Source organism: Ammospiza caudacuta, chromosome 6 (genome assembly GCF_027887145.1).
Source record: "Ammospiza caudacuta isolate bAmmCau1 chromosome 6, bAmmCau1.pri, whole genome shotgun sequence".
Lineage (NCBI taxonomy): Eukaryota > Metazoa > Chordata > Aves > Passeriformes > Passerellidae > Ammospiza > Ammospiza caudacuta.
In genome coordinates this window covers 19,563,830-19,701,567 of record NC_080598.1, presented here as the reverse complement: position 1 = coordinate 19,701,567, position 137,738 = coordinate 19,563,830, and the positions used below count along the sequence as shown (strand labels likewise).

Here is a 137,738-nt window from a genome sequence, read left to right as displayed (position 1 = left end):
GCGAGGGGCTTAGATGTGCTTAGAAGCTGTCTGGGGTCATATTCACGTCTTTGAAGGCAGAGGGGAAAGGACAAGAGAGAGGATAGAGACAAGGGAATGGAAGAGAAACCAAATGGTTTCATTTTAATGTATCCAAATCTTAAACAATAATCACTGCCCAGTGCTCTGGGACAAGGCATAGTCTTTCTTCTTTGTGAGTTGGAGACAGGAAAAACATTACCCTGGGCCAGAAGGCAGCATGGAGCTAGGCTGAGGCTAGGCTCCATGCAAGGGTCTGTCAGCTCCAGACCCTTTCTCTGTGCCTCTGTGCTAGTTTTTGTTAGGCTGCTCACCAGTTGCTAGGGTTTTTTTTTGTTTTGCTTCAATCATTTTCACTGATGAGAGCATCTGCTGCCATCTGTGCCTCCCCCTCCTCCTCCCAGCAGGGCTGTGCACCGCCGTGGTCTGCCTGCAGAGCCAGGCGCTCTTCAGTGTCCAACCTGCGCACAGATGAGGGCATGGACAGGAGGGAAGGGGCAGCTCCATCAGTGGCCAGCTCTCCCGCTGTGTTTGCAAGCCATAGCTGGGCACTCCTGCAGTGTACCCATCACAGGACACCCACAGTGCCAAGAACATGGTGGCTCTAAGCAAGGCTGCAGTTCTACCTTTGAGAAGCCATCAACCTATGGGACAGTGTTGGAGGGGGAAAAGGGGGTGAAAGGGCTTTGGTAAGGTCACCCAGGACATCAGCACATGGCTGGGAAGGGAGGTGAGGGTTGCTACTCTGCCTCCTGGCCCATGGAGCGCCTGGGAAGCAGGGCTGTGATGCTACAGCATAGTCAGCTTTGCGGGAGGATTACACACCCCAGAGCAGAATAGAGCTTGCCATTTGCATCTCTCTCTGACAGTTAATTTGGGTATCCAGGCCGATGGCTGCTCTAGGCCTGACTCACCATGCTCTGCCTGGCAGCTCATCCCAGGCAGAGGAACCGGTGGGTGTCAACACTGGGCCGGGAGGTCCTTACCTGAATGAGCTCCATCTTATGTTTATTACTAAAGGAGAAATGTGGGTCGTGTTTACCAGCCAAACCCCAACCAGTTCACCCCAGCTAGGACTCGTGCTGCTGTCTGCACACTGACTTGGTGGCCCTTGTGCCAAGCAGGGATCCCCGAGCCCGGCGTGGCAGCGGGGGCAGAGGCTCAGCCGGGCACCCAGACTCGCGTAGGCACGGCAGGGTTTGCTCCCGCCCTGCCTGGCTCCTGGCCACCCTTCCCTGCTGGCGTGGAGGGTGAGTGTGCCCCGTGCCCGTGCCTGACGCACACCTCCCGGCTGGCACGGAAGGCACATCCCTGCGGAGGGACGGGGACCCGCTCTGGCTGCTTTTAGGAGCCACCCTGAGTTCACAGCTGCTTCCTGCACAGTCTAGCGCTAGCCCGGGGCTGGGGCTGTTGGCTGGGGGGTCCCGGAGAAGCGTGGATGGACCCGTGCTCCTTGCTAGGGCACAGCTCCCGGTGATGGGCGGTGCTGCCGGCGGCGTGCTGCCGCGGTGCGAGAGAGCCCTCTGCCTGCGGGCCGCAGCCCGGCAGCCCCAGCCCGGCCCGGACACCCCGCTCCCTGCCCCGGCACCTCCTCCCGGCTGCTGGCGCTGCCCCCAGGGTCCCCCCGCAGCCATCCATCGCGGGGCTGAACGAGCCCCGGCCCCAAGCATCTCCTCTCCGGACGAGGTGACTCTCACCAGCCTCGCTGGCCTTTCCCCAGTCTCACCCCTTTGAACGCCTTTCAGCAGCAAGGGACACAAAACCAGCACAGGTGTTTTAGGCACAATTGCACGATGTCGCCTAACAGGGAACAATCGCTCCCCCCGAGCTCAGCAAAAACCAAAAAGCAATCCTCATCAAGCTGTCAGGCTCCCGAAGGAGCACAATTAAATCTTTAAATGGCAACGTGGCCGTCAGTTCTTCCCCATCTCAAAAGATGCTTCTCAAGCTGCGTTCGGCTGTTCCTCCCTTCCACCCCCTCCTCACAGTTTTCCTTCCCGCCGCGGAGCGCAACAGAGGCTGCGGCTTCGCAGCCAAAAAAAGTGCGATTTGGAGAGCGCGGAGCGGCGTTGTGAGTGGCAGAAGTGAAAAGGCAGAGAAGCAGCTCCTGAAAGCCTGCCTTCTGCCGCGGCGGGTGTCAGCCTTGGCAAAACTCGAACTTCCAGAATTTTCTTGCAAAATTAAAAAAAAAAAAAAAAAAAAAAAAAGGCAATTAGAGGACCTATCGGATTTGGCTGCTGCTTTTCTTTCCCTTGTTCCCTCAAAATCAAAAAAGTCCTTTCTTTCGCTTAACAGCATAGTTGGTGCAATCTGGGATGTACTTGCCTGACAGTATATGGGGATGTAGTTTTGCTGCCTCAATTTGGGGTTCCCTGACACTGACAAGATGAGAAATGAATGCTGAATACCTTGATGTTGCTTCATTTGGAAGACCCATGCATGAATAATTTTTTTTTCTCCCCAGAAAGATTGGAAATGTACAGGTCCCCCTTATTTGCCTCATTTTGGAGATGCTTTCCTTCTGCCGTGGGTTTGGAGGGACTCCATTAAAGGGCAGACACTAAGAGAGAGGAAGGGAGAGCAGAGGAGTTTTGCTGCCCCATGGCCCAGAACTGCAGGTGGAGCCGAGGCCAGGGCTGTGGTGGAGCTGAGCATGATGCTGAGCATCCTTCTTGCTACCCTGTTCTTGTCCATGGTGTGTCTCTGGGCTGTGCACCTCCAACCTCTGCAGCAATTTCACCTCGTACGACAAGGGTAACAAACAATAAACATGATGGCTGCTAATAGTAACCATCCCTCTCCATCCCCGATGGGTTACAGATGCAAAAAGTGCTGCTGAGTCAGTTCAATATTCCCCCTGGTTCATTAAACCAGCATCCATTTTCCTGCAGATAAGACAGTCCGTCAGGGGAAGGGATGATGATAACTCATTTGTCACACTTGTTAAATGTAGAAAAGGCTGGCTTTGGGTCACTTCCAGTTTTGTGTCAGCTCTGCCTTTATCTGAACAGCCCCATGCCTGCACGCCAAGCAGGGCGGCTCTCTCCTGTGTAGCTCAGGAGATGGGGACAGTGGCATTGTCCCTGCAAGATTTCCTACAGCTGGGGGTGGCCACTGAGTGCAAAAGCACTTGCAGTGTGGCTGATATGAGTCCCAACTCATGGGAAGGAATGCACTCATTATTGCAAGAGATGCCACTGGTCCCACAGGGATCTGAACCTGCAGCTGAACCCCTGGCGCTGCGCACAGTGTGACCCTGTCAGAGTTATCCCCCGAGCCCCCCCAGCTGCACTTGTGTTTGAGCTGCAGAGCTTGAGGTGTGATGGGGAAGGATATCAAACCAAGGCCTCAGACACAGCCAATGTGAGCTTGGTGCAGGTACAGGGGGAGGGAAAGGGGAAACAGCTTCATCTCTGTGCCTCTCCTCACCTTGGAGCATCCTGGGATGCCTGGTCTGGGCCATGCCTGAGGTAGCACTGTCCCAGTGGATTTAATGTGCCAGTTCAGGGTGGTGCAATGTGAGTTATTTTGGCTGTACCCTCTTTGGGGGCATTGCCATTGCCAGGTCACCTCCTTCCTCAGCCTGGGACGAGGACTGGCTACAGCCCATACATATGTTAGGATGGAAACGTCTACAGCCATGACCCCTCAGGTATTGCTACAGGGAAGGCAGCAAAAAGTGACCAAGAGAGGCTGGGAAGAGTACTGACCTCTGAATGAGGGATCATAGAGCTGTTCATGGCTGAGATACTTTCAGTGCATCATACACTGCACTGTCATCTGAAACTTCACTGCCAAACAGATCCCTGATTGATCTGGTGTGGAAATGCTCTCCAGTGAGTGGGAGGCAGGGAGGACTGCAGCTCTTTCTGCCCATAGCTCCCCTGATAAATGAAGCCGGGGACAGGGTGAAGGTGTGGAGACCTAGACAGGAAGAAGGTGGCATCTCATGATGCTTTCAGGGAAGCATCTTCATGATCTGTCCCCACATCTCACTATGGCACAGCCCAGAGACAGCCTGCTGATTAAACCATGCACTCAGCAGATGATGAAGCGTCCCATGACAGCCTGTCTGCATTCCCCATCTCTTGCTTCACCTCTGCTTTCAGGGTGGGCGCAAAGGTGGATCCTGATGCCTTCTCCCAGCTCCATGGCTGGTCTGCAGTGATTGCTGCCCCTTGGCATGAGGTCATCTTACAGCTGGAAAAAGATGAGGCAGCTGTGGCATATGAGATGAGATGAAGGGTCAGAGGGGCTGATAGGCTGTATTTTAGTCCTGGTCTTTTCATTAATTTATGGGTGTTTTCAAGTCAGGGTGTGCTGATTTGCAGCGTGACAGGCAGCTGCAGGCAGTATTGGGCAGGGCTCTGAGCTCCTGCCTGTTTCAGTGGCAAACACACGTTCTCTCCGAAATCTGCCTCTTCATAATGACCCTGGGAAGTGCTGCAGTAGCAGCAGGGTCAGACTGCAGTGATTTATTTCCCTCTTCAGCGTTGTTCCTAGCAGGGGAGGGGGCCCTGCCTGCTTGGCTGCCTCTGCCTGCTTGCCATAGATCTTCCAGCCAGGAGTGACCCAGGTCTCCGCTCTTCAATCTGGGGCTGCACTCTCCTTCACGGCTGCGTGTGGCCCCGACCTGCAGCAGCATCCCTCACTCACTCCTGCTTTAAATCTCTCCAGCAGCTGCTGGGGACATTAGCATTTTCTCTTGCCAGCCCACAGAGACCAGGAGACCAGCCCTGCTAAGGAAGGAATTAACCCAGCAGCATCACATATCAGAGGTATCTTTTTATTGACTGTTTACAGAAATACAGTAGCACTCCAATTAGGTGGTGTAGGCGAGTTCTCCAGAGGGTGCCTTCCTTCTCAGCACTGCTGGGAGATCCCAAGGAGAAACCTGCCCTTTAACACTTTGGGGTTTCTCTGGAGGCTTTGGGGCTCCCCAGCATAAACTTCCTAACACCTTCAGCTCTCCAGGGGTTGGGTGTTGTTTGAACCAGTGGATGAAATTCAAGAGAAAAAAAGAGGAAAAGAAACCCCCACAGGCTGGGGGTAGTGGAGCGGTCTGAACACACCTGATATGTTGTAAGCCAGCCCTGCCATGATCCCCATCCATCACTGCATGTGTCTCCAGCTCCACAGGACCCCACTGCTTCCCAGAGCTCAGCTGTCTGCCACTAAGTGTGCGTAGCTCTGGGCTTTGCACGCTCTTTTCACACAGCTTGTTGGCCATAAAACAAATATTTCTTGGTCTATTTTTCTTCCTGTACATGTGTAAGAGTGAGACCCTTTCCTTCAGCTGTTCACATACCATTTCAGGGCAAGAAAGGTATGCTCAGCTGGGCTGATAAACTAATTTAACATTTATTTATGTATTTAATTGACTTTTTTTTTTCTTTTTTTGGCAATCAAGGTGTAGTGGTTGGCTTGTTTTGTGTGTCCTTGCTACAAGAAACTGCAGACACTTCTGGCATAGAGGCATTTTGGCGGCAGCAGCTGCTGTTGGCCTCACTCAGTAGTCAGTGAGAGGGTATCGCAGGAAGATGAAGATAAGGATGATGCAGAAGGTGGCAAGGGCTGAGCTGGTGATGTTAAAAAGCCGGGCTGTCTTGGCATCTTCAACTGCTCCATTTAAGTCATTGAGGAGTTTCTTATCCCGGACCTGAGACAAAAAGATAATTAAATAAAGGAATTGCAACATGTATGAAAGGCGTGACTTGTTTCAAGCAACAGCCACAAAACCCAGTGCACCTGTACGTGGTTACCTGTACAGGTGCACTGTGAGGACTGGGCTGGGCCTCCATGTTTGAGCACTTGGGGTGCCATAAAACACCCTGAGGTCAGGTTTGCACCCCATCTCTGCTATGGGTTGAGCTTGTGAAGCCAAGCACTGTAATACTTGTGGGCTGGAGATTCTTGGAAGCAGAGAGAACCTGAAAGAGTGACCCGTTGCTGTTACCAACCAGGCAAACCAGGGCCCCACAGTCCCCGGAGCGGGGCAGTGTCATTTGGAGCCTGAAGGTGCAGAAAGGAACTGAGATGCCATTGTACCCCCCAGACACACAGGCACTAAAGCACACTTCCTTCCCACCAAGTCACAGCTCCCTGGCCCTGCAGTGCCAGGCTGGGCCCACCCAGCCCACCAGGGTGCAGGTCTGGTGTGCATCGCTGTGCCTCCATCTGCACTGAGGGGCCGAGCGGGTGAAAGCTGGCACAGCATCCTACTGCAGCTCCAGGGCTGTGCACGAGCCTCCAGCATATTAAGTAGTCCTGGGTTAATGAGTTCCCTTCCTTTTGCAGGTCTTATGCGGATTGTGTAGCATCTCTGCCACAGGCAGCTTTCCATTCTGACAGCACAGTCTGCTCCCTTCATTATCCCGCAGCTATTATGGGATTTTATGGGCTTTCCTTGGGACAGCTCTGCAGTGGGAGATGATTGTGCATGTCCATGTCACTGGCCTGTCCCCACCTCTGCCAGGCTGCCAGGCAGTGCATGGCACTGCCAGCAGCAAAGCCACTAGCGGGCATTGCCGATGCACCAGCGACAGCATTAGCAGGCAGCAGATGGCACTGCAAGGCAGCAGATGACACTGCCAGGCAGCAATGGCATTAGCAGGCAGCATGTGGCACTGCCAGGAGGCAGAAGACATAGCCAGGCAGCACATGGCACTGTAGGGAAATGATGGCATTGCACAGCAGCAGATGGCACAGCAGGCAATGATGCTATGAGCAGGCAGAGGTGGCACTACGAGGCAGGGGATGGCACAGCTAGGCAGTGATGCTATGAGCAGGCAGGGGTGGCACTACGAGGCAGCAATGGCACAGCCAGGCAGTGACGGCACAGCCAGGCAGGCAGCGATGGCACAGCCAGGCAGCTGATGGCACTGTCCACCAGCAGCAGCTCTGCAGTTGGATCCCAGCAGAGGAGGGCTCAGACTCCGCTGTTTCCTAGCTGGGATATGTCCCTGTCCCCAGGCTGCCCCTTCAGCCAGCACTCAGCACACTCTGGCAGCTGGAGCCACAAGAATGAACAAAAGGACCTGGACAAAAGGACCAGGACACTTGACCCCTCATCCATCTCCAGTATCCAAGCAGGGTGCCCAGGGTGTGGCAGGGCCTGCCCCCTGCCCTCTCTTGGGTAGGGGTTGTGGGGACTGGGGCTGTGAGCCTTGACCTGCCCTGCTGCCAGCAGTGAGAACCCCACTGGGCACTGCTAGCTGGGCACCAGATGTGGGTGGCAAGCTGCAAAAACCAGCACCAGAGTCAGACCGAGGAATATTAAAAGGCTTTTATCGATTAGGAGCTTTCCAAAAAGACACTGCAACAGATTCAGACCACATCTTACAGACTTTTCTCTCTTCCTCCTGCAGTGCTTACCTGCAGGGCTGTCCTGAAAGCCTTCTGCTAGACATGGTGAAGGGCTGCTGTACCCCTTGTTCTCACTGACATGTGCTGGTTCATGGGTCCTCCAAAACTGCATTTCAGACCCTCAAGCAACATTCCTCCTCTCCATCACACCACTGAGGACCTCTCTGCACAAGCAACCCCTGATCTTCTGAACTGTGGGTAGGGAAGCTGCTGTTTCCATGAGATCCACAGGATCTGGTGCTGGCAGGCACACAGGCAAAAAGAAGGAGCCTACTTTTCATACTTGTATTAAATCAAACGGTGCCATGTCCTCAGCCTGTGATGTGCCCTGCTCATTGGAGCCCAGAGCTGGAGCTGGGGCCATTGCCCTGCTGTGGAGTGCTCAGCTCAGAATCCTTCTGGGATTGGGAAGAGGGACAGTCACAAACTGCATGTGTCTTTGGGGCACACTTGGCTGGAGCTCTCAGCAGAGGAGATGATCTCTGGGAAAGCATCAAGCCGGCAGCCTGGGAGCCCGCATGCCTTTCTGTGTCAGCTGAATGTCCGGGATGACTCACATTTGAAATTATTCAGTAAGTTTAACATCCTCCCAAAAACCCCTGGGCTTAGCAGCAGCAGACATTTGGCACCTCCTCACGCACTGGAGAGAAGCCCCAGAGGTGCTGGATTCGGGCCAGAAATCCCACTTGCCGCTCCCAGCAGACTCTTTGAAGCTCTCACACGATTTCCTCCTCCCAGCGGTGGGGCTGCCTCAGGCAAAACTGACATGGAGCAAATGCCTTTTGCCCCTTCCTGCACTGTGTGCCGGTGCTCTGTGCCGCAGGCACGCTGGCCTTTGCTGTCAGTGCTTGCTGTCAGACGGAGCTGGCTCCAGCAGACCGGCACGGCCGGCACACCGAGCTCTGCAGCCCTCCCGCAGCCGAGCCGCTCCACCTTTGCGAGGCCGGTCCTCTTGGCCCCAGGAGCTGTCTCCTGCTCCTCACCTCCCGTTCCTCCTCTCCCTGGGGTGCCCTACAACCCTAATTTCCAGGCTCAGCCTTCTCCAGCGCTCCCAGCAGCCTCTCCCAGCAGCATCCCCACCTGGCACCGGCTCACACTCGTGACTGGTGCTTCAGCCCTTTCCCACGACACGCTTCAGCAGCAGCCCTCCTGGCCTTTCCCATGGCTCTCCCTGTGGCCCTGCTCCTGTCATGCTGCTGCTGCTGTGGCAAGGGGTGCCTGGGGCTGCCTCTCCCCAGTGACACCATTTCCCCACAGTTCCTTTCTTTTATCCCTTCTATCTCTTCCCTTTCCTGTTGTTTGAGTCCAAACGATGGCTGCCTTTGACTCCTGCCAAAGGGCACCCAGCTGCCTCCTCTCCCTGCACCTCCAGCTGGTTCCACCCACACACTCCTGCTAACCCCTGTGGCTTCAGTGGTCACCCTCATGGAAATCATCCCTGATTGCCCATAATCATTTACACTGAAATGGAGCCTCTCAGCACCAGAGAAGTGCAAGGGCCCCCATGGCATAAAAGTGCAATGAGACGGAGTTTCTCCTTGCAACACCACTCACAGCTCCAGCCTCCCACATCTCTGCAGGGCAGCCTTGCCTCCTCCTGCATGGCTTTGCACCCTCAGATGCTTCCAGATGTCCCTCTTTAATGTCCTGCTGTGGCAACTGAGTCAGGCTCTGGAGGAGCTCTCCTGGAGAGCAGATAAATGTTTCAGCTCCTTCCCTGCTTTGTCCTTAAGGAGATGCCGGTGTCTGTCTTATAGCCCAGCTTCAGCTTTTCCTATTTTCATGCTCCTGTGGCCACCATCATCATAATGTGCTGGCAGCTGGTGCACAAGCTTCTGGGAGCCCTGGAAGCCGATTCTTTCCATAGCCAGAGAGATGAAGTATAGTGAGGGACAGGTCCTCAAGGTCACAAGGCTGAACCCCCACCCAGACCAAGGTGTGGTGTTTTCTTAGCCACAGGCTCTTCCCATCATCCCTTTGACCCTTCTCTCTTGCCTAAAACTAGATGGTGACTTTTGGCCCTGCTTTGCACTGAGATGACTGGAGTGTGAGGATAATTACATCTGCTGACTGGGGTTTCCCTGGGCATCTCTAAGCACTGTGTGATGGCATCCTTGGAAATCCCCCTTGGACAAGGCAGAGCTCACCTCTGATCCAGGCAGGCAACTTACACAATTTCTTCATCCATGCCTATCCTTATGTGAAACACAGCCAGCTTTTGTGCTCTAACATGCAAACCTTTCTCCTCTCCTTTCCCACCAACAAAAGGTGGCGTGGCCTTTCCATCCATCCATCCATCCATCCATCCATCCATCCATCCATCCATCCATCCATCCATCCATCCATCCATCTCTATTTGCCTGTCACCTCCCTGCTGCTCACCTTACCTTCCAATATCTCCATCTCACTGTGTCCTCCCACACCTCCAGCATGTCAGTGCCCAAGGGTTCTTTCTCTCCTCCCTCTCCTCACCATCCTCTGCTCTTTGTTTCCTTGGGATTTTACGTTCTGCTTCTTCTCCAAGGGCTCCCCTTGGCTCCTAGCGCCCCATTCCCTCCCCCAGCAGTCACCTCCCCTCTCTCAGCCCCTCTCATTTTTGGGAGCAGCAAACTTGCTGCTCTAGTGAAAAGTGCAGCCTCAGCTTGCAGAAGGAGACAAATGGTTTATTGATAACGAGTCTAATGAGGCTGTTTTTAAGGCAGCCTGGAAGTCCACAGCTGGTTGTCAGTAAACCCATTTCTGTGCAGAGCTCCATGTCCCTGCACAGAAGGAGCTCTGGAGGCGATCCTTGGATTTATTTGCTCTGTGAATTGCTCAAGAGCTCTCCAGCCCACGTGCCTCCACCACAGCGGCACTGGCATCACGGGACTGTCACCCCTGCCTTTCACCCACGTCCATAAACCATTGCTCCTTCCACAAAGCAGGATGAGAGCCTGCCTGAGAGGCTGGGTGAGGCAGCCTCTCAGGGTTAATAAATAGCTGTGGATTTGTGCTTCCACTCGAAACAAGGAAGATCAACAAGTGGCAAGAGAGGAGGGCAAACAGTCATGCCCACAGCTGTGTGCTAAGGGCTGGGCAGAGAGTGGGCAAGAGAGCTTGGCATATTTCCATGACCTCAAGGGACAAGAAAACTCTGCAAGCAGTGCTGTGGGCTGCTGGTGAGGCTTAAAAAGCCAGCAAGGCTCCTTGGCATCTTCATCTCTATCGAGCCACAGCGAGGCATCCACACTGCAGCTCATCTCAGATCCCAGCTCCTCTGATCTACTGCCTCGTGGCACAATGGGTACAGAAGACTTGGCTCACCCCAGCAGTCTCCAGAGACAAAGCTCTGAACAACTGAAGTGAGATCTCCTGCCACCAGGCACTGATGCATCATTCATTACCACTTGGAGCTGGGAAAGGGGAAGGGAGGGAGCTGCTGAATATCAGACCACAACATTTGCTTCTGATCAAAATCAACTGAATCCAGAGCGTTGGTGTTGGAGTGATACTTTTATCTGTGCTGGGCTGGGGTTAGGGTTACTTTAGGGCTTTTCTAACTTCCTTGTTGATCTCTCCTCCCCCAGCATGCAGCACACATGATTAGATGCAAGTGCCTTGCTTGCACTCTGGGAGGCTGACCTTGAGAAGCCTGGCATGCTGGAAATGACCCCTGGAGGGATCCATGAGTGTGTGTGACCCCGCTGTAGCCCAGCAAGCTGTGTTTGCTGAGGATCTGGCCTGCTATGGGGGTAAATAAAGATGAGGCATGCTGCCACACTCCTGTTCAGAGTGCCTGGCTGTGACGCCTGCCACACACAGAATGTGGCTGGTATGTCACAGTTTCTGCCCCCACCTGAGAACATGTGTTTCTTTCTTCACAAATTCTTTGGTGCTGGAGTGGAGGTTTTTGACATTTTTAGTAAGTGGTTGTCACCATGAAATAGCATTTCCCTGCAGAAAGAGATCTAGAAGGCTGTAGCTAGCATGCAAAAGGCCAGGCAGACATGCCCGTTTTCCCAGATGTGGCTGAAACCAATAAAATAGGGCATGAGGAAGGAGACAGCTTCACAGTAATATTCAAGTGTACCAAGGATATATCTGTCTTCCAGAGTGGGCATTATGCTGCTGAAACCAGAGGAAATGCTAGGGTGTGCTAAGATATACACTGAAACATCTCATGGACTTGGGTCACAAAGGAGATACTGCTTTATAAAAAGCATGAATCTGTCAGAAGCAAGTGACCTTTATGACAGGGAATTGAAAATACTATTTCTGATAATGAAAACGATAATTCCTGAAGTTGCTAGATGTTTCGGTTATTTAAAGGAAGTGTAAAAGCTAGGTGTAACCCCAAAGTGTAACCCCAGGAACCACTTAATGGTATCAGTGCACTGATGGCTCTTGAAGAAACCTGTGTTCCACTGGCTGAGGGCTCTGTGTCAGGGGTCCCAGAAGAGGCTCAGGGAGAGGAAGGTGCAGCTTCATTCTTCTTCCTACTGCCCCTTAGTCAGTCCCTAGAAATGCCAGACTTAAGTGCCTACTGCTCAAATGCCCTTACATTTAATTGCAGAGGAACAAGATAGTTCCCTGTTTAAAGGGACATCTGGTCCCCGGGCATTTCTTGCTCCTGTTTTCTCCGAACTTCTGGGAAAAACATTATTGACAGTAAAAGAGAAGAAAAAATGTTTCTGGAGAAATAACCATAACACCCAGCCTGGCTAGGGTGCTGTGAAGATCCCTGCAGGAGCTGTGGGTAAGGAACACAGCTGCCTTTCTGAACATCCAGTCTCCCCCAGGACAGACCTGCTACTGCCCCAGCACCTGCATTGCCTCTCACCACCCACCCCAAGAGCAGCTCATGAGAGCACTCTGCATCCCTTCAGCCACTTGCTAGCTTTGTCCTCTGCCTCTGAGGGACATTTTGTTTCTATTTTCCCCCTGTCACAGAGTCACAGCCACTGGGGAGCTCCAAAACCAGAGCAGAGTTATTTCTACCCGCTCAGCGTTGCCTCTGTTTGGGTACCGCAGTTACATCCCATCAGCTACTGCCTTCTCAGCCCAAAAACCAAGGCTGGTTTTTGACAGCCATCTTCTATTCTCTTTTCTCTGATTTGGAGCAAATTTCCCCATTTGCCTTCCCTCTCCACTGCCTCTTTTTTTTCATGCTTTGTGTCTTCTAGGTCTTTGCAGACAGATGCCCACACCTGTGTCCCAGCGCAAGGCCCCAGGTTACTTCTGGGCTTTGCCCTTCCTTCCGTCCCATGTCAAGGATAGTGAAGGGTCTAGCTTCTAAAACCTCTGTGGGTGGCAGACACCACTCTACCTTGTCACCAGGGGATGGGTGAGCCCTGTTCTCAGGCTGTCCTGCCCTCACTGCTGCAGCAGCAAGGAAACACATGTACCCAGACACCCATGGTAGCCTCTTCCACGGGCAAGATGTCAATTGCTAAAGGCAAATACACACAAGGAAAGGCTTAAAAAAAACAAGGAGGAAGCCAGTGTTTTCTTCCCTTGCTGGATCAAGGTGTGGGGGGTGTTAAGGGACTTGCTCCCCCTACTCATACTAGCCTGCTGCTGGCTGGATTAGCCCTTTGCTTGTGGTGATGCTTTGCCCCAGGATGATTTAAGTTATTATGTGCCTCACCCAGGCAGCAGCAGAGCCTCCTGCAAAGCGATGGATGAGAGCTCACCTCCCATCTTGGGAATGAGAAACTGAGGCAGGCACCACCAGGCCAGTGCTCGGTGAGCCCAAGACAGGGGGCCGCAGGGAGCCTTTCTGATGGAGACCCTGACAGTGCTGGGAGCAGCCTCCTTGCAGTGCTGGGTGCTCACAGTGCAGCTCACAGGAGCTGTATGGGGTTAATTGATCTGCTTCTGTGACGAAGCCTGTCTGCACCCTGGCCTTCCTCTAAATGCTGCCTGCCAAAACAAATCAGCCAGCTCCTCTCCGGGCCACCCAGCCGCCCCGGGCTCTCTGCACATCCATTCAGTTAGTTTTGCATCTGGCAGGCAGGGAAGGGGAGGGCAGCCCAGGCCCCTCTCTCCTGGCAGCTGCCAAGGTGCTGCCTGTTTGCCAGGCACCATTCCTGCCCGGCTGCTCTCCCCTGCAGCTATCAGGAATAATAACCTGGTCCCATTCCCATCATGGGCTGTGCTCCATGCCATCGCCCTCTCCAACAACACAGCTCTCTATGCCCCCAGCCCGACATTGTGGGAAGCCCCCTGCACTCCCTTCCACCTTCTCACCATTCCCATGATGCTGGCAGGTCTCCAGGCCTTGTTTTGGGATTTACAGGGCTTGGGGTGGGGGAAGCTGACCACGAGTTCTGGTGTTTTAATTACAGAGAAGGCAAGAAAGAAACAGGCAGGATTGCTGTGCACTTTGTAAGCTTCTTACCCCCTGCAACTTGCCAGCTGACGGCTGATCCTGGCCGGCTGCTTTTACTGTTCCTGCCTGACCATCCAATGCTGCTGGGTCCTATCCTGATGATCTCTAACAGCCAGGATCCCAAATAAAGGACCTAGTGCCGGCGTGCCTGCAGGTGCAGCATGAGCCAAAGCAACCCTGTGTTGCCTGTCTGTCACCCTGCACCGCGGTACAGAGGAGCCTCTGAGGGTACTTGGAGCAAGTGAAAGCACCTCTTCCCCACCTGAAGTAACATCCCAGGCTCCTCAGCTCTTCCCATCCCCATCCCCACTGTCTGCAGCCTCTCACCGGGGTGGCAAAGTGTGGTTTCACATCAGGCACAACCCCCAAACGCTTCCCCCCTGCCCGGTCACCCCGCACCCCGAGCCCCGCGCTCGGCACTCACTTTCAATGAATAGGCCAAGGCGATGAAGCCGAGGCAGCAGAAGTTGAGGTATACAAAGTTGAAGATGGACCAGAGATAGTAGTCGTTCACCTCGGTGGTGTCGGGGTAGATTTCGATGACAGTGGTGGGGTTGGTCATCGTCTTCTTCTCCACCGAGTGCTTGCACGGGACCGCTGGCCGCAGGCTGTCCCCTTTGCAGCTCTTGCTCTCCATGAGATAAACGGCAGAAGAAGGAGACAGGACGGGCGAAGCTTGCCGGAGAGCCGGGGGCTTGGCGATGCAGGCGAAGCAGCCCTGCGGGGGGCCCTGCGGGGGTCTCGGGGTCCAGGCCACCCCCTCAAAGGGGCATGGCGGGCCCAGGGGGGGGTCCTGTGTCCTCTCCGTGGTGGCTGCCGCGGCGTCACCGCGCTCTGCCCTGGCAAAGCCAAAAACCCCCCGTCAAAAATGGGGGTGAGGGGATGGAAAGGCCGGGGGCAGGGGGAAAAGAGAAAGGGGGGAAGGAGCAGAGAAGGGGAGACGTGGGGGAAAGGCAGGAGAGACAGAGAGGGACCGGGAGAGCGAGGAGAGAGCAGGGAGAGGAGTGAGGGAGTGGGCAGAGGAGAGAGGGAGGAGAGTAGGGCAGGCAGGAGAGGGAGGAGGGAGCACCGCTACACCCGGGGACCACGACGCCGCCGCCTCGGCGCGGAGCTGCCGCCGGCCGCGGCCCCGGGCGGGGGCAGAGGCGCGGGCAGGGCGGGCAGCATCCCTCCCTCCCTCCCTCCCTCCCTCCATCCCTCCCTCCATCCCTCCCCTGTGCCACGGCTCCCCCCGCCGCTGCCCGCTGGCCTGCGTGACCCGCCTTCCAGCCACCACCGGGGAAACCATCCTTTTTTAAAAAGGAGACAAATAAAAGCAGAGAGAAACACTCGGGAGGCGCCGGGGGGCTGCGAGGGAGTTGCCAGCCGGCCGCGCTGCAGCCCCCCGCATCCCTCCCCGCCCGCCTGTCTGTCGGTCTGTCGGGGCCTTCTCCTTTCTGTCCCATGCCGGGATGGGAGCCGGTGGCTCGCAGCGGGCGGAGCGGGTCTCCCGGTGCGGCAGAGCAGCCCGCCCCTCCGCCCTGCCTCCCTCCCTCCCTCCCTCCCTCCTTAGGGGGGGTGGGCATTTTGGGGGGGGATTTTTTTTCCCTGAGTCCTAGTCTTTACGGTGATTCCATTTCCCGGTTCCTTCCACCTGCCAGCAGGTTTCCCATACCCCGCTCCCTCCACCTTTTTTTTTTTTTTTAAGGGTATCGTGGCTGAGGAGGTGGAGGAGAGGAGGAGGGGAAGAGGGGATGAAGACAGAGGATGGGGAAGGGGGATATTAGAAGAAGTTCCCCTCCACCCTAGCTTTGCAAATAGGAGAGACTAGTCCACCTCTGGCTGCCCGTCCGTCCGTCCATCGGTCTCCTCCGAAGGCATCAGGAGGAGCGAGGGATACTCACAAGGAGGGATGCGGGGAGTCGCTGCATATCCGGCTCAGCACTGCCTCCGGCTCGGCTTCCTCGGCGCTGGAGTTGAGGGAGGAGGGGAGGGCGGGGAGGGGGGCACCCATGGACCAGGGATGGGCAGGGAGGGAGTTAGGGGATGGCAAGGTCGACCTGCAGCCCCTGTCTCCCCCCGAACATGCTTCGCGCAGGAGAGCTCCTCTGTGTCTCAGCCCTTCTCCTCGTGTCCCCCCCACTGGGACGTCACCTCCTGCTTGGAGCATCCTGGTAGCGCCCCGCTGGAGAAGGGCACCTCCTGGGCCCCGGCCGAGCGGCTTCCCCGGGCAGCAGAGGGGGATGCTCGGCCCTGCTCCCCCCGGTGTCACCCACAGAGACATTTGCTGCGGGGACTCGCTGCAGCCTTGTTTGCGGGCTCACCGCTATGGACCTGGGTGAAAAACTACAATAAGTGTGGCAGGAGTGCGTGGGGACGAGCGGAATTAACAAGGGGAGGTGGTGGTGATGCAATGCCGTGGAGAAAAACGGGCTCTGGTGGTGAGGGGATGAATGGAAAGGGGATAAATCCCGTGTGTGAGGTAATAGATCCTGCTGGCATGGAGCAAATCCCAGCGCAGGCAGGGGTGGGAGCACTCCGGCAGCAGGATGCACGGCATGGGGCTGCTTTAGGGGAGGGGGTGGGGGTGTCACCAAGGCTGGCCGAGCCCGGGAGGATTTGGCTGTGCCCAGGAGCAGGGATGTGCTTGCTACTTCCCATTGCTAACACTCGGGAAGCTGCTCGGAATCCCAGCTCTAGGGTGCTGCAGTAGAGTCCCCCCAGGGACGTGGTGATGGAGAGCAGCTGGTGGCATGCAGGGACAGCTTGCAGGTCATTCAGGAGGATGCACAGGGAGGGTGAGGACACAAGGACACGCTGTGTCACCCCACAGTGACATAGCCTGGCGCAGGTGGCCCTGCTGCAGCAGGCAGTTCAGCTGTGGCGCTGGGGAAGGGGAGCAGAGAAATCAATCCTCAGAATACTGGAAATGGAGTGGGTAGAACAAAAGTTCATGTGAGCAGAAACTGCAAGGGAAGGGAAATCCTCTGGAAAAGCCTTAAGCCTACCCACAAAGTGCTGAGCTAAGAAAAAAGGATGGTAATTCACTCAGCTCGTCACAGGCAGGTTTGGCTCCAGTGTAGGGCACCCACCCTGTGTTCATCCCTGTGGGTTGGTCTGATGTGGGGCAACTTCTTGCACATCCAAAGGTCTCTGAGACTGGAGGAGGTCCAGTTTCCATGAGACCAACTTAATCCTTCTGAAGCCTGCATTGGTTAAAAAAGGACAAATTGCCCTCTGGTTCAGGATTTATCGCTGCTGGAGTGGTGGTGTGTCCTGCCAAAGTAAAGAAGGTTTTATTACTGCTACGGCTGCCTGTGATGAGATCCAGATCTCTCCCCAAGAAGCTGCAAAGAAACAGAGGCAGTGCTAGGGTGAGCGTGATGCTCCTGTGGGACTAAGAGGTTTGCAGGAGAGGCAGAGCCATGGCCAGCTGTCGTCAGCTTTTCTAGAGGGCTTGGACAAACTCAGCTGTGCAGAGCATCCTCCTCCCTGCAGGCTCAGGAGGAACAATGAAATCCCATGGATGCAGACTGGAGCTACTGATGAGCCTGCTGTTTGTTTGTCTGGGGAAAGTTCTGTGGGTAAGGCTGCTCCTCTTCTTAATGTCAGGAAGGCATGGAGGGTGAGCAGAGAAAAAGGTCAGAGAAGGTTTGGAGCAGGCAAGAGGAGGCAGCAGGGTGGTGTAGGGGGATGTGAGATCAACAAGAGACAGTCACATACCCTGGTATGAACAGGACTGAAAGGTCAGGGAGGTTGAATGGCTGCTTCTCCTCTTCTCCAGGTATCAGGTCATCCCTACAGTTTGCAGAGCACTTTTTGGTCTTTGGGTGACTGATTCATCATCTTCCTCAATGTTAAGTGTGAGTGGTGAGAGGTTTAGCACGTGGACCATAGTGGCATATATGCAGCATCACTGGTTCAACAACCATTCATGTGACCTCAAGGAACTGACATAAAAAATGGAAGGAATAAAACCCCTCAATATTCTACATTATTTTGACCCTCCTCCAATTTTCTGAGCATCTTCAAAGGTCATGCATGCATGCCCTCAACCATATGGTCTAGGACTACTTTCCTTTCAAATAAAAGGTGGGGTGAGTATGAATAATTGCCTGCATTACTGTGGCATCAAGGCTGGCTTCCCCTTGTGCTAAGCACGGGACAAACAGAACAGAAGGATGCTTGCTGCCCCAAAGCAATTCTCACATAATCACATTAGAGACATGTGGGCTGTAGCATCATCAAATGCTGTAAGACCTGTGAGAAAATCTCCTGTCTCAAATCCTACTCAAGCTCTTCAGAAGCCATTAGCAGAACCTAACCTTGCTTTTTTATTTCTGAAGGAAAAAGTCCACAGCCTCCTGAATGCTCCTTTCCTTATTACCCCTATAAAATGCTCAGTGGTTGCTAAGTTCCATAAACAGGCAGCCTGAGACTCTGAGGGGTAAATCCAATCTTCCCACTCTCCCTTGATCTGTCTCCCGTTCTCTGAGCTTTCATTCTGCACTCTGCTTCTCTTCCCTCCCAAAGAAACCTAAAAATAAACAAATCCAAGAAAGAGCGGAAAAAGGAAAAGCCATCAGCCCCCAAAACGATGTGCTTAGTCATTCATGGTGAGTAAAAATAGTTTCCCAAATGAACAAATTGCTGAGCCAACCAGATGAGCAAGTCATCTCCATAAATGAGGGGTCTCATCTTCCCTCTCCTTGGGCAGGAAAAGGAAGCCACTGGTTTAATGGGCTTTTGGTAAAGCCCAGAAATGGAGAAGGATCTGGCCCATGAAGACAGCCCTGGGGGTCAGTGCCAAGCCCCCTACTACTTAAGGGGACATGTAATGAAACATTTGATGGTTTTTTGCACCGATGGAGACATTCAATGAAGAGTGAAATACCAAATTGTCATGTGCATGGAGTTCTGCAGAGATGGTGCAGTAAACAGGGGGTCTGAAGTAAACCTGAGGATTTTCTGGGCAAGATAGTGTGGGGCTGCATTCAGGCTGCTCCTGGGGCAGGGTGTGTGCTTTGCTCCCTGCTGGAAAAGCATGGGTGGGCAATTCCAGCTCTTGGCTTCTCCCGCTCTTGGCCAAGATCAAGGCTGTGATTGCTCCCACTGGAATGTAATGTTCTGTACACAAGGCATGATTGAAGACTTAGGCAGAATCCCCCCAGCAGAAATAGGGCCCTCATATTCCTGTCAATAAATATTTGGCAGCAGGTGACTTGTTCTCCCCTTGGGCTATTGAGGAACAGTAGGCTGCATGATTTGTTTTCAGGATCCAGCCAGCCCTTTTGGGTTAAATCCATCTCTTTAACATAGGGGAACAGCTGACTGGGGAATTTAGGCATCCTGGGGGAACAGAGGCTCAGGACATGCCAGGAGGGAAATCAGCTAAGCTGTGTGCTTAGATCTGTGCTCAGAAGATGGGATGGGACTTGGCTGCATCCATCTTGCTTATGTAGATGATGCTTTTTTCAAAGTAGGGATTAGCTGTTATCTTCCACCTGGCACATGGGGCCTTCATTCCGCTTCAGTCTCCAGCTCCCATACAGCAGAGCTGGGACTAAAAATTACACAGCTAGGCAAGAGGGATGGATTTTTCCTACATTGTTGAAAAAACCCTACACCATGTTCATCACTGGGCTACAGGACTTCCCCAGACTTCACACCTTAGCTGATTTTCGGCCAAACTTAGAAATGAAGTTCTGCTTTGGCTGCTGCAGGACTACTCCAAATCCTAAACAGGAACTTATTCTAATCCTAAGCAGGAGCTTGTTCTAACGGGTCCAGATGATCAGGGGACAGCTTGATTCCCTGTAAATGGACTACCCTTGGCAATACTCAGCTGGGAAGGTGTGGCCCCAGGAGAAGGCTGTAGGCTAGCAGGGACACTGGGAATGCTCGCTGCCCCAGTGGGGCTGCGTCAGGCAGGTGGCATTGTCATGTCACCTTGCAGAGGTTATGTTTTAATCCATTGAAAATGACAAATCCAACAAGGTCCTAGCATGTTTCCTTATCAGAGAGAAGGGGAGACACCCTTCTGAAACACACAGGAGTCCACACAAGAGTGCAATCAGATGTCCAGGGACAATAGGTCAGGGAGATACAGTCTCTGCACACCCACAAAATTTGTCATCTCAAACCGCAAAAGAATGACCACTCTCAGAGTTAATGGGGAAAATACTGTATTTTCTGTTCAATTTTCTGTGAAGAGACAATTCTGACAGCAAAATAATTTTAAAAAACCAGTCACACGATTAGAGATGGGTTTAAAAATGCAAATAACATAACAGGGGGAAGAGACCTATTCAGGGAAGACTGCAGTGAACTGGTCCTCCAGCCTATCCTAGTGTGTCACTCAGAGAATCACTCTGGGCCATGCTTTCCCAGGCAGCTGCCTCCTGCCTGCTGACAGACCCGGCCCCCTGGAGTCACTGTGCTGGGACCACGCCCAGCACAGCCACGGCCCAAGGGCTCCATCTGGGGCTGTGCTGCACATCCCACTTCAATCTGATCCTGAAGATGTTCAAAAGCCACTGCCAGGTCCATGTCAAGCTTCCACCTCACATCAGGTGTGATGTGTTCACCAGGGACCCAAGAGGCCAACTCTGTCTTCCCATACTGAAGAAATCCTGGGGCTGGGAAGGGATGTAGCAGAACTTGGAGGAGCTCGGAGCACTTAACTGGTGTGAAACTGAAGATCTCTGGAGAGGTGCTGAATATTTGCTAATTTTGGAGCAGCTATGAAGATTTTTTTTTTTGGTAACATGCTACTGTTCTCTGACCAGTCTTAAACAGATGTCCTTTGGTGTCCAGATGCAGAGCTCCAGGTGAAGATTATGAGGAGGCAGAAGGAAGCTTTGGGGAGCAGCATTTGTCACATCTGGGGTTGTAGGGCACAAAGCATGTGTCCCATGTGTGCCTATGCCTGTCCCCACTGTCTATGCCAGACCCCCCAAGGAGAAGCATGGTTATAATGCCAAACTTATTCCACTGGGCAAAACTGTCTATTCACTCACTGCCCAAAGACCTTTCTCAAGAAATTTCTTGGCCCCACTGCTACTGCTGGCAGGATTATGAGTGAATTTTGGGTAGGCAGGATTTTGCCATCTGTTTAGCTTGGTTTGAGGTCATGGCCGCCACGGATCTTATCTTTCTGCCACTCCAAGCTTTGTTCCTTATCTGCTGCCACTCCCTTCAGGACCTGATCCAGCACACTGGGCAAATGAAGAGAGTCTTTTACTCCCAGCTTAGGGCCTCGGATTCTTGGCAGGCTCTCTTCTGCTTTCCAGTACTGCTTAAAACTAATTTTATCATGCTCCCAGCTCCACCAGTATCTGCCTACCAGTGCCAGCCCAGCAAGGGGCTCTGCATGCACAGACCCCAGCTCTCTGGGAGGATCTGTGTGCACAGCTAAATCAGCCAAATCCAAAGCAGGATTGTGCCTCATTCTCTCTGCAACACAGCTGGACATAACAGACCTCAACAGCATTAGTGAAGTGGAAAGCAGGTACAGAGGGTGTTAAAGGCAGTTGGATTTTGGGACAGGGCAGCAGGGAAAGCGAATGTAAGTCCAGCAGCTACCATGGCATCCTCCTGCCCAGGAGGTTTGCTGGTTCTGCCAACTGTCTCTTGAGTTTTGGGCAGTGCCAAATGCTGTGAATCATGTTTCCAAAAGCTCTTATGTGGCTGACAAACACAGATTTTACCAGAATGATTTCAGCTTGTAGATCACTTAGTTGCTTCAGGAAACATTATTCTCAACTCACTGGCTGTGGTTGAAGCTGGGAAGATCTACTGTTTGGGGAACCTGGGAGAAGGTCACTAAACTCAAGAGAACTTGTGCCACATGACTTTGCTCAGCAGAAGGCTGGACCTTCATGGCCCTGCATTCAAGTTACCTCTATTATAACCTATCTTGACCCCCTTAATATTCATACTGACTGAAAAGTCCCACTGCCTAGAGCCCCCCTACAAACCCATGTCCCATTATGTCAGGGATGTGGACACCATGCCTCCCAGCTCTCTCACTAATGCCATCACTAAACAAAACACACCACCACAGCCCTCAGGCTCTGAAACTCGCCCTCTGGGCACATTACCATGCTTCCCCATCGCTGTAGCCCAGGACATGCTCTCCTAGGACCAAACCTAGCACAAACTCCTTGAGAAATGACCTACTGGTTACTGCTTCAACCTCCAAGGAGGGGTCATAAAGACAGATTCTCCCAGGCCATCCACTCCCCCACTTCACGAGTGAAAAAGCAGTAAGAACTGATGTGCAGGACAGCCTTCCCTCGTCCCTCTCCCCCAGCACAGAAGACCAAACCCAAGAGATGTAGCACAGCCTCTCTGCACGAACAGATGTGCCAGGGGCTGGCTTCAGCCAGCTGCTCCCCTTCCCCCCAGGAAGGACCCCAGTGCTGGGAGATGTGAGAGGGCCTTGTTTAGCTCTGAGAATCATTCTCAAAAAGAACTACTTGAAGACCTAGCAGTAAAGCAAGGGACTACTCCAGCTGGAGTTGTCAGCTAGAGACCTCCCAGCACCACTTACTCAGAGTGGAAAAAGTAGCTAGCAGGGCACTAATGACTATTTTCCATATAATTTTAAATCTAGTTCTGTTTCTTTTTCCTTTTTTTTTTTTTCTTTCTCCTTTCCACTCACTGGACTTCTAATACTGGTAACCTTTCTCTACAGCTCCCATGTGTGTGTGTTTAAGTGTGTGTGTGGCAGAGGCAGTGGGGGGCAGCTGTTTAGGCACTTGTGGCAAAGCCAACACGGTTGTTGTCACGGTCAAAGGCGGAGTAGTAGGGTCCAATAAAGACATCTCCTAGGATCCAGAGTGGGCCCCCGGGGGGTGGGATGTCCAGGCCTGAAAAGCCACTCATGCAGATAGTCTCTCCTTGTGCAGTCATCTAAAAAGAAGAGTGAGAGCTTCAATTTAAGCAGGCCATTCCCTTTCTTCAACCTTGCAGGCTTGTCAAGAACACCTGCAAGGCTGCCTTCGCTCCAGCCTCTCCCAGACTGAGATCCACAGATTGCCAAAGTGACCCCAACCCACCACTTCTACAACTGCAAACCCAGCTCTCCCTCCCTTAGGCACAAAAGCATCAAGCAAAGCTGCACGTGGCCATAAACCTCCCAGCCCACACAGCTCTGAATTAGAGCCACTGGTGAAGGGCTGCACAAGATGGTCCTTGTGAGTTCATTCAGACAGCTTAAATGACAGGCTGGTGGCCTCTGCTATAATAAGACTGGCCTCATGGCACCAGAATACAGCAGAAAAGAGCTAAATGTTTGTTGGAAGTGATGCAACAGCTTGCCTCCCCTACCTTAACCACCGTGCTATTCCTCACGAGCACTATGCAGGGGGTCTTACTCCTGTGAGACTTTGATGAAGTTAGGTGGATCCATCTGCAGTACCACCACCCTGACACCCCAACCTTTCAGATTTTTTCCTGAGCACCAGCTCCAGCACTGTTCTGGCTGCTCTTGTGTTTTGTCACAGTGGAAGCAAAAGCCAGGCCTTGGGGAAGAAGCATAAGGCTGGAAAAATCTGCCTGGACGTACCTTGAGGACATACTGGTCTCCTGAGAGGTTGAAGGACTTCCCTCCTATTTTCATTGAGATGACAGGCAGCGTTGGCACTTTTTCACAGGGGACCATGTACTGAAATTGCAACAGTAAAGGTTTTAGATAGGACCTCCCACACTCTCCCAAAGTCTTCCTTGAGCAGAGTCACATCTTTGCTGTGGTTTTCCCTAAAACCAGCTCAGCTCAGAGTGCAGAAGCTTGAGCTGGGATAAGCAGGCTGCTCCCTGCCTAGGGCTCCAAGTTGAGGGGCAAGAGGGCTTTATGGATAGGCATGGAGCCAAGGGATGTTGGATTCAGCTTTTGGCTCTGCTGAGTCCTAGGATGCCACAGCTGATGTGGCATGGCTGGGGGTTTTTACCAGAGGAGAGGCAGCTGTGTCTCAGTACACAGACAAAACCAGTTTCACAGACAATGGCAAGCCTTGAGGATGATGGCAGGTCTAAGCCAACTGTTGCTGCAGCTTTGGGTCTCTGACACTAAAGAAAAGCCCCACAAATGCTCATGGCTCTGATTTGGGAGAGCTTTCAGAACAGGCAATTTTTTTCTACAGGGTCTTTATAATCCATATTCTTCCAAAATTTTAGGGAGGGAAAAGTCTTGTGAGATTAGCTTTGATGGTTGAAAACTTTCATACAAAGTATTGCCATTTGCATGAAATATTCTTTAATTAAAGTGTCTCTGGACTCATATTAATGTGAATCCTTTGTCTCAGCTGCATCTCAGATCCTTTCTCTTCCACCATCCAGAGATGGGTGGCAGAAGTGACTCAAAGATTTCCAAAGTTCATGGGACCTGGGCTTTCTACCCTGAGCATGAGTAGGGCAGTGCATGCTGCCCAGGGTGAAGAGATGAAGGGGTCTCTGCTGTGCCAGTGGCTTTTCCAGGAGCACAGCCTGGGAACTAAGACGAGAGGGAGCAGAAGACTAGGGTCCCAACAAGCATTTGGGTACAAAGTAGGGTGCAAGCATAGGTGCTGTTATGGCCATAGACACCCACATTTTCAGCCCGGCCTCACCTCTCCCTTTATGAGTGGTTTTGCACCAATGGCCTGCTGTATCTTCTTCACTTCTTTGGTGGGGCCAGTGATGAGTGAAGTTCCTGTGTCCACAATGGCCTCACAGCCCCCCTCACACACGCTTAGCCCATTGGCAACATCCACCCTGGGGAGAGATGCCCAGACATTAGACAACCCTTAAAGGCCTCCCAGAGAAGGCTGCAGGAAGCAGTATGCAGGCAAGCAAGGGAGGGCTGTAAGAGACACCCATCCAGGAAGGACAGATGTTCAGAAACACTGATGCAGCACCAACTCAATGCACAGACCCCCTGGCTCTCTGTTGTCTGCTCGTGACTGAGCAGGTGCCTTGAAGTGTAACTGCATTTCTGCAGAGAGCCTGGATGCTGCCTCGTACCCTGCCTGCTACCAGCACTCCAGAGCTAGTGTCACAGCTAATGGACATGGGAGAGAGCTAAGGACAATGAATTATGGACTTTTACAGTACTGTGCTACTGCAGGAAAAAAAGGGTTAAAGGGTGCTGTGACAGCCATGGGCAAGGGAAGGGTTCCTGTGCAGAGAAAAGGCAAGCCAGGAGCTGCCTGGCCTCCTCGCCCGCATTGCATTTCACAGCAGCGCAGAAAGACAAAGCCTGCTCGCCAAGGGTCTGCCATACTCTGCCAACGCTGCAGCTCTGGGGGAAAATGAGAACTCAAACGCCGCGCTGGGGAGGGATGCAATTCCCAGGAAAAGGACACACTCTGATCACAGGGCACTTTTAAGTTCCCATCACGTGGGAGAGCTCAGAATAGACCGTGGGGCTGGCGGCCGTCAGCTCAGCCCGCTCTCCTCCCCTGTGCCTCCAACAATGCGCGCTGATTGCTGCGCCGTGCCCTTCAGTCAAGGGCTGCCTTCCTGAGGCCTCATCCTGCTCCTCCGGAGCCGTGTGCAGGACAGCCATGCAGCTCAGGCCTTGCCGAGAGCTCAGCACAACTGGGGCTTCATCTATGGGGCTCGCCCTGCCTGCAAGGAGCACACACTGGCATTCTGCTCTGCTTTGCAGGGATGCAGCAGGCATCCTTTCAAAGGTCACGGGTCAGGGCACAAACAAGAGGAAAGGATTTTGCGGAACATCTCCTTATGGCTTCTGCCTTTTGTCTCCTTCCAGCGACAAACAATCCAGCCCTAGGGTGGGATTTAATCTGCTTTTTTTGGTGTGGATGTGTTGCAGGGATGATTCCTTTTCGAGGAGGGTCTCACTGAAGCCTCAGGCATGTGCTGTCAGCACATGTGACCCCCTGCACGCAGTCAGGTTGATGGGGAACTTACGAGTCCATGTGGATCTGCCAGTAGGCCTTGCGTGTCACATTAAACCAGCTGAACTCGCCCTTGTAGTACTTGGGGTCAGTCCCTCCCAGGACCATCTCACCGCCAGGTTCACCAGAGGGATCTCTGAAAAACAACACCCAAACCTGTGAACATCAAGGACAGGGTGAGAACAACCTGCTTCAATGCCTCCCAAAACATGTGCTGGGGTGTTTAGAGGTGAAGCACAGCATTAACAGTACTGGAGACAGATAAATTATGTCATGCTATGTTCTATCAATATAAGGACAGGTACTGTGAAACAGGCTGGGATGGGGAAATGGGAATATTTTGGCCCAGCCAAAGCATCCTGCAGCTTTTCACCTGGTACTTTCTCACAGAAACCTGAAGAAACTCATGGCAGGGAAGGGGGATGGCAAAGGGGAACCAGGCACTGACACAGGGACTTCCTGAATCAGCTTGTAAAAAGTGCCTGTGCAGGGCGGGACACAGCTGATGCAGGGTTAGGTTATCTGCACTCAACTCTGCCAACCAGCAGCCTTGAAGTGAATCCTTTCAAGGTTACCATCAGATAAGAGCTCACTGCTGAGCAGATGGGAAGAAATATTGTGATGGGGGAGGGCTGGTGCTTGAATGGCCAGCAGCAGCCCTCTCTGCCCTAGGCGTGCTACTTTTTGGGCTGAAGTAGTTCAGAGTCGCTGCCATGGTGCCAGAAAAGTGATGGGGTGTCCTGTGGGGAGCAGCAGTGGGTGGGAAGGTGCTGGCAGCTGCAGAGGAGCATCTCCCAGGGTGGTGAGAGAGCACTGGCCCCTCATTAGTGATGACTGATGGGGGGCACCTTTGCTGAGGAGGTGACATGGTGGTGACCACCTGGCTTACGGATTCTGGCAGCAGACTAGGGCTGTTCACCTCTATAAAGGGGACTGCACTAATATTAATCTCACAAACACAGCCCTGCTTATTTCTATTTCTCTTTCCTCTGGAAACATCCTCTGTCTATTCATCAGTTAAGAAATCTGGTCAGAGATCCACCCAGCTTTTTATCAGTAAAAGAACTGCATTTCTACTTCCTTCTCCTTACTTCAGAGCAGCAAACATAAGAGATTTTGGCCTGACTGCTCCTGCAAGCAGAACTTGCTGTGACTTCCTCAACTGGGAAGTGCTGTCCAGAGTGTAAAACAGCAGATGACAAGAGATGCTACTGGAAAACAGAGGAAAGCCCACTGGGCTTGCCCTTGCAACCAGGGGTGTGCCACCAAACCCAACACTACCTGTTCAGGTAGAAAGAGAACATATTTTTCTCGACCAGCTTCTGTCTCATGACGTTATCGAAGAAAGGCTCGGCGCCCTCCACAGAGATCTTTGGGAATGCCAGGCCCAGGATGCCATCAAACTTGGCAGCGATGAATGTCATGCCTGGCTGCTTTGTGGCCTCCCCAAAGGTCTGATCCAGGATGTTCAAGTCACCAAGCTGTGGGGAGATGGGGAGGGAAGGGAAAAGCAGATTGTAAAGAAAACTGACTCAGGGGACCTGGGTGGTAACAGACCCTCACTGAACACAGGCCGCAGCACATCCCTCAGTGTGCTGCCACACTCCTGCCTGCTTCCACCACTGCATTTGCAGGCAGCTGCAGAAACCACTCTTGTCAGGGGAAGAGACTGGCAACTCTGGCTCAGTGGAACCTCCCAAATCCCTGCAAAGCCCAGCATACTTTAAAGAAGAATCCCTTTAGCCTTTTGCAGTGTCCCAGCACTGGCCTTGCTGTTCTGCAGCCCCTCCTCTTTCCACAGAGGACCCATATCCATTTGTCCCTCCTCCACTTCCTCCTCTATCACATACTTCATCATTTCCTCCCAGTCTGAAAAGCTCTTGTGCTGTTCCTTTTATCTTCTTCCCCACTCTGTACATCTTCTAAGTCATCTGTGTATCCTACCTCCTTGGGTGCTCCACACATCCTCGGTTGGGAGCACAAATCCCTCCCATCTCTGCCCACAATCCCTGTGATCTCCCCTACATAAGAAACAACCCCAGGACATTGCTGAATCTCTTGGAAGAGCCACCAGCCTGCAGAGACCTCCTGTGAAAGCGGAGAAGACCCAGACAAGAAAGTGAGGTTGAGTATGAAGCACGAAAATAGCAAGCAGAGTACTGAGAATTCAAAGGTCATCTCCCTTGCCAGCCATGAGAAGGACTGGCATTCCCCACTGGAAAGCTGAAACGCCTTCCAAGGGCAGATCCCCAGAAAGAAGATGATCAGAGAAAGGAGGATAGCTCTGCTGATGGGGAGCAGGATGCATCTGCTGGCTTCTGGCTCTAGCAGTTCAGGAGGCTTGTGAGCTTCTGGCTGACCAGAGGCAATTTTAGCATCCACACTAGGACAATTTCAGCCTCTCAGCCTGCAGCTAGCAGCCCTGTAGTGAGCCAGGCTGGACTGACAAGCTGGCCTCTCCTACCTGATGGCAGATAACGATCCCTGTAAATTACTAATATGCCCCCAGGGTTAGACAACACAAGGCTGGGACAGCAGTGCTGCCTTTAATGGTATTGGAGGACTGCACTAGGAAAGGGCGATCGAGCCTTGCGAAAGCTGAAAGCCACAGGGCAGGATGTGGGGGAAGCGCGCACAGCAACGCATCCGCTCGCCAGCGCCTGCCCCACTTGTACAGCCCGGGTTCACAAAAGCCACCCCTTGGCACCACTGATCCTCAGCGGCTCGGAGAGTTCAGTGAAGCTTCTGCTTACAGTAAAATGCAATGGACTGATAACACTGAGTGTCAGGTGTGTCTGAATATTGCTCTGCTTGCACATCCCAAGGGGGAGGCAGATTTCTGCCCAGTCATGGATATTCTCAACAGACCCTGCCTGCACTTGGTTTCAGCAGGGCTGAAACCCAAGACCATCTTTAGCAGAGTGCTCCTGCCAGGTCACAGATCCTTTGTCTCTGTCTCTTGGCTGGCTATTGCCCTGAAACTGAGCAACCAAAAACCATGACCAGTGGATAGCTGCGTGGTGGCCACCCTCCAGCACTTTGCAGATGGGTGTCAGCACTCCACAGCTTGCCTGGCCTCCTTGTTGGTGGCCTCAGCCAGTAGTTAAGCACTGGATGGCAAAGGCAGACCAAGAAATAAGGGCCTCTAAGGCACAGCCTGGCACCAGGGCTTGGGATGTAGAGGCACAAGGGAGAGGCAAGGAAAGTAATCTGTGCAGTGCATCTGCACTGCAGTCATGGGAGAGACACTGTGCCCCATGGCCAGCTAAGTTTCCTCTGCTGTCCTTAAAGGACATCCCAAGGTTGGGCTGTGATAAAGAGATGAGATGTCTGAGCAGCAGAGGGCTGGCTGAACCTGCTGCTCTTTGGAGAGCAAGCAGCCCTGCAGAGTGCGGAGCTACAGGGCATTGCTCCTCCACAGAATGAGAGAGGATGTTTGACATGAGCTCATCACCCTCTCAAAAAACCATTAGGGCTGAGGGACTCTGGACTACCTGCCAACAAGCATCTTTTGGTCAGATGTCAGGGCTACCAGAGGTTGCTGTGGCTGCTTCCACCTGCCAGAATGGCTGGAGCCAGGAGGATCACCCTGAAGGTTATTTCAATGTCTTTCTTTCAAGACTATACCTGACTGGGAGCTTGCCTACAACATGCAGAGGATGCATCCATGTGTCTAAGCAGAAGGTCCCTGACCTTCAGTCACCCCTGCTCCTGCCTATTACAAGTGGGACATTGCTCAGCTCCATGGAAGAGGTTTCTCTTCTTGCAGACAGAAACCAAACGGTACAAGCTGTGCTGTCTGACAAGAGGCATCCCCACTTCCCAAACAAACTGAGGCACAAAATCCTTCCTCTCAGCTGCTGGGAAATGGAGAACTAATCAGCAAACAGGGACTAGGGTGACAATTACAAACCAAAAAAAAAAGAGAAAAAATGGCAATCTTCTTTCTGACTCATTTCAGCCCTTGCATTAAGCCCACACTTTCTAAGGACAATGAAGTTTGCTGTTTGCCTTACTGCATCCATCTCTGGATGCAGCATAGAGGCAACAGCTGATGCTTCCAGGTTAGCCTGAAATCTTCATGCTGTAAGAATTGGCTAAAGAGTGCATCCTGCAAGAGTCACACACTTTAAGCTTCTCCTGGATACATTTTGATTCTGATGAAATTGGTAAACCAATACTTTTTAGCTGAACCTAAATAGAAACCTCCAAATCCCCAGATTTATGTGCTTATTCCAAACTTTTGCTTTGTTTCCCCCCCCCTGCAAAGCAAACATATGCTCTTATCCCTGCCAGGAGAGCAAGTAATCTGAGAGCACATGCACCCCTGACGTTTGGCAGCTGGCAAACTCTCCTGAGCATCTGTACCTGAGAGGAAGTCATGAAAGGCACTTGTCCTTCACAGGACAGAAAGCTCAGGCTTTGCCTGCTGAAAAGCAAACTGTAAAGCAACCACCACACAGGTAACTCAAGCTGCACACTGACTACCCCCAGGGTGTTACCCAGCCTTTATAAGCATAAGCACCAGTTCATGACGTGAGACCAGGATGGGGCAGTAAAGAGACCTTTCCTGGTCTGTGTTTGGGCAGCTGCCCATGTGGGCATCCACTAATGTGGGGATATTGGCCAAGAACAAGCTGGGCACCACCAGCAGTCCGTGCAGTGGTGTTGGAATATGCTTGGGCTGGTAAATTTTTGGGGTCACCAGGAAAAGCTTTGGAGGGATGGCCAGAGACGATGTTTGACGGGGCACCATGTGAGCAGTCCCCACTCCAAGCCTGCTGACCTGCAGATTAATACCTTCTCCCTTCTCAGCCTGCCATGGTTATTGCTACCTTAACAGACATCATTACCATGTCATTTCAAAGGACTTGGAAACACAGCACTGAAGGATGTTTTATAAGAGCAGGACACTCAAGAAAGGAGATCCATTGAAATCGAACGGCTCCGAGCTCTCTACTGAAAGCAGTCTGGGCAGTCGTGACTCACCGTGACCACGTCTTGGCTGAGGTACCCGGAAAGGCTCCCTGTCCCATAGTGGATGGCAAACTTGGTGCCGTTCTTCACATAGGTGCTGGATTTAGAAGAGTCATACTTGTGGTGCACCACTGCAGTTGGGAAAGGGGACACACAGCATTAGTGCTCCTTTATACCTAACGTTCCCCAAAACCTAGCCCCACACCATCCAGTTTATCCAGACAAATGGACACTCAATGATGAGAAGATGGGCCTGAACCCAGGGTTTGCCAAGCCCAGATTGCTTAACAAAGCATTTCCAGTGTCTGGGGAATTAGGTGGGCAGATCCAATTCAGGCTGTTAAATCCGATTTGGCCACTGGGTATTAAAAGCCTAGAGGTTATGTGGTTGGTGTGGTGTGTTAGTCAGCAGAGCAAAATGTATCCCTCCACATGCCATGGAGAACCAGGGTGGCTTTAAATATAGTCTGCTCGGGGCAGGAACATTTTCACCTCATGGACTTACGCATTTCTTTTACTAGGAGTAGCTGGAAATTTTTCAAAAATTGTTTTTAGTACAGGAAGAACTCAAAATATCCCTTTATTTTCAGAGAAGGGCTTTTCCCTAGCCTAAGCTGCTTTTCCCGTTGGCTGGGTTGGGAGCTGTAGGATATCCCTGGTTTTATGGGTGGGCAGATTCTGCCTCCCCAGACTCCTCCCAAGTCACGAGCTGGCCAGCGCAGTCCCATGGCTGGCTGCTGAGGGTGCAGACAGCAGCTGAGGATGAACCAGCTGAACCCTGCACAAAGTGACAGAGCTACACAAGGAGTTTCCCAGCTAGGCTGTCTGGGTCCCAGTTTGAATTCCAGTCTGGCAGGAGGTTCAGCCCCCTGTATATTCATAAAATGAGCCCTTTGGTCCCAGCACCTCCCAAAGCACTGCCTTGAGAAACCATCTCCCTGCTACAAATGAGGAACCCCCTAGGCATACCAGGTCTGAACCTCACCACCCTGTCAGCGTCCTAAATCTTGTTTCACATATGCAAAGAGAAGGTGTCTGTACAAGAAGTCCAAATTTCCACTCTACTCCCAATGAGCACTGTGGAATGCCTTTCATGGTTGCAGTTGTTGACTCCACAGGTTTCTCCACTTTGCTAAAGCAGCACAACCAGCCGTTTTTGAATGGCATTTTGCCATAGCTGGGTTTTACATCTTCAGCTGTGGAAGTTTACTGCATAGGAATGCCACAGAATAAAAAAAAGCTTGCAGTCCCTAAGACATTCTCATTTCATTGTGCCTACCTGGCTCTCGTTAATTATAACTCCATAAACATGCACACACATGCTCTGTGCAGCAATAAACCAGAAACTAGGACAGTTTATATCAGATCTGGCAAGAGGCTGACTTAAAAAAGTCAGCCTTGCGCAATGGGATAACAGCAGCATTGGTCTATAATTTGGGGAGAAACATCACAGCCGATGATGCTGCTCCCCTGCTGTAGGGCTGAAGCTGTTGGAGAAAATTTGGCCCTGTACAGGGGTTACTTGGAAAAGAAAAAAACCAGGAAAGGACTAATGAAGGATGGATGCAGGAAGCTGGGATTGTATTTCCAGCTCTCACCCGAAAAAGCCCATCAGCCTCTGGCAAGTCCTTTCACACTGCTGCCTCAGTTTCTCCATTTGCAATGCAAGGCTCTGCATTTTGCAGCAAGGAGAAGCTGATTAGCAGCTTCTGGCACCCGTGACACTTACTGCAGGCGATGTCCAGTAAGGAACAGTGCACGGATGGCACCCAGAGGTTGGAGGAGCCAGTGTCAAAGATCACGGTGAAATTCTGGGGGGGTGTTCCGATACCGATCACACCGAAATACTGGGCCTGCAAAGCAGAAGGGAACCATGAGCAGAGGCAGCTGGCTGAAAGCAGGGATTAGAGATCAAAAAATCTCTTAGGGTTGCATAGAGGATCAGCTTCCTATCTAGACATTGCCCTCCTCTTGGTTTTGGCATCGATGGGTTCCCAGCCTTTTTCCTCTGGAAGGGAGGTTCCCCTTCAGCGTTCATTACAGCGGGTGTGAAAAGGATAAATTGAGGACAAGTGGGATGGGCGTGTGCGGGGGAGGACATTTGGGGCACGGAGACAGAGAAGAAGAGAAGGGGGAAGGTCTGCAGGCTAGCAGTTCACTACAAGGATGAGAAAAAATGATGGAAGGAAGCCAAGCAAAACACCTGCGTTATTGAAAAGCTGAAACTGGCTGGGAAGCTGCTTTGCTCGTGGCTTTGCAGAGAAACTGTGGGCTGCAGAAAGCAGCAGCACTGCCTACTGCAGGTGGAGGTACAGCTGCTGGGGGTTTTGGTGATGCTGGTGAGCTCTGGGAATGGGGGGGAATAAACAAATGCTCAGTCTCGACAGGTGGAAGACTGGAGGAGTGGTGGGAGCAAAGAGCATGAGCAGCACCACCAGAGATGGATTTAGGCCTCCAGCGTGAAAGACTGGGAGAAGTCCCTGTAGCACAGGTATCTGATGGATACACCTTTGCTCTAAGACTACATTTTTGCTGAGACTGGAAGAAACCTGAATGGCTGAGTTCTTGGCAAAGTATCCCTCTCTCCACAGAGGTGAGGGTGAATGGAGAATGCTAGGCAGGTGCTACATGGACTCATTTTTCCCCAGTCCTCCCAAACAAGCAGGGAACTGCATCCTGACTGGTGAGCACCTGGTTCAGGGTTCTGGAGAGAAGGCTGGAGAAGCAAGGGAAGTCAGCCAGTAGCCTTTCCAAACCCCACGTGTACTCAGTAAAGAGGGGGGGAAAGGGGGGAAGGGAAGAAAACAGGATTATCAAAGCTGTTCACCTCCTGTGCGCTCAGTTTGCAAGGCTTGCTCACTAATTAACAATCCATTGCAACATCGCAATTAGCCATAATGGGGAGGCAGCACTTGCTTCCAGTGGTTCTGTAATTATTGCTGGGGCTTGAAAATTAACCCCCGGTACAGTGGCTCTGTTTGTCACATACACAGACCCATGAAGGGTCCCAGGGCAGGAAGCACATGAGGCAGGCTAGTGGGGTTTGTCCCGAGAATTCATTTGGCAGCAAAAGTATTCTCAGCCAGGCTGGGAGGGACGCAGCAGTCCTTTATCTGCCACCACAGGTTGGATTGGTGCCTGTGTGACAAGGGAAAACAGTGCTGCCCTGAGTGGCGGTCTGAGCCGGTGGCTGCAAGAGACAGCACCGTGACACAACCGCTCGCCCTGGCTTTCAACACTGCCAACTGAAACACCGGTGGCCCTTCCCAGGACAGCACGGCGCTGGCTGGGTGACAAGCACCGCTGGGGAAGGGCAGCAGGGGAACATACGCTGAATTAATGCCTAAATACCTGGGCCCAGGTTTATTCTGCCAGCCAATGCTCATATCCTACTCTGCCCGGTAAGGAACCCTGAAATAGTAAACCCCACACGTGTCTGGCAGCAGGGCAAGGGCAAACTTCATACCCTTTATCTGGCTTCTCTTTCCGCCACCACCCAGCTCGCTTTCCTCCTTAAGTTGCTGACAAGAAAGTAGAGATAAAGGCTTTTCCCAGGGCAGTGCAAAAGACGAAGGATAGTGAGAGGAAGGGTCCTGCATCCCCAGGACCATAGTAAGCTAGCATCCTCAAGGAGTGGAGCATGATTTTTATGCCCCTGTCTTGTCAAAAATAGAGTCCAAATGGCCAGAAGATGATAGGAAGGATTGTAAGTGAGCAGGCCCCTATTTATGATTGTTAATTAGTGACAAAGGGGAAAGGAAATAGGTCACAAACTGAAAAGCTCCTGCTTGGGTGGCAGTGGGTTGTTTGTTATTGTTATAATTACTAGTATTAGTATTTTTAGTTTAGTAATAATGGGAAGCACCTTCTGGTACCCACTCACTAAGCCACAGGGATGCGTTAATCTGTCCTAGAGGATCAACATCTCTCCCTCCTTTGCCTTCCTGGCTGGTGGCAGGCCGGCATGTCTCACCCTCCCTGGGATGGGTACCCCTACAAGTGACACTGTGCTGGGGTCCGCTGCAGTGCAGGGGATGGTCTGCAGGGGGGTTGTTACTCACATCCATGTAGTTCTTCAAAATCTCCGGAGTGGGTTTACCCGCCTCGGCAAAGCCCAACTTGTACTTGATGGACTCGGTGATGGCATTCATATCTGGGATCTCACTGCCCGCCTCTTTCAGGATCCGCCGCATGGAAGGGAACTTGGTCAGGGGGATCCTGTGTGGGGACGGCAAACACACACCTGTTAAAGGGGTTGTGCAGGGCAGGGATACCTAGGGAAAGGGGGCAGCAGGGCTCCACTCAAAACAGGGGACGCGCCAGTACGAGGTGGGTGAGGTTTGGGCTCCTGCCAGCGCCTTATGCCAGATGCCCCTCGCCGCGCTGCGTCCAGTGTTTTTCCCAAAGCCAGGGGATAGCGGGAAAGGCCGGCGGGCTGCCAGAGGGTCACCAGATGTACGGGAAGCTGGGGCAAGGTCCCTCCATGCGCAAGATGGGGGGGATGTTCCGAACCTTCCCCTCCCTCCCCGATGGAGGGGGAGCCACCCGCTATGGAGGGCTGCTAGAGGATCTCGGAGGGCACCGCTGCAGCAGCACCGGGGGTGCTTCTCCCATGTCCCCCGCCAACCCGGGGGGCTCAGCAGCCCCTGAGGAACCCCCTCCGCTCACCTGATGAGGGCGGCGCAGGACCCGGCCAGGGCGAGCAGCAGGAGGAGGCCGCGGGGGCCCATGGCGGCGATGGCGCTGCTGGCGGCGGTGGTGAGGGGTCAGAGGCTGGAGGTCCCGACGCTGAAAGGCCGCGACGCCGCTCCCGCTGTCCGTCCCTGTTTTTGTAGGCAGAGCGGCCCCTCTCCGCGGATTTCTGGAGTCAGCTGACGGTCTAAAATTGCAACCAGCGGCGTCACGTGAGGGCGGGCCGGGGCGGGGAGCGGGGATCGGGCGCGGGGCCGGGGGCGCCGCCTCACGGCTCCCCCCGGGCTGACCCCCCGGCGCCTCGGGCCGTGACTCAGCCTCCGGGAAAGGGGAATAAACACCGTGAAATCAGTCACGAGATGCCTGCCCGGCCGCGCGTGCCCCGTTCTGGACTGCCTTTAGCTTCCTTCTGCTGGGCTGGTTTTTTTTTGTTCTTTCCAGGTTATCTGGCGTTTTTTCTCCCTGGGGAGTGGAGAGGGGGGACGCGGGACACGCGCACAGCCCCAGGCAGCAGACCCCCAGTTCCTCGCGGGGCTCGGCTGCTCAGGGATCTCGGCCACTCTGCCACCCGCTGTCACCGCTGTGCAGGGTTCAGGGTGTCACTGTGCACCCCTGCCCAGAGGGCCCTGGCAGCTCCCCAGCCCCATATTTCTCCCTGGCCTCAGGACACCTCCACTTTGGGACACTCATCCTTCCAATCCCTCTGAGCTGGGTGTTTCTGGAGCAGATGGGCATATCCTAGGCCACAGCTTTTTTGGGAAGCACAGTGGGGGCCCGGGAGGGGATCTCAAGCCATATCTGCCACCCCTCAAAATGCACTGTGGTGGTACTGTGCAACCTGCAGCCACTGAGAATGATGCTGGTGCAGGGCAGAGCCTGGGGGGACACCGGCCACCAGCCCTCCCTGAGGTCTGCCCCTTCCTCAAAATGCAGACTGAGCACTGGGATGGGCTCTTCACCACCACCGGAGTGTCGTAACGGGGCTCAGAGGTGCCACGCCACCAACTCAGGAGGCCACAGCTAATCTCTGCCCAGTTTGCCGCGACAGAGCTCCTACAGAGCCACGAGACCTGCTAGAAAAACAATAAAAATTAAATCGGATTTACAGACATTTTCCTTTCCAAGTCCTGGGGGCTGGAGTGACTTGTTTTCTGTTCTTGCTTGTGCCTAGTTGTGGGGATGGGAAAGCAGCAGCCTGTGGGACGAGCTGGGCACTGCTGGAGTGGGGGACCCCTAGCTTTGTGATGAGGTTCCTGTCCCTCTCCCGTCATATTCGTGTTCATGAAACTTCTGTAAAATCGCTGTGTCATGTCACTGGCACCTCACTTGCACCAACTCCTTCCCACACTCTGTCCCTAAGCCTCTTCCATCCTCCCATGGCCTCACACAGGACCCTGCTGCCCTGGGTGCATGCTACCCCCCCCCATCTGTGATCCATCCCAAACATTTTAGAGGGCATTTCTACACTGGGCTGTACCTTGTCCCACGAGCTCTCCAAATTGCCCCATCTTGGTCAAGCTGATGAGCTTCAGGAAACCTGCTGCCTGCCTGTGGGGCACAGCTGCCATTGGGATGAGGATTTCTGGAGCGATCGCTGGAGGCATTGGTTGAACCTGGTGGGTCCCGTTATTTTGGCCAGCACCTGCTTCCCTCCTGCCCCTGCGGGTGTGTGGTCAAGCTGAGTGCCACTGACCACGAGTCAGCACAAAGCACTGCCCTCCCGGCCCCGAGGCACTGCATGACTCAGCAAAATCCCGTGTGGCTCATTCGGGCAAGGGGCCAAGGCATAGCGGGTCTGCAGCACCGGCAGCCTGACCCCAGAGGCATCTCTGCTGCTGCTGCTGCTGCTGCTGCTGAGCACTCCGGCTCACGTTCTCCTCATCTCATCCCCCTGGATGCTCGTGGGCAGGAGTGGGTCAGACATAAACCAGCCCCACTGTGGCCCCATCCAAGCAAACCCACCCTCACGAAGGGCTCTAAACCCCTTTACAAATGTGCTTTGCAGACAAAAAGGACAGCCCTGACACCAGGCCCAGGCCTCCCTTATGTCCCTTATAGGTTTTCCTGGAGCCTGTGGCAGAGCAAGTGAAGTACTAGTCCTCCTCCCTTCTCTTTGAAGTGGCTGGGAAACTGTAGCTGGCCAGAAAACCTGCACCTTGGCCTCCAGGCTGGGGCACCTATGGTAGCTCCTCCTCGAGTGTTTCCAGTCTGGCCAGTCTCAGCTAGAATCCCATGGCTATGGAGTGGGCTCCAGAGTGCAGGGATGGGCCGGTGAGTACAGCATACAAGTCATGTACCATCACACAGCACAGTGCTTCAGCAAAGAACTCTGGACCCAGGCTGTGTCTGTTTCTTTGATTCCAAGAGATTAGAGGCAAGCTTTGCTGTTATGAATGAGCCTTTGCTTGAGCTTCCTGGTAGCAAGGCTTGTGTCTTCATGTGGGACTGCTCTCATACAAGTGCAAGAGGGTCACTGCTTTTTGAGCTTACATGTCCCATGTTTCCAATGGTTTACTGGGAAAAAGGGAGAATGGAGCTGTGTCAAGGAATGTTACAGTAGTGATCCTCTCCTGGATGCTTGCAGGATGGGAAGGGACTGGGGGTCTTATCCCCCGAGTTTTTAATCTGTCTCTGTCCCTTAGCCCCAGTAGTTTTGGAGCTGACACTGCAGTGCCTGCATGCTGGGAGGCCAGTGGCTCCAGCAAGGAGACAGGATTTCTGCATTCAGGCTCCCTCAGCACCTCTGTGGAATGTTTGCCCTGATGTTAAAGCCTTGAGAAGTACAGTGGGTATGTTTAACCAGGAGCTGGGAGCACGTCTGGGTGTTTATAGGCTGGGACCGTGAAAGTTGCACCATATTATCTTAAAACGATAGAGTAGCATGAGCCTGGGCTTAGGGGTTTTTACACACTTTTCCTTGTTTGTGGAGCAAACAGGGAGTGCCATTGCTGAGATATCTAGAGAACACGTGAGACAGAATGGAGGGGTCTATCCCTCCTCACTCCTATTTTTGTCACAGTGGATGAGCCCCTTTCCTTGCTGCTATGTCTCCCTAGCCCCCTGCATCCCCTGCGGCTCCAGGGGTGAACCAGCACATCTTCCCCTGCAGCCCTAGCTGTGGGTGTGGGGTGACACACCCCTGGGGCCGGGCCATGCTTTTGCAACCTCCCTGCCTGCCTGCTTGAGAGGATTCCCAAGGTGGGGTCAAATGACTCAGCTCCAATAGCTCCAGTTGGGAAGAGCACCCCAGCTCTGGGAGATTGGGGTCTCCTCTGCAAGTGACACCTGGCTGTCCCATCTGCCCTTTGCCTCACAGGCAGGGACCTCATGCAGCTTAGTTTATAAACATAGAATCCTTTAGGTTGGAAGAGATCCTTAACATCTTCAAGTTCAACCAGTAACCCAGCACTGCCAAGTCCCCCACTAAACCATGTCCCTAACTGCCACATTTGCATGGCTTTTAAATGCCTTCAGCAACGGTGGTTCCACCATTTCCCTGACCAGTCTGTTCCAATGCCTGATCATTATTTCAGGGAATAAATTTTTCCAATATCCAGTCTAAAGCGTCTCTGGCACAACTTGGGGCCATTTTCTCTCATCCTGTCATCTGTTGCCTGGGAAAACAAGCTCCCACCGCACTGCAATCTCCTTTCAAGCAGTTGTAGAGAGTGATGAGTCCTGAGGCTCCTTTTCTCCAGATTAAACACCCCCAGCTCCCTCAGCCTCTCCTCATAGGACTTCTGCTCCAGACCCTTCACCAGCTCCACTGCCCTTCTCAGGACATGCTTCAGTTCCTCAATGACTTGCTTGTGGTGAGGGGCCCAGAACTGGGCACAGGACTTGAGGTGCAGCCTCCCCAGCACCAGTACAGGGGGACAATCACTGCCCTAACCCTGCTGGCCACACTATTTTTGATACAGGCCACGATGCCACTGGTTTCCTTGGCCACTGGAGCACACTGGCTCATGTTCAGTTTCAAATGCCTTATTTTTGGGGGGCTCTATCAGGTCTCCCATTTGCAGTTTGGCAGACCTCTGCCAGGATTGCTGCAGTGGTCTCTTTGTCCTTACACATGGCTGTGTGTTTGCCTTCACCCTTTCCTCGGTGTTTTTTTCCTAAATTTATTTATTACAGCAGCACCAATGTTGTGGACTGCAATGACCTACAGGGCAAGGAAAGCTTCAGCTCAGAGATGAAGATTATTTTTTTGCTCAGCTGTGGGTGGGATTTTTAGAGGGCATTTTTAAATTCAAGAAAATGCATTTCTGATTTTGCAGCTCATTGCTAAAAGGAAAGAAAACCATTCTCCTGTCTGAGCCAAGCAGAGCCTACGGGTGCACAAGCCTGGGCAAGTCTGGTTTCAAGCAGTCTGCCTCTGCTGGTGCTGGTGCTGGTGTGAAGGTGCTGGATGCAGCTCATTAGTGGAGCCTGATTCACCATCCCTGAGATCCCAAGGGAAGCAGTAGTAACTTTTTCCCGGCACGGTGCCAGGACTTCACCCACTCCCTGCACCGTTTCCTAAACTGATGTACAATTCACAAGGTGAGGGTGCGTTTTGCAGTGGCGCTGGCACATCCCAAACTACACCCTTTTTCAGGGTAACACCCACAAAAGCAAGACTAAATGGTAGTTTAGTAGCAGCTCTGGGTGGTGGGAAACCTGGGAGCAGAGGAGGGGTTGCACTGAGCACAACAAGGTGACTCATGCAGCCCTGGCCATTGTGTCCCAGTGCTGTGGGCACTGGGGAAGATGTTCTTGGCATCATGTGTGGTGGCAATCCCCAGTCCATTCATGCTGGCTGGCTGGGGCTGGTTTGGAGGCAGGGCAGGCCAGCAGCCTGCTGAAACATGTTCTGGTTGCCATCATGGGCTGCAGTGACCTAGGGGAAATGCTAAGTGCAGTTGCAGAAGGCCAAGGCTGGTATTTTTTCCTTTGGTGTCCCTCACGCTGCAAGCCGTGATCCTGCTGGCAGGTGAGGGTGGCTCACTGGTGGCCTTGTGACACAACTGGATGTCATAACAGGCAGGAGCCCGGAGCATGGCTCCATCCTCATCAGGGCCATTTGCAGCAGCCTTCAAACGTGGAGTGTTTTCATCACATCTTGCTCTTCCATATTTTTCCTAGCTATTTAAAAACAAAACCTAGAAAGGGTTTTCATAAGTGAAATATTTTTACTGTCTTTAAGATTCTGAGCTGCTCTGGTGTCTTCACTAGAGTTTACTTACACATTACCTTGTCTCAGTGGGCTGCTGCCAAGCTTGACATCGCCTGTCCCTGTGTCCCACGCATTTCATGGCCCTGCCCAAATCCTTGCCACCCCCACACCACCTGCCCGCTCCTGACCCTGCTCGGCGTTGGATGTTCTTCGTCATCCCCTGGCCCATCCTCCCCCACGGCTAGTGACACACCTGGCACCCACCTTGGGGAGGAGGAGACCTGCCTCTCCCTGGCTGCAGGCCCTGTCTGCTCCTCAGGGCAGGGATCTCATGTTGTTTGCCTCACCTGAGTTATTTTGCAGCAGGCTGAAATTGCGAGGGATGGGCAACAACAATCCTGGCAGACCCTGGCAGCAAGGCAGCGTGACCCATGGCTGACAGGATGGGGTGATAAGTGACAATGATAGTATTGATTCATCCCCACCCACGCCAGGATGTGATGGGGGAGCACAGGGACCCAACTCACCTTGGGCAATTCTTGCTTCTGTCCCCCATGTAAGCCTGACTTGGGACGGGGGGTATTGGCATGCTGGTGGGATTTCCATCATGATGCAGAGAAGTGCCTCCAGCCACCTCCAAGCACACATTTAATTTCATTTGCTAGCACTAGATATCATTTAATTATTTCCTTTGGTTTCCAGCAGAAGCTGCCCTAAGATGACCATCATTTATACAATCATGTCTCTTCCACATAGCAAAACACTGAAGGAATTGACACTTCTGATCCTGAGAGGAGTGTGAGGTCAGAAAGATGAAGGTCAACACCCCCTTGCAACCCAAGAATCAGCTTAAAAGTTGCAGTGTGTTCTCTTGGAATGGGAGCAACCAGCTCTCACTTGTGATTTGATCAGTCTGGACCTCCTGGGGCAGTTTCTGCTGTGTCAATATTTCCACAAAGGCTCTGAATTCTAATTTATTGTCACCTTTCTGCTAAGCTCCATCTTTACTTGCCACCACAGCCACTATTTTAAGTGTGACTGCCTGGGGTTAAGATCTTGAAACCAGTTTTAAGCACGTTGGCAAACACAGTCTGTGGCTTTGCACACCCTCTCTCTGACCTTCTACATGCACAACAGCCTGTTAATAATTTTTTGCAGCGTGGGACGTGGCATCTCGGCCTCTTTGGCTGAGAACTCCTGAGTGTTTCTCAAGGTACACTGCCACCAGGGTGACTTAGGGTTAAGGTTATGGTCAAAAATCTAAAGATGCCTTGATCAGTGCTCATGATCAAAGGTGCTTGTAGGTTAGGGAGGTGTGGGAGCATCCTTGGCAGACAGTGCAGCTGCACCCAGGTCCTGCAGCCTCCAGCATCCTCTCCCTCTGCAGCCAGGAGTCAGTGAAGCTGAACAGCTCGGACACTGCCACTGCAGATCTCTATTAGCAGATAAATACCCGCCAATCTTCCCTCACTGCAGTACCACCGTTTCATAAAACCCTTTCTCTTGCTTAGCACTGAGTTGTTTTGTTTTTAGCATTGCAACCCTAAATTGACTGGTGCAGTGAGGGAGGGATTAAGGGCACGGTCCTGGGCAAAGGTCTCCCGTAACTCCTCAAGGCCACCCAGCTGCAGCCTCTGATCGCTGGGGTCACGCGCCCCACCCTGAAACAAGGGCCACTTGTTTGGCACTGCTGGCAGAACTGGGCCCCGCAGAGGAGGCAGCTGCCCTGCCTGTGGCTGAGAAGAGTAGGGGCCCACTTCCTTTTCTGGACACGAGGGTGTCTCAGAGGGGAACCCAGACACCAGGCAGCTTTGGCTGGGGTTGTGCAGGGTTGTTGGAAAGCAGTAGTCAGAATCAAGTGCAGGTCCTCAGAGCCTCCTGTGCACTTCGCTTCCCAGAGTGGAAGGGTATGAAACCCAGCAGGGTTCAAAGAGAGCCTATCTGTGGTGGTGACATGGCAGTGTGGTCTGCTCCTGCCTTGCCCTGGCCAGCAAAACCTGAGATGGGTATCAGAGGAGCATGCCATGACCAGACCCAGAAGCTAAACAAACCCTCTTCAGGTTGCAGCAGCGGCACAAGACCATGGAGCATCAGCAACCCCTTGAAGGAGGGAGCTTAAGACTCCTCAGAACGCCAAAACCTGAGGAGCATCCCAAGCATAAATGAACTTATTACAGCAGCCTCTAAGACAGAAACAGCAAGTTTGTCCTTGCAGCAGGGCATGAAGCTGCAGCAGTCCTTGACAGAGGGTGTTTTTGATGGCACATCCTTGGAGCAGGGCAATTTGGGCAGTTTTGATGCTACAAGGCTGAACTATGGCCTGAAGCAGATGTACTTGGCCCTATATGATGCAACCCCACAAGTCCCGAGTTTCCTTCCTTTTTTCCTATTTTGCGCACGTTTTGCCCTATCATCCCCCACTGTGCTGACAGTGCTGGAAGAAGGCATGTGGTGCTTTCCTGCTGCCCTAGCATCCCACACACTGCAGCGGCTCACGTGGGCCTGTCCCCACCACCCTTGACTCAGCTAATTTCCTCTCGCCCAAGGCAGTAACCAAGCTCCTGCTGGCCCCATCCAGGCATCAGCAAATGTGATGGGTCAGGGTGGTGGAAGATGCTCATGATCACCTCCAGCACTGGGTCTGTGTCCCCAGCAGCAGCTGCCATGGAAGCAGCTGGCTGTGTGTGGCAGGCAGGGCTGGAGGTGGGGGCTTGGTTCCCGGCACTGAGCCTGGTGGTATCTGACCTGCACAAAAGTGGGACAAATATCTGCACCTGCTTACTGAGCATGTTTGGAGCATCCTGTAATTAATGTTTGTTCAGCTGACGGCTGCTTAGCATTATTAGCGAATGATGAGTGGCTGATGTTGTTGATGTTGCTACCTCGAAACATCTAATTTCAGCATCTGCACTGAGCAAGAGGGCCATGGGCCAAACGGCTAGTGCCAAGACCCTGCCAGGCTTTGCTTCTTTGGAGGTGGCTTCCTATCAAATCTGTGCACATGGGGATCCCTGCCCTGCCCTAGCAGCCCCGAGTTTGGACCCAAACAGTGGCCACAAAGGCAGGGACAGGACCTCTGCCAGTGGCATGTCAGGGCCAGCAGCTGCCCTTGCTAAAGCAAGAGGTGCAGAGTCCTATGCTCAAGGAGCCTGGAGACAGATACAAGATGACATTCAGGGACCTAATCCAAAGCCCACTGAAGGTTTCTTGTGTATTTAAGCCATCTGGATGAAAATGCCAAACACCTGATAAGTAAATGAACGTATGTAAAGCAGCACTGAGTTATCCCACCCTTCCTCCCACACTGCAAGACACGGGCATGAGGAACAAGGACTCACACTGGGATGCTTGTTTATTTATTTATTGGGGGAGGGGGGGAAATAAGCTTTGGTGAGAGCAACACTTGTGAAGCCTTTAAAATAATTATTTTCTGATTACACTGAAGTTAAAAAAACTAAACCAGCATCGTCTTAATCTCCTCGTCCATAATCCCGCTGTTGCCTGAGCAGCCAGTTTGTGTTTTTTAACAAGGCGTTTCTGGACAGCTGGCAGGGATTTGAGGTGCCATGTCCCCAGGCAGCACAGTGGCCTCTCGTGGCAACTCACATCCAGCCCTGGGGAAAGAAACCTGCAGGTGAACCTCGCAGGCTCCTTGTTCCCCAGGAAAATTAGGAATTGAGTCCAAACTGCCAGAGGAGAGGCATCCCTGTTTGGGGTGTGTTGTGCTGCCAGGCAGGGAACCGAGCACACCAGGTACCCCATAAGCAAGGAGCAGTTGCTCCTGAGACTCCCACCTGGCTCTGGAGATCCATTTAAGGTTGGCCACAGTTCCCGGTCCTGCCCCAGCCCCCGCAGTGCCGGTCCGCAGCCCAGGCCCTCCATGGCTTCTCCAGTGCCCTCTCCTGGTGGGACCTTAGTGCTGGGCTGTAGCCTTGTCCCTGTCTTGCAGCTCCAGGAGCTGTGTGTCCCACAGGTCTGACTCCTAAAAGCACTCTGGGCAGTATGCGTGTCTAAGGAAAGCTGTCTTCTGCTATAATCTCTTTTATGAGGAGGAATAGCTTGGGCTTTCTTTCTTCAACCCATTCACCCATTTCTAAAAGGTCTGTAGGCCCTTTACAGTTTTGAAGTCTTTCTCCCTCTTCTAAGTTTGGCTGGAGCTGCCTGAAGCACTCACTAGCACATCAGTCTCCTCAGGAAACCAAGATGAGTGTGTCCAGTGAGGCACAGTCTTGAGAGCTCTCTTTAGGCAGATGGGAATAAATCATAGAACCATAGAATAATAGAATCGTTTGGGTTGGAAGACACCTTAAAGATCATCCTGTTTCAGCCACCCTGGTGTGAGCAGGGACACCTTTCACTAGACCAGGTTACTCAGAACTCCATCCAACCTGACTTTTGACATTCCCAAAGATGGGGCATCTACAACTTCCCTGGGCAACCTATTTCAGTGCCTCATCACCCTGACAGAAAATAATTTGTTCCTAATATCTGATCTAAACCTGCCTTTGTTCAGTTTGAAGCTATTCCCCCTTGTCCTGTCACTACATGCTTTTGTAAATAATCCCTCCCCATCTTTCCTGTACATTCCCTTCAGGTCCTGGAAGGCCGCAGTTAGGTTACCCTGAAGCCTTCTCTTTTCCAGGCTGAACAATCCCAATTCTCTCAGCCTCTCCTCACAGGAGAGGTGCTCAATCCCTTCAGTCGTCTTGGTCTGCCTCTTTGGGACTTGGCTCAACAGGCTGCTGTCCTTCCTGTGTTGCTCAATCTTGGGGACAGTCTGAGCACAGCCAAAACTAGCATTTTTTTTTTCTTGCTCCTTTCATCTTGTGTGTATGGCATTAGCTTCACTAATTTCTTTGAGAAAGTCCCCAGGTCCTACATGGCAGGTAGGTGTAGTCCTCAGTGTCACAGCAAAGGTGTCTTCCCATCTGGAGCAGTTGTGTCTTTTGGCTTTATCCTAAGACATAAAGAACCTCTTATGAGGAGCAGAAATATGCATCAAGCTTTGCATGGGAGTCCATGCTCTCGTTCCCTTTCCCTGAGATTTGCTTGCTGCATGTCAGGAGATCTTTCCTTCTCCACCAGAAGTTTTGCCTCCAACTGACCCAGTCCCCATAGTGTTGCTGGAAGGGAGGACTGCTGGCCTGCAGCCCATCAGCAGCAGGAAGGGACCCAGGCAGAGGGAACCCCCACATTCTGGGCCCCTTGGATGTTATGAAGCCCATCATCAAAGAAAATGTGAGGCTGGATCTGGGCGAGGATGGGGCCTTTGGGAGCCCCATCCATGAAGAAAGCCTCGTCGATGGGCAGTCCCCATTCCCGGAGTGTTTTGATGGCTCGGACGCCCATGTCCCGGCCGCTGCGCGCTGTCACCAGGTAGGTGCGGATGGGGGACTCTCCCTGGCCAAACTTCTTACGCAGCTTCCCGAGGTGCATGGCAAAAGCCTTCAGGGGGCCCTGGAAGGACAGCAGGACAGTTGGGAGTGTGTGGGAAATAAGGAAACACCTACTCTGCCTGTACAAGGCACTTGTTCCTCTCCCAGGCTTTCTCAGGGCTCTGCAGAGCACACAATGCCTGTGGGCTCCAGGGCTGGACAATGCTGGGACTGGGGCTGTGCACTGTGGTCCCTGGGAGGAAGGTGAGCCTTGTGGTGCTCGTCCTAATCCCAAAGTGACCAGCAAGGTATATCCCAGCAAGCAGTGCCCCTGGGTCTGAATCCTGCAGGGACTTGGACAGCAAGAGCTCACAGCCTACAAAAGGTGATGTTGGGATTAGCCACAATCCTAGATATTTAGGGCTTATTTACAGGAGATAACAGATCCATTTCCAGTGAGACTCCAGATCAGGCCCACACCAGGGACTGAATAGTGGATGCATAGGGACTCTGTAAGGATTTCTGCTTTTCTGACAGTTCATGCCAAAGCCCTAGCAGGAGAGACGGCAGAGCCTGTGGGTGCCCATGGAAGCGAGGGGGCACACTCACCTCTCCTATGGGGACAGCCTCCATGGCCCGCTCGTACTGCACTGCCCCCTCCAGGCCCTGCTCCTGGAAGATCTGGTCTGTCTCATCCGAGAAGAGCACGGCGTCCCCGTCAAACACCACGCGGAGTGGAGTGCTGGGGGCCTGCACCTCTTGCTGGAAGACGAGCGCCGCCGAGACCCCTGTGAGGCAGAGCAAGCTGGGGTCAGGAGGGACACCCCTCCCTGGGGCACCTCATGCACGGCCAGCTGCTCCCTACACATCTGCTGCAGCCCTGACCCACATCACCATGCCAGGGCCTCCAAGTCAGGGAGCTTTCTGGGGCAGTCAGCCCAGCCTTTCCATGGCTATGTTATCCCCTGAGAAAGTGCTGCTGATCAGAAACCGAGGCCTGGGCAGATACTGAAGTGTGGTAAGATATGGTGGGTGGTTGTCAAGGCATGAGCAGCCCTCCTCCTGGTGCTTGCTCACCCTGCCAAGCCTCAATCTTTAATGCCCAGATTTAGCACACTGTGGTGTGAATAATATGGGCTGGCATCTCCATTGATTGTGGTAATTGGCTTAATTACAGTCTCTTCCTACAAGCTGCTCCCTGCCCACCCTCATATGTGGACCCAGGCTCCCAGATGGGAGACACTTATCAGGGCAATGATTCTCTCAAGGAGGTTCCAGGAATGTGCTGTGTGGTGAAGGAAAGTCCAGACTGCAGATGGCTTGCTCCTGACCTTGAAGGACGGTGGCCAGCTGATGTACTCATACCCAAGTGAATTAATAAGGAGGTGATTAACCCCATTAGAGGAGATGGAGAGACTGCACTTCCTCTGATTGAGGTCAGACACATGCTTACTGAGCACACAGAAACTCTGCATGTACCAAGACAGCAGATTTCTGTGGCATCCTCACAGAGTCCTGGGAATCACTGATAAACTCTCTTTGATGAATGGAATTGCAGTTTTGGTTAGAAAGGCTTAAATGTCAGGCAGGGAATGAACAGCCCATGGCAGAGCTGTGCTCAAAATGATGCATAATGCACTCAGTGACTTGTGAGGGCATCTGAGCAAGCCTGGTGTGCTTGCAGGCTACTGGTAAGGACAGAAAAGGAGACTGAACTGTTCAGGACTGTACTGGTAATCAATGTGCCATTCACCCCTGGTCCCTGTGAGATCACAGGCTCTGGTGCTGTCTCTTGGTACTGCGCTGCTTGTAAAAAGGGTGGTGGGTTTGGGACATGGGATGGAGGGGAGAACGTACCTCTCCGGAGGGCATTGCAGACATCTGTCCTGTCAGCTGAGAGGAACAGCTTCACACCGTGGGACTTGAGGTACTGTGTGGAGTCCTCATCGCTGACAAAGCAGAACTTGGAGATCTCCAGCCCTTCAGGACAAGGGATGTGAGTGAAAACTTATAGATCAACATCCTCCTCACAGCCCCTCCCTGGTCTCCCTGGGTCTCAGTGTGCTCTTCTGCAAGAGCTCAGGGCAATGAATTTCCCAGTGATATATGGGGAACCTCCCTGTGTTCTTGCTGCATCTTCTTGACCTGTTGTTGCTCCTATAAAACTGCAGAGTGCACGTAAATATTCCCTCCATCCCCTCCTTAAATGAGCATTCCTCCTGACAGCACTCTGGGATTTAGGGTGGCTTTTTTAAACAACTTTTTTTATTTTCAGTACCTGCCTGAACATCCCCAGGCTGTGCAAAAGGCTGCAACTTCCTGGTGTGAAAGATATGGCTGAGGGGAGCTGGGCTCCAAGAGAACCCCTTCCCCTTGTATCCCCTGGCTCTCTGTTTGCCCCTGATGATCCACTGTGGTGCCTGATCTGCCCTGCAGCCTCCCAGGGGCACCAGGCACAGCCAGGATGGGTCCCCCTTACCGTAGTGCTTGGCGCTGTTGATGATGCGCACACCGCTCTCTGGGCTGTTGTTGGAGAGCACCAGGATGTCAAAGAGGTCCCTCTCTGCTGGGCTGCTCTCCAGGATCTTCTTGTTAACATACTGCACTGCCTGGGAGGAGATGGGACTCTTTTAAAGAGGCATGACTGCAGTACCTTTGCAGGGGTTCTTTTGCAGTTACGGTTAGTGGTTTGTGCTGCATCTGTCAGCTACGACAAGGCTGGCATGTTATGGAGAGCCAGACAGAGCAACCATCCTGGAAAAGCCAGGGGGAGATGGACTGGTCAGGAGAACAGGTCTCAGTGCCCTGCAATGAGGCCCAGAGATCAGCACAGGCTGATGATACGACACACCCTATGATGGGAGCTGAGACTTAAAGCTGGGAAAGCTGAGCTTTCACCCCATCCTGTAAGTGTCTGCATGTGCCCCATGCCAGGTGTGGGGCTCACCTGGATGAAGGCAAAGGCTGTGCCTGGTGGCAGGGGCTTGTCCTGGTTGGCCTGCTGGTGCCTTGTGTACTCCTCCTTGCCCTTCTCCAGGTAGAGCTTGTGCTCTTCCTCCAGGTTGAAGATGGCTCTGGTGGTCACAGCAATGACCAGTGCCGTGCTGGGGTCTTTCTGCAGGACAGGGAGGAAAGAGGAGTCAGGGGACAGCAGAGAAGGTGCTCAGGGAGGTGGGGTGTGCAGGGGGCATCAACCAGAGTGGTAGGGTTGGCTGCTGGAGGTATCACCCCTGTGTCACGGTTCCTGATGCCAGAGGTACCACACCCAGTCTTCATCTTCAGGCCGCCAAGGATGGGGCTGGCAGTTGTGAAACCCTAACCTGTCTGATAAGTGCCACATGCTCCAAGGACAGCTCACACAGAGGGGATTGCTCCATAATTTTGTTCTTTGTGGGGCCAGCACTGCCACAGTCATCTGTTTGTGCTGGGTTTCTCTGCACATACTGATGGTGCTACTCTTTGTTTGTGTCTGTTCTGGACAGCTGAATAAAGTCTCTGTGTATGTAGAGAAGCTGCTGCTTTCTTCCTGTCTGCTCCAAAATTTACGTGTGAGCAAATGTACCTGCCCAGTCCAAGCAACTGCAAATCACATGGACTTCACTGGGACCAAGAGCCCAGCAGCCCTGGGACAGCCACTTCTGCTGAAACCCAGGCATGAGCAATTCAGGCCACCACAGTTCTGGGTTGTGGTGTGTTCCCTTCTGTGGTGGCATTTCAAGACTTGGTTTGGAAATACAGGATGTGTGTTTTGTAATGGACAGCCTTTTACCTGGTTTACATTGGTGTTTATGACTGTGCTTTCCAGCTCTGCCATCTTCAACTCTCAGCCTTTAAGAGAAAATACAAAATTAAACTGGAAGATTATAATGTAGCCAATCTATAGTCATTCTTGAGAGGGGGAAGAGTGGAAAGGAGACAGGAAACATCCTACACACCAAGTACAGCAGCTCAAATGAACCTGTTTCTGCTGACAGCAGCTTTGCTCCGAGAAGAACTGTTCTAATAGTTCCAACTACATGTGATGGAAAAATGGCTTTTCAAACACAGATCACCGCTTTATTTTTACTTCTGTTTTTCTCAAAGAGTATTTTTCTCTGTGTTGAACTGCTGAAGGTTGTTGTGGAGCTCTTTTCCAAGCAAAATAAGGCTGTCTTTAAAAGCCCAAGTAGGTTTCTAGTTCACATCCTTGTCTTTTTTGCCACTTTTGCTTGAATGGTGAATTTGTATCTACAAATGAAGGAGTTCACTGCATCAGCAGCTCATTTGCAGCTGTAAAAGGTCAGAGTAAGTAGAAGTGTGTGGTGAGGGCTTGGATAAAGGCTGAGACCTCTGTGATGGGGTTCGTCTGCCCCTCCACAGCCCTGTGAGTCAGTCAGGCCCTACCTGATTGCTGTACTGGGGGGCTGGGCAAGCAAAGAGCAAAGCCAACATGCAGTGTAAAGGACAACTCAGGGTATCCACAGAGATCTGTCTTGTGCCCCAGTTTTATTTAATTCATGTTTATTGTTCAGGGACTGCAAAACTTTGCCTGGGCCAGTAAACACCACACTTGGCTGATGCCAGCCGTGAGAGCCACAGCCTTGCCATGGGGGGCTCAGATCTCGCATGTGCAATCCCCGACCGCCCGAGGAGCAGAAAGCCCTGCAGCAGGGCTACTCCCCCGGCCAGGGCTGCCTGGAAAGCCAGGAGATGCTGAGCATCCCTCTGCTTCCTCCACCCCCTGCCCCATGCTGGGAAGGGGTCTCCTCCCAGAGAGGGTGGCAAACACCAGCCCAGCGCAGGCAGGAGCTTTCCTCTGACATAATCCCAGTCAAGTATTCTCTAAAAGTCAAAACTAAATGCAAAGGGGTAACGGAGCTGAGCAGCCCTTCCTGGCGGGAGAATCCACCTCTAATTTCTGCTTCGCTCTTCCAAGCACTGCAAATCAAGCCCGGCTTCTCCTTTCCATCTCCCTGCCCCGACACCCGCAGCGCAGTTCGCACGCAGACACCCGGACTGCACAGGCACACGTCTCGCTGCCAGACCCGATTCCAGGGGGTGCTGCTGGTCCCCTCCCACGGCTGCCTAGCAGGGAGCAGGTGTTACCCCCTGCACACAGACAGGGTTCTGCCGGAGAGAAAAGCGCACACTCACTCACTCACCCCGAGCGCTGCCTCTGCTCCCGGCCAGCCCGGCCCGTCCCGCGGCAGCATCCCGGCCGTGCCTGTGCCCGCTGTTTATATTTCCCCCGGCGCGCTGCAGGAAGCGGGCAGCAGCCGGGATGGGCGCAGCTCCGCTCCCCGGCGCGCTGGGATTTGTAGGCAGCCAGCGGGTTGGCGTCCTGCCCGGGCAGACTGCATTTCCCGGCTGGCATTGCACAGGATCGCGGTCACCGGGGCCTGGCTTCGGACACGGCCGCGGTCACTCCGCGCTTTTCCTGCCTCTGTAGCCCTCTAGGCGCTTGTGCTCAGTGGCTGATCGCTGTCCGCAAGCCGTGATGTCTTATTTCTGCAGCTGGAGTGTTTATAGCGTGCCTCCAGTCCTCTCATTTCCCAGCCCCTGAATGGTTGTATTTTTGACCGAAAAAAATAGGGGTACCTGGTCCAGAGTGACTCAGGAGAGATGCAGGGACGCAGGGAGCAAAGGCAGGTGCAGAGCGTGGCTGAATGCAGCACGTTTGCCATTTTACTGTAATGGTTTTGGGTCTCTTTTCTCCTTTTTTCTGAAGGCCATGTGTCACTTGCTGTCCTGAGCAGGGTTGATTTTGGGGCTAGGATTTTACTTTTCTGGGTAGGCTGTGTAGCACCCAGCCGTGTGGGGCTGATGGTACCAGGATAGTTCAACACCTTTTTTCTGTCCAAGACTGTGACTGTCAGGGATGTGGGGGGGAGAGGGTGAGGGGAGAGGGGCTCAGGGACCCAGGACCATCCTGCAGCTTTTCCCTTGCCCCACTGCTGGAACAAGGTCCACTGCTGCAGCCTGCCCAGCCTTGGAGACCAAATGGAGACCAAACTCACATGCACTAAGGCTGAACAGTTGTCCACCTGCATGACATCAGGCTATCACCAGCATCACCAAATCTCCTCCCAAAATGTGGGAAGGCACCAGGGTGCTGTGTAGCTTGGTCTCACTGAGGTCATAGAATCATAGAATGATTTTGGTTGGAAGGGTGCTAAGGATCATCTAATTTCAACCTCTTCCACCAGGGCAGGGATGCCATGCACCAGAACAGCTTGCTCAGAGTCCCATCCAACCTGGCCTTCAACTCTTCCAGAGATGAAGCCACAACTTCTTTGGGCAACGTGTTCCAGTGCCTCATTACCCTCTGAGTAAAGAATTTCTCCCCAGGATCTGAATCTCTTCTCTTTTAGCTGTTTCTAGCAAGCCACCTGTTGAAAAGGCTACTTACATGCTCAGCTTTTAGTGTGCATATGCAGACCCCCTTTCCCTGGAAGATTTAATATTCCCTATTCCCCCATCCCCATATTGCATTTCTCTTGTGCATCCCTTGGGACTTCCAGTTTAGAGCAAAAAGTTCTCCCAGAGGTTTGCTGCAGCATCATTCCTGCAGCATCATTCCTGCAGCATCATTCCTGCATCTCCTGCTCCTGGAGGTGGTGCTTTCCTGAGCAGCATGAGTGCAAGGCCCTTGTGAGTGTGGCTATTTTTTGGGTGGCTGAAGGGCAGCCCTAGCCCCTCTCCTGTGGCTAGGCACCCACTGTGGCAATGCCTTGGTGGCCATGTGAAAATCTGGGAGGACTGGTGAGTCAGGGTGGTGGGGCAGAGCTGGGACAGGTCTGGTTTCTGGGGCATCTCCCATCACTACCTCAGCCACTAGACACTGGCAGTTTTGCAGTATGGCTCCCTGCTTCTGACACCACCCCAAATTTACGTGGTGATAAGGGCAGGTTTTGGGCAAACTTTGCTGAATTGGCAGCAAGGGAAGAAGTTTACAAGCATAAATTTAATGCAATGGAAGCCTGTGAAATTGCTCCTGGCTGTGTGCCTGGTGCTTCTGTTGGCTCTGGAGGATGAAACCACCCAAGCAGTATCCCCTTGTCCTGTCTGTCCTTCCTGCCATGTTGCAGCAGAGCATTCCTGTTCATCCACACACACGTTTTGCAGGCCCTCACACAGTGTATGCTCTGAGGGCCAAGGAGCTGGGCTTCCCAAGGGCAGAGATCACCAGGGATGGATGCAGTCATGCACCCATCCCCTTGAAAGAGTCCATTCCCTTGTGCTGTGCCTGCAGCCACACAGTCCAGCCCAGCATTGCTGCAGGGATAACTTGGAGAAGTGAATTTCCCAGTGCCTGAAGTGGAACAGCAATGCCCTCCAGCTTCTGGCAGGCAGGAGGGCAGGTTTTGCTTCCTGGTCCAGCAGGGAGTTCCCCGCTGGCTTTTCGCCTGCATGAACACTGCTTGGGTCAGCGGCGAGGTGGGGCCGGCGGAGCTGCTGGGGCCACCTGGCTGGCAAAGCAGACTTTCCTGTTTGGGCTGTGCAGTGCAGCCACCATCCCTTCTGTACCCTCAGCTGTGTGCCTGCTGGGCTCCCATCTCACCCACAGCATGCCCCTGCCACACGTGCTGGCTTGACTGGAGCCTGGGCAGCAGGGAGGGCCGGCTGACGCTGGGAAGGACACGATGGGTAAGTCTGGATTTGGGAACCCCGTCAGCTCAGGGTGGGAGCGAGAGTCAGGGTTCCCCCAGCCCCTTTTCCAGGAACATGGATGCTCGATGCTCCCAGCAGACTGCCCACTGAGACTATGCCTCCTGTGCCAGACCGCAGCAGGGCTGTCCCCATTGTTACCAAAGTGGTGGCTCAGTTCATTCTTTGGGGTTGGGATAAAAGTTTTTTTAAACCAGGGTCAGTGTTAGACTAATGTGACACAGCCTGTGGCAGGCAGAATGTACTGGCACTCCTAATTGTGTGCTGGGTGGATGCCTGCTTGCCTGTGCTGTCCTGTCCACCCCTCACTCCAAAGCTGCAGCCTGGCGCCTCTGAAATACCTGAGCGATGCTGCGGGTGTCCAATGACACAGAAGTCCCATCTGGCCCTGGACAAGTCATTTAACCTGCTCCTCGTTGTCCCAGCAATGACAGGCACAGGGGTGACAGCAATTCCCTCATCTGTCCAGCCCCATACCCACATGCAGCAAAGCACACTGCTGGAAAAAGAAAGGGTGTTTGCTGGCTTTGCAGGCTCAGCAAAGGGAACTGCAGATGTGGTTCCCTGCTCCCAGGGAAGATCCCCATGCAAGGAACACCTTGGGATGGGCAGAGCTTTGCAGGCTCAGTGAAGGGAACTGCAGATGTGGTTTCCTGCTCCCAGGGAAGATCCCCATGCAAGGAGTACCTTGGGATGGGCAGAGCGAGGTGGAGTTGGCTGCTTGAGCAGGGACCCAGGTCGGGCAGGAGGCTGGGCAGCCCCTGGCACAGAGCTGCCAGCCCGGGCACCAGGGCTGGGTGCCACCTGTGCCGTGGTGGCCGCAGACCCGCTGCTCACCGCGCAGCACCGCTCCGGGCACACCTGTCCCGCTGACGTGAAAGGAATTTGGCTATGAGGAAGTGTTCACGCTAGAATAAGAGCTCTGCCATGGGGAAAGCAATGCTGTAAAACCATCCTGCTTTAAATTTGAAGCCTTTCCTGAGGCTGTGTCAGCGTTGCCATGTGCACAGGCCGAGCTCACGGAAAGTTTCCGAGCTGGTGTGGCCCCAGCCCGGTGACATCACTGCCACCGGCTCCTGCAAGCCCAGGAGCCAACCCTACCTTAGGAAAAATAGCCAAAAAGGGGTGTTAGCTGATGATGGGGCTCTCCTGGAGCTGAGCAAACCCTTCAGCTCACTCTGCCTGGCCGGGGAGGAGCCAGCACAAAACAGCTCTTGGCTTTTGTCCCCTGCAGCCAAGTGATTCCTCTTCTCAAAACGCCCTGGAACCCCCCCCCCCCCCCCCCCAGTCTCCGTTTTCAGCAGGCAGAATTGCAAGGATATGGAGGAGAAGGCTGCATGGGAGGGGCCGGCTGGCGCAGACCCCTCCCTGCCAGCAGCTCCCTCCCGCTCCATTTCACATCTCATTGTCATGGCCAAGCTCTAATCGCTTACCCTGAGCTCTATATTTTAATTGTGTTTGTTCTCATTAGAGCCCTGGGCTACAGGCAGCACACGTGCTACCAGAGAGGAAATCCCCACCCTGCTAATTTTGCCTGTGTTCCCAGGTCACCCCAGATTAGCCATGGCAGTGGCAGCCAGGAAGGGCAGGACTACAGCCTCCCCACACACCAGCATCACCACCACAGCTTGGCCAGGCTCCCTGGACAGCTGGCTTAGCTGGATTCCATGTGAGTACAGCGTCTTTTGCCCTCCTCTCCCAGGCAGCATTACCTGCTGGGGCTACTGTACTCTGAGGCTGTGTATTCACTTCACCCTCCCTTCAAATTCCATTTTCTAGTGGCTCCATCAGGGAGGTATTACTGCAGAGTAGTACCACACTGCCTCAGGAGCAGAGGGTATCTTTGCTACCCATTTGGGGAATGGTTTTCAGTCTCAGTCTCCCTGCATGGGGCCTGTCCAGGATTCTAGGGGCAATTTTGAAAGTACAACTCCTTAATGTTGAAGGACCAGGAAGAGGTTTAAATGTACTCTGTATGTTTTGCTTGGTTTTAACTCTTCTATCCAACTCCGCTCCCTGAACATCGCACCAGTACCCAAATGGGCTCTCATCACTGTGGCTATGGCAGGGGCCATTCTCCTCCTTGTCTTCCTCATCTGCATCATCAAGTGCTGCTGTACCAAGAAGAAGCCCAAGAAGAAGGATAGAATTAGCTTGTGCACCGTCAGCAACCCCACGACGATCAACCTTGTGCGTGCTGCCTTCCCCTCAATCTCCCCTCCCTTCCCCCTGAGGGGTTTGCTGCTGCACTGCCCAGCCCCAGACATGGTGGGAGCACAGCATGGCAGGGACATGGCTGAGTGTTGCTCTCTGCCACAGGTGCAGCCTGAGATGGAGGACCTGGAGCAGGCAGTAGAGCAGAAGCGGCGAGGAAAGCTGCAGTACTCCCTGGAGTACAACTTCCGCATGCAGGAGGTGGGGATGCCCATGGCCGTGGCACAGCAGGGAAAAAGCCATGCTCTTGCATGGCAACTCTTTGCTGCCCACTGAGGTGGACATGCCCTCTCCCACCTGCCTGCAGCCCACTAGCTCTCGTGCCCGCATGGTGTCAAGGCATTCCTCACTGGTGCACTCACTTCCCACTGAGCCCCCACTGAGCTGCCTGACCCCATCCTTCTCCACCCGCTGACCTTGTCCTCACTTCTCTCCAGCTGAAGGTTGGTGTGAAGCAGGCAGTTGAGCTGAAGGCCATGGACAGCGGAGGCACATCTGACCCATATGTGATTGTCTACCTAACGTCTGATAGGAAGAAAAGATATGAGACCAAGGTTTACCGCAAAACCCTGAACCCCATCTTCAACGAGAGCTTCACTTTCCAGGTACAAACCAAAGCCAGTGATGTTTTTCTGGTCCCATCAAGAGTGTTGCATAGACACTGCTCCCTGGGCAAAAGCCTCTCAATTTTAGGAGATGCTTGCACAGTCAGGACCGGGAAATGTGAGAGAGAAATACCCTCATGGGGTGGGGTTGACACTGAGGAGTGAGTCCAGGCTTTTGGGTCCTCCCCTGCAGGTACCCCACGCTGAAGTGTCTGAATCCACACTGGTGATGCAGATCTATGACTTCAATCGCTTTTCCAAGCATGACATCATTGGTGAGGTCCGGCTGCCCCTGGCCAGTGTTGACCTGCAGCATGTCATCGAGCAGTGGAGTGACCTGGCGGTGGCCAGTAAAGTGGAGGTTGGTCCTGGTGGGTGGGAAACTGCTGGGAAGCATGTGCTGTTGCTTGGCTTGTCACCTCCCCAAGAAGCAAGCCCTTAGGGGCAAGCACGAGAGTGGGGGAGACTCAGGAAACCTGGGGCCAGCCCGGTGCTCCAGCCTCAGGTGAGCTGGCTCCTCTGCCTGGCGCTAATTACTGGCATCTCTCCATCAGGAGGAGCATCTGGGTGAGATCTGCTTCTCTCTGCGCTATGTCCCCAGCACTGGCAAGCTGACGGTGCTCATCCTGGAAGCCAGGCAGCTGAAGCGGATGGACTCCGATGGACTCTCAGGTCAGTGGGGGCTGCTTGTGCTCAGACCTTCCCACTCCTGCCCAGGCCTCAGTGGTGGCACCTAGAGCTGCAAAGCCTTGAAAACTCTTGGTGTTAAGACCTGCTTCCTGCTGCGACCACCATATTCAGCCCTTGGCTGACTCCCAGCATAGTTACTCCAGCTTTGGGCACTACTGGAGGTGTGTCCCAGGAGGAGATGTCATGGCTAGATTGTACAGCAAGCTTGGCAGGAGGAAGTGAGCTCTGAGGTGGCTGTCTCACCATGAGGAGTAACAAGCAGGATGCCATGGTCTCCTTGGGAATGGCTGAGGAAAGCTGTTTAGTGGCTGAGTTCCTCAGCCAAAAACTGCCACTTGTGCCAGGTGTGCCCTCTCTCTCTTCAGATCCTTTTGTCAAGGTGCATCTCATACTGAACAGGAAGAAATGGAAGAAAAAAAGGACAAGTGTGAAGAAAAACACCTTAAGCCCTTACTTCAATGAGGTGTTTGTTTTTGAGGTGCCTTTCAGTCAGATCCAGGTGGGTTTCCCTGAAGTGCCCAGGGCTGAGCAGGTCCCCACTGCAGCAAACCTCTTCCCACTGACCCTCTTTCTTGTGTCCCCCCCCAGAATGTGGACATGGTCATCTCCGTCTGGGATCATGACAAAGTGACCAAGAATGAGCCCATTGGCAAACTCCTCCTGGGCTGCCGAGCCACGGGCAACCAGCTGCGGCACTGGTCCGACATGCTGTCCAACCCCCGCCGGCCCCTGGCCCAGTGGCACATCCTGCAGCCCCCAGAGGTGGTGGACAAAGCCCTGGGACTGAAGTCCCACCTCAAGCTGCCCCTGCATTCCAGATAGTGGGGGTCTCCTCCTGCAGCCAGGGAACAGGATGGCGGGCTTGTGGAGGGGTGAGGGGCTTCTGCTCAGCAAGCCCTGGACATGTTGGTCCCAGCTCATTGTCAGCAAAGAGGGGACTGGGACTCCTTCTGGCCAGGAGATGATCTGGCTGCTGGTGCAGCTTGTGCTGTGTGTTACACCTGGGACAGGGCAGCTTGGCATCCCAGGGGAGGGCTGGACGTGGAGCAGAGGGTGCTAGAGGGGATGTCATGGGTGCCTGAGCCAGCTCATCCCAACTGCTCATGGGCTGGGGGGGGAAATACACAGAGCTTCAGGCTCATGCAAAACAGAGTCCATTGATATTTATAAAGCAGAGGGTTAACATGCTGGTGGCATGGGTGGGAAGTTTCTTTAGTGGTGAATAACATGGCAAGAAGTGTGTTCATGGTTCCTGTGAAGGCTTTTAAACAAGGCCAACACATTGAAGAATGTAAGAGGCTTGAGAGAAGGAATACAAGTGGATGAGGAAGCTGTTGGAGATATTGGACTAGCTCTTTAGTGCCTCTGCAGTGTGTGCTCTGTGTCCTGGCTAGAGGCTCAATGAGAAGCAGTGTGGCTCCACACTTAGCCCATTCTCAGCCCATGATGGTTTGTGCACACTAAGATGTGACTTGGGCTCTGGCACTCATCAGTGGCCAGCCCTGTGCACCACATGGATGAAGGTGCACAGTGTCAGCTCCTTTCACCTCACACGGTCTTACAGGAGTGGCACAGCAAGGTTTGCACCTCTGGCACCTGGAGGCCCTGCCAGGGTGGAGGGGCTGAGGCTCTTGCTTTCACACTGTGATCACACCACCCTGGGAAAGGCTGGCTTGCAGCCTCACGTCACTTCTGGGCAGGTTTCATGTTTAATCTGGGAGTTTTTTTGTGGCCACATGTCCTGCCCCACCCTGCTTTGTGGGGCCTTGGTGTTGGGGCTATGTAAGCAAAGATCTCTCCTAGAAGGATGAGGGCATTGGAGTGGTGCTGCTACATGCCCTTGAGCATGCTGCACTTTGGGGTGACTCCAGAGCAGCTTCTCTGAGCCATCTGCAGGAGGAAGCTCCCTGCACTGGGAATGCTCCTGTTCTAAAATCCTTCTGCTGCAAAGCAGCCGCAGAACACAAGATCTGGGCTCATGCTGTGGAATTTTGGCCCCAAAGAAAAAAGTCCTTTTCACGACAGGGAGCTGCAGGCTCAGTGCTAATAGTTATTGCCTGGACTCTGGAGGGGAGAGAGCCTGGAACATTAATGAAAAGCGATTAATATTAAAAAGCACTTAATCTGTGATTACCCAGAGCTCCACAGAGCAACTATCCAACAGTTAAACAAACATGAAGCTGAGGAAGATTATGAAAAGTCTCGATAGAGATTAATGACCTGAGCTTAACCATAAAAAGCTGCTGCTGTGTCTGCCTCCTGATGAATATTCTCCAGGCTTCGCTGTGGCCATGAGGAGGGGAGAAATGACAGGGTGGTTTGGAGATGACTGTAACAAGTGAAGTGTGGCTTCTGCTGGGGAAACAGCATCTGCTGGCAGCCGCTAATGAGATGGAGGAGGAAATCAGTCACCTGAGAAAGACTTGTAAAGGGATGTTTTAAAGCCTCAGCCTTCAGTCTCAACATTAGAATCAGCCTAGAACAGGCTGTGCAGAAGGGAACATCTCTGAATTGGGTTTGAGGTTCCAAATCTATTGCCAGGTTGGTTTTTGGTGATGCTGTTGTGGTGATTTAGGGCCATGCAGCATCCAGAAATGGCTTTTGGAACAGGCAGTTCTTATTTTTGTGTGTGTGTGTATGTGTGCTTTTTCCAGTCCCCCTATTTTGAAGTCATAGCCTTGAGGTTCACTGCATAATTTACAGAGCTGGGCATAAAAGTATGTGCATATTAGTCCCAAAACAGATGCAGTTGAAGGAGGTGCAGAGACAGCCCCTCCTTGAGAACCATTACTTACTCCCCACACCAGTGCCTGCCCCTTGTCTCTCCAGCTCTGGCCTTGCTCAGTGCCCGGATCGGCAGCGCAGTGCTGGGTGAGCAGAGCTGGAGAGGGGAGCCCATGGTGCTTTTAGGGGAAAGGCCAGGGAATGTGGGAGTGAGCACCCAGCTGGGCTGGCTCTGGGCAACCTGGAGAGAGCCTTTGTGCAGTAAATCGCAGCAAACCGAGTTGTTTGTTCAGGAGGGAGAGGCGAGAAGGTGGGGATGTTCTCCACCCAGCTCCATTTTTTAATGCACCGCCAAGGCTGCTTTTCCCCTCTTGTCATTTCTCCTTCTCAGTAAGCCTTGAGTGCTTACAGCACGGCTTTGAGCACTCTCCTCCTCTGGCAGGATCCTCTTAGTATCTGCTGGCAGCTGTTTGAAGCAGGACTGGTGGATCTGGGCTTCATTTCATGCCTTATTTCACCCCAAATGAACACAGCCTGCTCGGGAGCCTGTTTGCAGGAAGGCAGACAGCTCTGTCTCGTGTGCAAGCCATCTCCTTTTCACCTCCCTGTGGCCTTGGCAGAGGTGGTTGTCCCTCATCGATCAAAGCCAGATGTCTGAGCATCTTCTGCCTCACCAGTGCTCCTCCTGCACTCGGAGGGTGGAAGATGAGGCAAGAAGAGAAGTTAAGGAGGGGGGAAACCAGCTCCTCCTCAGCTTTCCGTCTGTGCTGCATTCCCGTGTCTGCATCTAGAGGGCAGGGCAGGACGTGCTCTGAGCTGGGTATCTGTGTCATCGGCTCCGTGGCCCCATTAGAGCCTCACCAGCCACGATTTCTTCTTCTGGGGATGGAGCCCGTGTTCAAGAGGGAGAGAAAGCAGCGATGCTGTGCGAGCCCCTTCCCATGGCTGCACAGCCCCTTGGTAGCCATGTGGCAATGCTGGAGGTGTCTGAGTGGCTTTTGCCAGGAGGCAGGAGCCAGCCCTTGCCTGATTTTGCACCACAGGGGCAAAGAGGGTTTTGCTGGTGGTTAACGGGGGCAAAAGCAGGTATCCAGTCTATCCAAGGTGCCCAGGTGGTGGCTGAGGAGTTTGTCTCTCTGCATTTAATTAGCAGCATGGCAGGGCAAAAATCAGGGCTTGGGCCAAGCAGAGGTCTTAAAAGACACAAGAAGCACTGAAAATTGAGGTGTTTGTTATTAAGATTTATAATCTCAATTATTTACATCCAGATCCAAGACTTTTGACCTCCAGAAGCCCCTCCCAAAGTTAATTATTCCCTCATTCAGTGATTTTTTTATTTGTCCCTGCACTCAAGGAAATCAAATGGGAGGGCTGCACAAGGAGAAGGCTGAGCCTCATATGTGCTTGTCACCAGTCGTCTGCAGTGAGACAAAAATGATTACGGGCTGTCATCGTTCGGCCTGCGTATGGGCTGGCTGTCCTCCAGCCACAGATTTTTGGCTAGTCTGAGAGTTTTTGAGAGCTGGAGAGCATCTAAGCTCTTCTCACTAGGAGCAAGCATGCCTGCTTTATAAATATTCCTTAGCTAGCATCTTTATGCCTTGCAATTTTATGGGCAAAATGTCATGCATGGCCTTATTTTTTAAAAGCCCCAGCTCCTTATCCCTAGTTTCATTTCTCTATCCTCTTTCTCCTGCCTTTTTATCCCCCTTTTTTCTCCTCCCTTTTCCTAGCCCCTTTCCCCTGCTCTGACTGCTGCTGGGGCTCTTGTATCTGGGACTGTTCCTGCCCCAGGTTGGGCTTGTTTTGCTTCTGGATACAGAAATATTGTTTGGACCACTTTACATCTCAATGCACCTTGCCCTGCATGGGCAGGAAGGGAGGGGTAGAAGCCCCAGACAGTCCAGTCTGAGAAGCAAGAACAATAATGGGTGCACAGAGGTGCTTCCCAAAGTTCCAATTTGAACTTTGTGGGCAGACCAGGAAAAAACAGACTTCTCGTTTCTCCAGATTTCAGGTCTAGGCCGGATAGAACCAAAGGAGAAGCAGCATGAAGATTTCATAGCTGTCATGCTGCTGGGCAAAAAGTATTCCCTGAAGAAGTTTGGTGTTCCAAATGGGTGAATGGGTACCCATCAGTGATGGCTTGTTGCATGTCAACAAGATGGGAATTTCTCAACCAGCTTTGCTGACTTCACAGAGAGGTGATGAAACCCCTCCAGGCATGCACTTATTGCCAGTCAGTTCAGAAACAAAGAGTCAGTGAGGAAGAGAAGTTTAACTTCAGCTGAAAAGAGGCCTTGACCTGCAAACAACCCAACCCATGTCGTATTTTACGTTCTGTGAGCAGCATCTGGGAAGATGGTGGGTTTGCAAACAAGTGTTTCATCACCCTGCCCGTGAACACGGACATTCCAGATGTCCTTGTCTGGCCTGAAAAGCTCTCTGTGGGAAACAGGCACTCTGAGGTGTGAATCAGTCATTGCTGATTTAGTGAAAGAAACACTGGCCCCTTGGAAGAGCCAGTGAAGAGCCCAGTGCCCATGAAAGAGATGCCTGTCTCATGTGGAAACCAGCCCAGCTGGCATCTGCTTTTGCCCTGGATAGAGAGCATTTTCCTCTTAACTTTTACATACATGTCAGAGCAGTTTAGACATGGAAGCCTGAATCATGGTTTTCACTGAAGACAGTCCAGTTAAAACACTTGGCTTTGGTGTTCACTCTGGATGTGACAAAGGATGTGTTCATACCTGCAAAGGTCTCTGCTGAAGGTTTCTCTGCCTTGGATGCACTCATCCCACATCACCCCCACCTTTTGCACATGTGCTAAACTCAGGTCTGCCTTCGTAAAAGAACATTCATGTCCCAGATACTCTGTGAATTAATTGGCTTTGGGAATGTTCTTGAGAGATGCTCAGTGGGGTTGAGTGTTCAGTTTTCCTGGTGCAGCCCTCTCCTACTCTGAGCTCATCCCCTCCATTGCCAAACCTGAATGAGAAGCACCTCCAAAAGAGCTTCCAGAGACCCATCTCCTTGCAGCTGTGTTCTCCAAGGCTTTCTCAATGTGTGCAGGTAGGTGAGGCTGCCAAGGGTCTTTGCAGCTGGCAGCTGTTATTTTTGTAAAATGAGGTGTCTGGGGTCACACAGCATTTACAAAAAGCCAGTGTGCTTGGAATGGATAAATTCTGGGGAATCATTCCTTCCATGGCTACTGGTTTGTAGATCTTGTAGACCTTGGGGAGAGAAGAGCTTTGTGATTGAACAGTTTTTCTTGAGCTCTGTGCCCTTTTTGTTTTTAACTATCTCCATGTTCTTGCTGCTGCTTTGTCTTGGCACAGAGAGCCTGGAAGACCTTTGAGAGCAAAGACATGTTTCATAATTCGAGCACACAGAGGTCTCAGCTTGTTCTCCAGACACGTTCTGGGTCATACCCTGGTCTTAACCAGGCTTTGAGGATGTGCATACATTTGAAGGATTGTGATCAGGTGTTGGGTCACTTGGGTAACACTATCCAGGGGCAAGCTGGTTGGAAATTCCAGAGGGATCACCTCCTGTACACATTAAATGCTGAAGGCCTGGGCACGGACCAGTGCTTGTTCAAGAGGTGTTCACTTTCCAGGGGGCTGCCAACTCAGCCTGGGGTCATGGAGGAAGGGCCACACTGTGGAAGAGTCCAAGGCAGAAGTGAGAAAAGCTCCTCAGAGGAGTGAGGTTTGTGCCCAGGGCTATGCTGGGAACTGTGTGATCTTAACCCTGGCTATGAACACAGACTCTCCCTCACTAGAGACTGAAGTCCCTGTGTGCTGCCATGGCCAGAAGGGATTTCATCCAGAGGAGTTTTCTGGGTTTTGCCCTCTCCCTCAAGCCTCTCTTCACCCTTTTGTGTTTGATTGAAATGCCACCCTTCCTCCAGGCTCCAGCTTGCAGTGAGCTGCAAACTCTTCTGGAAGCCCACACCAAAGAGCATCCCTTTGGAGTGGAAGGGATCATTAAAATGCCTTGTTTCTCTTCAAGGCCAGTGTTTATATTGAAAGCAGCCATGTGTGAGTACTTATGTGTGTCCATGAGGAGCTGTTATGTTCCTACAGGCACTTGTCCAAAGTTGGTGAGTATAAAAGTGAAGTGAATGAAGAGAAGGGTGGGGATGTGGTGTTCATAGTCCTGCAATGTGGCAAGATACTCTGGTCACTCTTCTTAGCACCCTCAGCAGGAGGCAATGGCTGCTTCAGCAAGATTGGTCTGCATGTCTCCTCACTCATGCAGCTGCAGAGATTCTTTGTGGTCTCACCAGTCCTTTTTTTAATACTGTTTGGCAGATGGAAGAGGCTGAGAGCAGAGGGGCAGTCCACAGGATGGGGTCCCTGATGCAGGCCCACAGATCAGTCCCACCCCTGCTCCTCCCCTGCCTTCTCCAGCAGACTTCCCTTCAAGACCAAACTCTCCTTTTACTTGTCCCTCTTTTTGCTGCTGTTGTGAGCCCCCTGCACCACATGCCAGCTCCAAGAAATCCCTCAGGAGGAACAAGAAAAAGCCGCATCCCAAGGAACTCACTGGTCAGAAACCTGTGTGTTGCCCCTTCACAGGACCCGTCATCACTCAGGTAACTGCCTGTATCCACCTGGGGAACATCAACAGTGGGCAGGGCTGTGCCTGAACAGCAGTGACAGCTTCAGCAGTGACAGCTTCCCTGACATGAGCTGCTTGCCTGCCCAGCGATGGCAGCCCGAGTGTCATCCCCTGCCTCTGCCACAGAGAGGGTTCTGCTCACACCTCAGGGCTGGCATCTGGGCTCTGCTCCAGGGACACTGTCATGGAATGGGGCAGCCCTGGTTGTGGGACATCAAAGTCTCACTAGAAAAAGGGAATTGTGTCCTCATCCACTGCTGGGATGGCTTCTCCCAGGGTCCTGTGTGCATCATTGTGTAGCTGATGGTCAAACACAGCATGAAGCAGCTGTCAGCTTATGAGTTTGTGGTGTATCTGCTGAACATGAGGAGTGTCATCAGGACCTGCAGGTGGGTTTGGAGCCTAAGGGCATCAACATCATGTGCCTGAAGCACTCCCTGTCAAGGAAGACAGCAGGGAGCCAAACAGACAGGGTGGCTGTGTTGGTTGGCAGCTGCCCTGTACAGGAACAGCCAAAAACCTTAATCCCATTGCATGGGCAGATGAGGTGACTGCAGCTGTGGGATGCAGGACAGCACTGGCACAAAGATGTGAAAGTGATGATAGAGTTCCTGGGGGTTTGTGTCAGCAGAAGCAGAGAAATGGGGAGCTCTTTTAGGGACACAGTGCAGGGGAGTGGGTATGTCCTGGGCAGGATGGGAGCTGTGTGCTTTGCTTTGGTGCAATGGGATTTTGGGAAAGCAAAGGGTAGCCAAATACAGGTTTCCCCAGTGATCTTGCCTGAACTTTTACTGTGATCACCACTGGTGCTGAGTAGCATGCTTGTGTTTTGCTAACAGTGTCATCCTTGGAAATAAGGCATAGCATCACCGGGTGTCATAGTGCCTTTCCACTTGATCCTTGTGGGATGCTGAAGAGGAGGCAAGGTGTAAAGTGTAGGAGAATGTCATGAGGAGCAGCTTGCATGGATTCACCTGCCTCATCCTTACAACTCGTGGTGATTCTGTGGAGGAGCCTGGCCCAAAAGAGCTGCACCTGAGTCTCTAAAACATTGTGCAGAATCTCCTGTGTGTGACAGGTGTTCCCTCTGTCTGAACTTGAAGGATGGTGGAAGTACCCTGGGAATGGTGGCCCACACCCATGGTGCATTCCTCTAGCTCAGGTGGGGGAAATGAGCGACAGGAGCAATGTCAGATGCTCCATAGGAAAGTACCCAAGTATGAACAGTGCATCCGTTCCTGGCCCCTGCCTAATTACCTCACTAATACATAATATTCAGAGCCAAACACCTCTTTGAAGATGTGCCTGAAGCTTTCTTATGCCTTCATTGAGCTTTTCTGCAAGAAACTTGTTCTTTCATCACTCAAACACTTAAATAATTCCTTTGGAAACTTCTGTCTTTCCTAATGTTAACCATGGCTTCTAACTTTGTTTTTCTGTTCTTCCTTCTCCTCACTGGGTTTCTTCCTCATGCCATTTAAGTCTGCTGCTTCTTTCTTTTTCTGGGAGAGCTGCCTTCCAGCTTAATCCCTGTGCAAGGCAGCTCCATGGAAAGCCTTCTGCAGACTTGGAGACTCGACCTTCTGCTCATGCTATTACCACACCTCACCATCCATTCCTTCTGTATCCTACAAACACTCCTGTTGGCCTGTTTGGTCATGGGATTCTTTCTTTGAATTTAATTCTTCCACTATATCAGGCCAACACTTTCCTGTCACAAGGTGATAACCACACCCTTGAAATTCTGAGCAGATTTCTTTTGCTGTGCTGCATGCCTGGACTCCAGGAGGTCCAGGACGCCTTCCTCTCACAGAGCTGAAGAAACTCCCTGCCTGTGGGGAATTTTTAGTGGAGAACTCCCCCAGTTTTGATTCCTCCACCAAGAGCTGAGTTGCTCTCTGGAGGACTGATGGGCCAGCAGAGGCCAGAATGTGTAGCTGCAGCATTTTCAAGGGACATACCCCAAGTGGGATATGTGGTTCCAAGCAGGCCCAGCCTTGCCCATGATAGGGGCTTTTCCAGGCAAATCCCTGAGAGACATCAGGTCCATACCAAGGACTTGCTCATCCTCCAATAGCACCTGCAGCACCCCTTGTGTGGTGCTGAGCATGGTGAAACAGGAAGCCTCAGCAAGGGATTTGCCACTATCTCTATAATGTCTGGGAGGCGCCTGCAAAATATTGTCAGGGCCATGTCTGAATCAGCCTAAAAAGCCCGGCTGGAAGAGGAGGGAGCGCCTGGCCTGGGGGAGGAGAGCAGGAGCTGTTTGGGTCCCTGTCTCCATGGGATCCCCTACACACACGCTCTACATATGCTGTGACAAGGGCTGAGGAATATTTCCAGCCATGTTTCCACCTGCTTCTCCTTCAGATCCACGGAGATATGGGTCTGGGTCGTCCCACAGAGGGGATTACCCTTCTTGCTGTCAGCATGGGGCTGCTCCCCCATGCATTGCTGCCTCTGCCCAGCCCCCAGCTGGATTTGAGGCTTGAAGCTGCCTGCAGCAGATCCACAGCTTGTTTTTTTAAAAAAAACCTGAATTGTGTTGAAATATTTCACACAGGGAAGAGCTACAGGTATTTACTGTGTGAGGGAAATAATTGAGGTTTAAAAAGCGTGCTAGTGCTGGATGGCTTATTAAAGGATTGCTCTTGCCTATGCTGTCGGCAGTGGATATTTGGGGTGCAAGCTCTTTCCTGTCTTCCTTCCTGAAGGGCAGAGTTGCTCCCAAGCCCTTGAAGGCAAATTGAGCCATGCCCTTGTCCATGGATAAGCCACTGTGTATCCAAGGGGAAATTTTAATTAGAGGCCTTGCAGATGGATGGCTGTGTGCAGGGAGCCTGGGCATCCCACAGAGTTGAAGCCATATCTATTTTGACTGGTTGGTGGCAGGAGAAGGGAGAGGAAGGCTCCCTACTTGGCACTTCTGAGCAAAAACACTTCCCCAGCTCCTCCAGATCCCATGGGTAGAAGACGTTCTCCTCCTCCTCCTCCCCACCCCTCCTTCCCTGGAGGCTGCCCTCTCCTGTTCTCCCGCCGGCCTGGCCTGCCCCAGCCAAGGGAGGTGCACGGCGGACTCTTGCACATCATTGGTCTGAGAAGGTCTCCATGCCCTTAAAGAGAAGGTGGATTTTCTGCTGAGCCACCCGAGAAGCCCTTTTATACCTCCTTACTCAGGCAGCTGCCTGCGGCTCGTCTGTCCATCCCGTCCAGCCTGCACGACACTGATTTCCTTCAGACTTGGGTGAGCCTTTTTGTGTATCTCCTAACGCCCCAGCTTGCTCTTAGGGAGTGATGGGGGAGCAGATTTACTTACCCGAGTATTAAGGAGATAAATACCAGGTGGAGGTGGCCTGCTGGGAGAAACGGGTGCGAATAACAATTCCTCCATCCTTTGCTTATTGGAGAGGGTCTGTGCATTGGAAAGGTTTGCTCTGTCTCTTCCAGTGAGCTTTTCTCTTTCTGATTTCATGCTTTCCCCTATCTTGGCTGGCTCTGCTCTCAGTTTGATTGGCGAGGGCACATGGAGCCTAGCGCTGACCTCCGCGGGGCCATAGGATTCAGGATCCTTGCCTGCTGTGACTCGGCTGTGCTCGCTACTCACACCCCTTCCTCCAGCTCCCTACCCGGCCCTTGCAGTGCCTTCCTGCCCGAAAACACCCTCGGACAAGCACCCACGTCCAAATTTATGATGTCCCCCCTGCAGAGCAGGTGATTCTAAGCCCACATCGTGGGCAGCGAGCTGCAGCCTGGCGCTGTCCCCTGGGCTCCCTGGTGTCGCTGTGGCCGGAGCGGGAGCGTGTGCGGGGCAGGCAGGGATGGGTGTCAGCAAGCACAGCCCGCGTTCCTGTGTGTGCGGGGCAGGCAGGGATGGGTGTCAGCAAGCACAGCCCGCGTTCCTGTGTGTGCGGGGCAGGCAGGGATGGGTGTCAGCAAGCACAGCCCGCGTTCCTGTGTGTGCGGGGCAGGCAGGGATGGGTGTCAGCAAGCACAGCCCGCGTTCCTGTGTGTGCGGGCAGGCAGGGATGGGTGTCAGCAAGCACAGCCCCCGTTCCTGTGTGTGCGGGGCAGGCAGGGATGGATGCCAGCTAACACAGCCCCCGTTCCTGTGTGTGCGGGGCAGGCAGGGATGGATGCCAGCTAACACAGCCCCCGTTCCTGTGTGTGCGGGGCAGGCAGGGATGGATGCCAGCTAACACAGCCCCCGTTCCTGTGTGTGCGGGGCAGGCAGGGATGGATGCCAGCTAACACAGCCCCCGTTCCTGTGTGTGCGGGGCAGGCAGGGATGGATGCCAGCTAACACAGCCCCGCTCCCGGGCCGCCCCAGCTGCAGCCCCGCCACCTGCGGCTCCCGCTCCGCGCCGCCGCCGCCTCCCGAGTCACGGGGCTGGCACCGCGGCACGGCGGCCGTCCCAGGAGACAGCTGCAGCTCCTTCTGCGGCTCCCTGGCCATTTTTAGAAGCACTTTCCCCCCCCCCCCCCTCTCTGAAGTAATGTGATGGGCCCGCACATTTTCCAGGATAAAGTTTCCTTGGCCCTGCAAGCTGTGCCTCCTGCCTCGGGCATGAGCCCCCATTAACACTTCTCCTCCTGACTGAGCCGCCCAGGCTGCGTTTGGGGGCCTTGTCTGCTCTGCAAAGGACAGGCTTAGGAGATGCACGTAGATATTGCTCTGATAGAAAAGTAATATTCTATTTATGTCAACATCATTTATAGTAAACCAAAGGAGCTCTTCCATCTTTTCCCTAATACACTGTGTTGTATGTGTAAAACTTCCACTTAAAGCAAATGCAAGGGATTGCCTGGGGAAGTTTTTTGTGCTTGTATCAACTGAACCACAACTTCCGGCTGTGCTGAGGTTGCTGCAACAGGCTCTCCTGTCCCAGAGGATGAGTGCACACACTGGCAGCAGCATCCCTTGTCACCTGGGGTCATTTTCAACCCTTTGCAGGCTTTGGAACCCTTCTTGTTTATGAAGTGAAAGTAAGGTTGAATGGCAAAGTAAAGCAGCAAACTGAAAATACTCTTTCCCTTTTCTTCCCTCATTGAATAAAATGGTTTCGTGGGGGTTAGATAAGAACCATACCTGCAAGAATCACTGTCACCAATCACTCTTTTTCTGGCTTGACCCCATTTGGTCTTTTCCAGAAGTCCCTTGATGCTGTGGTTTGTGTTGCTATGAGGCGATGTTTGCCTCTCGTCTACAAACTGCAGCCTAGTTCCCTATATGATGAAAAATTTGTGAAGTTGGGAAATAAGAACGGACCTGTTCCTCTTTTTATTTTCTAGAGGAGTCTTGCTTTGTTTTTAAACCCACAAAAAAAAAAAAAAAAAAGTGGGTTTAAAACTCACAAAAAAGTGACCGCAAGCATGAATAATTGTAAACTTTTTCTCTTGGTTTTCATTTCAGGCTCACAACCACCTAAACCAAGATGTCTGAGTAAGTTCCCATTTTTCTGTCTCTAATACACTGTTGGCATTTAAAAAACTTTTGTTCAATCACCAACTTTTATGCTTGTTAAGATTCTTCTGCTTGTTTCCAATTAGGATGCTAACTAACTGTCTTTTTTTCCTCTTTCCCCTTTCTCTTCCTTCCTTTCCTTGTCCATCTGCTTTTTCTGAACAGTGAAGAGGTGAGTGTATTTTGTTGGGGTTTTCCTTTAGCAATGCTTATGGCAGCAGTCCTGGCTTCACCATTCCTCCCCAGGAAAATCAGCTGCAGAGTGTGTGTGTGGGAAGAAAGGCTCATGGTTATTTTCTTGCTGACTCCTCCTGGTAAACACCTGAAGGAGAAGAAAAATCCCTTTTGAAAGACTTTTTTTTGTCCCCTGGCTTGGAGTTGGGTGCTTTTTTCCCTCCATTCCTGCTTCCCCAGCCGGCCACGAGATGGTGCTGGGAAGGCAGTGGTCCAGAGCCGCCTCTCCTCCATCATCCCTCCACCATCCCGCCCTTTGCCTGGCATCCTCTCCTCTTTCCCCACATCCAGCCCTTCCTTTTCTACCCACTGAGCACTGACAAATCCCTTCCCAAAGGCAGTTCAAGGAGACCTGGATCCTGGGGAGTTTGAGCAGGGTGGAAGTTTCATTTTTAGCAAATTTTCCCTGGTTTCTGGCAAAGCCAGGTGGGGCTGGGGGTGTCTGGAGAAATGCAGGGGAAGGTGTGGGAGGATTGTTTGTGGCTTTGTCACTCCACATTTCCTCCTAGCAAATTGCTCCATCCTTCATTTCTGCTTGGCATCTCCCCATATGTCTGCAACACCACACTGCAAGCTCCAGCTTGTTCTCACTGAGAGAAAAGAGGATGTCAGGGACACACAGAAATGCCACAAAATGGTGCTGATATCCAACATGTTCTTTTGCTCCCCATCAAACTCAGACTTCCCAGAAGAGGCTGGGAGGGCAATCTTTGCTAAGGTACCAGTTTTCAGATGGAGAATAAGCCCTGGACTAACAGTCCTCAAGGGATCTGATTATCTGATGGTTAATAGTGTGCTGCATCTCTGAGCTGGGTGCCTTTTATCTGCAGAGCCCTCCAGCCCTGTCAGGAGGGCCTTGACACCATTTACATATGTGAGACATGTCAGGTTTTGTTACATTTCACTCTGCACATCCTCATCCACATCCTCCTCTAAGCAGCACAGACCCACACCCAAGGGCTGCTTTCTCCTCCCCGCCCCTCAGCATGTCAGATGTGTTTCCCCTGGGCCAGCCCAACTCAGCCATGCCTATCTTCTGGGTGAAATTCTCAGGAAACAGCTGAAATGCAGAAGCTGTGGGGTTTTTAGTAAATTGGAGTCCTGTGGCTGCTGGTCCAGCATGGCAAGGACAGAAGGGCAGTCTGTGGTTGGGTCTGTCCTCCATCTGTGATGAACCTCTGCTTCAGCATCTCTTGGTCTTTCCAGCTCCAGGAAATTACACAGCCTTCATGTTTTCACCTGCCTGGCTGTCCTTGTCACCAGAGGGTTAGAAGGACATGTGCCCTGGAGTGCTCAGAAAGACATCCCACAGCTCCTGAGTGCATGGGATCATTAGCTTGAGCACAAAGTAAAACACATCTGAGTGAAGAGGAAATTAGAGAAAAGACTAAAAGTCCCAAGAAGCCAAGTTGGAAGCCATATTTTATACATATATTTCCAAGTTCATCACCCTTGTTATGTCTTTCTCTGGGACTTTGTGGGTTTTAGCTACCTGAGGTTGGCAAAGCTGGGTTCAGCAGGGAGCCTCTTCCCGGAGTGCTGCTGGTTTGGGGACAAACTGTGTCAAGATGGATCCATCTCCCTGGCAGGGCTGCAGGTCCCTGGTGGAGTGTGGCATTGCATGGGGAAGTGTGGCATTGCATGGGGAAGGGCAGTGGAAAGGGGAATGGGCGCCTGATAACCTTCTTTTCTCTGTCTTTTCTTCCACTTGCAGAAAAAGAGGAGGGCAGCCACTGCCCGTCGGCAGCACCTGAAGGTACGTGGGTGGCACTGCTGTGGCTGTGGGATGTGTGTCCCAACCTTCCACCTCCCATCCCAAGCCAGCAGCTCTCAGCACTGGCATTCCTAGAAGAGGCCATGATGTACAGCATAGAGGCCTCCCATTCCTCACTGGGCCTCTACCTTATCCCTTGCTTGGAAATGGTGGTATTTATGGGAACTCCCCTCTCCATCAGGACTCCCACTCCCCTGATGACCCCCTACCCTCCTTCCTTGCTTCCACCCTGCCCTGACGCTTCTCTGCTGCCTTCCAGAGTGCTATGCTCCAGCTTGCTGTCACTGAAATAGAAAAGGAAGCAGCTGCTAAAGAAGTGGAGAAGCAAAACTACCTGGCAGAACATTGCCCTCCTCTGTCACTCCCAGGATCCATGCAGGAACTGCAGGTACAGGCTTCTTTAACCCTTTCAGCGCTGGAGCAGAAAATATTTGACTCCATCAGTCAGCCTGATGGATCTAGACTGGCCTTCCCATCTTGATCCTCTCCTCACCCCCTGTTACCCTGGAGCCAGACGAACATGCAGCTGGCTTGAGAGGCACGTGGTGTGTCTCTGCAAACAAAAGGGGTCTGGCTGGCAGGAAAGATGTGTTTTAAATGATTTGTTGAGACAGCATTGGTGTGCAGCCAGTAGCATGGAGATTAGGAGCTGGCTGACAAGCCCCTCTTCACCTCTATCCCCTCTAGCCTTCTGGACTGAGGGCTTTCAGAGCCAGAGTGGTCAGGAGACAGGAATCATGTGTGGGTCCTAGCAGTCAACATCCCTCTTTGCTTTCCTCCCAGGAGCTGTGCAAAAAGCTTCATGCCAAGATAGAGTCAGTGGATGAGGAGAGGTATGACACAGAGGTGAAGCTACAGAAGACTACAAAGGAGGTGAGTTTCCTCTGGAGCCATCCTTCTGGGGAGTCTGTAACCCATTTGTCATGCCTCCCTGCAGTGCTTGGGTCCATCTCATTAAACCCATACCCCTCTCTCTCTACCCCGCCTCATTTCATCCCCCCCAGCTGGAAGACCTGAGCCAGAAGCTCTTTGACCTGCGTGGCAAGTTCAAGCGGCCGCCGCTGCGCAGGGTGCGCATGTCGGCTGACGCCATGCTGCGCGCCCTGCTGGGCTCCAAGCACAAGGTCTGCATGGACCTCCGGGCCAACCTGAAGCAAGTGAAGAAGGAGGACACTGAGAAGGTAGCCTTCCCTCTCCCTTTCTTCCCCTAACAGGAGTTGCCCCCACCCTTCATGGCTCACACCTCCCTGTAAGACAGACAGGGTTGAGAATGACTCTTTCTCCATAATGCTCTTCTTCCTGCTCAGTGTTTCCTTCTCTGGCACCCATGATGTTGAAACAGGAGGGTGCAGTTTAAAAAGATGTGTAGCATGGGTGGAACTGGGCTCCTCTAGCTGACATGGGGGTTTCCATGGGTGGACTGGTGTGGGGCTGGGGCTGGGTGGGTTTTTACCATGGCACCTTTCACATCTATGCAACCATCCCACCCCCAGGAGAAGGATCTGCGTGATGTTGGTGACTGGAGGAAGAACATTGAGGAGAAGTCTGGCATGGAGGGCAGAAAGAAGATGTTTGAGGCTGGCGAGTCTTAAGCACCTGTGTCTCCACAGCTGTCCTCCTTTCCCTGCTGTCCCCACTGCCCTGCTGGGCTCAGGGGCACTGACTGGGTGCCCATTTCTCTCTAGTTTTGCAAAGAGCTGCATCATAGCAGCAGTGATGTAAATAAAGCTTTGGTGGGAGACGTGGGTGTTGCCTGCCTGGGTGGCCAGACCCTGATTCATGCCATGGTACCAGCAGGGACTGCTTCAGTGTGGCAGTCCTGGTGGAATGGGGAGGCTTTGGCAGGGGCTGTGCTGAGGATGTGGGGGACCTCTCTGCTGTTGGTCCCTGTCCAAAGCTGCAGGTGCTCATGCCCTTCCCCAGTGGCGAAGAGACAAAGAAACACCCCAGGAGGTGTTGCAGAACTTCAGCCCATGATGGCATCAGCAGGAAGCTGTGGGGAAGAGATGAGAAGGGGGGAGAGGGATGGCATCTGCTGGGCAGAAGCAGACCCTTTGGCTCTGGTGGGATTTGAGAGATGCAAAGTCAGGAGAACCTTGGCAGCACCTGCAGCAGCACCCTGGGGCTGGTACAGGGTAGGGTGCTGTGGTTTAGAGATGGTGGCTGTCACCAGAGTGGCATGGGGAGCTGGGGGGGACAGTGGGTCACTCCTTTCCCTGCCATGATGGGGATGTCCATGCTGCCCACTTTTCTTTTGGGTTAGCCCAGGACTTCCAAATTTTTAGCTGCCGACAAGTAAAATCTTAAATCAGTCTCAGTGGTTTTTGAAAGAGAACAGAACAAAGCCCCAAAATCACCTTCCTTCTGCCCTCTCCCATCCCCCCAAAGCCTCAGCCCATGAAGTTTCCGGCACAGCTCACTTCTGCTGAGCACAGGAAAGCGAAACAGTGGCAGCACCCTGGTGCTGGAGCTGTCTGTGGGGTGCTGTGCCAACCAGGGGAGAAGATGTCAGACTCGGAGGGGTGCCAGGAGGGTGCACAAGGAGTGAGCCAAGTGGGAGATGAATCCCCTGAGGAGAACGCGAGGTGAGGCTTGGGGACACCACGGCTGCCTTCCAGTCCCAGGATGCTGGGAAGCTGGGGGGGCATGGAGGGAAAGGAGGATGTGCAGCCAGGACAATGATGATCCATGAGGCTGGAATAGGTCAGATGTTCCATCAGGCTTTTGACAAGCTTCTCCAGCTAGGATGAGACTTAGACTTCCTAAAGGGTCTCATCCCCTTTGAACTTCAAAGCCCTTGGGAAGGGTTTGATGGAGTGGGAACCCCAGCTCCAGAAGCAGGAAAGCTCAAGAGAGAGGTCTGATGACCTGGAGCTGCTCTGCAGCTGAAATCAGCCCCATCTCTAAGACCTCTCTAATGTGGAGATCAGCTGCCTTCTCTCCTTGCTGGGCACATCTGATTTCTTGCTGCATCCCCCACGTCACCAGCCGAATTAACCTGGCAATGTTTCAGGCTGGCTGCTGTAAAATTGTATATCTCCTGTGCCTCTGCTCTGCTTTATTGCTTTATCAGCAGAGACTGTAAAATTTGGGGTCTCTTCACTTGAATACAGAGAGCTTTCCATGAGGGCTAAAAGAAGACCACATCTGCAGATAGATAAGCTTGGCCAAAGTGCATCACCCAGAAGTGCTCAGATTTGGACTGGATTCAGGCTGAGCATCCAGGGAGCTTAGGAGGTTGCCTGATTTTTCACCTCCAGCTTCAAAGCTCTCATTAGCATTTCTCCCCAAGGCTTCTGAGAGCTGGCACAGCTAATGTTGATGGGAAAAAATCCCCTTGAGTGACAATGAGAGGAGAAAGGTGTGTCATCTGCTGTCATCAGTGGCTGCAGTAAGTGCTTCGGCTGACACCTGACAGCAATTAGCCTGGGCTGAAGATTTGACTGGAAGCTTCAAAAGGTGCTGGAAGGCTCTGTACATGAGTGGCTGCTGAAACAAAGGGGAAGCCTTGGCTGCTGGGGGGGCACTGGGGTTTCCTCAGCACCGGGATGGATGTGATTCCCAGCCCTGTTCCTGCCTGGCTGTTCCTGTGCTGCGGGCTCAGCTCACCTTGCAGCAGCAAGGAGCAGGTGCTGTGCATGGCCCAAGGCAAGCAAACCTTCCTGCTCCCCTCCTGCTGCAGTGAGTGCAGCTACTCTGGTGTGTGCAGGGCCACCACTGGGGTCTGCTGGTGGGGCTGGGCCAGCTTGTTCCCTTTTCTGTTTCCTGCTGGAGCTTCAGCTAAATGAAAGGCTGTTTGGGGGAGTCTGTTCTGTGGCACGCAGACCCTCACAGCCTTGTTTAAAAAGAGTGTGAACGCTGACAGCAGGGTGGCACATCCTGTCCTCTCTAGCTGTGTTTTAGAATCTTAATGAAATATGAAAATTGATGGCAAAAATAGTGAGCAGAAATGAGTTCATCTTTGTTTCAAAAAAGTGAAGAATTACTTTCCCTTGCAATTTGTATTATAGTTTCATGTGCACCTCTAAACTTCTCCTGCTTTTCCTTGTACTCTTTAAACACTTGCTAGACTCTGGTTATTTCTACTCCCAAAATGGAGGAAGGAAGTGTTTATTTGCTGTTTGGGTCTACCTTTTCTCACCCTGTGGCTAGCTTATCTCCCTGATCTCCTCTCCTTGATGAAAAAGCTCTTTTCAAGCTGACCCATGGATGGATGGAGGCAGGACAAAGCTCTAAGGACAGCCTAAATCATGATGGATGTCAGGGCAACCAATCTTGTGATGGAGCTGCCAGGAAAGCAAATCCCAAGGCTCCTGGGTGTAATGCACAGTGGGAGATGTCAGGAGAAAAATATTGGTGCTGTGTTTCTGTAGACAATGTTCATTGTCTATTTAACTGTGCCCAGTGTATATAGGAGCATGCATTAGAAAATGTCCCAGAAATATTAATTTGAACACAGCCTACTCTGTTTCCTCATACAAACTGGGACATACTGGCAAAGTCCTGCTGATGCTGGTGTAGCTCTGCTTAAACCAGACTGGTGTTATGCTCTCTTCCATGAACTGGAATTGCTATATGGGAAACTGCTATGGTGTGAGCCTTCCTAAACAAGTGAGAAGCTGGGGGGAGCTCTGGAGAGATGGCTGCTTGGGTTGTCCTGCCTTGATGGGGAGGGCTTGGGAGCCCAGTATGCACTGTTACTCAGAGCTCTCTACAGAGGCTTCAGGTTACTCCTGCCCTAGGTTCCTACACCCATGGCTGGGCATGTCCCCTGGGCTGTGCTCTGCAGGATATCTGCACCTGGGAGGCAGATTGGATTTGGCTTTTCCCAAATTCCCCCGTCTCTGCTCTCCTGGGGCTTCCCTCCCTGTGAGCTGCAGGGCAGGCAGCCCATGTATGGTCACTGCCTGGGGAGAGGCTCTGCTGTGCCAGCAAGCCCCAGGCTTTTCCTTGCCACCACCATCCCCAGCTGTCTTGAATTCTCCAGATCCTTGGAGGAGTCTCAAGGGTCTCTGCTGAAATGACTGCTGTTGCTAAGTATACCCACGGTTGGAAGGAGGTTGTTTGGGAAAACTGATACTTGGAGAGTTTTTGGGACCCCTCAGTGCACCAGATTCCTTGGGGGTGGAATGGAGGGATGGCTGATCCCCGCTCAGGAGTAACTGCTCACAGTTTGACCCAGCTGGGCTCATTAAAGTGGAAAAATAGTAGGGAAATTAACAGGGGAGGACCAGATGGATTATTTAATGAAGCTGGGTTATACTTCTGGTTTCCAAATTGGATATAGGTGGTCTGGCAGTGGCATTAGGGATAAAGAACTGTCTCTAATTATAGGAGGTATCAGGTGCCTTCACTGTCCTTTTCTCCTTGAGGAAAAAAAATAAATTAAGCCTGGCTTGCCTCGCCTTGCCTCCAGGGTTATTTTGCTATGTAAAGCTATGGGTTTGGAGGAGTGTGTGTTAAAGCAGGGGATTGCCCAGCAGCCTTCATTTGAATTGCACTTTTCTTTTTAAACCACAGAACACTCTCTGCTGGCTGAAAGGCTGGCTTTTAAAAAACTCTTGGTGTGAAGTCTGGCTCTGAATCTGGTGGGAATCCCTTGCCCCTGGATTTTGTAAGGTGAATTTACTTCAGAGGGTTTAGGGCTTTCCCCCAAATCTGAAAGCCCTGTGATAACTGGAGGGGCTGGCTGTGCAGCAGGGAAGTGCTTAACCTTGGTATGCCCGGGGGATCCTGGGCCCCTCTGCTCTGACCTTCACTGACCTTGCTAATCCAGCCCTGACTGATGCTCTGCCTGCATCCCCCTTTGCATCTGTCACCCTGTGACCCACATGCCCAACTGGGGGGTCTGCCTGGGGCCTGAGCTGACTCCCTGCTGCCCTGGTGCTCTCTTCAGAGCTGGGCTTGCTCCCAGCTAGCCACTCACCCAGCCTGGCTGGTGCCTCTGTCAGGACACTGACTCACATCTGGACACACCACCTGGCCAGGAGGTGCTCCAAACCTCCTCAGTGTCATGTTTTTGTTGGGAACAGCTTTTCCTCTGAGGGGGGTGGGAATCCTGACCCAAACAAAGCTGTTGCTCAGGCTCCAGGAGGCATTGGTATGACCACCAGGCTCCTGAGAGTGAAATCTGGCTGTGAGTGACTGCAAACCTGCAGTGGTGCTCAGGGGCTCAGAGGGAACACCGCAAGGATTTGGGGCTCTCACTGCATCCTCCCCCTGCTGCCCTCCTGGCACAGTCCATCTTGGCACACCTGCCTTGGGGGAATGGAGCCTGCTCACCTGGAACAGCTGAAAGCGGGCTCTGCTCCCCCAGCCTGCACAGCAGCCTGACCTCCTGTAGCTGCACTTCCTCTTCTCTTTATGAGTCCAATAAACTCCTGATCAGGCTGTCTTGGGATTACTGAGGGGTGCTTTGGCATCCTTGGAAGCCAAATGCGCAGGGAATGGATCTTAATGGTGTGGTTCTGTTCCAAAGCCTTTCGTGGGGAGAGGCCTTGGGGATGCACATCAATGAAAGGAAGACACAGGGGTGTGTGGTAGGGGCTCAGGCCTCTTTACCCAGGTTGTGTTCTGGATCATGGCCACCTGGTATGGGTCAAAAAACATGTTCTAGGAGGTGCTGCACACTCTGGGAAAGCAGCTGGCCGGCAGACATGGATTTGGCATGATCAGTGCTGGCGGAGCACCCACAGTGCCCAGCCAAGGTCAGGGTTTCACCATGGTGGGTGTGCTGTGGCTACTGCCTCAGGGATAGAGGACAGGTTATCTCTGCTGCAAGGCCACATAGCTGAGGTTGAGATACTCAGGAAGGGGAAGGGATGGCCTGATGTAGAACTTGCCCACTGTGGGTTTGGTACCCAGAGGAGGTGGTTTCCTACCGGACCTGTGTGCCATCTGCCAGGCCTTGGCAGCTGTCTTAGGTAACCCAAGGCACCCCACACTTGAGAGCTGTGTTCAAGCCCCTGAATCACTCCCTGATTTCCCAGAACCAGCCAGGAAGCACAGGCCACTAGTGAGAATGGAGCCCAGCTCTGCTGAGGCTGGCCCAGGTGTCTCGCAGCCTGTCCCCATGTTCCACAGAGGCTCAGTCACGAGTGGGTTAAACAGCCCCACTTGGAGCCCGTGGATGTTTTCCTTGCCAGTGCATCCATCCTAACACACACCAGATGTGTGAGGCAGCCTTTGAAGTGTCTTAATCCCAGGTTTTGGCACTCAGAGTTGTCTTTCTCATGGGCAGGTCTCCAGTGCCTTTCTGGGGGCTCCACTCCTGCAGCCCCCATCCCCTGCAGGATCACTGGCAGCAAGGCAGGACAAAACATCTTCTGTTATTTGCTACTTTAAGTGAGTCCCTCCTGGGATGGGCTGCTGGGGCTGGCAGCAGAGCTCCACATTCAGTCACACATGGGAGTGTCAAACCCAGGAGCTACTCGGGTTCAGCCTGTCTCACATGGGCAGTGGTGGTGCCCAGCAGCCTGGTGCCTCTGGTAACTGTCCAAGAAATACCTGGATAAAGAGGAAGATGCATGAGCAAACCCAGCTGGGTTTATTAATGAATGGGAATGGCAGTCAGTGTGCTTCTGTTGGCTTAATTGGTGACTTCCATCCAGTGGTCTGAAAACTTGGGGCAATCTGCGAGCAATTGATCTGAGAAGTGCAAGACTGAGATTAGCTGGAGCTCAGTTCATTGGGATTTCTCCTGCTATTGCAGTGACATGTAGGCCCAAATGCTTTTGCCAGTGTATGTCAGCCCATCCCTGTGCCTGCCATGGAGAAAGCTCTGCCAGTTTGCATCAGCTGGAGCTCTTTGGTTCTTTTGCTTACATGCTTATTTTGAAACCAGAATTTTTTTTTGCTAGGGATTCATTCTGCATTACCAAGGAAGCCTCTCTCCCAGCCCTAGGTATCTGTTGCTTGCTGCAGCTGACTAGAGAGTTTGTGCAGTGCCTTTTATCTAGTCCTTGCCAGATAGCTTGGAAAATATGATCTCTTCTCCTGTGCTTGTGCATGCTTGTGCTTTTCTGCTGCAGAAGCAGTTTCCTTTCCAGTGCAAGCTTGCTTTGGAGCCATTAGCATTGACAAACTCAGAATTATTGACAGACCCCAAACAATCATGGCTGCCAGCTATTTAGGAGGGGCAGAGTTCTCTCCCAATAAAATTGATGACAATAATAATTTCCTTTTGAAATAAGTGCCTCCTTGCAATTGCCACATAGCTTCCCATACCAGGAGCTGGCAGCATTGTGCCCAAGCTGAGCTGTCTTGAAGGGCAGACTACTGTGATACTCAGGCTGTGCACCCCTGCTCTGGTGGCACCTCTTCCTGGGGGTGGCATTTGTCTCCTCTGCTGCTTCTGCACTCCAGCTGCCACCTTCCTGCATACAGCATTAGCTGCCCTTTGTGCAGGAAGGCTCCTCTCAGCCTTTTTTTGGGTCTCACTTTGGAGCATTAATGACTATTCCCCCTTGATGGAGCCACGTGTCCTCAAGCTCTCTGAATACATGATGATGCATTTGGGAGCCCTTTCCAAACAGCTCCTGTCTTTTGCCCAGCTTAGAAAGGGAAGCATGGATGGATATGGGCAAGCTGATCTTAGATGCCTCTCCCTGGGACAAAGAGCAACTTGAAGTTAGTGGTGAAGTCTGATGGTGCTTGGGAGTTCCTTCTTATCTATTTAGTGTCCCCTGACCTCAGCTGGAGTAACAACCCAGCAGCGTAAAGCGGAGATTAATGTTTGCTAAAACTGCTTGTGTTGCACAACACGGTGCTGCATCAGAGCCTGGAGCCAGCTGCAGATGAGCTAATAAGTTTATATTGGGCAGAAGCTGTATTTTACTCCTTGAAAGCTGTGTGGTCAGCTGAGCAGCAGGGCTGGACACAGGACTGCAGTGGTGCAGGGGAACTCACCTACAAGCCCATCCACAACCCGTGCTGCACGGCTTTGGGCACTGCTCAAATGTGTCACACAGGTGCCACCTGGTGAAGGAAGGTGGTGCCTCTGTTACTGGCAGTGCATTCTCATACCCAGCCTGGCAGGTGTCTGAAGGTGTCTTCAGATGCCCAGTGCCATCTAATCCACGTAATGAAAGCAAAGACCACTCCATTTGTTTTAAATAGACATTCAAAATTCAAATTCATTCAGCAGCTTTCCAAACCTTGGTGAGCAGAGACTCGTGACAAAGCAATGTGATGCTATAAAAAGGCCTTTTGAAGATTTTTCCTACAGTGTCTGCTGGGGGAAGACAACCTCTTGGCAGCAGCTGCCTGTAGCTTATCCATCCTGGCTGGAGTCCTTTGTCCTGCTTCTTGGCCTTGCGGTAGACAAGCATCCCTAAGAGATGGAGCCTGCCTCCTCGGGGCCAGCAGTTCTCCTCCTGTCCTGTAATGACCCTCCTGTGTGGGATGGGAGTGTCTTATCTGCAGCCATTGTTTTGTCTTCCTGTCTCTTTCCCAATGGCTTTGTTGATTTAACACATTATATAGATAGCAGTGCACAGTACCATTAATGGCGCTGGCTCGACATGCTGGACCAGCTGCACTCCTCCAGGGCTTGGCTCAGCCTCTTGGCCTTGGTCCTGCTCTGGGAAACCTGGATGGTGGCTCACTGCAGTGGCTCAGGTGGTCTCTTGCTGTTTGCCCAGCCCTTGGTGCAACAGGAGCCCAGATCTCCTTTAACTGGGCTGGGCTGCCCTGGTAATGCTTCTCTCCTTCCCCTGCTTTAAAAATCCATCCTTTGTCCTTGTGTGTCACCCCTGGGGCAAAAGCATCTTCTCTTACAAGGCTTGTGAACTTGCATCTTCCCCTCTCACTGATAAATGAAGCAAACTCCATGATGGAACCTAGTGATTTTAGGTTTATGGATGCACCCCTTAGGTTCCCCACGGAGTGCCCATTTTCCATTCTGTGTGAGGGTCAGAGGTGGCAGTGGGGTAGAGGAAGAAGAATGCTCCTTCTAGATCCAGCTTCTGATTCCCTCTCATTTCTGCCTCTTTGGATATCAGAGGAAGAAAGTCATCACTGATCCCATGCCAAATATTTCACTTAGTATGACACAGTGTTTGTTGGCTGTTTAGACCCACAGTTGTACATGTTTCTCATGGTGCTCCTCTGAGCACATCGGCCTGGCAACAACTCTGAGCCAAAAGAGCTGGCTCCTGCCTACAGCACCTCCTCCCTGAACCCATGGGGTCGTGCATTGCCTTGGGGATACCCTCCCCTGACTCATGCCAGGACAGAGGAAGGTTTGCAGGGGAGCACCCTGGCACTGGACTCCTTGCCCTGCGCCCTGAGCTGATTGCAAAGGTGGGGCGCCCTGCCCTGCTGGCAGCACACTGTGGTGCTTGCAAAGAGCTGCTCTGGGGGGAAGGAGACAATGTGCTGCTTTTGGCTGCTGGGCCTGCTGTCTCCTCAGCATTATCTCTTGTTTGCCTCTCTTGGTCTCTGTATTTGGCTGCCTGAAAGTGAGTGCTGGCAGAGTTAGGTGGACTGGGTTAAGTGGGAGTTCAGGGTGAAGGAGAGGTGGGCAAACCCTACCCTACAGGCCAACATGTAAACCACACCATCTGTGCAGCTGAGGTACCAGTGGGGCGCCCTTTCCCCTCAACTGGGGCTCCTGGGGGGCAGCTGGGCAAATGCTGATGCCTGCCAGGCTGGTTTCCAAGTGGTGGAGGCATGTGCCTGGTGAGGAGAGGCTGCTGGGATGTCAGGACAGGGGGAAAGGTGTGGGATAGTGGCAGAGGGAAAGATGCATCATTTAAAAGGAAAACCAGAGACCATCCCCCATCTATTTCATTGCCTGGGGGCTGCTGGTGGAGGCACAGGGTCTGAGATAGGGCTCTTAGTCCTTGCTGGAGATGTGAGGCTGTCCCTGCGAGAACATCTTCTGGGGTGGGATCCCACCACTGCCATGCAGGCATGGGCCTCTGGGAACCATGCTGGCAGATGGTGGCACTTGTAAAGGACTGGCCCTTGCAGCGACTGTGCTTTGGTGCTGACAGTGGCTGACATCCCAGCAGTATTGGAGAGAAATGCTTGAGCTGTATTTAGCAGGACTAGAGTATTTTTGTTTCTTTTTTTCCTTTCCCTTGACCATGTGTGAGCCTTCAAGTGATTTTGCAACTAGTGCTACATAGCAGAAGGATTGTGTAATTAACGGGAACTGGTGCAGCCCTATCTCTCTGGGACTCCAGCCCTCCTTCCCACAGGGATGGAGACAGACCCACTCTCTCTCACAGCATTTCACCTTCTCTGCCTTCCCTGCTGCTGGGAAGAGCTTTGGGGAACTCCAGTGCCACACAACGTGCTCCTGGCTGCTCCAGTTTCTCTGCTGGGCTGGTGTTTTGCTGCAGAGATTTATGGTGGTTCTCCCAGCTTAAACTGTGCCAAAAAATAACAGATGAATTAATTTTTTTTTTCTTCCTGTGTCCACTGTACTCCTACCCATTTCCTGGTGGGAGCAGGGGCTTTGTTTCTGTGAAAGGATCCAAGCAGCTGTGGGACTGATGCTGACCTTGCTGCTGCTGGACACATGGTGTGACTCACAGTGATGCACGTGGCAGTGAGGGGCAGGAGAGGAGAGGGGGCCCAAGGTGCCTCTGCACTCCAAGGCAGTGTTATGGGACCTCTCCTGCACTGCTCTTCCTCTGTGGGCATGTCCTTTGTGCTTTTGAGTTCAAATGCTCCCTGCCCCACAGAGATGGGGATAGTGACTCTGTCCATTCCCCTTCTTGCAAGCTGTGGGTCCTGCCCTGCTCTTCCCGTGGTCCTGCAGGGCCCCGCTGATGCTGGAGGAAGGATGAAAGTTTTCTTGTCATATTTAATATCTTTCTCAAAGATGAAAGCCAGGAGAAGGGCAGGAAGCCTTCTCCAGAGGTCGAGTGGCCCAGCCACCATGAAATATTTTTCCAGGCAGAGTTCAGTACCAGGAATTTCTCTCCCTGGTAGCAACACAGAGCTCAGCCTGCTGCCTGTTGCAGTTAAGGACCCTCCTTCCTGCCTCACGTCTGGTGTTTCCAAATTATCTTAGCACCTTAGCCCAGTAAGAGCTAATGTCGTGACCTCTCCCCAGTCCTGCATTTCATCATCCAAGCATGGTTCTGTCAGCCCTGTTCACTGAAAGCCCCATCTCTGAGAGGCAGCCAGTCCTGGAACTGGGGTGGAAGTCTGCCAAGTGCTTTCAAGACAAGGAGCTCATGCTGGCATCCTCTGGGAGTCAAACCCAGTGTGGAGCCAAGGCTCTCTTGCTGGGGGAATTAACAGCTTTTCCTCTGCCCATTTCCACAGAGACCTTCACCTTCCATAGGTAGCAGTGTGCTGGTACCTCCAGGAGGCTCCTGCCTTGTCTGGGTGACCGTGGCTGCATCCCTCCTTGCCTCTCCTCGGCTCCCTGAGGATCGCCTGGCATCTCTGCCTGAATGAGGAAAGCTTGCAGTGATTTCATTCAAGACCCAGTTGCTGCTGAGCTACATCTCTGCCTGCCAGGGCTCCTTCAAGCTCCTCCTTGCCTGGCTCGGACCATGGGAGTCACTGGCAGGTTTGGGCTGATTCTCTCCAAAATGAAAACCCTGTAGGTGCACACTTCATTTCAACTCTGGCCAATTGTGGTGAAGTCAATAGGAATGCTCACATGCTTAAATCTAATTACTCCTGCAAGCACTTGCAGGGCTGGGACAAGTTTTTTTTTAGCAAGAAAACTTTTGTGGTGGATCTCTTGCATCTTCTCACTGAATTTAGAAAGAAAAATATGCAGTGTGATATCATCTGAGCAGCCCACAGAGTGAGGACAGCATCAATGTCTGCGCTTTGTGGATTTTGTTGTTCATAATCACTTAGGTGATGCTTACTAAATACCTGCAGGGGAAAAAAAAACCAAGCTGTTTTGAAATGAAGAGACAGTGGAAGGGAGGGCAGGTACTTCCTTTTTTATTGAGATTTCTTGGTATTTTTCATGGGCAATTTCCCCATTTCAGTTTACCAGGAGTCAAGAAACATTTCTGCAGGAGAGATCGAAAGGAAAGGTGTAAATGACATGAGAGGGACTGAAAGCAGAAGGCAGGTGAGGGTCTCAGCAGAGTGGTTCCATCATAACTGCTCCCATTTTGCAGACAGCCAGAGGAATATTCCCACTTTCCTTGGGGAACATGGGCAGGCCATGCCATGAGCACCATAACGTGCAAGTATAAGGCAGGGCTGGAACTTGCTAGGTGCAAGTCCAGGCACCTGTTGGTTTGGCACAGTAGAAGTTCTCTTTTCACCCAAAAAGCACACATGGACCAGGAGATGCAGTTTAGGCAGAAAGATGTTCTGTTCTTTCCTCCCATGAGGAGGCAGCATGAAGAACAACCATCTGAATATGTGGCAGATGGGCATTTTGTTTTAGCAGGTGACAATCTTAGTCCTTCATCAAACACTCTTGCACGTCTTTTATCTCCTGAAATATCAGTATTTCATGGAGGCAAGCCAGATTTAGCCAATTTTTTTTGCCTCTTTCCCAATTTGATGGCTGGGAAAACTGAGGCACGGGTGACTTGGTGACTTGGCGAGGGGCAATGTTTGAGAGCAGAAGCAGGGTGCAGGCTGCTTGCCTGCTTGAGGCTGCAGCTCTGTGGCTTCCCCCAAATTCTTGCTGCTATCTCCATCCCAGGAGAACATTTTCCTCTGGTGTGGCATTTCCCAGTGCTAAGCCCCTTTCGTGTTAATGTGACTCTTGGCTCACCTTCGGACGTGCAGGGACTGTGTGGAGGCGAGACCTTCACGCAAGACTTCTGCTGTGAATGGAGCAGGAGTGATTTACAGCCCGTCGAGAGCAAGTTGCCAACCTGGATGTCTGCTCTCTAGGTGCTTTGTGTAATCAGAAAAACAGTGGTAAAGGTGCGAAAAAACAGAAGGGAAAAAAAAGAAAAAGAAGAAAGGGCGGGGGAGAGGAGGGGGCTGGAGAAGATGAAGGAGGGAGAGCAGAGTTAAAGGCAGGAGAGAATCCCCTGGCAGGGGAGCGGGGAGCGCCGGGCTTTGTGCTGCGCCCCCAGAGATTCTCCCGTGGCGCTTCCACGAGGCGGAGGGGGAGGAGGAGGTAGAGAGGTGGAGGAGGCAAGCCGGGGGTGTGGAGCAGGGGGGGCGAGCAGAAACAAAAGGAAACCAGCTGCAGAACTTCCTGGAGGCGGCGAGGGGCCGCGGAGCGCGCAGTGCCGGCTCCTGCTGCGCGGGGCGGGGAGGGGAGGGGGCGGCAGCGGGACCCTGCCCGCCGTGCCCGCCGCCACCATGACCAGCGCGATCCTCCGGCGCAACTCCAGCAAGCAGGGCCTGCAGAACCTCATCAGGTGAGCGCACACCTGCCCGGGCACCCGCTCCGGCCCCGGCTCCCGCGGGATGTGCCCAGGGGCGCGGTGGGGAAAGGGAGCGTCCTCCACACCGACCATCCTCGGGTCCCTTTAGATCGGCGGGATTTCCTCCTTACCCTGGTTTTACAGCAGACCCCATGCATTGGAAGGAAAGATAATAGATAACCCTCCCTCTCCTCCCCTAAAGCTGTATGAGAAAAGCAGATTTGAACTTACTGATGGCTTTTCCAGGAGCTCGCGACTGAAATAACTGAGCACAACTGCACTGTGACACTCACCTGAGCCGCCGCTTCCCCTCTCCCTGCGAGGCATGTCTCAGTACGTGGCTTTTTGTGTCTCCCGAGTGCCGAACGCTTCTGCCTAGAAAAAGGGTTTTCCTTTTTTCCCCGCAGGAACTGTACGCTGTGCACGCTGTGATGCTCGTTTTTAATTCAGAGATCAGTACAGGGCTGGATCCTCCCAGGGCTGCGAGCTGACACCGCTCTTTTTTCGATTTAATTGATCACAATAGTGCTTTGAACCTTTCTCTCGGAGTATAATTGCCAGGGCAGGGAGGTGGATGGCTCACTTGGGCTTTTCCCGTTTGTCAGCGGCGCTGAGCCCGGCAGGACGGCTACATTGTCTGCTGGCTTTGAGATTCCCTGCCATGCGGTCGCTCTGCTCTTCCCCGGGGGCTGGAATCGCTGCTTCCCTCCGTGGGTCTCTGGGATCCACCTCTGGATGATGGTGGTGTGCCACAGTGATGGCCCTGACTGGGCTGAAGAGAGGCACTTCCCACCTTTTCATGTTTAGCTGGGCAGATGGATGGGTGAGAGGTGGGATCAGGCAGTGCTGGACTCACGTTCTGCATCTCGGGTGCCTCTTGGCTCCCTTGTGCTCACTGTGAGCGCTGGTCTCCAGCTGGGAGGTGGAGGATGTCACGGTGGGTGTATTTCACCTGGCATGTTCCAGTCAGTTTGGGATCTCCTCGACTGGCAATGCAGCCTCTGAACCTCATCTCTCAATAAGTTTCTTGCCTTGGAAGGTAAATGGGCACCTATGGCCCATCCAGTCCTGGCCACTCCTGCCCTTCTGGACCCAGGGAAGTTGGCAGGGAAGCTCCCACTGGTTGCACAGGCCCCTGGGGTGGAAAATGGGCAGGAGAAGCTGACTCCTCTCGGTTCATCCTTTGTTTGGCCTGTTGGACCCATTCCCTGGTCTCAGCCCAGGGGGATGGGATCTGAGTTACACATCCCTGTTCCAGAGCAGGGCTTTGTCAGCAGCTTGCGAGGGATAGGGAAACCTCTGGGGTGTGCAAAGGCAGGGATGAGCTCAGATTTGGGGCCAGCTGGTACTGAGGAGGGCTGGGGAAATGAACTGGGGTGGGGATTGCCTGCTTACAGCTGGGTAGCAATTTATTTTGCAGGGTGACAGATGGGGGGGAGCAAGGGGAAGTACATGTGTTTCATTCAGAGAAAAGGGGTGTCCAGAGGACTGTTCACAGCACAGCCTAAACCAGGGGTGTTTTCCATCCTGAGTGACATTTCCAAGTTCCTCCTGCTTTGGATAAGGGACTTTTGGTGTCCCAGAGACTCACAGGGACTTTTTTACAAGGTGACGTGTTTCCTGAGTAGGGTTATTACACTTAATTGATTGAGGTTTAGCTCTGTGGCTGTGTTTCCCAGTCCTGCTTACAGATGAGGCGTGGAGTGGGTTGTGAGGGATTTCCATGGTTTGCACACAAAAAGCCTCACTTATGCTCACAGGATTCAGCAGTGGAGCAGGCAGGGTCTGCTCCATACACACCATAGCCCATTTTGCAGCTGTATTTTTCTCCTGGAGTTCCAGAGATCAGCTGTGGGGCTGGCTCTGCAAGTCCTGCCCGCTTGGATGCAGGAAGGAAGGAGCTCCTTTAGTGAATGGCTGGAGGCTCCTGCCTTGAAGATATGTTGCTGTCAAGATTGCTGTGCTCTGCTTTTTTCTGTCCCAAGGTGACTGCAGCAGAGTGGTTACACTGTGTAGTGCTGGGCTCCTCTGGGCTGTCTGAGTGCTTTGGAGAGCTGGAGCACACGGTGAGAACAGCAACTCAGAGCCATAGCCACGAGCCCTGGGGAGATCACTGTGGTGTCAGGATTTACCTGGCTGCTCCTGCTGCAGGGCAACAGCAGGGATAACCAGGGAATTACCTTCTCTGAGCATTGCTCAGCTACAGGAGCTGCTGGCCAGCTGCCCAACAGCTGGGTTAAGGGTTCCTGAGCTGAAACCAGTGTAAGTCTTGTGGATTTGGAGTTGAAGTGCTGAGTCCCAATGCTTTAAGCATCCTTCCTTGTGCTTGATACAAAACCCCAGCATTTCAGACAAAGGGGCCCATGGGTGAAGCATCACCTGCATATCAGTCCCAGGAGTCAGATTTGCAATAAATGGCTTTTCCACTGACTGCTGAAAGGCTTAATGCACGTGGTGCTCTGGCGTGGTTTGGTGTGCTTGGGATCCCTAGGCACGTTGAAGACACCTGGAGGCTGAAGCACTGAGCCAGGGCTCAAGGAAACATCTTTCAGATTCCAGCCAGGAGGTGGGCTGGAAAAATGAGCCCTCCTTCTTCCTCAGTGGCTTTGCAGAAGGTGCAGGCAGGGACGTTCCATTGACATCTGAAAAGCTGGAGGCTGAAAAAGGCCCAGGGTGAGGCCTTGCAACTGCAGAGCACGAGTGGCTCAGTAATTGCCTGGGAAACGTATGAAAAGAATGGGCAATTGCAGGGCTATCTACCTTCCCTGCTTTGGCCCTTGTGCCCAGGCACTCCCCTTGTCCAGCATAGTTTCTCTATCAGGACATCACTGGGGAAATATTTCTCCCTTTGTAGCACGCTTACAGCAATGATCCCTCACACGCCCACAAGGCTTTGTGTTTTTTTAAAGTCCTCTCCAAACATGAGCCACTTTATCTTGTTATCACGATCTCTTTCTCCTTATCCTTTTAATGAATTCCTATAAATAAGATAGGGATCCAGCACCTGTCATGTCGATTCATTCAGTTCATTATCTGCTCCTGCTGGAATTTTACTCTCCCTCTATTTATCGAGCCTGAAGTGTTTCACAAAAGAATATGGCTGTTTAATTAACCTACAAATCATTCTCTCTGTGAAGCAGCTGTGCTGCTCCTTGGAACTGGATTATTGGGCCTTGTGGTTGACACTGCTCCCATGGGTGCTGTGGTGGCTTGCTCCAGTGGTGTCCTCATCTCTGGGCTCTGGGTGCCTGGCTGGGATGTGCTGCCCTGGGATGCAGTGTGTGGGCACATGGATGTGAGCTGGGAGCACTGATGCTCTTGTCTCTTTAATCTTTGAACCTTTCTCTCAGAGTATAATTGCCAGGGCAGGGAGGTGGCAGCTTGTGGCTGAATCTGGGGTGCCATTAGGAAGCGAGCTGTGATTTGTTCTTGGGGAAAAGGGATAGTGTTCTTACATGCTACAACCCCCCTTTGCTTCCCAGCACAACCTGGCCAGCACAGGGGCTCCAGAGCATGGCTGCTCCAGAGCAACAAATAAACCAGTGTCTCTAATTGTATGTCTTTGCAATGCCATGGAGCTTGAAGTACAAATAATTCTGTGGGAAAAGGGAGGCGAATCTTGAGGATGAAAAAGCTCAGGGGAAGAAAACAAGTCAGAAAATTTGATCGTGGGATAGAGCTAATTATTTACTCTGTAGGATGGGATTTTTGCTTTGTTATCTTCTATGGAGTCATTAACATGGGGAGCCAGAATGTGAGATCTGAAATGAATCTTGCACAGTGCTGTGTTTTGGCCTGCTGTATGTGATGAGTGCCTCCTCCAGCACTCATGTCCTGACACCCATGAGCTGCTGCAGGGCCCCTTCTTTCTCCCTACAACACATTACTGCATTTCCAAGCAATGCTCTTGGTGATGCATAGAGTTCCTCAGCACTATGGTAGCTTTAAAATTCCCTGAACTTGGATTTTGGTGCGTGTCATGAGTGTGATATTTAGTTTGATCAGGATATGGGGGCTCTGCCCAGCTCTGCAGGATGCTTTCCTCTCTGCCTGCATTCGACGTTTCCCAAAGCTTGCCAGGATGTGTCTCAGCAGGGAAGATGCTACTCCAGTATTTTTGTCTTGACCTCCTGAGTGCTGAGCTGGGAACAAGGAGCTGGAAGCACTTGGGAGGGCTGGATGGCTCTTTGAAGGGGAAGAACATTTTTTGAAGGGTGGGGGAGTGTGTGGTCGATGCCAGGACATGGTCTGGGCACAGTTTGTTGCCTGGGAGATAGCTCCTGCCTCCAGGGGCTACTGCAGCACCACTTTGCTTTGGCTCCCTGGCTCCCCGAGAGGTGTAGGGAACAAGGAATTCTTGCTGTGGAGAAGTGGGGCAGCTCTTTAGGGGAAGATGAGGAAACTGAAACATGTAGGAACGAGCCATTAGAGAAATTGTGTGGGAAGAGGAGGGAGGGATACCTGCATGGGGACACCAGGGGACACAGGGCCTTCATCAGTGTGATTTAAGCTTTGCCATGCTGCCTCAGTGTGTCATGAGGAACCTGTGGTGCTTCCCTTCTTGAGTATTCCCTATTTTGGTGTTTTTATTAGTGGCATTCATTTTTTTATCCCTCTGTGCCACATTGGCATGGCCAGGGCAGAACAGATGGGCACCTTGGTGGACCCCACAAATGGAGGGCAGATGGAAAGGGAGACATGAGCAGAGGCTGCTGGCAGGGAGGAGCATCCCAGGAGAGCCCTTTGGGCCGGACTGATGGCATGCCTGGGGGATTTCCACATCCCAGGGTGCCTTCTGTGGTGCCAACTGCTTCCAGGGTGATGCCACCATATTCTGCATCCAGGAGGAGCGTGGGGGTTTGCAGTCCAGCTGAGCTGTGGGGCAGGGTAAGGGCTAAGCCAGTGTGTGGTGGGTTGGTTCCTCCCTGGGTGCATTGTGGAGTGCCCACCCTCAGCTTTCACCCCAAGGATAACAGCTCATCCTTTCTCTCTGGTTGAAGCAGCTCATCTGTCCCCTCTGAGCACTCTGTGGATCCATTCCCAGATTTTTTCCTGCCCTGGGGTTTGTTTTGTCAGAACTCCGTCTACCATTGACCTTTCCCAGAAACCAGTGCATGGGTTTTGTTTGCTTTAGCGTGGCCTGACCCAGATTTTTACCTGCTCTCAAGTAATTGGATGTTCAGGGCCTGAACTTTGAGCCCATGGAAATTTTGGGAAGCTGTAGTGAGCCTTTGAGCCCATCAGGGCTGCAACCACAGGTCATTGGCATCCTCTGATGGTGTGGAGAAGGACCACCATGTGTATCTGAGCATGGCTCAGCTAGAAGGGGCACTGGTTGGAGAAGCTGAGGCCTGAGACACCAGCTGGGATGGTATCTAGAAACTAATTTTCAGCTTCCAGATTTTTTTTATTTCTCCTTCTCCCTCCATTTCTAACTCTTCCGATGGAGCATCAAATAGCATCAGCACCATCCCTCAGCTCTGTGGTGGGCAAAGGGCAACTGGGGCTGCCAAGTGCCTCAGCAAGAAGCTGGGGTGCCATGCCCTCAAACACAGGATTTTGGGATCAGTATTTTGGGGCAAAGACTCTTTTCCTCATGAAGATGCTGCCCTAGCACAGCAGGGAGCGAGGGCTTGCTGCTGCTCTGGTTCCTGCTGCAGCACAGCTCTCAGTGATGGCCATAGAGGAGGAGATCTCAGCTGTCCCAGGGATGGAGCAGCAGCGTTCTCACGGCCTCCTGTCCCTGCCCAGACAGCAAACTGCCTCCTGCTGCTGGGGACAGTGGGGACGGACAGGCACCCCGGGGCTGCCAAGGGAGGGCTCAGCCAGCTGTGCTGTAAAACACCACGCTGAATCAAATCCTGCTCTTAATCCCAGCTCAAAGCAGCAAGGATAAGGCAATTGCTCACCTTTCTAGGCTCAGACTTGTTCTCCAGCAGGAGTGTGTCAAGAAAGATGCTGGCTGACTGTGGCCGAGGCAGGGAGGCTGTGGAGTCTTGCTTCCCTCTTAAGGAGGAGAAAGATAAAATACAAAAGCTGGGTAAGGCAGTCTGCATCTCTTTGGCAAGTCTATTTTCTCCTCTGACATGCTTCTCCCTTGCAAAAACAGAGGCCAGACTTCCTGCCCTGTAGAAAAAACCCTCAAATTCCTTGAACCTTCGGGCTGAGATGGAGAGACCGTGAGAAAGGGCCGTGGTTCGAGGTCGTACCCAGCACTGATTTCTCACACCTACTGAATGCAGTGGAGGGCTGGGAGGGCTCAGGCTCCAGCCCTTTCCTCCCCCTGCCAAATTCCTGGCCGGTGATGCTGATACCCGACTGCACCAGCCTATCTGTGTGCTAAGGACCCGCGGTCCTGAGGGTGCAGTTCATCACCTTGGAGCTGATTCGTTTGGGTTCTGTCTGCCGTGATTAAAATCAATAATAATAAAAAGAAACAGTTGTTCCCCCTGGTTGCCTGGTGCCTCTGTGAGGGGTTGTGCATCACCTATGGTGTCTGGGAGCATGGAGCATTCCATGCACCCTGTTGGAGCCACAGTCCTGGGAGCGGCAGGAGGGGACAGAGGACACTCATGATGAAGGACCAGCCCTGCTTTCATCCCTCCTCCAGGGTCTGCTCCTGCCATTTGCCACCAGCTTTCTCAAGTGTGTCTTGTTTTGCTGGTGGAAGCAGTAAATTACCATCCTGGGGCTTTCCCTGCCTGTCATGCCACAGTGACACGTCAATCTTTGCAGGGGATTTAATGAAGGCTAAACTAGGCAGAGTTTTATATGTGGCACATGTATGTGTGGCTGTCCATCTGCACATCCTTCTCAGGGCAAAAAAGGGATGTGCTTGGGCAGAGGAAATCCAAGATCTGTTTGAAAAAAGAAGAGTTGCTTTTATTTTTAAGAGGGAGATAGGACTCTGTGATGCTAAATGTGGTTTTCCGATGCTAAATGTGGTTTTCCTTCTATTTCTGCTTGATGAAAGTTTGGGATGTATCATGTTCTGTTCAGATGCCTTGGTGTGTCCTTATCACCCCATACGTGCTGCCTCTCCACAGCCCCAGAGTTCTAGCAGGAGGTGGAGATGGGCTCTGTGGCCACTCCTGGGTGTGAAGCAGCTCCATCCTGCTGTTCAGATCCTGGAGGTGACCTGTGATTTATAGGAGAAATGGGGAGACGTGGCCAAGACTGCACAGCTACGTGTGGGGTGGGGAAGCTTGGTATGAGAACAAGACTGAGGGTGAAGCACATGGATGCATTTTTTCCTCTCCCCCTGCCCCCCTTCTTGTTCAAACTCTGTAGCCTGGGCTCTGAACGGAGCAATGCAGCTGAGGAATTACATGAATGTATGGGAGGGAGAGGCTTGTGGAGTATCTGGCTGCCTTTGACTGACACGCTGCTGTTTCAGAGCTAGAATAACTCTCCCGAGGCGAGGCTGAAATAAATTTCAGGATGTGACATAATAATCCTTGATTTTATTTCTTTTCTCAGTCTCCCTGTATTGTACTGCTATCTTCACGCTGTTCCTTATTCAGAGGGACGATGACCCAGCTGTAATCTTTGCTGTCCAGCCACGTTACTCCTAAGGCATGGAAACCCATGACTTCTGTGGTGGCCTGACACCAGTGGTCCTGAGTGACATGAGTGGAGGCTTTATCTGTATTTCAGCATACTTGACTCAGTCACACAGAGCCATTATATGCCACTAATAAGTGATTAATTTGTTGGCAGAAGGTCAAGTGGGTGAGAGAGTTGTAGCCTTCAGAGGGTGTCCTCTTCCCTTTTGCGTGACAGGGTGAGCTGCACGTCTCCTGCCAGCAGTCAGGGCCCTTTCTAAATGTGTGATAAATGCAATATGAAATAAAGCCTGGCAGCTCTGCCCAGCAGCAGATGAACTTGCTGATGCTCCTAGGCCATGTTCTGCAATGATGTGTTATCTGGCACTGTGACAGGGCAGTGCAGGCTGCATGGAAGGGGAAGGTCCCTTGCATTGGTTCTGGCATGTCCCTTTCCCGAAGCTCAGCAGAGAGGAGATGGGATGGCCGCCCTTCCCAGTTCTCCTCTAATTCATGCAGCTCCCAGGGGATATTTCCAGCTGTGCTGGACACTGGGTTTTTCACAGGGGATGGGGTAATGTATCTTCTGGGGTTGTACCTGGCTTCTCCTACATCCTGTTCCCCAAACCTCTTTCCTCTTGTGCCCTGGCTTTGTGGGGGAACCTACCCAACAGAGGTGGCAACCAAAGCTAACACACTCCTGGCCTGGTACCCTGGTGAGCTCAGGAGACAGGAATGTCCAGTGGGTTGGTAGAGGGTTCCTGATTTTTCTGGCGCAGCTCTGCAAAGCCCAAAGCCTCTGGGAGGCATTTGATTTTCCTTTCTGGAATTAGCTTTAGTGCTGAAGGTTGGGTTTGGGCCAGCAAAGCTTCCTTTGAGCCGTCAACCATGCAAAAGACTCCTCGAGTCTGCAGAGTTTCCCTTAAACACAGCTCATCTGCTGCCAGAAATTTCCCTTGCCTGAATATTAAAATCTCCTCAAGTGCTGGTGAGGAATTGCCCAAAGGAAACGTGACCTTCCCAGCCATGCTGGCTTGTCTGGAGCGGGCGTTTGTGGCCCTGTGGAGCAGGGCAGCCACAGTGTGGGTGCCTGTGCTGCAGGAAGGGGTGTTCTGTGGTGCAAACAGAAATAAAGCCCCTCCCGTGGCTGGGGGTCCGGAGGGAGGTGAGGTCAGGAGCTGGATGTGAAACAGGCAGCAGGGTCAGAGCAGAAATCTGAGCATCCCAAATGCTTGGAGGGCAGTGTCTCTGTGGGCACAGCTGAACCAAGGTGCTTTCAGCTCATCCTCACACCTGCAGGATGTCCTCAGGAAGAGAGGAGCCCATTGCACAAAGCGTGTTTGGCTCAACCAAGATGTCCAAAAGCTGTTGGCAGAGATGTAGGGATTGTGTAAGAGAAATGACCCAGCCCTGTGATGAGCTCTTGCTGGAGCAAATCTTGCCACAGCTCTGGGCTGCTGGGGCCACTGAGGTCTCTCTGCCTTTTCTCCTCCCTTCTCCAGTCACACTGAAGTCTGTTTAAGGGGATGAATTTCCTTCACATTGCATGAAAATCCCTCTATGGAGGGATTTTATAAAGGCAGATGTCTGGATTCAGGACTGTAGCATGCTGTAGCTCATCTTGCAGCTCCTCAAGCTTCAAGTCTTGCTTTCCATTTCCCCATCCTGTGATGGGTGAAATGAAATTGAGAACTCTTGGTCCCACTGGCAGCTATGAGTCTGCTTCTTCCCCAAACCTCCCCAGCCTGGGACCAACCTGGGGCAGTGCTGACTGGAGGTGAAGATCCGTGGGATCAGCCTGATCCTGAAGCACTGGGTAATTATTTCTAGGATTGGGAAAGACGGTTGTGAAATACCACTGTGGGCTGAGCACGCTGAGTTACTGAATGTGGTTGTGAACAATTAGAGCAAATGGGAGACCATGGCCCCGTTTTAGTAAATGGAACCATTTGGAAATTAAATCTTTCCACCTTTTTGCTTCGAAAGGCAATTTAACAGCTGACCCCCGGCTCACACTTGTGCTTGTCCAAATTGAAATGGCACATTTTGTCTGGGGTCCAACAAACCCCTGTAGCTGACCCAAACACAAGGACTTTGGCAAGGCTTAGTTTCTCATTCGCTTGTGTTTTTTTGCTTCATTTTGTTTTGTTTGTTTTTCACTAAAGACAAATATTTGTGCTGCTCGGTCAGTCCAAAAGTAATCATCCTTTTTCCTCTGCTTGTCAGTATGATTACTGAACCCCAACACATCACTTATTAAACCTCCCTCCCCTACCAGCCTGTTTGAGCATGACAGAGAGCTCAGAATCTGAAAATAAATTCAGTTTAGGTGTTTGCTGGAGTGTGCTGGTATCTTTGAATCCGTGGGGGCTTTATCTGCAGCCCTTTTTGCTGAGCAGAGGGATGATGTTCCCAGCATCACAGCCCCCCCAGGATGCTCAGAGTGTCTGAGGCACATCCCAGCACAGCAGCGGGCAGCCTGGAAGCTGGGATTGCTCTGTGGCAAAGCTGGATTGCTCTGTGGCAAGGGGAGCTGGGAAAGTTATTTCTCTGCTTTTGCAGAAAAATCCTTCTCCCCAGAACGGTCGCCCCCGGCTCTGTCCTCAGCGTGCTCGGAGGGAAGGATGCAGGGACAGAATAGCGAGCCGGTGAGGTCATGGGGAGAGAGTTAGTCACATCCAACTGGGAAAGGGAGAGGGCTGCCAACCAGTGTTGCTCTCACACTGTGCAAAGCTCATGTGGTTCAGAAGGGATCCCCCCTCCTCCAGAGCACCCTGGCCAAGCTGGGGGTGTTGGTGGAGCACCACCTCTGAAGCAGTTTCCCAAGGAACTGGAGGAAGGAGTGAAAGATTTTAATCAAAATCTCACTTTTTCTGGCATGAACGTGGACTTTGCTTCTCGTAACTGGGGCGGTACGGGCCAGAGGGGGTTAAGAGCCTTTCCAAATTGGAGACTATCTGGAGCTGTCGCACAAGGGAGGGGGATCATGGCAGAGTTTAATGAATGACTTCATTTATATATTAAAAAAAAAAAAAACCAACAACAACATGGTGGCTTCCTGCCAGGTCCACAGACAAGGGTTTCTATGGGAACCTGAGGAAAAATAATAAATAGGAGTGTGGGATGAGTAGGGAAGGGAGGAGGGGAGCTCAGGCTCGGGTCTGGGTCTGCTTTGTTCCTCATGGAGACCAAGGTGGCAAGGGGCAATGATGGGGTAAAAAGGGAAAGAGCTGAATTTGGTGCTTGCAGAAAGACCCCACCCAAAATAAGGCAGGCGTAACTACACTGCAGTGGAGCATTCTCTTGGGCTAGTCCTGGGGTCTGCTTTGTTCCCTGCTCCTCTGTGGGCACAGCAGTCATGGGCAGCCTTTCTTCACTGGGCTCACAGCCTGGCTTTGCTGCCTTGGGGCAGGTGGGAGTTTGGGAGGGCAGTGATTTGGAGTCATCTCCAGCTTCCTGACAGGCTGGTGGTGGGACCACTGTGCAAAGGGGTGCTACTGGGGCTAAGCTCAACAGTCCTGCTCGCACTGCAGAGTAAAATAGGCTCTGAGTGAATCTTCCCTGGAAAGGCTAACAAGGTTCACAGTGTAATTAGAAAGGCTATGTTTTTCATCAATTAATCCCAATGGGCTTTTTTCACCCCCTCCATTGCTGGGATAGGGAGGTATCTGCCCTGAAGTTTAAAAGAAAACAGCTTTTTGGTGAGACCCATGGTGAAGTGAGGCCCTCTCACGTGCTTCAGAGTCCAGACTGAGGGCAAAGCTGGGCAAGCTGCAGAGTGGCACTCCTGGGGCCAGCTGAAACCTATCCCTCATTCGCCCAATCTGGGCTGAAACACGTCTCAACTAAGGCAGCATTTCTCTTTGGATTTTTTCCTCATTTTCCCTTCCACGGGCTCTTTGTTCCAGTGTGAGTAATGTTGCACTGTATCTCCCATTGAGCAGGTTCATCCTAAGAGGACTGTGGTCCTCAGGATATTTCTGGGGTGAGGAAGTGCAGGTTGGTCTGGGTCCTGCTGCTGGTGGGAGATTGACTTCCCAGCTCCCATGTGTGTGCCTTCCTCAAAGACATTTCTGTAAACAGGCTTGAAAATGCTGGGGGAAACAGCTGTTGTGTCTGCTTTGGACCTGGCTGAGCCAGGCCTGAGTGGGGTGAGGAGGCATCTGCCCCAGCATCTGTGTGCCACAGTCAGACCTGCCCAGCTCCAGCTGCCATCACAGGCCCTTTGGGTGAGTGGTGCCACCTCATGGCGTGTCCCTTTCTGCCTGAATCTCAGTTGGTGCTGCCAGTGGAGCAGAAGCCAATCCCACGTGGGGAGCGCCTGGACTGGCGTTATCACCAGAGAAGGAATGTGGCATCCGCCTTATCACTTCCTTGGGGATGCAGGAGGCTGCTCTGTTGACAGAGGCATTATTGTGCAGCAGTTGAGATGTCTGGGAGATGCCAGGGCAGGTTTTTCTTCTCCACAGGGCTGGCAGGAAGCCAGGCAGGGCAGAGCAGGGCAGGACATAGGTGCTGCCATCCGCTGCTGTTTCCGTGGCTCCTGGTCAGGCAGGAGCAGCTCAACTGCCTAAGGAAACTCATCCCCAGGGTACAGATCTTGCCTTCTGTGGGCCAAAGCTTGAGATGAAGGTGTTGGCTATCTTGCAGCACTACAGGACCCTTTACAAACCCTTCAGACACCTTGCAGCATTGCAGGACCATTTACAAACCCTTCCAAAGGTGGGGTGCAAAGCTGTTTTTGCGGGAAATGATGCTTTCCAGTGGGCTTCATCCCACAGGCAGGTGGGAGGAGGAAATGTACCACATCTTCCTTCTGGAGACTTGCAGGCTCTCCTGTGTCTGTCCCAGTGCCTGTGTCCCACCTTGTTCTTGCCCATCAGTCAGTCCCACTGTGGAGCTGTGCTGATGGAGGTGAGGATGCCACTTGAAGGATCACTGCTCGTGGTGGGAGTGCTCCTCTGCAGAAGGCTCCTGCTTGCTGGGGGGACCCCAGGCACCTCAGAGGGTTGTTACCAGGTTTCACAGGACTGCCTGATGGCATTAACGATGGGTTTTCCCTCTGGCCTGGCAGGCTGACAGCACAGTGGAGCGTGGAAGATGAGGAGGAGGCGGCGAGGGAGCGGCGGCGGCGGGAGCGGGAGAAGCAGCTGCGGTCCCAGGCAGAGGAGGGCCTGAACGGCACCGGGCCCTGCTCGGAGAGTGCTGCTCTGGCACAGCAAAACCAGTAAGAAATACCCCTGGATAAATCCCTCAGCAACACTCCTTTTCCCTGCAGCAAACCCCTCCTGCAGCACCAAGTGTGTGTCCCTGGTGTTTGGGGAAGATGGGGCAGTGCTCTCACAGGTTTGGGCTGGATTTAGCGCACACTAGCAAATAGTGTGCTTTCTTTTTAGGGCAGAAAACCTCACAAGTCCTGCTTTGATTGTTTTCTTGGCTGGAGGCTGGGGGTTTTACTGCCCTGAGAGTTTACACTGGGACAGCTTGGGGCAGGCTGGGCTTGGGGCACAGGGAGTCCGCACTGCCAGTGATTTCAGTGCTTGGTTAAATTTCAACTTGGGAGTCATCCTACACTAAAAGTAATGGAGTTTCCTGATACGTGCAAAGACAGACGTGGCTGAGGATGTGATGCACAATGCCAGGCAGATCACAGTGCAAGCAATCACCTATCCTGGCTAAGCTTCCCATTCCTCCCTCAGAGGATGCTGCCCTGGCACTGAGAAGCATGAAGCAGCACCTGAGCTGGTGCCGTTCACAGCTCCAAGGATTAAAATTAACTTTGTGCTTTAATGGGGCAAGTCCTAGGTGGAAATAGCTCAGGAGGCTTTTATGGAGAGGCTGAGCTCTCTGCTGTCAAAGAGGAAACACCTGGAGAAGGGATAGGATGACATCCCCAGCATCCCACAGCACATCCTGCTGCAGCCTCCCCACGTCCATGGTTCAGCAGTCCAGATGCTGTGCAGCACTGGGGCTAGCACAAAAACTAGTCTGCACTCTGAATTGCCAAATTCTTGTCTCAAGTCCTCAGTCTTACCACTGCTTATGTGTTCAACTTATTTCTAAATTGAACACAATGGAAAAGTGGTGGCAGGATTTGGAGTTACAGTCACTGACAAGCAGCATCTTCATTTTACTGGGGAAAAAAGCAAAAGTTATTTATGAAAACTTATTTTTTTTCCCATTAAAAGATCTTTTTCTTCCCAAGATACTTCCAAAATTATTCAGGACTTTTTTTTTTTTTTATAACATAAAAGCATTGCAAAACACCTTCACAATCTTTTGTGGAAATACACACAGTTCTGCAGACAAAGCTGCTGCAGTTCTGTTCTAAAAGCAAAGAGAAGGTCTGGAAAGTAATAATAGTCATTAGCTTTTCCAAACCCCCCCTTCACGTGGGGGCTAGGAAATAATTTGAAAAGGTCTTTAAAGCAGCAGATGAGATCTCTGGTCTCTGTTTGCTGGTTGGTGCTGTGAGCAGCCTCAGGCCCAGAGCAGTGTGCAGTAACCCAGCCTGCAGGCTCCAGTCCTGTTGGCATGGGCACAGCACCATTACCATTACCCAAATTCAATTGAGTGCTGAAGAGGACAATGACAAGAACTCTTCAAATGAAGGGTTTTGCTCCCTGCTCCATGATGCCAAAGCTTGCTGGGCCAGGCTCAACCACAGGGATGTTTCTCCTCCTCTGGCCATTCCCTGGTTTTGTTTACAGCTGCTGACAGCCACCTGGGTTTGCTCATGCAGCCAGGGTCAGCCCTGCCTATTAATCTTCTGAAAAGGTTCATTCTCTCTTGTGTAAATCCTGCCCCCTCCTTCCTGTAGCTCTTCCCACGCTGGAACTCCTATCCATGTCACTCCCCTTAGCTCAAACCCACCCTTGCATTTCCTTGCTCCAAAGGGACAGAGTGAACCTCCTGCTCTCCCTTACTCCCACTAAAGAAAGCCAGAGATAGGAGAACAGAGGGTTTGCAGGAAAAAGAATGGTTTTGGGAGCCAGAGGGATGGACATCAGCTGAAGTGATGATGATGGGGCTGTGCTGGCTTTGTGCTTCTCCTGGGGCTGGGTTTGTAGAGGGACATGGGGAAGCAGCCAGTTTTCTGACAGCATTCAGCCAGTCTCCCTTGCTCCCTGGGAGCTTTTCTGTCAGCCTGAGCACACACTTGTGGCCAGGGCCACAGATGCTGGGATGGTTTTGCCATGGCTATCTTCAACCGTGCAGCTCACCCAGAGATGAATGAATGGAATAACTGAAAGGAGAAGGACTGTGTCGGGCTGTGGCTCTTCCAGGCCTGGTTTAGGCCTTTTTGCATGCCTCTCATGCCAATTTTCCTTCTTGCTGTGTTTCAGCTATGACTTTAAGCCATCTGGGACTTCGGAGCTGGAAGAAGACGAGGGGTTCAGTGACTGGTCCCAGAAGCTGGAGCAGCGCAAGCAGAGGTGGGTGGCACACAGATGCACCAAGGGGAGGGTGTCCCCAGCTATAGGACTGTCCCTGAGGAGGGGTGACCAGCCCCAGGTCAGGTCCAGCACGTGTAAGAATGAGGCCAGAGTGTGGAGCACCAGCAGGACAGAGCAGGCCCCACAGCACTGGGACAGATGCTCTCTGCCTGCCTTTGGGCTGCCGGGGGGAATGGCTCAGGGACGGCCCTGGGATTTGGGGGTGTTTGGATTGAGCTTTGTGCTCCAAGCAGTGGCAGCCTGCCAGGACTCCTGGGTTTGGAGGAGTGACAACAGCAGATTTAAGCCACCTGAGCTGCTGCAGGGGCTGAAATGGTCTCTAACATAATCCAGGCCAGCCTAGAGAGCTGTTCTAAGTTATTGCTGCTTCCTGGCTCATGTCAGCATAGTGGGTGTTATGGCCCCAGCCCACCTTGTGCCTTACTCCTCTTTGAGCAGGGAAAAACAGGCAGCAAAGAGCCCTCCCATCACTCCTCCCTTACAGAACTAGACCAGACTCCTGCCTTAACCACTTCCCTTGGACCCTGCCTACCTGCACATGAACTCTGTGACTCAGCTCTCTTGGCAGCTTGATTTTGTTGGGAATTTTTGACACAGCCTCTTTTTTACCCTGAGGAATTCTTTGCACAGAGAGGTGGCGGATGCCCCTTCCCTGGAAACATTCAAGTCAGGTTGGATTGGGCTCTGAGAAACCTGATCTGATTGAAAAGGTTCCTGCTCATTTCAGAGGGATTGGACTGGATGACCTTTAAAGGTCCTTTCCAACCCAAACTATTTTGTGACTGAAAAAATGCTTAAGATTAATATTTACTGCTGAATAAATAAAAACGAGCTCAGAGTTTTGTTACTTTTCTCCAAATGCTGTGGCTAAACCACATTGCAAACTGTACCTTTGCAGCCCTGACCCCACAAGCACTTCTCAAGCACCTCCAAGGCCCAGCACAATGTAGTTATAACATCTGTGGGAGCAATTAGAAATCATCTGCTTTTTTTGTTTGCTGCCTCTTTTTCCAGCTCCCCTTGCAAAGAGCTTTTCTGGAAAGAAAGGCTACTGCTTTTCCCTCCTTGGCCTTCAAAAGGGAATTAGTTGGAATTAATATTATCCTCCCCAGGTGTTTCTTGTTGTGGTTTGATGTGTTTGTCCTGTAGCTGAGCAGGGGAGGTGGTGTTCATGGCAGGTGAAGCCCATCAGGGAGAAGTGGTGCTTTAAAAGCAGGAGCTGTAGGCCCAGGTGGGTTGGGAGAGGCAGCTGGAGGAGCTCAGGCTCTGTGAGCTTTTTGCAAAGGCTGGGCTTGCCCTCTCAGCAGGGACTGTGCCCTGTGAGGTCCTTGCAGCAGCTTTCTCCTTCATCCAAGGGGCAGCCTGGAGTGTGTTGTGACCACAGGTGGGTTGTGTCTCTCCCTGTGCTGGGACAAGCAGTGCTGTGCTTAGGCCTTCCCAACTCTTTTCTCTCCTGTTGAACTGGAGATGAAGCAAATCCTGGGTTTTAAGTGGTGGCTGTGAAAGAGTGGATGGAGATAGATGCTCTCTGTTGGATGGCACCAAACCAGGTCCTGCAAGCCCTGAGGGCCTTGATGCTAAGGCACATCTTTTTGGTCCTGGCTCTCCTCTTTGAGGTAGGAGATCCATGCTATCAGCTGTGTGCAAGGGGGTGAAGCTGTGCCAGCTTAGCTACCTCCCCTACAGCATTGCTGTGGTGTGAAAGGCATTCTATAGGCTGCACTGTGCTGGTCTTAATTTTTAACATGAGCTTGCACTTGAGCTGGAGATATTGCTGCCATCCTGGTGGAGAGCTGCAAGCTTCCTGGGCCCTCAGAGCCTGTTTGCTCTTGGTGACAGGATGGTGAGAAACAAGTCAAGTGATCCAGCATATGCATTGTCTTTTTCCCCATGTAGTCAGTGTGGAGAGCTGGATGGTAGCTGAGCTGTGAGCTGCCTTCCCAGCAGCAGAGGGGTGGGTGGAAAGGTCTTGTTGGAACTTGTGTTTGTGTTTTGGTGCTGCCTGTTGAGGGAGGGGCAGTGAGTCAGCCTTGCCCTTTGGCAGCTGCCTGCTAGCCAGCTCTCTAGCCCTGCTCTCTCTAGCCAGGCAATTTTCTAAGAACTGGGTGGGAGGAGAAAGCTCTTTTGGCTGGGGAAAGGAAGATGGCAATAACAGCTTGGTGTGTGGCTGTGAGCCAGTGAGAGTCCTGAGGCTCTGTACTCCAGTGTCCCAGTGCCCAAAGGCAAGGCCTGCTCTGCTCTTGCAAAGCTGATTGCATAAACATGCTCCTGGGTCTCCTCTTGCAGCCTTGGAGACCTGCAGCAATTCTCTTGTACCAAACCCATTGTGGCTTTTAAGCCCCTAAGCCAGGGGGTGACCCCATCTGCTTTGGAACTCCTTTCTTTTGCTGGGAGATGAGATGAGTGATGTGAGTAGGGGTGTCATTTTTTTCCAGTGGGCAAAACTGAGGCCTGGGACCGAGTGTCAGTGCAGCATTGCTGGTGAAGCACTGTGCCTTGCCCATGGAGTGATTCCAGGGGAGTGGCTCTGCAGCCTTGCCCTGGAGTTCAGCTCCAGCTTGAGAAGCATGCTCTTGTGGTGTTGGTTGGGCTCTCCTGCAGCAAGAGACTCTGCTAAGGTGAAAGATGAGTTCAGGGCTGCGTTTGGTGCCCTCCTGTATTTGCAGGGTTCCCCAGAGGAGCAAAGGAATGATGCATCTGACTCCATGTTCTCAGAAGGCTAATTTATTATTTTATGATTCTACATTATATTAAAGACTGCTATACTAAATTATACTAAAGAATAGAGAAAGGATACTTACAGAAAGCTAAAGAGAAAATAATGAAAAGTCATGACTCTTTCCAGAGCCCCGACACAGCTTGGCCATTAAGTAAAAACAATTCACATGAAACTAATGAAACAATCACCTGTTGGTAAACAGTGTCCAAACACATTCCAAAGCAGCAAAACACAGGCAAAGCAAATCAGGTAATTGTTTTCTTTTTCTCTGAGGCTTCTCATTTTCCCAGGAGAGAAATCCCGGGGAAGGAGATTTTTCCAGAAAATATGATGGTGACAGTGCATACCCCACTTGGAATTAGTGCTGGGAACCATGGGGGCAGCATCAGATTTGTGTTTGGCTGCAGGATGTGCTGGTGCACCTGGAATTTTAGCTGTAGCCGGGCAGGGAATTGGGCCAGCACCACATCATGGTAACAGTGTCCTCTCTGGCAGGGGTTTGAGCAGAGAGCTCTTCACTGCTTTCCTGTGGCCCTTCATGGTGCTGGTAACATGCAAATCCCTTCAGCTCTGCCACAGCTCTTAGCTGAGCTGACTCTTGGACACTTAAAGTGGAGAGAGTGAGATGTGACTGCTGTTGCATTTGTGTGCCTGGAACTGGCTGTGAGCCCTGGTGTGGAATACCCAGCATGCTGTAGGCTTGGGGAAGTGATAACATTGGATTTCTAGAGGTGTGAGGTACCTCATGGTGTCTGTAGGCTCATAACTGTGCTTTCATTCCTTGATCTCTCCCCATCTGCAGATCTCCAAGGCAGTCCTACCAAGAAGAGGAGAGTGGTGTGAGAGAAGCTCAAGTCAAACTGGAGCAGATCCAGCTGGATCAGGAAAGCCCAGAGGAGAACATGGTTATCAGAGAGGAAGAGAGGCTGTGCCAGGAGGAAGAAGAGGTTCAAGAGCAGGAGGAAGAGGAGCAAGTTGAGCAAGAGGTGGGGTCAGGAGGAGCTGACCTTCTTTCGGGAGAGCTGATGCTGGGGGCTGCTCTCCCATGTCCTGGCTCAGCATTGCTGCTGGAATTTGAGCCCAAGCAGACATTAGATGTGCTTTCATGGCATAACCTGGGGCTAGTGCCACTTTTACCTGTGTGCTGTGCCTTCTTGTGGTCACTGCAGGCAGCCTCTGCCCTTTTGTGAGGGGAGTGTGCTTGCTCTCAGAGTTTGTGGTGGCTTTGCCATGTCCCTGTCATACTGAGGAGGAAAGTGTTATTTCTCCTGTCGCTTTGTGGGCAGTGAGTAGCTTCACAGGACAGCTCAAATCTAAATTATACTGCTTGTTTTTCTCTCCCTAGCCTTTATCACACCTCTGGAATTCTTTGTCTTCATAGACCTCTTAGCCTTGCATTGCTCCCAGCTGAGGTGTTTTTGTTCTGACAATTCCTTGTTAAGGGGAGGGAGAGGGAGAGACAAGGCTGGAATTCAAGTGGTGTGCAAGTCAGGGGCCTGAACTTCAAATATAATTTGTCATAAATGGACTTTGACTGCCAAGGTTAGTAAGATGTTTGCATTTGAACTGTTACCCTTTAAAGCCCTTTATTCTAAAGGCAGCTTCTCTCCCTCCTTTTGGCCTCTAAATGAGGAATTAATGTTTTCCCATCTCAGCTGCAGTAAGAGATCTTTATAACTGATGCCAGGACCCCTTTTCATACCATTTGGGAATCTCAGACCTTCAAAATTCCTGATTTCTACCCTCCCTTCCAAATGACATATGAGCTTCTTCCTGAATGCTTCCAAATTAGATAGTGCTAACTCAAAGTTTCTGTGCTTTTGTGTTTATTTAGTGTAGAGCAGGAAGCCTGGGAGACAGGGAAAAATCACTGTTGTGGCATAAAAAGCAGTTTGACCAGCTCACTTCCTGGCTTGTTCTTTTTCTGCACTCAGGAAAAGAAGAGAAGGCGAAATGATGGAGAGAAGGAGGAAACGCCAGAGAAACGCCAGAAGGCCCCAAGCCTTGCCAGCCTGGAGGAGGAGGAGGAGCTGTGCTCTGACCACACTGTAGTGTGCTCCACAAAGGTTTGTGCTCCTGGGCCCCTCTGGATGCGTGGGAACTGTCACAACAAGGACCCAACCAATGATGAGGAAAGATTAGCCAGGGTTTACAGCAGTGTGGGGTGTGAATCCTGTTATCCATCCTTCTACCAGCTGAGACAAACCACCTGAGCCATTTGCCTCATCTTTCATGGCTGTCAGCTTCCTCTGCTCCTGCTTTGCCTGCTTGAGCTGTTGGAGGCTGTAGCATCACTCTAAAAGTGTAAAGCTCATTGAGGGCTCCAGGGAATATTGTGATACTGAGATAGCTGTGCTTTCAACTTGTGTAGTCTTTAACAAAACTCACAAGAACTTGATCTTAATGAAATTTCCCTTCCAAAGGGAAAAAGCCCCAATAACTGAAACAGTGGCTTTTCTGTCTTAATTAAAACAAAATGTATGACTCAAGTTGTTTAAACAAATGGGGATTTCTGATCTCTGAAGCATTGTGTCCTTCCCAATCACATCTGTTTGCATTGGTGCTCTTTGTGACACTCCCATTATTAACACCACCTGAATTGCATCTTATGACTTGTGTTGCATTTACTACAAATCCTTGGTTCTATGTGTGCTTTTGAATACAATAGAGACAGATAAGTGTTTCTGTACTGAATGGGTTTTTCTGCCTTTGTAAGCCCCAACCTTTTTGATTGTAGCAGTGAGGGAGATGGTGAAGAGTCTGTGCAGCCTGTTAATCTGCTGTTGGAGCTAGCTTTGCTTTTTTTAAATTTAGCTTTTGTGGTATTTACTCAACATTTCCTGAGTGGGAATGATTGTGTGAGTACTTTCTTTTGCATCAGTAAATAGATGGCAAGATGAAGGTTTCATCCTCTACAGCCATCAGGTTCTTGCTCTTAGTGGAGAATCCATTTTATAGTCAAATTAAAAGAGGGGAGACAGAGTAGGTGTGGATGCAGGCTGGGTGCTAATGCCAGGTTTGAAAAGAGGTGGGGGTAGCCAAAGCATATTCCTGAAGTGGGGCTGGTGGGAAAACGTGGAAAATGCTTTCAGCAGCTTTTATGTGCTGAACCTTCTGTCTTTACAGCCCCAAAACACACATAGCTTCTTGACCTCAACTTAGCTGCTGGGATTATCCCAGGGAAAGGTTTAGAAATGCAGTCTCTGTTTTGTAGTGGTGATGTCAGAGCTCACCCCCACACTAAGCTGGATGTAAAACTGTTTGGGAAAAATCTGCACTTGGAATCTTTCCAAAGGAAGGCTGATCTTTACACCCCAGCTAGCAGGGCTCTGTGAGCACTGAGTGCTAAGCACACTGGCCACCAGGAAGGTGTTTTGGCACAGGAAGCTCAGCAGAAACCCTGCTTGTAGCAGAAAGGCAAAAGCACCTGCAGTCAGTGCTGTGTGCCCCTGCCAGATGTGGCTGCTGGAGCTGGGGGCACACCTGGGGCAGGCTGGTGGTGGGGTGTCAGGGCTTCAGAGGGCCTGGGGGCTGAAATAGGGGGAATGGAGGCAAGGGGGAAGTCTTGTGCCAATCCTGTTTTGTCACAGGCTGCTAGTGAGCCCTGAGCTTTGAGGCTGGTTGGATGAGCAGCTGTGGTTTCTTCTGGCCTTCAGAAAGTGCTTGGAACCAGGGAAATGCTCAATTCTTGCTGCCAGGAAAGGGCAGGGGTGGGGGCAGGTGGTCTCCAAATAGCACAGTGAAAGTTTGTTCCTCCCTAGACTGTCATACATTGCCACTTAGAGCTCTTTCTAGGCCCCTCTGTGCTTAACCTGGTGCTTGTTCATAACCTTTCAGAAGTGCCTCTGTATGGTTTGCACCTGCACCCCATCTCCCTGGCAGGGTGGGCAGGGCTTTTTCCCATTGACATGTACTTGTGTTTGGGAAGCTGAGGCCAAGATCTACCAGATTCCCCTTTCAGGCTGGTGCTGTGCCCTGTCAGGTACCAGCCTGCCCATCAGTGAGCAAGGTGAATCTCTGAGTCATGGCTCAGAGGCAAGCAGCAGCTCCTGCAGCAGCGAGCAGAGGAGAGAGCTGGCAGCAGACAGACAGCCTGCCCTGCAGACAGAGCTGCCTTCTGTTGTGCTGCTGTGGGGGACCCTGCAGAGTGGCTCTCCCCAGGTCATCTCTATTAGCCAGGGCTGCGCTGTTTGGTTGTTCTCTAATGGCCTCGTGTTCCAGGGCACAGCTGGTGAATGTGTCCTCTGTGTGACACTGTCTTGTCTTGTGTTTAGCTGAAATTTAGGACCTTAAGATGCATCTTAAAGGATCATTTAGTGTTGTTTTTTATCTGCTAACTTGGTAGGTGATGTTTCCTGTGGCACAGGCAGCAGTTTGGCAGGGGGAGAAGGCTCCTTTTTACTTGGTTACTGCTCCTTGACTCTGTGGGAGCTGATGTTAAGAAAGCCCCCCTTTGGCTTCAAGGTGATTTTTGTCTCTGTATGCTTGTTTTCTGGGGCATGAAAGAGGCACAAGGTTTAGCAACATTTCAGCTTTCCTTTCCTGCAGTGGTTGTGAAGTGTTTGCTTGCCTTCCTGTCTTGGCCAAGGAGCTATTGCACAGGAGCCTCTGGTGCAAAACTCTTTTTCCTCATGGCTTGACATAAAGAGCTGCCTCAAAGGAGGGTCCATGTGCTGATCTGCCCTGTCTGTGTGCTTCTCTGGTGTGGACAAGTTGACCTAACCCATGCCTGTGCTGCTCCCACACTTGGCTTCTCTTCTGCACATGTGGTCTCTAGTTTTCCCCCTTGTCTTTCTGTACTTGCCATTTCCCTTTTTGTGTCTGGCTAGGAGACCAAAGGTCTGAGAGAGACCTTCTCCTTCACCAGAGGGAGTAGAAGAAATGGTTTTGGTTGGTGTTCCAGCTGTCATTCATTTTACACATGGTTGGTTTGCCCCTGAAATTGGTTGGGATTTTCTTCCCCTGCTTGGAAAGAAGGAAGAAAGAAGAAATGCTCACTGTCTCTGATCTGTAGGGGAGCATGGGGGCTGAGTGAGTCATTTCTAACCAAAATATGGGTGAGAGATGAGGGCCAAGAAATGGTCAGCTAAGGTGACCTGCATCCATCTGAGGTCCCTGGACAGAAGTCATATCTTTGTCTTCTTTGTCCCCTTTAGCTCACGGACAGAACTGAGTCGCTGAACCGCTCGATACAGAAAAGGTAATTCTGGGCTGGCCTCAGGGCAAGGCAGGGCCCTTGCTGCCGAGGGAGATGGTCAGCAGGCCCTGCTCTGGGGAATGGCAGCAGTGACGGGCTGCCTGTGCCTCACCAAGTCCTCCCTTCTGCCTGAGGCACTGGGGGAACACCTTAATCCTCTTCTCTGTTCTGCAGCAACAGCATAAAGAAGAGTCAGCCTCCTCTCCCGGTGTCCAAGATCGATGACAGGCTGGAGCAGTACACACAGGCTATTGAGGTGGGTTGCTGTGCTGTCTGTGCCCCCACCCTCCGAGGAGCCCTCTGTGCTGGTGCTGCTCCCCCACCATGCCTCTCAGCCTTACCATGTGTGAGACGATTGCTAAATTGTCCTCCCTTGGGTGGGAGCACTCCTTGCCCCTGTGTGTCCCTCCACAGCATAAAGTAGGTTTCTTTGGCAAGCTGTCCCGTGCTTGTTTTTTTGTGCTCTCTGCTTAAAGAGTGGGAGTATCTGACAGGAACTAGTAGGACTCTACAAGTCTCCTTTTACACCCCCTTATCTCCAAGGATAAAAATAATCAAGAGGCACACTCTGATGGCAAACTGTCTCCATTTATTTTCCAGACCTCCTCAAAGGCTCCAAAACCTGTGCGGCAGCCCTGTCTCGACCTTCCCACCACAAGCATGATGGTAGCCAGCACAAAAAGCCTCTGGGAGACTGGGGAGGTCACAGCCCAGTCTGCTGTGAAGCCCTCAGCCTGTAAGGTACAGCCCTTGGGGAACTTGCCTTGCTTGTGCCAGGGGCAGGGACTGGTCCCTGGGCACAGTGTGCATTGTCCTTGTGTATCCTGTTGGTGCATCTTGTTGTGGGGCTTCCAGACTCCAAAGGCATCGATATTGGAGATCTTCCATTGTGTTGTAAGGCTTTGCACCTTGGAGATGCAATTTTTCTGACACGGTCCCCAGTTGTTCCTTGGTGGTCCATGCAGGAAAACCTCTGTGCTGCTGGTTGAAGCTCTGATTTGAAATGGAAATAAAATCAGCTGCTGGGGAGAATGCATGTGTCGCCTACAGGGGCTTGGGCTGAGTTGTCAAGCATGACCTTGCATCTGGTACCAAGGTGATAAATCTTGTAAACTTGGAAAATGCAGAGAGCATTGTGTAGTGCTCTCAGTGATTTCACTTTCTGGCTGTTGTGGGTGAGGCTGATTCTCTAATATGTTGGTTGCAAGTCTGTTTATGAGAGCAGAATTCCTTTTGGTAGAGAAGCCTTGGTGTTAACATGTTCTAAATAGTTAACAAACTTAAGAAAATAAACATCTTGGAGCTAATTCAGACTCTTGTGGAAGAGTGATAGGAAAACATAGGGTATGCTGGGAACAGGAAGACATTTTCACAGTCATGGGTTTTAGCAGCAGCTGTTTTAGGTCAGATGTGATATTATAAATAAAAAAAAGGAGGTCAGATGTGTGGGTTGGAAATGGATGTGGACAAAGACACGTTCACAGCATTAGCAGTGAAGGGTAATGAAAGCATCGTTTTCTCAGGATATTGTGGCTGGAGACATTGTGAGTAAAAGAAGCCTTTGGGAACAGAAGGGGAATCCCAAACCTGAGAGCAGTGTCAAGGTGAGTTGATGACTGTGAGTGTGACAGCACTTGCTCTGCTGCAGAAGAACAGAGCTGGTGGCTGGGCTGGCAGTACTGAGAAGATGATGTACTGTAGGGACAAGGGCTACCTGTGTCTGTCCATGCAATTGCATGCTTAAGAGCTCTTCCTAGCAGTGAATTGCTATTGGTTCAGCTCTGGTGAAAATGGGGGCAAAAATACTTTTATATCCAGTAATTCTGAAAGGTCTCTTGAATACATGTTGTTCTCAGCCCATGAGCTGGGAGTCACAGCATTCTAGGCTCAAATGGAGCTGCAAATTTGAGTAATTTTGCTCTTGTTATGCTTTTTGGCACTGAGAGTAAACAAAACGTGCAAAACTAAGTGGAACTGAACCTAAGACAGTATCACTTGCAGATGGATCTGGGGCTTTGCAGGAATGTTTGTGGAAATGTCTTCTAAAATGCAGCAAGCAGCTACTGCTCAAACTGTCTAGGCTGGGAGAGGAATATCAAAGTATCTTGTCAGTTCCTGTGCTGAAACTGCCAGTACCTGGCAAATCCCACATTCTCTTGTCATGGATAAAACAATCCTGGCTTGGGGGCCTGGGCTCTTAGACAAGCCCTCCCTCGCAATGCCTGCATTGCATTTGCTTTCCTATTGCATATCCTGTTCTTGTTGTGTTGCCTCATGCTTACAGAAGGTGGTGATGGGTCTGTGCAGAGAGTTTGTGTGAAGGGGGCAGGAAGGCAGTACAGAATGGGCTGTCTCTGAGCCCTCTGGGATTAAAGGCAAACTGTATTGTGTGCACCTCTGGCTTCAGTTACTTGATTTTTGACTGCCTATTTAACAGAGAAAAAGGCTGACTTTGGCTCTTCCTTTCTCTCTTGTTCAGTCCATTCCTTCTGGCAAAAAGTACAAGTTTGTTGCAACAGGCCATGGCCAGTACAAGAAGGTGTTGATAGACGATGCTGCAGAGCAATAGTGTGTCTGGAGAACTCATTAACCAGGTAGGTGGGATATGGCTCTGCTCTGTGTAACAACCTCCTGGGCTGTTCTGGCAGCATGCTGGGGTTGTTTCTGCCAGCAGCACTTGGGGTGAGTTGGAAGGTGCTCTATGGGAACAGCTGGAGCCTGACTGGGCTGGAACAGAGTGGGTACCCAGCAGGGGTTTGTTTTGGTCTCTGCCTTTCTGATGCTGCTGGATACCTCTGTTAGTTTAATCTTCAGGGCAAGCCCCTTAGCTACTGCTGTGTGAGTGAAGATGTGTCTGCCTTTCCTAGTTCAAAGGAATGGTCTCTATCTGCTGTCTTTCCTTATGCTCTCTTAAGTTGCAAGGAGTAGAGAGAGATAGCAGGAGATCATTCTGGCTGATGTACTACTGAAATTTAAGTGTTTCTGGGGTTTAATTCCCAGATTTACTGAATTAATCTGGGAGAAGACTTTTAATGACTTCAGTAACCTCTTGGAACCAATCTATAATAAGGTTGTAGCAGGAAGGATGTGCACATCTGCTGTACTGGGTAGAACAACAGAGCAGAAAGGACTGCTCTCTGGTGTGCAGCAAGGGCAAGGCAGAGCTGGGTCTGTCTCTGTGCTCTCTTGAAATGGCCTTTGGCTCTCATGTTCCTATTGTGCTCAGGCTCACAGATATCCTGGTGTTATCTTGAGTGGATGATAGCAGAGGGCTGTGGCAATAAGGAGGAATGGTGTAGAGGGAGGTGATAACTGGTTGGATCCAACTGGGCAGCATCTGGCACAATGAGTGGAGAGGAAGTTGAGGATGAAAACAAGCTCATTCTCCTTTTTTTTCCTACTATAAAAAAGAAGCTTTATTTGATTGCCAAGGTTAAAATAGCTCTGCTTGCTACAAAACACCTTTTGTTTCTGAATTCTTCTGGGGCTTGTGTTCCTTCTTTCCCCTCCCTCCCATCTTTAAGGAGCTGGCTTCTGAGTGTTGCATTTTGTTTGTTTAGGCTTGTTTGTTTTTCTTTTGTAGTGCCCATTTAGAGGATATGCCCTTTTGAATGCTGCTTTGAGATGGGCAGCAGTACAAGCTCAAGACTGCCTGAAGCTCTGTTTTTAGTCCACAGAACTTCCATCCTCAGCTTGCTTCTCTGCCTGTGACTTTGATAATCCTATTATAAGGTCTCCCCTTTGATCAGTCTCCTCTTTCTCCTGAAGTCTGTTTCAGTGCAGCAGGTGGACCCTACTGAGCTTCAGTTCTCTGCAGCAAACAGGTTTTGCTGGGCTGTCAGCAGGTTTTGTTTGCCCTGCCTGGGTTTCTCTGAGCAAATGACAGTGTCTTTGGCTCTGGTCTTTGTCTAGCAGTCTTTCTTGAAAGGCAAGGCACTGTCACAGGATGTCCCCTAGGATCCACCCAGTGCTCCAAACACCCATGGCACAACGCTGTTGCTCTCTGGGTGTGCTCATATGGAAGTATTGGGGTTTTTCCTACTGTGAATAGCAAAATGGCTGTGAGAGCTAAAGGAGCTTGGCTTGTTTCTGTACTTAGGTTCTTAGCTGTCTGTTTTGTGTGCTCTGAGCTCCCTGGGGACCTGCTTCCCAGCTTCTCCCCTTGAATTGTGTTCATCCTTTTTCCCTTGTTCATCCTTTTTTCCCTACTGCTGGATCACTGTCATGGCCTTCTTACTCCCAAACCCTTCTGGTTCCCCTTGTCACTTGCTTTACACCACCTTAGCAGCTTTCTAGTTGCTTAAACACAGGTGTGGCTTATTTACTCCTTCCCACTCTTCCTGGGCTGCAGGACCTCACTGCAGGCTATGGAACAGGGGTTTTTCTGTAGGTGTCAGTTTAGGCATTTAGCAACTGCCTGATGCCATTTGAAAAATGGGCAAATTCTGTGCCCAGTAGCATTCCCCTTCTCTTCCTCAGCACAGCAGCTCAGGCTAGATCACACCACAGTGACTTCCAGTGAGCAGCCATTGGTAGAAATCTGTTGCCTCCAGGGATGTGCTCTCCCATCTCTGGGTACCCTTGTGTCAGGGTCTGTCTCTGCAGGACTTGCCATAGTTGCTGTGTGCCTCTGCCCTTCATGGGATAAAAGAGCTAAACCATGCACCCAGACCTGCCTTCCTCTGTCTCCTTCCTTCTGCTTGTGGGAATTGCTCTCCCCAGTGGCATTTCCCTGTCCTCCATCCATGTGCAGTGGGGCTGGGGTGTGAATGCAGCCTGACTGGAAGCCCAGCAGATGCAAAACCTAAGCCTTGGGTGAGAGATGTTGGTTTTCTCTGGGTGGTTGTCCTTGGTGCAGGACAAAAGCTGTTTTAAAGCACAAGTGCTTCTTAAACCACCTTCACTTAGTCTCCCAAATGTAATTGATGTTGGCTGCTCTGCTTCATGCCAGTGCTGTGGCTCTTGTTCATCCAGACCTTTGTGCAGAGGCATCCATCTGGCTGTGCTGCAGTGAGGTGCCATTTATCACTCTCTGGTAAGGCTGCCTTTATCTGCTTTATGTGTTTTATGCTGCACACTTTAATTTTTTATGACTGTGCTGCTGCATGGATGTTTTCTGTAGCTGCCTTCTCTGTAGCCTTCTCTTGCAGCAATATTAAATTATCCTGCAGAAGCTTACCTAGGTTTCACTTGTGATTACTGCACATTTCTAACCTCTTGTTACCTTTTTCTTTGAAAACTAGGATTTTGAAGAAATCCCCATCTTAGATAATTGGATTATTCTTCCTACTTGCTTTTTGCCCTTTTGAGTAGAGAAGGGGTTACAGAATAGAGATAAGACTGATGAAGTAAAAACTTAAGGTTTTCTAAATGAACTGTTCTTACAGCATCACTGCAAAATAGGAAGACTTCAAAAAAGGCAAAAGGGACTCTTTGTTTCTAAGTCTATTTGCAGCTTGGCCTGAGCAACTGTTGGTCAGTTCCATACCCTCTGCACATGTAAAAGGAAACTCTGTACACAGCTCTTTATATTCTACTTGGGCTAAACATAGCAATCCTATATTAGCTGTGTAGGAACACCCCAGCACATGACCAAGTCCCTTGTGAAACAGAAATAACCAGTCTCCCAGCTTTCATGCTCACAAGCCTGCTGGCAGTGGAGCTGCAAAGGGCAATACTGGAAAGCCCAGTTGTCTCTGTGGGTGGGCAGAGTTGGGGATTTTCCTTTAAATGCCCTTTTTTCAGGGCATCAGGGACAAGCAGGTGTGCAACTGTCATGATGCTCACCCTGAAAATGAGACTACATGTGGTTAGCAGAGCCGCTCAGAAACCAGCACCTTGTTAAATACAGAGTTGGATACCCACATGCTAAAGCAGGGTCTTGTTGGTTATAGTGGGAACATTAACTGTCAGCTATTGTGGAGAAAACATGGTAAAATACATAAAAGAACTTGATTATTGAAACAAAATTGTTCTTCTGTGCATTATTATTAAGTAGACTGGCCTAGGAGGCTGTCAGATGATGCCCATTTTGATAGGCAGATGAGCTGTTTGGTGAGAGCAGGATATCTTTGTCTCTTGTCTGTGCTTTGGGTGAAAGGATGAGTCTCCATTTTGTTCTCAACAAATGAGAATGGGGCACACTTTAAGTAGACGAGCTAGAGGCTATATGTATCCTCTTTGAGTTTGGTTTCTAAGACACTCCCTAGAGACATGGAGCAACCCAGATTCCTTCATTTCAGATGCAACTGCTCTTGTTCCTAGGATCAATCTCTTAGATAAATGCAACAAAAAGATTTAGATTCCATTATTCTACTCTGAACTGGCCGTTGTTTCTATAGGCAGCTTGTCCTTTTCTATAGGCAGCTTGTGCCTTCACTCTGTTAGTGCCTCCAGTGATTGTTGTTGACTCTTCTTAAAACAAACATGTTAGTTTTCCTGTGACCTGTGGATGTGGTAGTTATGCATTTGAGCTTTTGAGAGTAACCCTTAAACCTGCAGCATGGTGCTGCTGGCTTGGTGGGGTTTTATTTAATTTAATTTTCTTTTTTCCTTGCACGTGGCTCCACTGGGCTTGGTCAGAGGTTGGCGCACTGCAGAGGCGTGGAGCAGCCTGGTGTCAGTGCACAGACCATCCCGATGCCGTTCTGTTGAAGCTCTTGGTGTGCTCCTCAGCCCCCTTGGGCCGGAAGCGGCTCACCTCAAACACGGTGCTGATCTTTGTCATGGGCTTGGCTGCCAGCTCCTTCAGCTTGCGGGCGTCAAAACGCGGCTTGTGCAGGAGGATGGGCAGGCGGCGGGGCAGAAAGAAGCTTTCTTCCTTCTGAGCCTTCTTCTCTTCTGCTTGCTGCTTCTTCTCCTTGCCGAGTGCCACCTGGTATAAGATGGCATCCCACATTCTCATGGCTTTTGATTTAACCACCATGCAGTCTTGCTTGATGACTGCTTGAGCAGTATCAGCTTTATTCCCTTCCTCCTGTCCCAGCTTCTCTGGCTGGGACTCTGGGAAGGTGGCTGCTTCTGGCTGCACTATCAAGTGCTTCTTGAGGCGATGCCAGCCACTGCTACTGGTTCCAGGAGCTCTTGGTGCTTCTCCTGATGGTGGTGCTGGCTCAGCCTTGGGGGGACAGCTGGTGTTGGGTAAGCTGGGAGTCATCTGGGGTTCAGTGATGTGTTCTGCCTTGGTGTCTGTGGGGGTGGACCTGCTACCATCAGCTTGTGCTGGAGTTGCTGTTGCTGGGCGTGCTTGCCTCCAAGGAGCGCTGGATGTTGATGGTTCTGGGATGTCTCTGTCTTGCTCTGGTAATTCAGGAGCTGCCTTGCATTCAGTGTCACTTCCATGGATTGTAGGCTTATTGGTGTGGGCATCAGAGGTGCTGGGCTTCTCAGTAGGAATAGACTTGGGAGCCTGATTGGGAGGCTCTGTCTCTGCAGCAGGAACGAGGGGAGGTTTTGGCAAGGAGGAAGCTGCCTTGTTGTCTTTAAGTGAGGTGGGTGTCTGCTCTGGAGGTGGTTCAGAGCTGCTTGTTTGAGGTGCTGGGGAAGTAGGCCTTTTGTATTCCTGGCTGACAGTTCCTTGGGTTGGGTTTGGTGTGGGAGTCTTAGCCCTGGGTGGCTTGACACTGTGGAAATACGTGTTCACCTTGGTGACATAGGTAACCTCTGGTGCCCTTTCTTTGCTGGGTGCACTGGGAGGAGGAGGCTTGGGGAAAACAGGTACTGAAGGGTCAGATGGAGGGGGAAGGTGGGAGCCTGTGCCTTCAGGCTGCTGTGGAATCTCAGGAGCTTCTGGCCTCTGTAGCAGGGGCATGGCTGAGGAGGCTGTGAGCTTGACGTGCTCGGCAATGCGCCGCTGCTCCGTGACCTTCAGCGTGAAGGGCTTCCCCTTCCAGAACGGGGAGAGGGCGCGGTGGCCCACGGGCCTGACGGAGAGCTGGGTGGGCAGGGGGGCACAGGGGGCTGCCGGGGCCTCGGGGGTCTCTGCTGCTGGGGCAGCGCTCTCTGCACACTCCTGGTCGGGGCTGGCTTCGTTCACGGGCGACAGGCTGGAGCGGAAGGACTTGCCCTGCTCCGAGGTGAGGATGGCGTTCTTCTTGGCTGCCTTCTTCAGCAGCCGCTGCAGCCGCAGGTTGTCCTTCCCAGGCTTGGGCAGGGTGGGAGGGGGGGAAAGGGGGTGGTGATTGGGAACAGGCTGGGTGGAGGATGATACTGTTATCAGCATTGTCATTTCCTGCAAGGAAAGACCAAGTTTAGAGTTGGTGTGGGCTTAGCCCTGGGCTGGATTCTGAAATATATAAATATGAGTCCTCCTCTTCCTCTCTCTAAAAGCTATGAGTATGGAGTCAGTATTGTGGGAGAAGAGCTTGCTTTGCTCTCCTGAGGTAACCTCAGCCAGGCTTGAGGGTGGGTGTGGCAGGGCAGGGGATGTCCTGGGGGCAGCTGTATTGCCAAACCTACAGCCCTTCTGCTGCTGGCATTAGCACAGTGAGAGCTCCTGGGGACCCCAGATGTTCATGTCTTGGCAAGTCCTAATGGGATTTGGAAGGAAATGTCAAGGGAAACAAAGTGGGTTTGAAATTTTGAAGCTTTGAAACATCTCCAGAGGCAAAAAGCAGGAATGTTTCATGGCTTTCCAAATTTTGGTTATTAATACTCTGATACAATGTTACATACAACGGAACGGCCATAAACTACATGTGTCATTTGAATCAAAGTCAGCAATGGCCTTGATTCATTTCAGCTGGCATGAAGACACCCTTGTGAAATACAGGGCTTCTCAGAAGCTCTGTTTATCAGTGAGGAAGTGCTTTGTCACACCACTGACTCTGGCTGGTCTTCTTTTGCTGCATGAAGCACAGGGACAATGTTTTCCTCCAAGATAAAACCAAGTTTTCCCTTTCCCTTGGGAGGCTTTGCCCCATTTTGCCTTTATCACTCGTTCTTGAACAAAGCAGAAATGGCTTGTGCTCTGTGTCAGGTCTGATCTCCAATGGCAATTGCAGCGCTTTGGCCAATGCTGGGCTGCTCCTGCAGGGATGCATGGCTGCTTTTCCTGCTCTTTATTGCTAACTCATCACTGCCTCCTTTTTGGGGAGTGCTGGTCAGTGGAGCTCAGTGAGCACAGTGGAGTGAAGGGTTTGTGCTGGGGATACAAAGATAAAACTCATCTCAGTTCCCTCCTTCCTCTTCCCGAGCAAGCTGGGGAGCACCAAACAGCCTGTGACCTGCAGTGACTCTTTGGCAGCCCCAGGAAGGAAATCTGACACTATCCTGGCTCTTGCTCAGCACAAAGTTGCTGAGTTTTGCTATGAAATGAGGCATAAATCACTGAGCCCCTTAATCCCTGGTGCTGGGTGTAACTGAGCATCCCGAAACAAGGAAGAGGAGGGCAGGGTGATGTCAGGCTTGCCTGGGGGGCTATTTATTTTGTGTGCAGTGTTCTGCTCCCGGTGGCTCCCAGCCTGCTCTGGTTAGTGTGGGTGTGTAATGTAATACCTACTGTGCGGGAAAACTGTCCTGAATAGAACTCTGGGAAGTGCAGAACAGCTATTTGTGCTCAAGTGCCCAGTGCTGGCTTGGGACTTGCAGTGCTGCTGTCAGCACTGGGCTGGGAAGGTGATCCATACCCAGCAAGCAGGTGGTGTGTCTGCCAAAACCAAAACTGGTTGGGCATGAGGGGAGAAGGATGATTTTTTTTGTTAAATTTTTAAAAAATTGTTAATAAAGGTAGCAGCAAATAAAAGCACTGAAGAGGTGGCACGTTGAGCTCAAATGCTTCAAGGTCAAGCCCTCAGTGTGGTGGATGAACTGCCCTCCAGAGCAGGGGCTGTGGTGGGCAGGGTACAGACAGTGTCTACCTTGTGCATTCAGTACCAGAGAGAACTGGATCTGTTGGAGCAGCTCCTGAGGAGGACCACCAAAATGATCAGAGGGATGGAACACTCCTCTGAGGACAGGCTTGAGAGGGTTAGAGTTGTTCATCCTGGAGAAGAGAAGGCTCTGGGGAGATTTTACTGTGGCCTTTAAATATGTAAAGGTGGCTCCTAAGAGAGATGGGGCACAGGGATTTTAGTAGGGTATGTTGCAATAGGACAAAGGGTAAAGCTTTTAAACCAAGAGGGTAGATTCACACTAGATGTAAGGAAGAAGTTTGTGTTTGGATTTTTTTTATGATGAGGGTGGTGAAACACTGGAACAGGTTTCTCAGAGAGGTGGTGCATGCCCTATCCCTGGAAACATTCCAGGTCAGGCTGGATGGGGGTCTGGGCAGCCTGATTTAGTTGCAGACGTCCCTGTTCATTGCATGGGTGTTGGATTAGATGACCTTTAAAGGTCCCCTTCAACTAAAGGTCCCATTCAAGCTATTCTATCATTCTGTGTTTTACTTTAGCTGTAGGCATGAGAGACCTGCTGTTTTCTGTGAGGGGGCTTGGAGGGGATTTGTGTCAGCTGGGGGTGACAACTGTTGGACATTCCCAGTGTCTTATCAGCTTCATTCCTTAGGCACAAGGCTGCCATTAGGATTTGCTTTGTTCCAGGCGCTACTCTTAGAGACAAGTCTGCACCGTTCCAAAAAAAGGCTGAGAGCCCATTCCTTTGTCATATACCTGCTTTCCTCCCCAGCCTCATGGGTATTTTAGGTTCTTCTGCTTCAGAAAGCCAAAATGTCTCAGTTGGAGGGACATGCAGGTACTTTTGTACCGGCTTCGGCTCTGTTTGTGTAGGAATTGGTAATTGCTTGTGGGGTTTTTATGCCTTTTTTTAAGATCTGCTGAAGGGTGAGCAATACCAGCACTTCCATGGTAGGATTTATTGTGGAATGACTTCATCTGCTCCTGTTTAATGTGGTCCCATGGACAGCCTGTACTACAACATGAGCTATGGTCCAGCAGCACTGGTAAACCAGATTTATAAGGTTGACCTGCTTCAGGCTTGTGTGGGGAATACTAAAGAGGCAGGGCAGTGAACTTCCCAGCTACTGATCAGCTCTCTGGGTGTCTTCCTTGCCCTATGGACTGCTGCACTCCAGAAAAATGCAGCTCCCCACATGAGTCAGAGAAGGATCTTGCCTGGGATTTGCTGCAAGCTGCCAGATGCTACTGAGGAGGGCATGGGGGCTCTCAGTTTAGTGTGCACACACCAGGAAAATCCCCCTGCTCCCAAAGTCAGAGGCTGCTTCATTGCTGCACAACCTCAAGATTTGTCGTCTCTTACAAATAGTCTGTGCTTTCAAAATTGCTCTTGCTGCTATTTCAGCATCCCATCTGACTTGAAACCTGCTGTGCTGTGGGTCTTGGAGTCCTTATGGGTGGTGACTTCCATGGCATGTGACTGTACTGGAATCTGTGTGCTTGACTAATGGAGCAGTGAATTGCTGAGAGACAGCAAAAGTAAATCAGCTGTTAATTTATTTGTCTTTCCTGTCATGCCTGGCTTTGTTTTGAGTCTCCTTTAGGGCTTTGTGTGCTCAGGAGAAATTCTCAACAGGGAAGACTTGTGTTCCCCCTTGCCACCTAATGAAGCAAAAATTCAGGGGCAGACAAACTTGCTTTATTGCCAGTGGGAAGACTGGAGCTGAAAGCCTGGGGACAATAGGGGAAGCACTGCCTCAGAAACTTGTGTCGGTTTGTGATAAGCTAGCAGGAAGTGAATCTAGAAGTCAAGAGGCTCTCAAAGGGTTAAATTTGTCTGCTGCTGGTTGAGGTCCCATGGGTGGATGGACACTCATCGACTCTTGGGCCCCAACTGTTCTCCTGACTTGGCTCCATTTGCCATCAGCCCCAAATCAGGAATAGTGGGGAGGGTGTCAGCATGCAGGAGTCATTTATCAAGTGATGGAAAAGTCATTTGTGTGCTGGAGCCCCTTGGCTGCAGCAGCTGTTGTGTGTGGAGCAGATGGAGAGCTGCAGGAACCCAGCCCTGCTGCAGATGGTCCCAGGCAGAGCTGTGGCACTTGGGGCTCTGGGGACACTCTCTGCTTTAGGGGCTTGGGAGGAAGCCTGCAAATCTCCTTTCTGGGGTGGGAGGCAGCGTGGCAGGAGTGCAGCCATGACTCTGTGGGGTGTGCAGCCCTCAGCATGTCCTCTGCCATGGGCATTCCCAGCATGGTTCACTTGTGCCAAAGCCTTATGGGGGGGCTGATTCATGGGGCTTTGTGAAAATGGGTGGGAGAAACCCACCTGTAATTGCTAGAGAAGATACAGTTTCTGTGTAGCCCAGGGTGTTGCTCATGAGAGGCCAAATGCTGTCAATAACATTGTGTTTTCTTGTCTTGCAGCTGAGCTTGATCCTGACTCAATGCAACCCTCCGTGCCACTATTTCCTCTGCTCCACAGAAGATAATTGAAGGATGTTTCTCTTCTCCTGACTGCTGTCAGTCTGCTTTGGGTACAGCCTGACTCCTCTTGGGGTTTGAGCAGTACCCCACACTGCCTCCAGATGAAAGGAACTAGATCAGCTGACAAAGCTCATCCCTGTTTTAACTTTCTATGTGACTCTTGGGCTTTTTTCTTTTTTTTTTCCTGTTTTTTAAAATCTGTCTCTGCTATGGAGATGAGAGGCTCTGTTCCCTCACCTCAAGTATTGGAAGAGAGGGATCTGCTGCCCTGCTGAGCAGGCAAGGCTTTTGTTATGTGATGAGGAATTTCTCTTTTTGTGGCCCTTGGTGGGTGGGTGGTGGCAGAGAAGGAGCTCAACAGAAGTCTGGTGAAGAACTGATGTCTGAAATGAGGGCAGTGGGCAGGTCCTGAGTGTAAAAAGACTGCAGGGAGAGTGAGATGAGAGTGCAAGGACCACTTGTCTCTGTTGGTGCCAGCTGTGGGTAAAGTCTTGCCCTGTTTATGAGGCATCCTCCATCCCCCTATGTCATCTGCTTGGAGGGACTTCCATCACTGGTCTGTGTCCATCAAATTGCTTTCAATTTAGTCTTGGTTTCTTTTAGTTCCCAGATCATTCTTTAATCAGTTATGTACCCATGCCAAAATGTTCCTGCCACTTTTCTGTCTCAGCAGGCCAATAGCAGCTTTTTTTCAAATACCTGCTGCCTTCCTCTGCCTGTTTAAGATGGATTGGAGATCTCCTTTCCCAGGTGAGGAGTGCTGGCCCTGGTGTTATCTCCCTTCTCTGGGACAGTGATTTGCTTATTCTCTGACCTGTGGGCTGCAGTGCCAGTGACTGAAACACTTCTAGAAGTTAGATGTGGAGGCACCTTGATATCCTGTGAGCTGTGTTCCTGAAGCTGAGCAGGATATCTGGGAAATGGCCGCTGCTGGAAGCTGTCTTGGTGAAATGGCATCCTAGTGAATTGTCTGGGGAGACAGGCTGGCTGTGAACGTGGGGAAACTGAGTCCCTCAAGAGTGGCATTTCTGCCCCTGGGCCTGCGGTCTGCAAATCAGCTTCCTAGGGTTGTTTCTGAACTCTCCTATGTCTTCATACTTCATGGTGTTAACATGTCCCCATCCCCTCTTTAGTCTCATTCCTACCTTCTTCCCATGTCAGCATAATTTTGCAACTTGTTTCTACCCTCCTGAAGGAGGGAGGGCACCTTGTTTTTCTTCCTGCATCTTTGTGCTTTCTGCTTAAAACTTTTTGCCTCCTGGATTTTTTTTTTTTGTAAGCATTTAATAAAATTTGAAGAAGATGTTGTAATGATGGCAGCTCTGAGAATTTTGTTCATGTAGGAGTCTGCAGCAAAACTGTTTTCCTTGAAACTCTCTGCTTGAGTGTGAGGTGGAGGAGAAGCATCAGTCTGAGTGACAAGAAGAAAAGGAGCTTGACATAGGCAGGAAAGGGGTTTTCTGTGTGCCTGCCCCATTTACATCCATGTTATTCTGCTGTACTTTTCCTTGTGAGTAATTGTAATTCCCCTCTAAAAGGGGAAAGAGTAATGCTTGGGTGAGCAGTGGAGCAGCCTGCAGAGACTTCCTGGGAGCAGCAGGAGAAGCACAGAGCTGAACTCCCCAGGGAACAGACCTGAGCAACAACACAGGCTTCAACCAAAATCACTGGTGATATCAGCTATAAAAAAAAATAAATAAACTCCTCTGTATCCTGCTCATCCAGCTTTGATAAGGTCAGTATAGCTGTCTGTACTGGAACCCAGCACACTGATGAGCTGATGGCTCTATTTGGAACCATCCACCTTTTTATGGAAAAACCTTTTTATGAGGGTGACCTTCCAAGTAATAACACTTTTATGGTGTAGAGACAATAAAGAGTTTCTGAGATCCTAACACTTTAGAAAAGTGTAGGTGAAGAAGGAGAATTCCAAATATAACTTCTTGCTCTTGTCTTTCTGCTGATTGGTACCCTTGTTCTCTCCATCCTCTGCTTCAGTTCTGGGAGGTGGGAATTCAAGGAGTCCTCAAAGCACTGAGCAGGATGGCCCCATTTTCCTCCCTTCAGCCCTTCCTCTGCTGTGCTGGGATTTTCAGGTGGGGCTGGAGCAGTAGCAGTGTGGTGCATAGAGGTGTACTGGCTAGAGTGAAAATAACAGTGCTTTGCATGTGTGCAAACTGGTTGCACTGATTTTTTTCAACACATTCTGCAGCTGGCTGGTGGAAATGATGGCTGAAAACTTCTCCAGTTACTATTCCTGCGCCCTGCCAGTTTGGAGAGGGCAGAGCAGGCCCCAAAGGCTGTTTGTGTGAGATTCCTTCTCTAAGGAGGGTTAATTTGCAGAGTGTATTTTCTCCACTTAAAGCCCACAGGGACCTAGATGTGGTTTCAATAAACAACTGCTGTAATTCAGGTTGTGGTGGCAGCAGAGAAGTGAGCAGGTTATGGGAGACCAGAGCTCTCTAGTGGTGGCCAGGGACCAGAGAGGGAACTGGCTCAGAGTAAATCTGTGCAGCTCTTTATGAGGTGCTTAAATCTGCCAGGGGAATGTTTCCACTGCTAAATTAACTTGATGATGTGCTGTTTCTCCTCCCAAAGGAACATGGTGGGGACTAGCAGAATGGTGAAACCTTCCCCTACCTCTCCAAAATGAAGAAAAGGGATGCTGCAGCCCAGAAATGCTGGATGTGCATTTTGGGCAATGCTAAGAGGGGATGAGGGCATGGAGGCTCATCTCTTCCTTTAGCAGGAACCTGCAGGGAGCTGTGGCTGATTTTGAATGAAGGAGAGCAGGCTGGTGCCACTCTGCAGCCGTCACTGGTCTCAGGTCAGTCAGTAGCTGACTGCTTCCTATCATTCCTCTGTTCATTTTTCACAGCAATGTGGTTCCTGCAGCACTGGCATCTCAGAGGCTTGTGCTGTGAGACTTTAGCTCTGTCTTCTCCTGGGACCACTGCATTTTGAGCATGACAAGGACAAACTGTCACACTGAGTGAGTCTTGCAGGATTAGTATTACCCTCAAAGCCTGGTGGAGAAGAGTGATGCTTTCCTGGTCCCTGCATCTCCTGTGCTGCCCTGCTTCCCCAAATTGCCATCCCCTTGGCAGTGCCAAAAAGAGGGACTGGGAAACCCCTGTGTGGGCTCTCAGTGCTCTGAACTGGTGGCATGCCTTGAGGTGTTGCTTCACTACAATTTCTTCTTTACCCATCTTGTCTAGATTATGCAGAAGGGGAACGTCATTTTGGCAGCATTGGCTCTGAAATAAATGCGTGGAGGCTCCAGTGGTGCTGAAATGTGCTACTTGTCTTTCTGTGGCAGGCTTCAGGGCTGCTTTTTTCCCCAACAGGGTCTAACAGATGAATTCTACATGAATGTATGCAAGATGGGATTGAAAAAGGTGGTCCATGATGACTGTAATGCTATAGAATAGCATTATTTAAACTTGGGGGAAACTTAAATAATGGAAAACTCAAGTCTGAGTGTCATGTCTTTATGTGGCACTTGTTCTGCCTCAAGACTGGGGGCTGGACTTCATCTGGTTCTCTTTCCAGGTATAAAATAATTACAGGCTCATTTTTACATCCATCCTAATGTATATCTGTGTGTGCTAATTAACAGATCTCTGCTCAACCCTTGTTTGCAGCTCTGCACTGGGTGGTAACGGACACAAGAGTCTAGAGTTTCCAAATGACTTTGTTCCTTGAAATGTGTCTGCAGCTTCTGCTCTTTGAAGGAAAGGTCAGCCCTAGGGACACCTGAGCCTGAATATCAGAGCTTTACCTCCTGCCACCACCACCTTTGGGAAGGAAAATAAACAAGCTCAAAGAGCAGGGTGGCTATAAATACTGAGGTGGCAGCTGATATGCTGCTGAACAAGGCTCTGAGGCTGGTCTGTTGGTGACTCCTTGCCAGCTCAAGACATTTTCCCTGATGCTGCATTTTATATATATATATATATATATATATATATGTCTGTATATAAGCAGGTTAAGAGAAAAAATGTATTTCACATTGACAAAAGTGTGGCTGGAGCTAGGATTTACTTTAGACATGGAACCATTCCAAGGATCCTTGAGACAGGTGGATTTTGCATTAGTTGCAGTGGAGCGATTTGATTTAAATCACAAGTTTTCAGAAAGGTGCTTCATCTCTTCCTGATAACTTTCAGAAATAGTGGCTTAGCAATGCTAAAGACAGGCATTAAATAAATAGAAAAAAGTGTGATGGACTCGAGACTTGTGAGGATGATGGGAAGAATGGGGAAAGGTTGAGTAAAAGTGAGGGGGATATCCCATTGGGATTTATACAAGTGAGCCCTTTAAGGCATGAAAGAAGCAAAGTGCCAGTGTAATTTGTAATTATCCAATGAAATGCCTGGTTGGATAGGTGGGTCTTCCCTAAGGCTGTGGAGCAGCCGTGAGCTCCTTGACTGGTCTCCTGCCTTGCTCACCTCCTCTGGGGACACAAAACAGCAGCTCCAGGCACTGGCTCACCTCCTCTGGGGACACAAAACAGCAGCTCCAGGCACTGGTGCTGACTCCCATCCTGCTGCTCAGTCACCATCCTCACTGTCAACCTGTCTCATTATTGAGGTGTAAGTAGTGTGAGGATGGGACCCAGCCCCTATCTTGAATGGCCAAACTTGATTTGTTGTCTTTGGAGAGATGCTCAGCCTGGATCTAGAGTGTCCAATCGGGATCTCCTGAATCCCACAGGGACTGTGCCTTAGTTGTCTAAAGCAGATGCAGCAAACACATGTCCCAGGGCAAACAAATGAGTGATGGTGGAACAGTCTACCACAAAAATCAGAAATCAATATTAATTGGGGAAAAAAAAAAACCAAAAAGAAATGCATTACTTACTGATGTGTAATTTGTTTCCATCTGAAATCATTTGCATGTTGGGAGCATCATGCTACTCAGTCCAGTTTACAAAATTAACAGGTGATTGTTCCTTTGAGATCATGCCGGGTACTGGTTGTGACTTCCAGAGCCCTGTAGGTAAGTTCAAAACATCACACAGAACAGTGTTTATGGCCACTAATAAGAGGTTTCTCAAAAATAAATAAAGGGACTTTTTAAAAGCATGAAAAGTTCCACCACCTAAAATTAGCGTGAAGAGGGGCTATCGAGTGACACTGTTGCGTGCTCCCAACTTTGGCTCTGCAAAGTTCAGCATCTGAAGAACTGGAGAGGTGAAGGGCAGGGGATGGTGATGTTGCCAGGACAGCTATTCTAGCAGAGTAGCTCCAGGCGATGAAACCAGTTGGAGGCTTTTCAAGTTGGCTGGTAAGATTTACTGTTTTGCAAAAGTCAGGGTTGCAAAATGCAAATTTGGAGCTGTGCTTTGATTGTTACCTTCCCAAGAGACGATGAGAGCAAACTCTGGCTCTGTCTTTACTTGTTCCTAGTGAGGGACATACTATTTTCTACACTTGCAGACCATACTTGCAGAGGATGCAAGTGTAGAAAATGCTGCACTGGGAGCAGAGAGGGTTTGGAGTTGAATTTTGGTTGAGGGGTTTAGTAGTGGTTTGACTCCCAGATCTCAGCTAAGACTGCTGAAGTGAGCTGGAGAGGATAGCATCAGTGCCTGCCTTTGTCCTGGGCAGCCTGAGAGCTGCCCCAACACCATGCAGGTGCTCACTGCCTCTTGGCTTTGAGGCATTTCATCCCATTTTCCAGCTGACTTCTCAGGTTCTGCTTTTTCCCAGCCTTTCAGGAGCCTTTAAGTGTGAATGCCATGGCAACTGGGGGGTTAAATGTGTTCCCAGGAAGATGGGAACATGTGAGAGCAGTTTCATGCAGGTCTACAAACCACTTTATGTCCAGGTTAAGCTTGGGCTGTTTCATATGGCATTTGAGAGGCTGGTGAGCTACACCACAAAGCCAGCTCTGAAGGTAAATTCTTTCTGCTTTCACTGCTAAGCCTTGTTGCCCACTGACTCCTCTCTAATCTGAGCTACTCCATCATGGATCAAGGCAGCAAAGCTCTTCCTTCATCCATCAGAGGTCTGGCCCATCAGATGAGGCTGGTTCTTGTGGGAAGGAGGGCATGTGCTGGTGCTTTGCAGTGGATAGCAGAGGTGAACTCTCATTTGCCTTGTTCCCCTTTGCCTCCCTGCTGACTGGGGAGCTCCTGCCTGGCTCTGCAGGACACACTGCTCCTTATTGCAGTGCAGACCTCTGGGAGGATTTGGGGTAGGTGCTTGGTCCTTCACACAAATACCCTAAAGCAGTTAATCCCTCTTTGACTGGCAACTTCAATGTCTCAAAAACGCCCTTGTCTTTTAGGAATGCTAGTGACTTTGTGTGTCCCCAACACTGAAGATGTTGCTGGGGAAAAAGAACAAAACCCCTGGCAATAACAACCCAACTGGAAATTGAAGAAACCCCATATTCTGAATAAGAATATTTTAACAGACTTCAGAAATGCCCAAGGACACATTGTACCCTGCTCTGTCACTGTCACCACTGAAGCCACACCAGCCCAATGCATATATTTGCAGCACAGACTGTATGAATGATGCAAAGGGCTGGCTTGTGCTTGCATGTGCTGAAGTATGGAGCGTTCAGATCCCTTCCTATTTCTTAACCAAGATGTGGATTTTCTGTTCTTACAGGCTAGGAGGGGATAAGACAGGCAGGTATTTCTACCAACCAAGTTTCACAGAAGGGATGACACACTAGAGACCTCCATGGAAATGCTGGCTGACTCCCTCCCACCAGATGCAAGGAGGAGAACAGCAGTGTCAGGAAGCTAAATAGATGTATGTAGATAATGTGGTCATCAATAAGAGAATGCTAGTTTGTTGCCTTTTATTCTCCTTTTCATGCCTCTAAACTTCTGTGATTCCATGCAGCCACAACCAGGAGAAGGTGTTGGTGCATTGATGTTCCCCAGCCACCCTCCAAGATTCAGGTAGGTGAACCCAGAGCTTGGCAACTGTTTGCTGTCCTTGTTATCTGAATGACTGCTGCAAGAGGTGCATCCCTGTGCATAGCACACCCTGCACCAGGGCACTTCTGGGGAAAGGAGAGGCACTGAGCCCAAGTGCCAACAGGATGGTGTTAGAGGAGCCTGGGAGAAAAGATGGTCTTTGCTCAGCCCCTTTGGATCCCATTATCACCAGTAAAATGATAGTGGTCTGCTGATAACTCAGAAGAGCTGGTTATAAAGTTTAAGGCTATTCTGATCTCTTCTTGACTGGCTGCATAAAACAGGCCATTGGATTTTGCTCAGGAACAGAAAATTATTATGTGTATACATATATATATTTATATTCTGTCCTTTCTCTGAATGTACTTACTTAGCCACTATCTGATCTGCCTTTTTATTGACAGCTACTTCAATTAACTTGGAAAGAGTGTTCAATGAACTTAGGACATCTACTCTAACCTTGAACTGCTGAATAAACCCCCCTGCAGAATCCCTTTCTCTGGGGTGGGATGAAGAGGATAAAGGGCATAGGGGAACTGTATAAAATTTACTTTGCCTTCTTAAATGGCTTTTGTGATTCCCGTTTCCCCTCTGCACTGAATCATGGTAAAAGGTTTATGACTGAATGTCACAGAACAGAAAAACACATTCCCACGCTTTCCCAGTGAGCTTAATACATTTTTCTGGATACCTTCAATTATTTCAAGGCTGTTATTTGTAGAAGCAGACAAACATGGCAAACCCGAAATATCTATACCATGCAAAAGAATAAAATATATTGTTTTGAAAGCATTCAAACATTACTTTGGAGAGAAGGGAGTATAAAGAATCATTCAGACTGCGAACTTAAGTAAAACACCTTTTCCTCATAACTAAATTCCCTTTGGAGAACTTAACCATTTTAGAATGACAGAAGGTGTCAGTGAAAGCTCCTCTGTAGCTCTGCCATGAAGGTGTAAGTGCAGTCATGAGCAAGTCTGGGTGAGGAGGGACTTCAGGATCTCCTCTTGCCCAACTGCAGGGCCAAAGCAAAGTGTGCTTTGGAAGTAGATCTGTTTGTTCTGTGTTGGAGAGTAATAGAGATAGGTATAGCTTTATCTCAGAAATTGGGTCTCTCATGGGTGGTTTTATGGGAAGGATGTAGCTGATTTTATTTACAAACTCTGTAGTCTTTAATGAACATGTAGGATTTGATTTCAGACTTGCAGGGCTGTAGAGGTTTTCAGATGAACTTTTCCAGTGCTATTTCAGCTTGCTGGCTGAGTATTAGCCAGCCATAGAGGCAATGATCCATGAAAATGCTGCCTGCTGACTGGTGTGCAATGAGCACAGGGAAAGGATCTTTAAAACAAAACACACACACCAGCCTTCGACCAAGGTGCACATCTTTATGCAGTTTATAAAATTATCTGGGCTAATGTGTGTGCATACTGTATGTAAAATCATCTCCCTGACTGCACTGGCTGCTGCAATAGGTCAACCAAAAGCCAGAAAAGATGAGAAGAGTTGATTACAGCTTCCCTGCAACACAATAAATTCCTGTGGCCCATCTCAAGTAGCCATTCTGGGTGTTCCTACTTACCAAGAAGAAATGTGACATTGGGCCAGGCTACCTATGGAAACTTGTCTAGATCTCTGCCCCAGCCTCAAGTTCCTGTTCAAGGAGGGACACTGCTTTGCTGTATGCTGTCACAGTAAAAGCATGCCAGGCTCTGGCTGGAGGTCAGCTGGCAGAGGGACATTCTGTGGTCTGAGACCCTTTTTCATGTCTGTGTCCTCACGTGTGCTCTTTAGCCTTGGTGCTGGTGGCACAGAGGGGTTTCTCCCATGACAGGTGCTTGCTGCACCCTCCCCTAATGAAATTGGGTGGCTTTTGGCAGCTGGGCAGGCACAGCTGGCATCATCTCCCCCTCACCTGGTCTCTGTGACCAGCAGGGAGTGTGAGGCACTTGGTGGTGCTTGCTCTCTCTCCAGGCTGTGCTGTGGAGCTCAGGGGAGAGCCCCAGACACCTTGCTGCTGGTGCAGGGAGAGAAATGATGTCAAGACAGCAAAAATTATATGTCTTAGAGCAGGAGCATCTAAAGTAACTAGAGACAAATGTGATGAGGAAAATGTGGCAGGTTGTGAATGAAATTGCTGTGTGATGGAATCAAGGGGTGAAATTGGGACATGACAGAGGATATGTGAAAAGCAGGGTCTGTGGCTAAGCTATGGAACAAATGTTGGAGAGGCCTGTAGTTACATGCTAAACTGAACAGAGACCCACAAAGGGATGAAAGGATGACCACAAACTGGGCTGTGGGGAATGAGCCTTGGTTGTGAACCAGGTGTCAGCAGAGCAAATTTAAGAGGTGTGCATCAGACAAGCCCTCTTTACCAAGGGATGGAGAAGGTACCCTCTGTCCCATGGGAGGAGGGATCCAGATCATGCTGGCACTGGAAATGAGATGCATGCCATCAACATGGTTCTGACAGAGGCAGCCCATGGAATGCACAGCTGTCCTTTGGGACAGTCCTGAGCAGAAAGGCCATGCTCCCAGTGGATGGTGATGGGGAGGACAGAGCATGGACATGACATGTGATCTAAAGATGGATGTTGTCTGGAGCTGAGTGCAGGAACTGAGTGGATCCTGCAGGCAGCAATGTTTGCTTCTCATCTATTTGCAAATGGAGCTGCAGCAGAGAGGTCTGATTGCCTGCCCTTCCCATTGCTTGTACCAGCTGCAGGTTTGTCAGGATGCTTAGAGTGAAACCTGAGTGATGTGAGCACTGCCCTGCCCACAGCAGCAGTGCTCTGGTGGAGGCTGTGCAGCCTGCAGGATGCTCACTCTGCTCCTGCCAAATGGCTGGCAGCACATGGGCCCAGGGGAGTGCTCAGTGCACATCTGCTGGGAAGCACCCTGCCATCAGCCCAGGCTCTGCATGCACTTGGGCACACACACACACACACATGCTTTATTTTGAGCTGATTGACCAGTCCTTGGTGTGGCAGACCTGAGCTGCAGCCCCCAGTGGCAGCAGGGACAGTCTGTGGTGGGCATAGGGGGCTGGTGAAGGCCATTGCCAAACTGGGCCCACCACAGGCACGGAAACAGAAACAGCTGGGAGCCTCTCCTCCCATGCATCCCCACTCTTCTGCTGGTCTGGGCAAATATGGTATTTCTTGGAGGCATGCCTAGCTGGTGGGGAGCTTGGGGGAAAGGAGCCAGTGGAAGACAGCAAAACTGCTTGGTGGTTCCAAAAGCGCAGTGTGAAAGCTGCTTTGCCATGCTAGTGCTTTGGGCAGAGCTGCAGGGGGTGTGGAGGTGATGATACGAGGTCTGGCCATGTGTTCCCATGCAGCTGCTGCTCTCCTCAGCAGCACAGGGTGCCCACCCATCTCCCCACCCCACCCAGCAAACCTCCACATGGAGCTGGGGCGCTGAGGATGGATGCACTGTCCCCCCACCACCTGGCAAATAACAAAGGCATTGGCTGGAGGTGGCTTGCAGGAGGGAGGCGAGGGGATAAGCTGCAGGACAGCTGGAAAAGGCATGCTGGACAGGAGATTTTAGTTCGTGCACGTTACCTGGTGACTGGGAGGCTGCAGCACTGTGCTCCCACTCCACGGCTTTGAAAGCTTGTCTCTACATTCTCAGATGGGGACCCTTTCTTGCAAGCAGCAGGGAAAGAGTGGGCAGGAATCAATCTGTGACCTGAGCCAAAAATACCGGCTGCCCCACAGCTCCTGAAGCTCTTCTCTGCTCCTAGAGGCGGAGGAAGGGGGTGCTGGAACTGCCGGGCACACAGCAGGGCACAGGCTCTGTTGCTGGGGAGCCCTGCCAAGGGACAGGGCCAGGAGGGAGGGGACGGGAAGCTGAAGCCTGGGATATTTAGTGAAATGGAAACCCTGAACCAGAGGGTTGTGTGAGGCACTGCAATCCTCTGCTGGAATAGTTGGGCAACTGTGGAGAGTGCTCTGGCAGCAAAACCACTCCAGGCACCCCAGCTCCAGCCACCTGGGGTTGCCCTCCCTAACAAGTCCTTACTTAAATAATGCTTTCATGCCATGCTAAGAAAGGCTTATGAGCTCTTTTGCTGCATTCCTACTCTCTTGCTTTTTGTTCTAGGTCCCCTCCAGCCCTGGTATGTGGCAGAGCCCCAGAGCCTCAGTGAGAGGTGGGTGTGAGCTACACAGCACTCTCACACAGATGCACTTAAGGCAACTCGAGTGCCAAGTGCCTCTGCCTTCTTGTGTGCCTGTGACTGCTGGTTCCCAAGAGCCTTGGATGGGGAAGATGCACAGGCCTTCCCAAAGCTCTCATCCTGCAGCACAGGCAAAACCTTTGCTTGTGGAGGGGCAGCTGGGGAGCGCCCCTGCCCAGGGGGAGAGTGGGGATTGTTGCTGTGTGTTGAGGCTGTGAGATCCACGCTGCCACAGCCAGGATTTTAGGAGTGATCATGTACCAGGGAGCTATGGGAGCCTCCCAGTTTGTTTCTGAGGTGCCTTTGCCTCAGATACCCCTCTTTGAGCCCTGCCTGCCTGGCTGTAAATATAGAAACATAAGCCCTGGAGGTTTTTTTTTCCAAACATGTCCCTCCCATCTTAGCATCATCTGTGCTATTCCTCCAGCTGCTCCTATACATGGCATGACCTTTTCCCCCCGCCTTCCCTTGCTTCCCCCTCCATCTCACCCCTTCCCCGCCCATCCCTGCTCCCTTCCCTGGCCAGCACAGGAAGCCTGGGGCCAATCAGCCCTCCCAGGCGATCAAATGTCACTATAAGTTGCGAGCTGCATCACCTTGGGACGCTCGCAGATCCCAGCCTGCCCATCCCCTCCGACAGGAGCTTGGTGCTTCTCTCTGCTCCTCCCAGGTAAGTGGGGTCCCTGGCAAGGAGGGCAACACCACAGAAGGGATAAACCTTGGTTTGAATGGAGGAGCACCAGGGGAGGGTTGGGTTCCTCAGGATCCTAAGGAAAAGGCACTTGTAGCTTTAGTTGGGCATCTCACAAGTCTCATGTCACCCACAGAGGTTTGGGTGCTTTGGCGTCTCAGGGATTAGTAGTGGGAGAATAGATCCTTCCAAACCAAGATTTGGGACTGGAGATTGTTATCTCTGGGGCACTCAGGGGAAGTTTCCTCAAGCAGCAGGAAGAAAGTGCTGACCTTCCCTGCTCTGTCACCCAGAGAAATGGATGGCTGAGGCAGGAGGTATGAAGGGCAGACCACCAGGGAGCTTCTGGTGGATGGAGAGGGCTGTAGGTCTAGAGGGAGATCTAGGGAAAAAAATGTGGCCATGGAAAAACTGTCCCCTCCCACAGGAATTGAGAAAATTGAGTTTTGCATGGTCAGGCTAGCAAAGTGAAGGAGCTTGAAGTCATGAACATGGAGAATATGCCATCACCACTCTGAATTTAACCCCGTCCTCCTGCCCTTCTGCACACACAGGGAATTTCTCTTGCAATTTTCTCATTTCCTGTGAGAGTGGAAAGTTTTCCATAAGCATATTTATATTTCTTAGATCAGCTTCTTGCTGTCAGGTGGTGGGTATCCTATGGGGCAGGAGGGGCACCAGCACAGGTGACTCTGGGGGCAGCAATTTGGGTGGGAGCTGTGTCACTGATGGGGGGAGCTCCAGTGGGGCTGTAGGTGACTGCCAGGGCAGGCAGCCACCCCTCAGGGGGACAAGACTCAGGGAGGTGGTGGGTCCCCAAGAGATGCTCAAGAGGCACCTGGCTGAGTGCTTTAGGGCTTACAGTGGCAGTGCCTGGTGGGTGGTTGGACTGGATGATCTTGTTGGTCTCTTCCTACCTTGGTGATTCTAAGACCAAGGAAAGGCAGGGGATGTGAGCTGAGCACAGTCATTGGCTTTTTGTTCTCTGTCTTGGCTTTGTTATCCCTAGAAAACCCCTTGCAGGGATCGGACAGCTCATGCTACCCTGCAGATTAGGATAAAGAGCACATTTTGGGACAGGGAGTTGGGATTTTGCTATGACCCTCCAGCAGTGCTGGAGTCCTGCTACTCAGTTTCAGCATTAGAGAGAAGTATATGCATATGTTTATGTACTTATTAGATATCATATCAAAAGAGATAGGTATTGCATATAATATATGTATGTATATTAAGAAATCCCTGCAGTGGGTTGGCAGTGGCTCCTGCTGGGCAGAGTGGCTGTGTGGTGCTTGGTGGATCATAGCCCATCCTTGCCCCAGAGCTGTCCCTGCCAGGCCCCATTGCCCATGCATGGCCACTTCTGTGCTGCCCCCTTTCCATGCGGCTCTTGCCACCTTGCCTACCTTGTATGGCCTGCCTTGGGAGGGGATGATTGATGGGTGGGTTATTTCCAGGGATGGCCTGGAGGTGCAAGGCAGCCCATTCCCCCTCCCGGGTGCATTCTCAGCTGCTAAGAGGCTTCTTGGGTGGTGCTGGCTCTGCTCTTTCAGCTGAGGCCAGGAGCATTCGGGGCCAAAAGGGACATGGTATTCCTGCCCACCTGAGGCTAAGGGTTGGTGTATTTGTCCTTCCAGTGACCTGCCTGGCTTGGGCAAAATGCAGAATAACCTTTGCTTTCACCTTTTAGGGGTGGGAGCAGGCAGGAAGTTTTCTGTCTGGTGAAACTTTCCCATGTGTTTTGATTTCCTTCCAAAGGGTGGGCAGCATTAACTAATTGATTTTATTACATCCTTAAACCTCCGTCAAGACCAGAATCCATTTTTCTGCCACTATACAAACAAAGCCCAATTATTGCCTGAAGGTGCTAACAGCCTTAATCCTGGGCTGCATTTGCTGTGTGTAAAGTAATTTCCACCAAAGGCTAATCCCGAGCCAGCTGGAGACTTTCCATTGCCTTCGGGCAAACTTAATCCTAACTGCAAAAACTGCCGCTCTTAACAGATTGCTTTCTTTATTGCCTTTTGGATGTAAATATAGTCCAATTTCCCTGGCTGCTTTGATGACTATGTGGATAGTGCTGGGCACCAAAGAGCCTTTCTAGTCTTTGGTGGCTGTAGCTATGCCAGTCTGCATTTTGCCCCTGGCTTTAAGGGACCAGATGGCTTTTGAATGCCATGAAGTGGACAGACACCTTTCTCTTCTTGAAGCTAAACCTTTTTATCTTTCCAGCCAGGGCAGTGGCAGTCAGGTGCTGCCTTAAACGCTGGCTTCTCTTGACAGAGGGACCAAACCTGGCTGGATGTTTGGCCCTTGCAAGGCTGAAATCAGTGATCCTCCCCTGGATTTTTTGTCCCCCCTGTCCTCGCCTATGGAGTTCCTGTATCTGGCTCATCTTTGTACAGAGTCTGCCAATGCACTTGTTATTAATTCATTTTATCTGGGGCCAAGAAATCCCCTCAGGGTTGGGGTCTTATGGTGTTAGGGATGCTGGCATTCTCACTCTGCTTTTATAGCACACGGACAGATGCCATGCAAAATCCCATTCGCATTTGCAGCGCTTGGATTAACAAATATGGAAGGGGGCAGGGGAACAGCCAGTGTGACAACTCTCAGCAAGATGTCCTTAGAGCTAAATTGGAGACGAGATGAGCTCATTCCAATAACTGCTAATGGAAAGCCTGATTGCAAAGGCTCCCATTGACTTCAATTGCCTTGGAAAGAACAGCCTGCACTGCGCTACATGCCCTGCGCTGAGCAGACACTCTCTGTCTGCACACAGAGGGTTCTCCAGCTGATTTCTTCACCATTTAGTGGTATTACTCTTCTTACTAGAATGAGAGAGGACTTCAGCCCACAGCCTTTTAAAAGTCCTCTTAATTTTTTTTTTTAATCCTCCACCTTGGGAAGAAGGAAAGCTTCATTTATAAAGGCTTAATCCATGGGAGGATTGGCCATTGCCCTGAGTCTTTACAGAACGTGTCTTTTGGAGGAAGCCAACAGCTGGGCATTAGGCAGGTTCCCTCTGCAGGCTTTTGCCTGGAGAAGCTCTGCTGTCCTGTTGCTTAAACCAACATGCTGTCAAGCATTATTACTAATAGCTTGAATAATTCTTGAAGGCTGAAATGAGACTGCTAACATGCTAGCCACTGAGGAGGTAGCAAGTGCAAGTCTTCATCCTGAAATCTAGACTGAAAAGACCAGGGGAGAGAGACCAGCAGTGTTGCAGCATTCAAATAATTAACAGTAGTGTAAATTGAGCAGAAAAGACTTTTAAAAGCTGAAATTCCTCCCAAACACAAAATTCCCCCTGTTCCCTCTGCCTGGTGGAACTAGAGTCCTCAGAGTCATCCTTGGGATGGCTGTTGCAACCAAGGAGAGGGCAACCACAGCTATGAAATTAAAAGCAGCCTGGGACCAAGAGACCACTGAGCCCAAATCTCATGTGCCCTGCCAGTAGATTACCCCTCCCATCCAGCACCTCAGGTCAGGTCATAACACAGACCCTGCTAGCACTACTTCCAGGGCAATGCTGAATTTCTGAAAAAGAATAAATGAGGAGCCAGAAGAAAAAATCTTGGCTGTTTATCTCTCCTTGCAACATGGGGGTTTTAAATCCTGTTGATGTTAACGTATGGTGCCCAAGGTCATTGCTGGGGAATGGAGAGAATCCCTTATAGGGCAGGGTTGGAGCCTGTGGGATTACTGCCTTCCTCTGAAATAGAAAGCTGCTGAGCTGCAGTTGTTCCTTTTGAACCTAAGTCAGCCCACCTGCTCCTTCAAGACATCTCTCATATATCAGCTGAATAATGAAGTCATGAAAGTTGGGGTTTGGGCCAGCAAGGAGAAGCCTGGCTTTCTAATTTAAGATCTGCTGTGGATTTGGAGAAAGTTTTGGGGGCCTTTCCTCATCTTCTCCCCTGGCCTCAGGGCAGCTGATGCTGTTAGGAAAGTCAATGATGCATTGCATAGAAATGGTTATATCAATGTGAGCTGCCTAACTAGGCATGTGGCTGGTTTTCATCTTAAACTAATCATCAAATTATGTTCACTCACTCATCAGTTGTATAAACCAGACACATTTTTGGGTGCTGACAAATAAGTACTTATCTCTAGGTTTATTGGTAGTTTCAGTTATTTTTGTAACTGACTGAGGCTTTGGAGGTGGCACCTTCCCACCTGTGGTCGCACAAAAGAAGGGAAAATTCCTCTGATCTTGCTGGAGTGATGGAAATGTCAGATGGGTGCAGGAGGACGCCCTGGCCTTGCCTGTCTCCCTGAGCTCTGGGGGTTCTGTAATTCAGATATGGGACAAGGCAGCCCCTGGGTCTGCCTGTGGGAAGCAGCTGAATTGATGGGATTTATCTTTCCAGATGATCTTTTTCTCTCCCCCTCCCTTTGTCCTCCGACATGGGTGGCAAAGGTTTGTACTTCTCCCAAAATGTCAGTGTTGGTGGGGAGCTGGTTGGTGTGTGGGAAAGCAGGTGCTTGGCTTTTTTTGTCCTCAAATGTCAATCCATCTGCTTCTGCCTCGGTATTT

General features: G+C 51.5%; 7 protein-coding genes across 9 annotated transcripts; 3 read left to right on the top strand and 4 right to left on the bottom strand.

Annotated features, from left to right (window-relative positions):
- Positions 1–4,855: 4,855 nt before the first annotated feature.
- On the bottom strand, positions 4,856–15,746 carry IFITM10 (interferon induced transmembrane protein 10). Its single transcript, XM_058807606.1, has 3 exons — positions 15,637–15,746; positions 14,178–14,592; positions 4,856–5,677 (listed from the first exon to the last, which is right to left on the bottom strand). Exons 1-3 carry the CDS (start codon positions 15,744–15,746, stop codon positions 5,528–5,530), a joined length of 675 nt encoding a protein of 224 aa, XP_058663589.1. The 3' UTR covers positions 4,856–5,527.
- Positions 15,747–19,900: 4,154 nt separating this feature from the next.
- Positions 19,901–35,825, bottom strand: CTSD (cathepsin D). The gene is made up of 9 exons (XM_058807827.1): positions 35,281–35,825; positions 34,674–34,830; positions 32,342–32,465; positions 30,625–30,743; positions 26,917–27,116; positions 25,649–25,771; positions 24,343–24,487; positions 23,304–23,402; positions 19,901–22,648 (listed from the first exon to the last, which is right to left on the bottom strand). Exons 1-9 carry the CDS (start codon positions 35,340–35,342, stop codon positions 22,487–22,489), a joined length of 1,191 nt encoding a protein of 396 aa, XP_058663810.1. The 5' UTR covers positions 35,343–35,825; the 3' UTR covers positions 19,901–22,486.
- A 7,997-nt stretch (positions 35,826–43,822) lies between these two features.
- On the bottom strand, positions 43,823–51,061 carry LOC131559091 (cytosolic 5'-nucleotidase 1A-like). The gene is made up of 7 exons (XM_058807333.1): positions 50,976–51,061; positions 49,604–49,662; positions 48,782–48,949; positions 48,314–48,443; positions 47,692–47,814; positions 46,444–46,622; positions 43,823–45,916 (listed from the first exon to the last, which is right to left on the bottom strand). Exons 2-7 carry the CDS (start codon positions 49,646–49,648, stop codon positions 45,614–45,616), a joined length of 948 nt encoding a protein of 315 aa, XP_058663316.1. The 5' UTR covers positions 49,649–49,662; positions 50,976–51,061; the 3' UTR covers positions 43,823–45,613.
- A 2,246-nt stretch (positions 51,062–53,307) lies between these two features.
- On the top strand, positions 53,308–57,812 carry SYT8 (synaptotagmin 8). Its single transcript, XM_058807412.1, has 9 exons — positions 53,308–53,460; positions 55,028–55,150; positions 55,514–55,671; positions 55,801–55,896; positions 56,133–56,300; positions 56,494–56,661; positions 56,855–56,972; positions 57,356–57,489; positions 57,579–57,812. The coding sequence occupies exons 1-9, from the start codon at positions 53,457–53,459 to the stop codon at positions 57,810–57,812; spliced, it is 1,203 nt and encodes a 400-aa protein (XP_058663395.1). The 5' UTR covers positions 53,308–53,456.
- Positions 57,813–71,670: 13,858 nt separating this feature from the next.
- TNNI2 (troponin I2, fast skeletal type) lies at positions 71,671–73,550 on the top strand. Its single transcript, XM_058807160.1, has 5 exons — positions 71,671–71,791; positions 72,069–72,197; positions 72,593–72,682; positions 72,814–72,990; positions 73,303–73,550. Exons 2-5 carry the CDS (start codon positions 72,075–72,077, stop codon positions 73,399–73,401), a joined length of 489 nt encoding a protein of 162 aa, XP_058663143.1. The 5' UTR covers positions 71,671–71,791; positions 72,069–72,074; the 3' UTR covers positions 73,402–73,550.
- A 764-nt stretch (positions 73,551–74,314) lies between these two features.
- LSP1 (lymphocyte specific protein 1) lies at positions 74,315–122,695 on the top strand. 3 transcript variants are annotated; one of them, XM_058806768.1, is made up of 11 exons: positions 74,315–74,394; positions 98,749–98,901; positions 101,021–101,110; positions 104,653–104,836; positions 105,785–105,916; positions 109,007–109,050; positions 109,222–109,303; positions 109,648–109,788; positions 110,571–110,651; positions 111,527–111,641; positions 121,325–122,695. In XM_058806768.1, the coding sequence occupies exons 1-10, from the start codon at positions 74,315–74,317 to the stop codon at positions 111,614–111,616; spliced, it is 1,077 nt and encodes a 358-aa protein (XP_058662751.1). In that variant the 3' UTR covers positions 111,617–111,641; positions 121,325–122,695. The 3 variants fall into 3 exon arrangements, with proteins under 3 accessions (XP_058662751.1, XP_058662752.1, XP_058662754.1); XM_058806769.1 differs by lacking the exon at positions 74,315–74,394 and adding an exon at positions 86,025–86,124; XM_058806771.1 differs by lacking the exon at positions 74,315–74,394 and adding an exon at positions 86,441–86,463.
- On the bottom strand, positions 112,466–117,268 carry PRR33 (proline rich 33). Its single transcript, XM_058807649.1, has one exon. The coding sequence runs from the start codon at positions 117,266–117,268 to the stop codon at positions 115,667–115,669; it is 1,602 nt and encodes a 533-aa protein (XP_058663632.1). The 3' UTR covers positions 112,466–115,666.
- Positions 122,696–137,738: the final 15,043 nt, after the last annotated feature.

Coding starts and splice junctions, on each gene's coding strand:
- IFITM10 (XM_058807606.1), bottom strand. CDS start 15,746: ATGGGTGCCCCCCTCCCCGCCCTCCCCTCCTCCCTCAACTCCAGCGCC. Junction 14,593..15,636: donor GACTCCCCGCATCCCTCCTT/GTGAGTATCCCT, acceptor TGGCTTTGCCAG/GGCAGAGCGCGGTGACGCCG. Junction 5,678..14,177: donor CCTTGGCCTATTCATTGAAA/GTGAGTGCCGAG, acceptor TTTTTGTCTCAG/GTCCGGGATAAGAAACTCCT.
- CTSD (XM_058807827.1), bottom strand. CDS start 35,342: ATGGGCCCCCGCGGCCTCCTCCTGCTGCTCGCCCTGGCCGGGTCCTGC. Junction 30,744..32,341: donor CTTACTGGACATCGCCTGCA/GTAAGTGTCACG, acceptor TCCCAACTGCAG/TGGTGCACCACAAGTATGAC. Junction 27,117..30,624: donor TCAGCCAAGACGTGGTCACG/GTGAGTCACGAC, acceptor ATCTCCCCACAG/CTTGGTGACTTGAACATCCT.
- LOC131559091 (XM_058807333.1), bottom strand. CDS start 49,648: ATGGCAGAGCTGGAAAGCACAGTCATAAACACCAATGTAAACCAG. Junction 48,950..49,603: donor TAAACACCAATGTAAACCAG/GTAAAAGGCTGT, acceptor CCTGTCCTGCAG/AAAGACCCCAGCACGGCACT. Junction 47,815..48,313: donor CAACAGCGCCAAGCACTACG/GTAAGGGGGACC, acceptor CTTGTCCTGAAG/GGCTGGAGATCTCCAAGTTC.
- SYT8 (XM_058807412.1), top strand. Junction 55,151..55,513: donor CTGGCTTAGCTGGATTCCAT/GTGAGTACAGCG, acceptor ACATCGCACCAG/TACCCAAATGGGCTCTCATC. Junction 55,897..56,132: donor ACAACTTCCGCATGCAGGAG/GTGGGGATGCCC, acceptor ACTTCTCTCCAG/CTGAAGGTTGGTGTGAAGCA.
- TNNI2 (XM_058807160.1), top strand. CDS start 72,075: ATGCTCCAGCTTGCTGTCACTGAAATAGAAAAGGAAGCAGCTGCTAAA. Junction 72,198..72,592: donor GATCCATGCAGGAACTGCAG/GTACAGGCTTCT, acceptor CTTTCCTCCCAG/GAGCTGTGCAAAAAGCTTCA. Junction 72,991..73,302: donor AGAAGGAGGACACTGAGAAG/GTAGCCTTCCCT, acceptor TCCCACCCCCAG/GAGAAGGATCTGCGTGATGT.
- LSP1 (XM_058806768.1), top strand. CDS start 74,315: ATGTCAGACTCGGAGGGGTGCCAGGAGGGTGCACAAGGAGTGAGCCAA. Junction 101,111..104,652: donor CTGGAGCAGCGCAAGCAGAG/GTGGGTGGCACA, acceptor CCCCATCTGCAG/ATCTCCAAGGCAGTCCTACC. Junction 105,917..109,006: donor CTGTAGTGTGCTCCACAAAG/GTTTGTGCTCCT, acceptor TGTCCCCTTTAG/CTCACGGACAGAACTGAGTC.
- PRR33 (XM_058807649.1), bottom strand. CDS start 117,268: ATGCTGATAACAGTATCATCCTCCACCCAGCCTGTTCCCAATCACCAC.